The 137,997-nt window shown below is 43.3% G+C and overlaps 1 protein-coding gene across 1 annotated transcript; it reads left to right on the top strand.

Moving 5' to 3' along the window:
- The first annotated feature begins 25,941 nt into the window (after positions 1-25,941).
- Positions 25,942-81,287, top strand: LOC137358673 (inhibin beta B chain-like). Its single transcript, XM_068024844.1, has 2 exons — positions 25,942-26,528; positions 80,387-81,287. Exons 1-2 carry the CDS (start codon positions 26,165-26,167, stop codon positions 81,166-81,168), a joined length of 1,146 nt encoding a protein of 381 aa, XP_067880945.1. The 5' UTR covers positions 25,942-26,164; the 3' UTR covers positions 81,169-81,287.
- The last annotated feature ends 56,710 nt before the right edge of the window (positions 81,288-137,997 follow it).

The raw sequence follows: 137,997 nt of genomic DNA, 5'->3' as shown, positions 1-137,997 counted from the left end.
GTAGTGCAACTATGGTGTGCCCTTTCTTCTTTTCTAGCAGGCCTTTTTGAAAGGCTTCTATTGGGATAGACATGATTACTAGCTCCATAATCCATTCTGACAGTTCCATATCTGTGAAGTTACATTCCTGAGCTTTGTCTCAGCACCTTGCAACAAACTGGTCAATGGACTCATCTTGCCTTTGCCAGTTGGTCATAAGCTCAAGCCTATGTACTTCGAAATTTACCTTTACCTTGAGTTTTGCTCCTCCAGGAATGTCCATATCTTGCTTGGGTCCTTTTGGTCCTCAGCTCACAATCCTGATGTATTTATCCATTGCAGGCCCTCATTGCCCAGTGCAATCTTAATCTTGATAGTTTGTTTCTTTGGTTTGCTCCCTTCTTGATCCAGGAAACACAGTTCCATTCACTGTAAAAATAGTTTAAATTCAGGCGCTATGTCCGACACCATTCAATCTATAACTGGATATCTGAAAGACATTGTCTTAATGATCCTGCTTTTTAATAGAATATAGGACTTTTTACAGGTTTTCTTTTTCACAGGTACACTTCTTCTTGTTTAGATTTGTTTTCTGCTGGCCTGCCCCTTTAAGAGTGAGACAATATCTTTTTTTTTAACAGAGAGAGCAGTTCTTTATTTACAGCACTTTTGATTTTAAACCGTGAGCTTTTTTTTAAACTGAGAAGTTTTTTTTGCGGCCAGCTGCACCGTGCAGTACTGGCAACTGTCACAACCAGGCTTTCTAACTGTGCTGCGGACCTCCAGTGGTGCTGTTGAGTTCTTCCCTCTCTTTTCAGCTTAGGCCCCACCCACGAAGCAAAAAAAAGGAAAACTTAAATAGTAATGGCTATACTACTGCTTTTCAGATTTTTTGACCCACTCACAGATTAGTTGAAAGCTCCAATCTCCTGGCAAATTCCCTACTGTACTCAGAGTTTCAACACCTTCTGGGGTCCTGTCTTGGTCCTAGCTCGCTGCACTGTTATGGGGTCTTCTGCCAACTGCAATCCTGGTAAGCAACCTGCTGTCCCTAGTTCTCTCTTGGTGTATTCTTCAGAAAAAAATCAAACATAGCCACTATGTAAGATCTGGTGGTCTTCAGAAAAATCACAGAATCACAGAATTGTGACAGCACAGAAGGAGGCCATTCAGCCCATCGTGTCTACACTGGCTCTCCAAATGAGCAATTCATCTAATGCCATTCCCCCACCTTCTCCTCGTAACCTCCTTTTCAGATAACAGTCTAATTCCCTTTTGAGTGCCTTGATTGAGCCTGTCTCCACCAGACTCTCAGGCAGTGCATTCCAGATCCTAACTACTCGCTGTGTGAAAATGTTTTTCTACATGTTGCTTTTGCTTCATTTGCCAATCACTTTAAATCTGTGCCCTCTCATTCTTGATCCTTTCACGAGTGGGAACAGTTTTTCCCTATCTGCTCTGTCTGGACCCCTCATGATTTTGAACACCTCTATCAAATCACCTCTAAGCCTTGACTTCTCCAAGGAAAACAGTCCCAACTTCGCCAATCTATTTTCATACCTGAAGTTCCTCATCCCTGGAACCATTCTCGTGAATTTTTTCTGTACTCTCTCCAATGCCTTCACATCTTTCCTAAAGTGTGATGCCCAGAACTGGATGCAATACTCCAGCTGAGGCTGAACTAGTGTCTTATGCAAGTTCACCATAACCTCCTTGCTCTTGTACTCTGTGTCCCTATTAATAAAGCCCAGGATGCTGTATGCTTTATTAACCACTCTCTCAACCTGTCATGCCACCATCAATGACTTATGCACTATACTCCCAGGTCCCTCTGCTCTTGCACCCTTTAGAGTTGTACCCTTTATGTTATATTGTCTCTCCATGTTCTTCCTACCAAAATGAATGACTTCACATTTCTCCATTGAACTTCATCTGCCACTTGTCTGCCCATTCCACCAACTTGTCTCTGTCCTTTTGAAATTCTACACTATCCCCTTCACAGTTCACAATTGTTCCAAGTTTCGTATCCCAAAACTTGCCACCATGTACTATTACTTGTTCCTTTGATATGTGAACTATTGTAAGACTCACAGGACTCCAATTAGTATCCAAAGAAAATGTGCATTTTTATTATACTTTAACTGGAACATATATATACAAACAGTTAGTGCACAATCCACATCTAAACACATCTCATTCTGTTGGGCTACACCCAAAACTCCCTGGTCATGTGTGATTTGACATCACTTCCTCCAGTCACCTTCACTTACAGCTTCTTAAGGTGGTCTGCTCTTAAGGTCATCCCACAACAGTCCTAGCAGCATCTATGGAGAGAAAAAGAGAGGTCTTGGAAGGCCCTAGGTCCCAATGTCAGATGGGGGAGTGGATGGTGGGGTGCGCTAAAGCTTCGTATTCTGTCGCAGCCGTCCAATTAACTGCCAGCAGGCGGGGGAGCTGTCCACTGAGGTGATGCAGGTGGCGTGAAGTCATGCTGCAAGCAGCGCTGGCGCCATACTTAAAGGGCAGCCAGAAGTCAGAAGTAAGTTAAATGGCAGCAGCCCCGGAGAGAGCCAAGAGGGAGTCCTGGAAGCCAAGGCACATACCAAGATGTCAGAAGGACGATCCAGGTTGGCTCCACGGTTTACTGATGCCTCCCTGGAGGTGCTCCTCCAGACTGTTCAGGCAAGGGGTTGGGGGGGGGGGGGAGCCCAGCAGATGAACCAAGCCTCTCGCCACGTACAGATGCAGATCCCGTCTCCATGCTGTTCTTTAAGATATGTGCAGTGTCAGTGTCCGAGCTGGTGGCTGTGAGTGTGAAATCGAGTGATGGTGCGTCTTCATCGTCATTGTCTTCTTGCTCTTCTACCACTGCCTGGCCAGGTTGAAATTCTTGAGAATCTGAAAGGAGAAAGGCACAAGGGTAAGGTTGTGATGTGTGGAGTTGTGGGGGAGGGGGCGGGGAGAAGTAAGAGGTGCATGTTTACATCATCTGCAGTTTGTAAATCAGAAGAGAGTGTGGGATAATGGGGAGGTGGGATGTGTGAAGGAGGATTAGCTATGAGGGTACCATCACCTTCGATGGTTTTAGCCCCATAGCTGGCCACGGCCTCAGTCATGACCAGATAATCTGTTTTTGTGACTTTGGTTGATGGATAAATATTGGCCAGGTCACCAGGGAGAGCTCCCCTCTGCTCTTCTTCGAATAGTGCCATGGGATTTTTTTACATTCACCTGAGAAGGAAGACAGGGCCTCAGTTTAACGTTGCATCTGAAAGACAGCACTTCTGTCAGTGCAGCACTCCAGCACTGGAGCCTCAATCTTGACTTTTATGCTCAAGTCTCTGATGTTGGCTTGAGCCCACAACCTTCTGACTCAGAGGTGAAAGTGCTAGCAACTGAGACACAGCTGACACCTATAAAGGCAATTTAACATGTTATTTTTCACAATTCCTGCTTTTATTTATAACAGGTATTGCATTATTATTTCCAATGATTGTTTCTGTTTCAGGATGAATTAATATTACACTTAGCTCTTTTTGTACTCTGACCTTTGGTCTCATCCCCTCATCTTATCTTTAGGTTACGATTATTTCCACTCAACCACCTCCCCCACTTTATTGATTTATAGTTCTTTCTATAGTTCTATTTATCCTGCCTGCAAGGACCTTAGTCCCAGGCTGCTTCAGCTGCAGCTCCTCCATGTTCCCCATCATTCTGAGGAAAAATTAATAAAGTTAGGAATGTTCCCTTTTGAAAGAGGAGACTTTGGTGTGAATGGTTTCAAAATTATGATGGGAATAACTTCTGTCTCCAGCTCATTGAACTGTGCAAATTGATTATTGAAGCGAAGTGTTGGAATCATAGAAAATTATGGCACAGAAGGAGGCTATTCTGCCCATTTTATTGCAGCCAACGAAGAGCCATCCAGCCTAATCCCACTTTCCAGCTCTTGGTCCGTAGCTTTGTAGGTTACAACACTTCAAGTGCATAAATGCAATGAGGGTTTTTGCCTCTAACAGCCTTTCAGGCAGTGAATTCCAGATCCCCACCACCCTCTGGGTGAAAAGATTTCTCCTTAACTCCCCTCTAATCCTTCCGCCATTTACTTTAAATCTATGTCCCCTGGTTATTGACCTCTCTGCTAAGGGAAATAGCCACTCTGTCTCCAGAGAACCTCAGAGATTCGGAGAGAAGCAGCGGGAAAGGAGAGCATTCAAAAAGCGTGCCAGAACTTCGGAGATTCGGAGAGAAGCAGCGGGAAAGGAGAGCATTCAAAAGTGTACCAGAACCTCAGAGATTCAGAGAGAAGCAGTGGGAGGTTTGGAGGCAAATCAAAAATCGAAAAGTAACGTCACAATCAACAGATACCGCGGGGAAACAAAAAGCAGGCCGGGCTGAGTATACTGGTAGGCTTTTAATTTAATCTAAGTTAATCAAATATAAAATAAGACTTGATCGATTCATTCGTATAAAAACTAAAAACTAAGGTGGATTTTATAATTTACCATATATGTATAGCGAGAGGGACCAGCAGGGAGGGTATTGGTTCAAATTAGGAGCTGGGTAATTAAAATTATTTCAATCGTGGTAGTGTAACAGTAAGTGTTATAATAAGTGTATAAACACAGAGCAGGACTAGAAGTATTAATTACAATTGATTGTTTAAACAGGTACATTTAATTTGATTTAATTTAAATCAAACATAGCATCAAACATCCAAATATTTAACATCCAAATTAATTAATTAAATAGAATAGAGATGGCTGGGCAGGCGATGTGTTACAGCTGTAGTATGTGGGAGCTGGTGGACGCCGGTGCGATCCACGGTGACCACATCTGCAGCAAGTGTTGGCTGCTCGAGGACCTTCGGCTCAGAGTTGATGAGCTGGAGTCCAAGCTGCGGACACTGTGATATATCAGGGTGGGGGAGAGTTACCTGGACACTGTGTTTCAGGAGACAGTCACACCCCTTAGATTAATTACATCCAACTTGGACCGTAGTCAGGGACAGGAGGGTCTGACTGCGAGTGAGGCAGGTATGGGGATCCAGAATTTAGCTTTGGAGGAGCCTCAGCCAGTGCCCTTATCCAATAGGTACGAGGTTCTTGCTCCTGGTGTGGATGTGGTCACAGACTGCAGGGAGGATGAGCAAACTGACCACAGCACCGTGGTTCAGAGTGCCATTCAAGTGGGGGGCGAAAAGAGAAACGTAATAGTAATAGGGGACAGCATAGTTAGGGGAATAGATACTGTTCTATGCAGCAAAGACAGGGAGTCCTGAAGGCTGTGTTGCCTACCTGGTGCCAAGGTTAAGGACATCTGTTCTGGGCTGGAGAGGAACTTGGCGTGGGAGGGGAATGATCCAATTGTCGTGGTCCACGTAGGTACCAATGACATAGGTAGGACTAAGAAAGAGGTTCCACTGAGGGACTATGAGCAGCTCGGGGCTAAATTAAAAAGCAGTGGCAGGGCGGCACAGTGGCGCAGTGGTTAGCACCGCAGCCTCACAGCTCCAGCGACCCGGGTTCGGTTCTGGGTACTGCCTGTGCAGAATTTGCAAGTTCTCCCTGTGACTGCGTGGATTTCCACCGGGTGCTCCAGTTTCCTCCCACTTGCAGGTTGATAGGTAAATTGTAAATTGCCCCTAGTGTAGGTAGGTGGTAGGAGAATGGTGGGGATGTGATAGGGAATATGGGATTAATGTAGGATTAGTATAAATGGGTGGTTGTTGGTCAGCATAGACTTGGTGGGCTGAAGGGCATGTTTCAGTGCTGTATCTCTCTATGACTCTATGAGAACTTCAAAGGTAACAATCTCTGGATTGCTACCTGAGCCACGTACAAATTGGCGTAGGGTAAATAAGATTAGAGAGGTAAACGTGTGGCTCAAAGATTGGTGTGGGAGGAATGGCAGATTACTTAAACCAATATTTTGCATCGGTCTTCACGGTGGAGGACACTATAAATGTCCCACAGATATCAGATAAGCAAGGAGCTAATGCCATTTCCCTGTTCCCCGTTATCAATTCTCCAGTCGCATCCTCCAAGGGTCCCGCGCTCACTTTAGCTACTCCCTTTCTTTTTATATACCCATAGAAGCTCTTGCTGTTTGTTTTTATATTTCTTGCCAATTTACTTTCATAATCAATTTTCTCCCTCTTTATTAGCGTTTTAGTCATCCGCGGCTGCTTCCTAAAAAATTCCCAATCCTCTGGCCTACCACTAGTTTTTGCCGCTTTGTATGCCTTAGTTTTTGATTGATGGCCTTTGTTAACCATGGATGGTTCATCCTTCTCATCGAGTCCTTTTTGATCGGCAACGAGCTAATGGGAGGAAAGATCTTGTAACAGTCTCTATCACGAGGGACAAAGTATTTGACAAACTAATGGGACTAAAGGCAGACAAGTCGCCAGGACCTGATGGCCTGCATCCAAGAGTTTTAAAGGAAGTGGCTGCAGAGACATTGGAGACATTGGTTGAAATATTCCAGAACTCACTGGATTTCGGGAGGGTCCCAGCGGATTGGAAAACCGCTAATGGTACACCCCTGTTCAAGAAGGGAGGGAGACAAAAAGCAGGAAACTATCGTCAGCCTAACATCGATCGTTGGGAAAATGCTCGAGTCCATTATTAAGGAAGACATAGCAGGACGTTTAGAAAAGCTTAACACAATCAAACAGAGTCAACATGGTTTTGTGAAAGGGAAATCATGTTTGACAAATTTGCTAGAGTTCTTTGAGGATATAACAAGCAGAGTTGATAAAGGGGAACTGGTAGATGTAGTGCATTTGGATTTCCAGAAGGCATTTGATAAGGTGCCACATAAAAGATTATTGCACAAGGTAGGAGCTCACGGTATTGGGGGTAATGTATTAGCATGGATTGAGGATTGGTTAACTCACAGAAGTTAATGGGTCTTTTTCATGTTGGAAAGACGTAACTAGTGGAGTGCCACAAGGATCAGTCCAAGGGCCTCAATTATTTACTTTCTATTAATGACTTGCAGGAGGGGTTAGAGTGTAATATATCCAAATTTGCTGACGATACAAAAACAGGTGGGAGGGCATGTTGTGATGAGGACATAAGGAGTCTGCAAGGGGATATAGATAGGTTGAGTGAGTGGGCAAAAACATGACAGATGGAGTTTAATGTAAATCAAAAGGCAGACTATTATTTAAATGGAGAGAGACTCCAAAAAAGTGCAGCACAGAGGGATCTGGGTGTTCTTGTGCATGAAACACAAAAAGTTCTCTTGCAGGTGCAGCAAGTAATTAAGAAGGCAAATAGAATTTTGGCCTTTATTGCTAGGGGGTTGGAGTTTAAAAATAGGGACGTCTTGTTACAACTGTACAGGGTGTTGGTGAGGCCACACCTGGAATACTGTGTACAGTTTTGGTCCCCGTATTTAAGAAAGGATATACTGGCATTGGAGGCAGTTCAAAAGAGATGAAGGGGTTGACTTATCAAGAACGGATGAACAGGTTAGGACTTTATTCATTAGAGTTTAGAAGAATGAGGGGTGATCTTATTGAAACGTACAAGATTCTGAGGGGGCTTGACAGGGTAGATGTTGAGAAGATGTTTCCACTAGTGGGAGAATCTCAAACTAGGGGACATAGTTACAGAATAAGGGGACACTCATTTAAAACTGAGATGCGAAGGAATTTTTTCTCTCAGAGGGTAGTGAATGTCTGGAATTCTCTACCCTAGCGAGTTGTGGAGGCTAGATCATTGAAAGTATTTAAAGAGGAGATAGATAGATTTTTGAAATATTGGGGAGTTGAGGGCTATGAGGAGCTGGCACGAAGGAGCTGAGGTCTGGGGCAGATCAGCCATGATCTTATTGAATGGCGGGGCAGGCCTGAGGGGCTGAATGGCCTACTCCTGCTCCTATTTCTTATGTTCTTATGTCTAGGCCCCTCTTAATTTTATACACCTCAATTGCTCGGGGACACAAGTTTCAAGTTAGGAAATTAGGAGTATGGAGGAAAGGTAGGTGGAATTTCTTTGTACACCGGGGACAATATAACGATAAACCAATTTACCTGGGAAGACTATCAAAGTGAATGTTATAAATGGGTTGAAGAGACAACTGGATGTGTTTCTAGAGAGGAAAATTATTGAAGGATCTGGCGAGAAGTGGATTTGAGATCATTCGATAACAGACAGGATTGTTGAGACGAGCTTCTATTCTTAAAAATTCTTTTGTCCTCATATTTTCAATACATGGCCTTGTGATGGTCTGCATCGTCACTTCAGGAGCCACATGTAAGGTGCTACAGTCCACAGTTCAGGCAGTTTCCGTAGTGCTTGTAGAAGGAAGAGCCAAGCACCATTTTGTCCACAGCCAAACAGCTTTATCTTGGTTAAAAGCAAAATTCTGTGGATGCTGGAAACCTGAAATAAAAACAAGAAATGCTGGAAACACTCAACAGGTCTGGCAGCATCTGTGGAGAGAGAAGCAGAGTTAACATTTCAGGTCAGTGACCCTTCTTCAGAACTGGCAAATATTAGAAATGTAAAAGGTTATAAGCAAGTAAAGTGGGGGTGGGGCAAGAGATAACAAAGGAGAAGGTGTAGATAGGACAAGGTCACAGAATAACTGACCAGAATAACTCATGGAGCAAAGATATGTTAATGGTGTGTTGAAAGACAAAGCATTAGTACAGAAAGGGTGTTAACGGACTGAAAATTGAACAACCACAAGTACAAACTTTATCTTGGTACCTGAGCAGGCATAGCAAGTGCAAAGTTTGGCCATATTCTCACAACAGATAACTAGTCTCTACCATGAACCTAGTACCTCAGGTCAATATATGGGATATTAGGTTATCAGTCAAAAGATTCAAAGATTCAGGCCAAGCAGATTATATGTAGTTCTGAAGAATATCATATTCAATCCAAACAAGTAAACTTTCAGAGACCTAAACTCTGGAATTCTCTCCCCAAATCACTTTGCTACTCCACCTCTCTCTCTCCTCCTTTAAATCTTTGCTTAAATCCTACCTCTTTGACCAAGCATTTGGTCCCTGTTGCAATATCTCCTTCTTTGGCTCAGTGTCATTTTTTTTGTCTGATAACACTCCCGTGAAGCGCCTGGATCTGTTTTACTGTGTTAAACGCACTAGGTGAATGCAAGTTGTTGTTGTTGCATTGAAGTACAGAGCTGGTTTGATGACAGATCTACTACAGTATTAACCAAAAAGTAGAAATAGTTTAGAAGACAGGAAAGATCAGGCAACAAAAAGGATAGTCAAGGTTATGTCATTCCAAGTCCCAGAATGAAAATACTTGGTCATCAGCTCACCAATGATGCAAATCCCAAACCAAGTCCAAATGAAACAGTATTTTAAGCCAGACTTCCATGCAAAGGCCAGAGGCACAGAAGCTGTAACATCAGCAGCTCAACATTCATCCAAAAAATTTACACAGAATACCAGTGGCAAAGCTTCACACACTGCATCCCCTGACTGTTGAGTTCTCTCCTGGACTGTGTTGTTGCCTCAAGCTCTGGTTCCCTTCTAAGTACAGGTCTGTATTTAGAGTTAATCAGTTGTTGAAACAGAGGCCTCAATATTAATCTCACCCTGCCATGTTAGGCAGGAGAATGTCAGGGGTGGAGGTGGGGGTTAAAATGTGCAATTAGTGGAAAACCACCCCAACGTGCCACTATTTTTGCAGCGGTGGACATCAAGGAGCCCAAGTGTCCCAAAGTGTAGAGATGGGATGCTTATGAACATATTTAAATCAGCTGCTAGGGTGCATTTGGGGGGCTGATTTGAAATTAACTGGTGCTGCATGGGTTCTTAGTCCTGGCAGCAGGTTTCTTTCTCTCATTGCTGAGAAGAGGACCTCCCTTACTGCACCCAGCAAGAGAATCAGGGATGATTTGCTGAACCTGGGTGCAGCCTTTGCTCTCTTGACAGGCATGCCCCTTTGTTTTCTCTTTCAAATACTTGACCGGAAACTCCAGACATTCCCCTCCATTACATGTGAAGTGGCCTTTGAAGAGGCAGGGTGAAATCGGGTCATATGGCTCTGCATGATGCCTACTCATGCACATTGGAGATGCGAATCCTGGAAGTATAATGATAATGAGGCATTCTTGTTGGAATCGGACATTGCTACGTGTCCCCTGGTGTTGTGCGTTCATCACTCTCCAACACCACTCCCCCACCCCCGCTCTGTTCCCTGCCCCACCCCTGCATTAATATTGGAGCCAGAGTTGCAGTGGGAAATTAGTTGTCTGGCTGTACTCCAATACAGCTTTTCCTAGTTTTCATGTAGTTCAACAAGTCACCAGGGTTCATAGAAGAGGCATCGCTGGGTCAGAATCCTAAAACACCCTCCCTAACAGCACTGTTGGTGTACCTACACCACATGGACTGCAGCGGTTCAAGAAGGCAGTTCATCACCACCTTCTCAAGGTCAATTAGAGATGGGCAGTAAATGCTGGTCTTGCCAGTGATGCCCACATCCCATGAATAAATTTTTAAAAATCTGTCCTTGCTACAATTGTCTCCAGTTGCATTTTGTTGCAAAGCCATGTGAAATTTGTGAAGTAACAAGGATCATTATGAGGGAGTTACTGAATGCTGTGAGGCCTCACTAAATTGGAAATAAGTTAGTGTAGTATGCGTATTCAAAACAGGAGACAAATTTAACATGGACAACTGCAGGTTCAGGAGTTTTCCATCATGAACTGGTAAAATAATGAAATTGACAATCAGCAAAAATGTTGAATTGACTCAGACTGGAGAGATCCTGGCTAACTAAACTTTTTCACACAAACACAAAAGCGTGCATGCTGGAAATCTGAAATAAAAACAGAAAATGCTGGAAATATTCAGCAGGTCCGGCAGCAGGTGTGGAGAGAGAAACAGAGTTAACATTTCAGGTCTGTGACCTTTCATCAGAACTGGGATAAGTTAGAAATGTAACAGGTTTTGAGCAAATGAAAGAAGGGAGGGTGGGAAGAAGAACAAAAGGGAAGGACTGTGTTAGGTGGAGGGCAGGAGAGATTAAATGACAAAAGGTTTCATGGTGCAAGGCCAAAGGGAGTGGTAATGGGACAAGTAAAGAAACAAAAGGTGTGTCTAGAAGAGGTGTGAGTAGCAGGATAGCAGCTGCCTGAATGCAAAGTAAAGGAAATAAGAGAAAAACAAGAGAAAAAAAAACAAACTCACAAAAAAACACAAAACAAAATAGGGATAGAGGTTATTATCTAAAATTGTTGAATGCAATGTTGAGTCTGGAAGGCTGTAAAGTGCTCAGTCGAAAGATGAGGTGCTGTTCCTCGAGCTTACATTGAGCTTCATTGGAACAGTGTAGTAGGCCAAGGACAGAAAGGTCAGAGTGGGAGCAAGGTGGAGAATTAAAATGACAAGGGACAGGGAGCTCAGAGTCTTGCTTGGGGACTGAATGGAGATGTACCACAAAGAGGTCACCCAGTCTGCGTTTCGTCTCCCTGAAGTAGAGGAGACCACATTGTGAGCAGCGAATACAGTATACTAAATTGAAAGAAGGACAAGTAAATCATTGTTTCACCTGGAAGGAGTGTTTGAGGCCTTGGACAGAGAGAAGGAAGGAGGTAAAAGGGCAGGTGTTGCGTCACTTGTGCTTGCATGGAAAGGTGCCGCGGGAAGGGGAGGGGTGTTGGTGGTGACTGCGGAGTGAACCAGGGTGTCATGAAGGGAACAGTCCCTTCAGAATGCTGAAAAGGGAGGGGAACGTGTGTTTGCTAGTGGCATCATGTTGGAGGTGGCGGAAATGGCAGAGGATGATCCGTTGAATATGGAGGCTGGTGGAGTGGAAGGTGAGGACAAGGGGAATCCTGTCATGGTTCTGGGAGGGTTGGGAGGGATGAGAGCAGAAGTGCATGGAACAGAATGGGCACGGTTGAGCACCCTGGTGGGGGGATCCTCATTTGAGGAAAAAGGAAGACATATCAGAAGCTCAAGTATGGAAGGTTGCATCGTCCGAACAGATGCAACGGAGGCGGAGAAACTGGGAGAATGGAATAGAGTCCTTACAGGAAGCAGGGTGTGAGGAAGTGTAGTCCGTGGGATAATAGTGAATATTGGTTGATAGCCTGTTCCCAGAAATGGAGACAGAGAAGTCGAGGAAAGGAAGGGAAGAGTTGGAGATGGACCACGTGAAGGTGAAAGAAGGGTGGAAGTTGGAAGCAAAGTTCATGAAGTTTTCCAGTTCCAGCTCAGAGCAGGAAATGGCACCGATACAGTCGTCAATGTACTTGAAGAAGAGGTGAGGGAGAGGGCCCGAGTAGGACTGGAACAAGGAATGTTCCACATATCCCATGAAAAGACAGACATAACTAGGACCCATGAGGGTACCCATAGCAAAACCTTTTATTTGGAGGAAGTGAATGGTGTTGAAAGAGAAGTTGCTCAATGTGAGAACAAGTTCAGCCAGGCGGAGGAGGATGATGGTGGATGGGGACTGCTCGGGCTTCCATTCAAAGAAGAAACGAGAGCCCTCAGACCATCCTGGTGGGGGATGGAAGTGTAGAGGGATTGGACGTCAATGGTGAAAAGAAGACGGTCAGGATCAGGAAACTGGACACTGTTGAAGTAACAGAGGGCATTGGAAGAGTCACAGATGTAGGTAGGAAGAGACTGGACAATGGGAGAAAAAACAGAGTCGTGATAGGAAGAAATCAGTTCAGTGGGGCAGGAACAGGCTGAAATGATGGGTGTACCATTGTAAATTCGACCCTTCATGCTTTACATCTACCTACGGTTACTGGTTTCTCCTAGACATTCAGAATTCCTCGAACCACTGTTCTCCCAACATCCTGAGATCCACTCTCAATGCCATGCGCCACCATATGCACACTCTTGACTTCCCTCTTAAGCAGCACCAACTCACTCTATCTCAAAGATGCCCTGCTCCGCAGTTTCATTTTATCCTTTGTCTCATCCGCACTTTAACAAAAATCTTTTTATCTTCCTTTCAGATGTGATGGATTACAAGCTTCAACAACTCATTGGTACCAACACCCTTCTATGCTTCTTCCCTTTTGCTTCCATCTGATCCCATCCCTTCATCGAATCTCACCCCTTGCCATGTATTCACGATACACTCTGACCTTCCTCTCTCTGACTCTAAATGATCTGTCCTTAGCAAAGGCCTCAGCTTCATCCCCTTACACCCCTACCTCAATGAATTTCGAGCTCGGCATGATGTTAAGCTCTTCTTCAATTACCTCTGCCTGCTTGGATTGGAAGTGCCTAGGATGTGATTTGGCACATTTTGAATTGAGTAAAGTATGTTTATTTGAAATCAGCTCCTACCATTGGGTACTCAAGGCTGATTTTGCATCAAATTATGTCTATTTGAAAAGATTGTACTCCATAAAAGAGCACTTTATTTTTTTACTGGAGTACCGATCTTTGTTTTGACATGGTAATGTCCTTAGCCAGAGTTTCATTATATTTTAAGCATTAAGGCGGCATTACCAAACCGGGGAAATGTTTGGGCAATCTTAGAACTTGAGTGACGGAGAACTTTCATTTATGTAGCACCTTTCATGAACTCAGGACAGCCAGTTAAATACTTTTGAAGTGTAGTTATTGTTGCAATGTAGGAACAATGGCAGTGCACAACAATGTCCCAAAAACAACAGTGATTATCTGTCTTGAGTGATGTTGGTTGAAGGATAAATATTGAACAGGATACCGGGGAGGATTCACCGGCCAGAATTTAATGTTGGGCAGGGACAGGAGGCCGGGATTTTTCACTCCCCAGGCCCTTAATTGGCCTTGGGTGGGACTTCCACCTCCTTGAGGCAGGAAGTCCCGCCTAATGGAGCTGCCAGCCAACCGACGGGCCGGCAGCTCATAGTCCCAGCATTGCCATCGGGAGCCGTGGCCACTGCTGGGACTACACCCAGCTTCAGGAGAAAGAAGAAGGATGGCCCGGGAAAGGAGGTAAGTGTTTAGGGCCTCAACAGGGACAATCGGCTGGGCCCTGGCGAGGCAAGGTGGGGGTCGGGGGGGTCGGTTGGCGCGGGGGAGGTGTTGTGCATTGAGGGCAGTTGGGTCTACGGGAGCGGCCCTCTGTGGGGCACAGGGTAGCCGATCAGGAGGGCATCCCCCCAGCCCGCAAGAAGGCCATAAGGTTTTACTTTGCAGTGTTCTTGGGGCGTTTGCCATCTGGCCACCGTGGATAAAATACCAGTGGCAGCAGGAGGAGGCCCTTAAGTAGCAGTTAATTGGTGAGAGTGACTGCCCATGACATCAAGGCAGCATTTGACCGAGTATGGCATCAAGGAGCCCGAGCAAAATTGGAGTCAATGGGAATCAGGGGGAAAACACTCTGCTGGTTGGAATCGTACCTAGCGCAAAGGAAGATGGTTGTGGTTGTTGGAGGTCAATCATCTCAGTCCCAGGACTTCACTGCAGGAGTTCCTCAGGGTAGTGTCCTAGGCCCAACCATCTTCAGCTGCTTCATCAATGACTTTCCGTCAATCATAAGGTCAGAAGTGGGGATGTTCACTGATGATTGCACAATGTTCAGCATCATTCGTGACTCCTCAGATACTGAAGCAATCTGTGCAGAAATGCAGCAAGACCTGGACAATATCCAGGCTTGGGCTGATGGCAAGTAACATTCACACCACACGAGTGCCAGGAATGACCATCTTCAACAAGAGAGAATCTAACCATCTCCCCTTGACATTCAATGGCAGTACGATCGCTGAATCACCCACTATCAACATCTTGGGGGTTACCATTGACCAGAAACTGAACTGGAGTAGCCAAATAAATACCGTGGCTACAAGAGCAGGTCAGAGGCTAGGAAGCCTGCGGCGAGTAATCTCCCAAAGCCTGTCCACCATCTACAAGGCACAAGTCAGGAGTGTGATGGAATACTCTCCACTTGCCTGGATGGGTGCAGCTCCAACAACACTCAAGAAGCTCGACACCATCCAAGACAAAGCAACCCGCTTGATTGGCACCCCATCTACAAACATTCACTCCCTCCATCACCGACGCACAGTGGCAACAGTGTGTACCATCTACAAGATGCACTGTAGCAATGCACCAAGGCTCCTTAGACAGCACCTTCCAAACCCACGACCTCTACCAACTAGATGGACAAGGGCAGCAAATACATGGGAACACCACCACCTGCAAGTCCCCCTCCAAGTCACACACCATCCTGACTTGGAACTATATCGCCGTTCCTTCACTGTCGCTGGGTCAAAATCCTGGAACTCCCTTCCTAACAGCACTGTGGGTGTACCTACCCCACATGGACTGCAGCGGTTCAAGAAGGCAACTCACCACCACCTTCTCAAGGGCAATTAGGAATGGGCAATAAATGCTGGCTTTGCCAGTGATGCCACATCCCATAAACGAATAAAAAAATTGCTTAAGAGCCTTGATTGGCCTGGGGCAGGTGGGCTGTTTCTCGCCGCCGTTGCCCTGCGTAAAATTGCAGCGGAGGCAGAAAGGCGTCAGGAATGGCCCCTCCCACCCCCACCCCCACCACCCACCTACTCGCTCGCTGGGGAGCCGTAAAACTCCAGCCCCCTTCTATAAAGATCTTGCACATCCACCCGAGAGGACAGATGGGGCCTTGACTTAACATCTTGTCTGAAAAATAGCACCTCCAACAGTGCAGCACTCCTTCAGTACTGCATGGAAATACCAGGCTAGATTATATGCTTAAGCCTCTGGAGTAGGACTTGAACCTAAAACTTTCTAACTCAGAGGCACAGTGCTACCAACTGAGACAAGCTGACACTTAACTTGAAATAGCCAGCAACAACCTGATCGTGTGACTTTTTGATATACGCCATGTTGCGTAACAACAAACACATAGGTTTATATGGCACTTTTGGTGTAAAATACCACAAGGTGCTTCACATGAGCATTATCAAACAGAATTTGACACTGAGTCACACAAGATATTAGGACCAAAACCTTGGTCAGAGAGGAACATTTAAAGGAGGAGAGGGAGGTTGACAGACAGAGAGGTTTGGTCATTTTACTTTTAGTCATTTATGGCATAGAAGGAGGCCATTTGGCCCATCGAGTCCATGCCAGAGGGAATTCGGGAGACAATTCCAGAGTTTGGGGCCTAGGTATCTGAAAGTATGGCCGCCTGTGGCGGAGTGATTAAAATAAGAGGCCAGAGTGGGAGGAGCACAGAAATCTCAAAGGAGGTTATAGTGATAGGAAATCTTTGCTGCAACGGATTTAGTAAAATGCACTTTTTGCAATTCATCGAAAAAGAAAGACTTGCATTTCTGTAGCACCTTTCAAAACCATTGGACATTTCAGCTTTGCAGCCAATGAAGTACTTTTGAAGTGTAGTCACTGTTGTAATGTAGGAAACACAATGGCTGATTTGCACACAGCAAGCTCCTGCAAACAGCAATGTGATAGTGGCCAGATAATTTGTTTTTTGTGACATTGATTGAGGGATAAATATTGGTCAGGACACCAGGAATAACTCATCTGCTCTTCTTCAAAATGGTGCCATGGGATATTTTATATCCACCCTAGCAGGCAGATGAGACCTCAGTTTTAACATCTATTTTTTAAAATTCATTCATGGGATGTGGGTGTTGCTGGCTAGGCCAGCATTTATTGCTCACCCCTAATTGCCCTTGAGATGGTGGTAGTGAGCTGCCTTTTTGAACCACTGCAGTCCACATGGGGTAGGTACACCCACAGTACTGTGAGAGTCTATGCTAGAATCTGTGAGTTCAATCTTATCCGAAAGGCAGCACTTCCAACATTATAGCACTCCCTTATTACTGCACTGGAGTATCAACTTTGAGTTTTGTGCTCAAGTCTCATGGAGTGATGCTTGAACCTAGAACCTTGTGACTCAGGTGCTGCCAACTGAGCCACAGATGGCACTGATATTTTGCTGAAAATATAATCAAAATAGAATTCTAGTGCTAACCTGATTGATGTAAATGACCTGATTGTGTGCACTTCCCTCTACTGAAATGATGTAAAATATTTTACAGTGGTATCCAAAACTGGCTAAATCTTTCTTTAGGAAGCTGTACATTTTGGTAATAGTGAAGTTCATCTAAAGGGTTAACTTCTTCTGTATTAGAGATAGCCTTGGCCGTGTTCATATCATACTTCAGACTTTTTCCCCGATAATTATTTCTCATTTACAAAACTATGAAATTTTCTATAAGCTCACCAAGCATCCCAGGAACTGAATCTTGCTGTTTTATTCTCTGCTTTATTTGCGTCAGTGGAGGCTAGTCTTGACAGTTAGCCCAGATTGGAGTAAATGATTTACAAATCAACTGTCTTCTGACTGATGGAAAAATATCACAGCATTAGACCACTTTATAGACACTCAAGTTCTGGATTATTTGCAAGTGATACGTACAAGAAAAATTGCATGAAGAAAAGGCATTTGATACAGTACCATGCAACAGACTTGTGAGCAAAGTTATAGCTCATGGAATCAAAAGGACAGTAGCAACATGGATATTGGCTGAGTGACAGGAAACAGTGAGTAGTGGTTAATGGATGCTTTTCAGACTGGAAGAAGGTTTGTCGTGGAGTTCCCAGGGTTCGGTGTTGGGATCCTTGCTCTTCCTGATATATATTAATGACCTAAACCTTGGTGTGCAGGGCACAATACAAAGTTTGCAGATGATACGGAACTTGGAAGTATTGTGAACTGTGAGGAGGATAGTGTGGAACTTCAAAAGGACAGAGACAAGTTGGCGGAATGGGCGGACATGTGGCAGATGAAGTTCAATGCAGAGAAGTGTGAAGTGATTCATTTTGGTAGGAAGAACATGGAGAGACAATATAACATCAAGGGTACAATTCTAAAGGGGGTGCAGGAGCAGAGGGACCTGGGTGTATATGTGCATGAGTCATTGAAGGTGGCACGACAGGTTGAGAGAATGGTCAATAAAGCATACAGTATCCTGGGCTTTATTAATAGGAACATAAAGTAAAAGAGCAAGGAGATTATGTTAAACTTGTATAAAACACTGCATCGGCCTCAGCTGGAGTATTGTGCCCAGTTCTGGGCATTTAAGGAAAAATGAGAAAGCATTGGAGAAAGTGCAGAAAAGATTCACGCGAACGGCTCCAGGGATAAGGAACTTCATTTACGAAGATATATTGGAGAAGAGAAGGCTGAGAGGGGATTTGATAGAGGTATTCAAAGTCATGAGGGTTTTGGACTGGGTAGATCGAGAGAAGCTGTTCCCACTCCTGAAAGGATCAAGAACAAGAGGGCACAGATTTAAGGTAATTGGCAAAGGAAGCAAAAGTGACAGGAGGAAAACCTTTTTCACGCAGAGAATGATTAAGGTCTGGAATGCACTGCCTGAGAGTGTGGCAGAGGCAGATTCAATTGAAGCATTCAAAAGGGAATTAGACTGTTATCTGAAAAGGAAGAATGTGCAGGGTTATGGGGAGAAAGCGGGGGAGTGGCACGAGGTAAATTGATCATTCGCAGAGCCGGTGCAGACACGATGGGCTGAATGGCCTCCTTCTGTGCTGTAACAATCTGTGATTCTTCACTCACTTCTTTGGCCAGGAGACCTCCCCACTGTTCAGTGGACACTTTTACCAGTCTCCAGTATTCTCCCTCCACTTGGACCCTTCCCCCTGGCCTCTTACTCTCTCTTAATTGTTACGGACAGGTGGGAGGTAGTGTGGGTGCCTTCCACTTTTCACCTCTCAAATGAGCACAGATAGCGTTTTTAAAGATAGTGTTTTAGTCCCTCAGTATTTTAAGGGTCAAATAAATAGACAAACAACAGGTTTTCTCATAGGTTAAAAAGAAAGATAAATATTTATTTTGCACAATCACCGAAAAATGTTCGCAACCTCACCCACTCACTTATTCACCCATATGAACATCCAAGAAAAGATAGAGAGAGTAGAGTGATAGCATGCATTTAGAGTCCAATTGTGGTAAGAGAGCTTGTTGTTTTAAGAAAACCTTTAGAAGCTTTTCAGGAGGAAATCTTTCAACAGTGCAGGCCTGAAAGTTCTTTATCTTGAAAAGGATGAAGTGTTCCCGGCTCCTTGTGGTTAAGCCTTAATCCGAAGTGAATGGTGGAAATCCTGGTTCACCTTCACAGGAGGGGGAGTTCTAAAGTCACCTTGCAATTTCTCTGCTGCAGTAGTAAAAAGGCTTTGTCAGCAGGCTCCTGCTTAGCTGGAATGGTCTCACAGCTATTCTGGCTGGAAAAGGCCTTCGTTGGCTGTTCTGCCTCTCTCTCTCTAGAGAGATATCTTTTAAGGTATAAACTTGTCAGGTTGGAGTGTTGTTCAAGTGACAAAGAGCTCTCTGCCCGGTGCGATTCATATAATGTTCCAGGATATGGGAACCATTGTTGTCCGTGATGGTGTCGAATGTGGTCCATTCTGATGGATAGGTGCTACTTCACAACTATTGGGCAGGATTTTAAGCGTTGGCTGCTGGGAGCGACAGCAGGTGAAGAAAATGGCAGCCCGCACATGCGGGCCGCGTGCCACCATACCGCTGTGATCTCCCGTGCAGCGGCTCATTTAAATACCCCGATCAGCCCACCCCCTCCCCCAATCACATGGAAGGGGCGAGCTCTCTGACGCCAGCAATGGCATCAGCTGCCTGTGCGCAGGTTAACAGTTAACTTTTATTTCATAATTCCTCTAGTTAATTTCATATTTCCTCACTGTTTCCTTTGTTAATGTGACATGATCTTTTCATTGAGAACTGCTGGCATGACATCGGTTGTCTCAATTTCTTTGCTTCCCTCACTCGCTTTAACCTGCCTCCCTCTGATCTTGATGCACTCCGTTCTCTCAAGTCCAACCCTAACATTGTCATCAAACCTGCAGAGAAGGGTGGTGCTGTTGTTCTTTGGCAAACCGACCTCTACTTAGCAGATGCCGAACCTCAACTCTCCGACACTTCCCCCTACCTCCCCTGGACCATGACCCCACCGCTGAGCATCAGGCCATTGTCTTCAGGACTGTCACTGACCTCATGTCCTCTGGAGATTTTCTCTCCACAGCCTCCACCATCATAGTTCCCCAACCCCCAACAGCCCACTTCTAACTCTTTCCCAAGATCCACAAACTGAACTGCCCTGGTCGACCAATGGTTTCAGCCTGTTCCTGCCCCATTGAACTGATTTCTTCCCTTCCTTTCCTTGACTTCTCTGCCTCCATTTCTGGGGATAGGTTATCTACCAATATTCACTATGAGCCCACTGACTCTCACAGCTACCTTGACGACACTTCCTCACACCCTGCTTCCTCTAAGCACTCCATTCCATTCTCTCAGTTTCTCTGTCTCTGTTGCATCTGTTCGGATGATACAACCTTCCATACCAACACTTCTGATATGTCTTCCTTTTTCCTCAACCGAGGATCCCCCAGCATTGCCACCCATTCCCCCAGCCCACCGTGTTTGACAGAGCCCTCGACCATGTCCGTTCTATTTCACGGACTTCTGCTCTCACCCCTTCCCCTCCCTCCCAGTACCACAATGGATTCCCCTTGTCTTCACCTTGCACCCCACCAGTCTCCATATTCAATGGATCCTCCTCTGTCATTTCTGCCACCTCCAGCGTGATGCCACCACCAAACACATCTTCCCCTCCTCTCCCCTTTCAGCTTTCCAAAGGGACCGTTCCCTCCGTGACACCCTGGTCCACTCCGCAGTCACCCCAACATCCCCTCTCTTTCCTATGGCATCTTTCCATGCAAGTGCAGGAGGTGCAACCCTGCCCTTTTACCTACTTCCTTCTCACTGTCCAAGGCCTCAAACACTCCTTCCAGGTGAAACAATGATTTACTTGTCCTTCTTTCAATTTAGTATACTGTATTCGCTGCTCACAATGTGGTCTCCTCTACTTCGGGGAGACGAAACGCAGACTGGGTGACCTCTTTGTGGTACATCTCCATTCAGTCCCCAAGCAAGACTCCGAGCTCTCTGTCCCTTGTCATTTTAATTCTCCACCTTGCTCCCACTCTGACCTTTCTGTCCTTGGCCTACTACACTGTTCCAATGAAGCTCAATGTAAGCTCGAGGAACAGCACCTCATCTTTCGACTGGGCACTTTACAGCCTTCCAGACTCAACATTGCATTCATCAATTTTCGATAATAACCTCTATCTCTATTTTGTTTTGTGTTTTTTTGCTAGTTTGTTATTTTTTCTCTTGTTTTTCTCTTATTTCCTTTACTTTGCATTCAGGCAGCTGCTATCCTGCCACTCACACCTCCTCTAGACACACCTTTTGTTTCTTTACTTGTCCCATTACCACTCCCTTTGGCCTTGCACCATGAAACATTTTGTCATTTAATCTCTCCTGCCCTCCACCTAAAACACACCTTCCCTTTTGTTCTTCTTCCCACCCTCCCTTCTTTCACTTGCTCAAAACTGGTTACATTTCTAACTTATCCCAGTTCTGATAAAAGGTCACAGACCTGATACGTTAACTCTGTTTTTCTCTCCAGATGCTGTCTGACCTGCTGAGTATTTCCAGCATTTTCTGTTTTTATGACCAAACTCCTTTATTGAGAGAATAACATGCCAAGTGGATGTGGGGAAAGCCATGTGACCTGGGGTACTTAGATTTCCGGAAAGCCTTTGATAAAGCGCTGCACCAAACATTATTACTGAAACTGAAAGTGGAGTCAATTCAAGATAAAACCTAAGTGTGGAGAAGGAATTGGCTGAAGGGAAAAATGAAGCAGGTAATTATTAGGGAGTAGTGTAGGTAGCCAGGGACCTACAAAAGAAGTTGGGTAAAACTTGTAAATAGGTAGATCAGTGGCAGATGAAATTTAAGACAGTTAAGTGTAAGGTATTACACACTGAGAAATGAGTGTTATAAGTATACTGTGGGTAGTGCAAACATAGTTAAAAGTGAAGTTGACCTGTTTATTTGAAAGAAGTTACTGTCTCCATTAAAGTAGTGAATGGAGGAATTTAATGCGGACTTGCGAAGTGTTCAGACAGTGGCAGCACTCAGCAATTTCCAGGTTATAATAATCAGCTGCTCGTGCATTTGTAGACTGGAACCATGGAAGGGCAGAAGCAGTTCTTAGAACAAAAAAAAAGCGAAGAACATGGGGGAGAAATTGGATAATCCCCCAAAACAGGCGTGCAAATTGCAATGCATGATTAACCTGTGCCGATTCCTTGCTTCCCAGGCAGCACATTAAATTAGTGTGGCCTGCTCTTTTAAATGATCTCTGCCCACACTGCTCCTTGGCTACATGCATCAGTAAGGGGCCTGATATCATGAGTGGCTAGCACTACTTAAAGGCAGCATGCAGCTATTAAAGGAGAGGTGCATTGTAGCTGCAAGAAGTGGTGGGAGTTTCTTCAAAAGTCAGTCTAGGCTCTGATGCCTCAGTGGTGGAACATGTGAGAGAGCAAGCACCAAGGTTTCAGACACTGCACTGGAGGCCTTGGTGGAAGAATGGAAAGAAACAGAGACATCCTATATCCACAGAGGGGTAGCAGTCTCTGTTGTACCCTCCCCTTCCTCTTTGCGTTGCCACTTCCCTCTCTTCCCCTTGCCCACTGGGCCAAGCTCTCTGTTGCCCTAGCCCTGAACTCGTATCTTTCTCTAGTTTCTCTCCTATCTCCCCTCATGCCCGCTTTGAACTTCACTTGCCCAAGAGACCCGCCTCCTGTTCGCTCGATCCTATTCCCACTAAACTGCTGATCACCCAACTTCCCCTCCTGGTCCCCATGTTACCAATATTGTTATTGGTTCACTCGCTTCAGATGTTGTCCCTCTCTCCTTTAAATCTGCCATCATCACCTCTCTCCTCAAAAAACCCACCCCGACCCTTTCTCTAACCTCCCTTTCCTCTCTAAAGTCCTTGAATGTGCTGTCACCTTCCAAATCTGTGCCCATCTTTCCCGGAACTCCATGTTTGAATCCCTCCAATTAGGTTTCCTTCCCTACCACTATGTGACTGTGATAAAGGTAAACTATTCCTCCTCGTCCTTCTTGACTTGTCTGCAGCCTTTGACACGGTTGACCACACCATCCTCTTTGAATGCCTCTTCACTGTTGTCCAGCTGGGTGGGACTGCTCTCACCTGGTTCCATTCTTATCTAGCTAATTGTATCCAGAATATCTTGCAATGGCTTCTATTCCTGCTCCTGCACCATTACCTCTCGTGTCCCCCAAGGATCTATCCTTGGCCTCCTCGTATTTCTCATCTCCATGCTGCCCCTTGGCGACATAATTCGAAATCATCAGTTTTTCCCTGTATGTTGACAGCACCCAGATCGACCTCACCACCACCTCTCGAGCCTTCTACTCTCTCTAAATTGTCAGACTGCTTGTCTGACATCCAATACATGATAAGCAAAAACTCCCTCCAATTAAATATTGGGAATACAGAAGCCATTGTCTTTGGGTCGCTGCTGCAAACTCCCCTCCCGAACTACTGACTCGCTCCATCTCCCTGGCAACTGTCTGAGGTTTAATCAGACCGTTCGCAACCTTGGTGTCATATTTGACCCCGAGATGAACTTCCGGCCACATATCTGTGCCATAGCTAAGACCACCTATTTCAATGTGCTTAACATCACCCGACACTGCCCCTGCTTAAGCTCAGCTGCTGCTGAAATCCTCATACAGACCTTTGTTACCTATAGACTTGACTATTCCAATGCACTCCTGGCTGGTCTCCCACATTCTACCTGCCTTAAACTTGAGGTCATCCAAATCTCTGCGGCACACCAAGTTCTGTTCATCCATCACCCCTGTGCTCACTGTCCTACATTGGCTCCCCGTCAAGCAATGCTTCAATTTTAAAATTCGCACCCTTCCTTTCAAATCTCTCCATGACCTTGCCCCTCCCTATCTCAGTAATCTCCTCCAGCTCCACAACCCTCCTCCAATTCTGGCCTTTCGAACATCCCTGATTTTAGTTGCTGTACCATTGGTGGTCGTGCCTTCAGTTGCCTAGGCCCCAAGCTCTGGAATACCCTCTCCATAACTCTCCGCCTCTCCACCTCGCTTTCCTCCTTTAAGACCCTCCTCAAAAACTACCTGTTTGACCAAGCTTGTGGTCATCTGACCTAATGGGCTGAATTTTACGCCGCCCCAGCGGGTCAGATGGTGGCATGGCGGCAGCGTAAATTTGAGCGGGAGGCTCCGGGAGGCCTACCTGCTCCGCTTCCGCCTCTGGCCAAGTTTACGGCGTTGGGCGGGGGGTGGGAAACGACCTGCCCACCCGAGGCCAATCAAGGCCCTTAAGTGGCCACTTAATGGCCACTTAAGGGCCCTCGCCCGCCTGCACGGGTATTTTACCCATGGTAAGCAGGCATGCTGGGGACATGAAAGGCTGCCCAGCGATAGCTGCCGGCCTTTCCGCGGCCCGGGGGGGCGGGCATGGCAATCAGGCACAGGGTGCCCGATTGAGGACCGTCTCCGCCTCTCAATCCACCCCCGGGACCCAAGACGCCGCCCCCCCACCCCCCCAACCAACCACTCCAGCATCACCAAGGAAGGACTGATCCCTCTGGTGAGGTTATCCCTACTTACCTTCCCTCCTGCATCCATGGTGTTGGCTGGGCTGCAGTCTCAGCAGTGGCCACCACTCCCGGTGGCGCTGTTGGGACTAAGGGCTGCCAGCCCGCTGATCGGCTGGCAGCTCACTGAGGCGGGACCTTCTCCCTCAAGCGGGTGGAAGTCCTGCCTCAGGGCAATTAAAGCCCGGGGACCCGTAAAATATGGGATGGATCCCCGAGCTAGGTGGAAGCGGGTTCGCCACCAACTTTCACGTCGGTGGTGAATTCCCGTCCACCTAAGGTTAAATCCAGCCCAATATCGCCTTATGTGGTTCAATTTAGTCTGATAACGCTCCCGTGAGGCCCCTTGGGTCATTTCACAACGTCAAATGTGCCATATAAATAGAAGCGCTTTGTTGTTGTTGCAGCACTTTAATGATTCCCAGATCCCTTTCAGCTTCAGTTAGAGCTTGTTTGAAAATGGTCATTAAGTGTGCCCATCATTTTTTCGCTCCATGTGTCAGACATTGCCCATACCGGTACTGAATTTCATCGGGCATAGTTCTGCCCACTTGCAAATATTGTCTGGATCCACCTATAGTTTCTTGAGCACTTCATCACTCTCTCCCTCGAGGTGAATATCATCTAGCGATTTGAACAATTTACTTTAAACTTCTGAATTCAGGTCACTTATGTAAATCAGAAATATTAAAGGTCCCAGCACCAATCGCGAGACCACTCCACTCAGTGCATCATTCCCAACTGATATATCTCCTATTAGTATTGGGAAACTTGCCTGATTTCTCCCTTCCTCTAGCCCAGGGGTGCTGAACCCAATTCTAGCCCCCGACAACACAACAGCTGAGATCAGCTAACTTAGCACTGATCATTGATGGACCTCAAGGTCTTCCGAAATTGCATGACTACAGTGGGTGGCACATTGACCTACTGAGACAGAGGAGGAGCTGCCAGATCTTCAAAGAGGCTTTTTCTCCTTTATGTGCAGCACCAAGTTTATTTTCTCATGAATTAAATCATGGCTGTGAAAGGACCATTGCCCACTCTGTTTACAAACCTGGCAAAGTGAATAATTCAACAGTCAACAATGTGCCATAACAGGGGGAAAAAAAATTAATAGAGGTTCAAATTTGAACAAAGACGAGCAAAATGGCATCATTGGTGGTGGAGGGTGTGTGGTGGCGAGGCTAGTTCTTGTTTCAAGCCCTATTTTTGGCACCTGTAAACCCAGTGTGTAAATAATCAAATCAGACTTAAATGCTGACATGTTGCAGAGTAGAAAAGGCAGAGGTTGCGTCATGTCTAAGTTCTGGCATTTTATGACTTTTGCCCAGAAATACCACTGTCAGCTAAAAAATATGAGCGAGCCATGCAATCAGACCAGCCTCCCTTTGACCCCATCCTGCCCCAGTCGATAATGGCTTTGGCACACGCAGTATTTTCCTGATCTTCCTGCACAGGTCAGTAGTTTAATCTGAAATGATCTGAGGTCTGTGGCAGCACCGGTTTCCCTTTACTGGGCAAGGAGATGTGCCAAAAGAGTCCAACAGAAGACTTGATATAAAGAGGCTGATGATGTGAAGTCTTAGAAACTGCTGCTGGTTTCTCCACTTGCACACCTGTCGGGTTCAGCAGGCTTTTCTGCAAAGGGAAGCCTTCAGCAGGATGAACAAAAGAATGATTTTGAGCCACTGCTGTTTCCTTTACTTGTGGATAAGGACTCTGACTCTGTCGCTATCTGAGGACTCAGCTTGCACTTTCAGCAGCTCCTACAGTTCTGAGGTGGGGACAGATGACAAGGTCCTCAAGTGGATGAAGAGCCACATTCTGAAACAAATGCACATGAAGACAAGGCCGAAACCCAGCAATGCAACACTCAGGAAAACTCAAATGTCCGTTCTGAGGAAATTCCACATGGACAATGTGATGAAGGCCAGCTCTCCAGACAGTCCAACACCTATTCAGAAGTTCGAGCACAGCCAGGGACCGAATGATAAAAGCTATGAAATCATCACCTTCGCACAATCAGGTTAGTCGGAGTAAATAAGTTGGTCCTGATTTATTATGAACCAGCATGCAGATTCGGTGGATTGTAACAGGGGGGAGCTCCAGTCTGGCTCTTTTTGTGCTCCTGCTGATGTTCAATTTCACCACCACAGTTTCTTCACGTCCCTCAGGAATCTAAAGAACGGTTTCCATCTCTTTGATGCCTCTAGCCATGGTCTTTTTTCAGGTTTCAACATTCCTGGCCCCTCTGTCTCCTCTGATCTCAAAACAAAAGGTCCACTATTCCTCGATTAATAAAAGCAGTCGCCAAGAAACACAGGTTTCTCTTTCATCTCAAAAACTTGTTTTACCAGAAACAAAACTTCACTGAACGTAAAAGATTTCATGGCACCATTTGTGTACTTTATATTCCAAGATAACAGATACCCGGGAGTGAGTTACAGATTGGAATCTAATCAAAGGGTTTGGGTGGTTTACATATAGAATAACAGATACCCGGGAGTGAGTTAAAGACTGGAATATAATCGAGGGATCGAGTGGTTTATATATAGAATAACAGATACCCGGGAGTGAGAGACAGACTGGAATCGAATCGAGGGGTTTAGTGGGGTGGGGGGTTTATATTTAGAATAACAGAGACCCGGGAGTGAATTACAGGCTGGAATCTAATCGAGGGGTTTGGGTGGTTTACATATAGAATAACAGATACCCAGGAGTGCGTTACAGACTGGAATCTAATCGAAGGGTTCGGGTGGTTTCTTTATAAAATAACACATACCTGGGAGTGAGGTACAGGCTGGAATCTAATTGAAGGATTCGGGGTGGCTTATATAGAGAATAACATATACCCGGGAGTGAATTACAGGCTGGAATCTAATTGAAGGGTTCGGTGGGGTGGGTGGTTTGTATGTAGAATAAAGGATACACAGGAGTGAGTTACAGCCTGGAATCAAATCGAGAGATTTAGGGTAGTTAAAATATAGAATAACAGATACCCGGGATTGAGTTACAGGCTGGCGTCTAATCGAGGGATTCGGGTAGTTTATATAAAGAATAACAGATACCCGGGAGCGGGTTACAGACTGGAATCTAATTGCAGAGTTCGGTGAGGTGGGGGGTTTATATATAGAATAACAGATACCCGGGAGTGAGTTACAAACAGGAATCTAATCAATGGGTTCAGGGGGTTTATATATAGAATAACAGATAACCGGGAGTGAGTTACAAACTGGAATCTAATCGAGGGATCGGGTGGTTTATATAGAGAATAACAGAAATCCGGGAGTGAGTTACAAAGTGGAATCTAATCAATGGGTTCAAGGGGTTTTATATATAGAATAACAGATACCCGGGAGTGAGTTACAGGCTGGAATCTAATCAAGAGGTTCGGAGTGTTTATATATACAATAACAGTTACCCGGGAGTGAGTTACAGATTGGAATCTAATAAATGGGTTCAGGGGGTTTATATATTGAATAACTGATACCCAGGAATGAGTTACAGACTGGAATCTAATCAAGGGATCGGGTGGTTTATATATAGAATAACAGATACCCGGGAGTGAGTTACAAACAGGAATCTAATCAATGGGTTCAGGGGGTTTATATATAGAATAACAGATAACCGGGAGTGAGTTACAAACTGGAATCTAATCGAGGGATCGGGTGGTTTATATAGAGAATAACAGAAATCCGGGAGTGAGTTACAAAGTGGAATCTAATCAATGGGTTCAAGGGGTTTTATATATAGAATAACAGATACCCGGGAGTGAGTTACAGGCTGGAATCTAATCAAGAGGTTCGGAGTGTTTATATATACAATAACAGTTACCCGGGAGTGAGTTACAGATTGGAATCTAATAAATGGGTTCAGGGGGTTTATATATTGAATAACTGATACCCAGGAATGAGTTACAGACTGGAATCTAATCAAGGGATCGGGTGGTTTATATATAGAATAACAGATATCCGGGAGTGAGTTACAGACTGGAATCTAATTGAAAGGTTCGGGTGGTTTATATATAGAATAACAGATACCAGGGAATGAGTTACAGACTGGAATCTAATTGAGGGGTTCAGAGGGGTTTATATATAGAATAACAGATACCTGGGAGTGAGTTACAGACTGGAATCTATTCGAGAGATTTAGGGTGGTTAAAATATCGAATAACAGATACACGGGAATGAGTTACAGGCTGGCGTCTAATCGAGGGATTCGGGTGGTTTATATATAGAATAACAGATACCCGGGATCGGGTTACAGACTGGAATCTAATTGCAGGGTTCGGTGAGGTGTGGGGGTTTATATATAGAATAACAGGTACCCGGGAGTGAGTTACAAACTGGAATCTAATCAATGGGTTCAGGGGGTTCATATATAGAATAACAGATAACCGGGAGTGAGTTACAAACTGGAATCTAATCGAGGGATCGGGTGGTTTATATAGAGAATAACAGAAATCCGGGAGCGAGTTACAAACTGGAATCTAATCAATGGGTTCAGGGGGGTTTATATATAGAATAACAGATACCCGGGAGTGAGTTACAGGCTGGAATCTAATCGAGGTGATCGGGGGGGTTTATATAAAGAATAACAGACATTCGGGAGTGACTTGCAGGCTGGAATCTAATCAAGGGATTCGTGGGGCTTATATATAGAATAACAGATACCTGGGAGTGAGTTATAGACTGGAATCTAATTGAAAGGTTTGGGTGGTTGAGATGTAGAATAACAGATATCAGGGAGTGAATTACAGGCTGGAATCTAATCAAGGGGTTCGGGGGGCTTATATATAGAATAACAGACACCTGGGAGTGAGTTACAGACTGGAATCTAATCGAGGGATCGGGTGGTTTATATATAGAATAACAGTTATCCAGGAGTGAATTACAGGCTGGAATCTAGTCAAGGGGTTCAGGGTGTTTATATATAGAATAACAGATACCCAGGAGTGAGTTACAGACTGGAATCTAATCGAGGGATCGGGTGGCTTATATACAGAATAACAGATACCCAGGACCGGGTTACAGACTGGAATCTAATCAAGAGGTTCGGAGTGTTTATATATACAATAACAGTTACCCGGGAGTGAGTTACAGATTGGAATCTAATAAATGGGTTCAGGGGGTTTATATCTAGAATAACAGATACCCGGGAGTGAGTTACAGGCTGGAAGCTAATCGAAGGGTTCGGGTGGTTTATATATAGAATAACAGATACCCAGGAGTGAGTTACAGACTGGAATCTCATCGAGAGGTTTGGGTGGTTTATGTATAGAATAACAGATACCCAGGAGTGAGTTACAGACTGGAATCTAATTGAAGGGTTCGATGGGGTGGGGGTTTTATATGTAGAATAACAGATACCCAGGAGTGAGTTACAGACTGGAATCTAATCGAGGGGTTCGGGTGGTTTATATATAGAATAACAGATACCTGGGAGTGAGTTACAGACTGGAATCCAATCGAGAGGTTTGGGTGGTTTATAAATAGAATAATAGATACCCGGGAGTGAGTTACAGACTGGAATCTAATTGAAGGGTTCGATGGGGTGGGGGTTTTATATGTAGAATAACAGATACCCAGGAGTGAGTTACAGAGTGTAATCTAATCGAGAGGTTTGGGTGGTTTATAAATAGAATAATAGATACCCGGGAGTGAGTTACAGACTGGAATCTAATCGAAGGGTTCGGGTGGTTTCTTTATAAATAACAGATACCAGGGAATGAGTTACAGACTGGAATCTAATCGAGAGATTTAGGGTGGTTAAAATATCGAATAACAGATACCCGGGAATGAGTTACAGGCTGGCGTCCAATCGAGGGATTCGGGTGGTTTATATATAGAATAACAGATACCCGGGAGTGAGTTGCCGACTGGAATCTAATTGAAAGGTTTGGGTGGTTTATAAAAAGAATAACAGATACTTGGGATTGAGTTACAGACTGGAATCTATTCGAGGGGTTCGGGGGGTTTATATATAGAATAACAGATACCCGGGAATGAGTTACAGACTGGAATCTAATCGAGGGATCGGGTGGTTTATATACAGAATAACAGATACCCAGGACCGGGTTACAGACTGGAATCTAATCAAGAGGTTCGGAGTGTTTATATATACAATAACAGTTACCCGGGAGTGAGTTACAGACTGGAATCTAATAAATGGGTTCAGGGGGTTTATATATTGAATAACTGATACCCAGGAGTGAGTTACAGACTGGAATCTAATCGAGGGATCGGGTGGTTTATATATAGAATAACAGATACCCGGGAGTGAGTTACAGACTGGAATCTAATCAAGAGGTTCGGAGTGTTTATATATACAATAACAGTTACCCGGGAGTGAGTTACAGATTGGAATATAATAAATGGGTTCAGGGGGTTTATATATTGAATAACTGATACCCAGGAGTGAGTTACAGACTGGAATCTAATCGAGGGATCGGGTGGTTTATATATAGAATAACAGATATCCGGGAGTGAGTTACAGACTGGAATCTAATCGAGGGGTTCAGGGGTTTATATATCGAATAACAGATATCCGGGAGTGAGTTACAGACTGGAATCTAATCGAGGGATCGGGTGGTTTATATATAGAATAACAGATACCCGGGAATGAGTTGCAGACTGGAATCTAATCGAGGGATCAGGTGGTTTATATATAGAATAACAGATATCTGGGAGTGAATTACAGGCTGGAATATAATCAAGGGGTTCGGGGGGCTTATATATAGAATAACAGATACCCGGGAGTTAGTTACAGACTGGAATCTAATTGCGGGATCGGGTTGTTTATATATAGAATAACAGATACCCAGGAGTGAGTTAAGGACTGGAATCTAATTGCGGGATCGGGTTGTTTATATATAGAATAACAGATATCCGGGAGTGAAATACAGGCTGGAATCTAGTCAAGGGGTTCAGGGGACATAGATATAGAATAACAGATACCCGGGAGTGAGTTGCAGACTGGAATCTAATTGAAAGGTTTGGGTGGTTTATATATAGAATAACAGATATCCGGGAGTGAATTGCAGGCTGGAATCTCGTCAAGGGGTTCGGGGGACATAGATATAGAATAACAGATACCCGGGAGTGAGTTGCCGACTGGAATCTAATTGAAAGGTTTGGGTGGTTTATAAAAAGAATACCAGATACTTGGGAGTGAGTTACAGACTGGAATCTAATCGAGGGGTTCAGGGGGGTTTTGATAAAGAATAACTGATACCCAGGAGTGAGTTACAGACTGGAATCTAATCGAGGGGTTCGGGGGGTTTATATATCGAATAACAGATACCCGGGAATGAGTTACAGACTGGAATCTAATCGAGAGCTTTTGGGTGGTTAAAATATAGAGTATCAGATACCCGGGAGTCATTTGCAGGCTGGCGTCTAATCGAGGGATTCGGGTGGTTTATATATAGAATAACAGATACCCAAGAGTCAGTTACAGACTGGAATCTAATCGAGGGGTTCGGGTGGTTTATATATAGAATAACAGATACCCGGGAGTGAGTTACAGGCTGGAATCTAGTCAAGGGGTTTGGGGGACTTATATATAGAATAACAGATACCCGGGAATGAGTTACAGGCTGGAATCTAATTGAAAGGTTTGGGTGGTTTATATATAGAATAACAGATACCCAGGAATGAGTTACAGGCTGGAATCTAATTGAAAGGTTTGGGTGGTTTATATATAGAATAACAGAAATCTGGGAGTGAATTACAGGCTGGAATCTCATCAAGGGGTTCGGGGGGCTTATATATAGAATAACAGATACCCAGGAGTGAGTTAAGGACTGGAATCTAATCGAGGGATCGGGTGGTTGATAACAAGAATAACAGATATCCGGGATTGAATTGCAGGCTGGAATCTAATCGAAGGGTTTGGGTGGTTTATATATAGAATAACAGATACTTGGGAGTGAGTTACAGACTGGAACCTAATCGAGGGGTTCAGGGGGGTTTTGAGATAGAATAACTGATACCCAGGAGTGAGTTACAGACTGGAATCTAATCGAGGGGGTCGGGGGGTTTATATATCGAATAACAGATACCCGGGAGTGATTTACAGACTGGAATCTAATCGAGGGATCGGGTGGTTTATATACAGCACAACAGATACCTAGGACCGGGTTACAGACTGGAATCTAATCAAGAGGTTCGGAGTGTTTATATATACAATAACAGTTACCCGGGAGTGAGTTACAGATTGGAATCTAATAAATAGGTTCAGGGGGTTTATATATTGAATAACTGATACCCAGGAGTGAGTTACAGACTGGAATCTAATCGAGGGATCGGGTGGTTTATATATAGAATAACAGATATCCGGGAGTGAGTTTCAGACTGGAATCTAATTGAAAGGTTTGGGTGGTTTATATGTAGAATAACAGATACCCGGGAATGAGTTCCAGGCTGGAAGCTAATCGTAGGGTTCGGGTGGTTATTATATAGAATAACAGATACCGAGGAGTGAGTTACAGACTGGAATCTAATTGAGAGGTTTGGGTGGTTTATAAATAGAATAACAGATACCCGGGAGTGAGTTACAGGCTGGAAGCTAATCGAAGGGTTCGGGTGGTTTCTTTATAAATAACAGATACCAGGGAATGAGTTACAGCCTGGAATCTAATTGAGGGGTTCAGAGGGGTTTATATATCGAATAACAGATACCTGGGAGTGAGTTGCAGACTGGTATCTAATTGAAAGGTATGGCTGGTTTATATACAGATTAAAAGATACCCGGGAATGAGTTACAGACTGGAATCTAATCGAAGGTTCGGGGTGGTTTATACAGAAAATAACACATACCTGGGAGTGAGTTACAGGCTGGAATCTAATCGAAGGGTTCGGGTGGTTTCTTTATAAAATAACAGATACCCAAGAGTCAGTTACAGACTGGAATCTAATCGAGGGGTTCGGTTGGTTATATCTAGAATAACAGATACCGGGAGTGAGTTATACACTGGAATCTAATCGAAGGGTCGGGGTGGTTTATTCATAGATTAACAGATACCGGGAGTGAGTTATTGACTGGAATCTAATCGAAGGGTCGTGGTGGTTTAGATATAGAATAACAGAGACCCGGGAGTGAGTTACAGGCTGGAATCTAATCGGAGGGTTCGGGTGGTTTCTTTATAAAATAACAGATACCTGGGCGTGAGTTACAGACTGGAATCTAATCAAAGGATCGGGGTGGTTTAGATATTGAATAACAGATACCCGGGAGTGAGTTACAGTCTGGAATTTAATCGAGGGATCGGGTGGTTTATATACAGCACAACAGATACCTAGGACCGGGTTACAGACTGGAATCTAATCAAGAGGTTCGGAGTGTTTATATATACAATAACAGTTACCCGGGAGTGAGTTACAGATTGGAATCTAATAAATGGGTTCAGGGGGTTTATATCTAGAATAACAGATACCCGGGAGTGAGTTACAGGCTGGAAGCTAATCGAAGGGTTCGGGTGGTTTATATATAGAATAACAGATACCCAGGAGTGAGTTACAGACTGGAATCTCATCGAGAGGTTTGGGTGGTTTATGTATAGAATAACAGATACCCAGGAGTGAGTTACAGACTGGAATCTAATTGAAGGGTTCGATGGGGTGGGGGTTTTATATGTAGAATAACAGATACCCAGGAGTGAGTTACAGAGTGTAATCTAATCGAGAGGTTTGGGTGGTTTATAAATAGAATAATAGATACCCGGGAGTGAGTTACAGACTGGAATCTAATCGAAGGGTTCGGGTGGTTTCTTTATAAATAACAGATACCAGGGAATGAGTTACAGACTGGAATCTAATCGAGAGATTTAGGGTGGTTAAAATATCGAATAACAGATACCCGGGAATGAGTTACAGGCTGGCGTCCAATCGAGGGATTCGGGTGGTTTATATATAGAATAACAGATACCCGGGAGTGAGTTGCCGACTGGAATCTAATTGAAAGGTTTGGGTGGTTTATAAAAAGAATAACAGATACTTGGGATTGAGTTACAGACTGGAATCTATTCGAGGGGTTCGGGGGGTTTATATATAGAATAACAGATACCCGGGAATGAGTTACAGACTGGAATCTAATCGAGGGATCGGGTGGTTTATATACAGAATAACAGATACCCAGGACCGGGTTACAGACTGGAATCTAATCAAGAGGTTCGGAGTGTTTATATATACAATAACAGTTACCCGGGAGTGAGTTACAGACTGGAATCTAATAAATGGGTTCAGGGGGTTTATATATTGAATAACTGATACCCAGGAGTGAGTTACAGACTGGAATCTAATCGAGGGATCGGGTGGTTTATATATAGAATAACAGATACCCGGGAGTGAGTTACAGACTGGAATCTAATCAAGAGGTTCGGAGTGTTTATATATACAATAACAGTTACCCGGGAGTGAGTTACAGATTGGAATATAATAAATGGGTTCAGGGGGTTTATATATTGAATAACTGATACCCAGGAGTGAGTTACAGACTGGAATCTAATCGAGGGATCGGGTGGTTTATATATAGAATAACAGATATCCGGGAGTGAGTTACAGACTGGAATCTAATCGAGGGGTTCAGGGGTTTATATATCGAATAACAGATATCCGGGAGTGAGTTACAGACTGGAATCTAATCGAGGGATCGGGTGGTTTATATATAGAATAACAGATACCCGGGAATGAGTTGCAGACTGGAATCTAATCGAGGGATCAGGTGGTTTATATATAGAATAACAGATATCTGGGAGTGAATTACAGGCTGGAATATAATCAAGGGGTTCGGGGGGCTTATATATAGAATAACAGATACCCGGGAGTTAGTTACAGACTGGAATCTAATTGCGGGATCGGGTTGTTTATATATAGAATAACAGATACCCAGGAGTGAGTTAAGGACTGGAATCTAATTGCGGGATCGGGTTGTTTATATATAGAATAACAGATATCCGGGAGTGAAATACAGGCTGGAATCTAGTCAAGGGGTTCAGGGGACATAGATATAGAATAACAGATACCCGGGAGTGAGTTGCAGACTGGAATCTAATTGAAAGGTTTGGGTGGTTTATATATAGAATAACAGATATCCGGGAGTGAATTGCAGGCTGGAATCTCGTCAAGGGGTTCGGGGGACATAGATATAGAATAACAGATACCCGGGAGTGAGTTGCCGACTGGAATCTAATTGAAAGGTTTGGGTGGTTTATAAAAAGAATACCAGATACTTGGGAGTGAGTTACAGACTGGAATCTAATCGAGGGGTTCAGGGGGGTTTTGATAAAGAATAACTGATACCCAGGAGTGAGTTACAGACTGGAATCTAATCGAGGGGTTCGGGGGGTTTATATATCGAATAACAGATACCCGGGAATGAGTTACAGACTGGAATCTAATCGAGAGCTTTTGGGTGGTTAAAATATAGAGTATCAGATACCCGGGAGTCATTTGCAGGCTGGCGTCTAATCGAGGGATTCGGGTGGTTTATATATAGAATAACAGATACCCAAGAGTCAGTTACAGACTGGAATCTAATCGAGGGGTTCGGGTGGTTTATATATAGAATAACAGATACCCGGGAGTGAGTTACAGGCTGGAATCTAGTCAAGGGGTTTGGGGGACTTATATATAGAATAACAGATACCCGGGAATGAGTTACAGGCTGGAATCTAATTGAAAGGTTTGGGTGGTTTATATATAGAATAACAGATACCCAGGAATGAGTTACAGGCTGGAATCTAATTGAAAGGTTTGGGTGGTTTATATATAGAATAACAGAAATCTGGGAGTGAATTACAGGCTGGAATCTCATCAAGGGGTTCGGGGGGCTTATATATAGAATAACAGATACCCAGGAGTGAGTTAAGGACTGGAATCTAATCGAGGGATCGGGTGGTTGATAACAAGAATAACAGATATCCGGGATTGAATTGCAGGCTGGAATCTAATCGAAGGGTTTGGGTGGTTTATATATAGAATAACAGATACTTGGGAGTGAGTTACAGACTGGAACCTAATCGAGGGGTTCAGGGGGGTTTTGAGATAGAATAACTGATACCCAGGAGTGAGTTACAGACTGGAATCTAATCGAGGGGGTCGGGGGGTTTATATATCGAATAACAGATACCCGGGAGTGATTTACAGACTGGAATCTAATCGAGGGATCGGGTGGTTTATATACAGCACAACAGATACCTAGGACCGGGTTACAGACTGGAATCTAATCAAGAGGTTCGGAGTGTTTATATATATAATAACAGTTACCCGGGAGTGAGTTACAGATTGGAATCTAATAAATAGGTTCAGGGGGTTTATATATTGAATAACTGATACCCAGGAGTGAGTTACAGACTGGAATCTAATCGAGGGATCGGGTGGTTTATATATAGAATAACAGATATCCGGGAGTGAGTTTCAGACTGGAATCTAATTGAAAGGTTTGGGTGGTTTATATGTAGAATAACAGATACCCGGGAATGAGTTCCAGGCTGGAAGCTAATCGTAGGGTTCGGGTGGTTATTATATAGAATAACAGATACCGAGGAGTGAGTTACAGACTGGAATCTAATTGAGAGGTTTGGGTGGTTTATAAATAGAATAACAGATACCCGGGAGTGAGTTACAGGCTGGAAGCTAATCGAAGGGTTCGGGTGGTTTCTTTATAAATAACAGATACCAGGGAATGAGTTACAGCCTGGAATCTAATTGAGGGGTTCAGAGGGGTTTATATATCGAATAACAGATACCTGGGAGTGAGTTGCAGACTGGTATCTAATTGAAAGGTATGGCTGGTTTATATACAGATTAAAAGATACCCGGGAATGAGTTACAGACTGGAATCTAATCGAAGGTTCGGGGTGGTTTATACAGAAAATAACACATACCTGGGAGTGAGTTACAGGCTGGAATCTAATCGAAGGGTTCGGGTGGTTTCTTTATAAAATAACAGATACCCAAGAGTCAGTTACAGACTGGAATCTAATCGAGGGGTTCGGTTGGTTATATCTAGAATAACAGATACCGGGAGTGAGTTATACACTGGAATCTAATCGAAGGGTCGGGGTGGTTTATTCATAGATTAACAGATACCGGGAGTGAGTTATTGACTGGAATCTAATCGAAGGGTCGTGGTGGTTTAGATATAGAATAACAGAGACCCGGGAGTGAGTTACAGGCTGGAATCTAATCGGAGGGTTCGGGTGGTTTCTTTATAAAATAACAGATACCTGGGCGTGAGTTACAGACTGGAATCTAATCAAAGGATCGGGGTGGTTTAGATATTGAATAACAGATACCCGGGAGTGAGTTACAGTCTGGAATTTAATCGAGGGGTTCAGGTGGTTTATATATTGAATAACAGATACCTGGGCGTGAGTTACAGACTGGAATCTAATCAAAGGATCGGGGTGGTTTAGATATAGAATAACAGATACCCGGGAGTGAGTTGCAGACTGGAATCTAATTGAAAGGTTTGGGTGGTTTTCTATCGAATAACAGATAGTATTAGAATTAGAATTAGAACATTACAGCGCAGTACAGGCCCTTCGGCCCTCGATGTTGCGCCGACCTGTGAAACCATCTGACCTACACTATTCCATTTTCATCCATATGTCTATCCAATGACCACTTAAATGCCCTTAAAGTTGGCGAGTCTACTACTGTTGCAGGCAGGGCTTTACACGCCCCTACTACTCTCTGAGTAAAGAAACTACCTCTAACATCTGTCCTATATCTATCACCCCTCAACCTAAAGCTATGTCCCCTCGTGTTTGCCATCACCATCCGAGGAAAAAGACTCTCACTATCCACCCTATCTAACCCTCTGATTATCTTATATGTCTCTATTAAGTCACCTCTCCTCCTCCTTCTCTCCAACGAAAACAACCTCAAGTCCCTCAGCCTTTCCTCGTAAGACCTTCCCTCCATACCAGGCAACATCCTAGTAAATCTCCTCTGCACCCTTTCCAAAGCTTCCACATCCTTCCTATAATGCGGTGACCAGAACTGCACGTAATACTCCAGTTGCGGTCTCACCAGAGTTTTGTACAGCTGCAGCATGACCTCGTGGCTCCGAAACTCGATCCCCCGACTAATAAAAGCTAACACACCATATGCCTTCTTAACAGCCCTATTAACCTGGGTAGCAACTTTCAGGGATTTATGTACCTGGACACCAAGATCTCTCTGTTCATCTACACTACCAAGAATCTTCCCATTAGCCCAGTACTCTGCATTCCTGTTACTCCTTCCAAAGTGAATCACCTCACACTTTTCCGCATTAAACTCCATTTGCCATCTCTCAGCCCAGCTCTGCAGCCTATCTATGTCCCTCTGTACCCTACAACATCCTTCGGCACTATCCACAACTCCACCGACCTTAGTGTCATCCGCAAATTTACTAACCCACCCTTCTACACCCTCTTCCAGGTCATTTATAAAAATGACAAACAGCAGTGGCCCCAAAACAGATCCTTGCGGTACACCACTAGTAACTAAACTCCAGGATGAACATTTGCCATCAACCACCACCCTCTGTCTTCTTTCAGCTAGCCAATTTCTGATCCAAAGCTCGAAATCACCTTCAACCCCATACTTCCGTATTTTCTGCAATAGCCTACCGTGGGGAACCTTATCAAACGCCTTACTGAAATCCATATACACCACATCCACTGCTTTACCCTCATCCACCTGTTTGGTCACCTTCTTGAAAAACTCAATAAGGTTTGTGAGGCACGACCTACCCGTCACAAAACCGTGCTGACTATCGCTAATGAACTTATTCTTTTCAAGATGATTATAAATCCTGTCTCTTATAACCTTTTCCAACATTTTACGCACAACCGAAGTAAGGCTCACAGGTCTATAATTACCAGGGCTGTCTCTACTCCCCTTCTTGAACAAAGAGACAACATTTGCTATCCTCCAGTCTTCCGGCACTATTCCTGTCGACAATGACGACATAAAGATCAAGGACAAAGGCTCTGCAATCTCCTCCCTAGCTTCCCAGAGAATCCTAGGATAAATCCCATCTGGCCCAGGGGATTTATCTATTTTCACACTTTCCAAAATTGCTAACTCCTCCTCCTTGTGAACCTCAATCCCATCTAGCCTAGTAGTCTGAATCTCAGTATTCTCCTCGACAACAAATTCTTTCTGTACTGTAAATACTGATGAAAAATATTCATTTAACGCTTCCCCTATCTCCTCTGATTCCACACACAACTTCCCACTACTGTCCTTGATTGGCCCTAATCTAACTCTAGTCATTCTTTTATTCCTGATATACCGATAGAAAGCCTTAGGGTTTTCCCTGATCCTATCCACCAAAGCCTTCGGGTTTTCCCTGATCCTATCCGCCAAGTGAGTGAGTGAGTTCCCGGGAGTGAGTTACAGACCGGAATCTAATCGAGGGGTTCGGGGTGTTTATATATACAATAACAGACCCCCGGGAGTGAGTTACAGACTGCAATCTAATAAATGGGTTCAGGGGGTTGATGTCTCGAATAACTGATACCCCGGAGTGAGTTACAGGCTGGAATCTCATCGAGGGGTTCGGGGTGTTTATATATAGAATAACAGATGCCCGGGAATGAGTTACAGGCTGGAATCTAATCGAAGGCTTTGGGTGGTTTATATATAGAATAACAGATACTTGGGAGTGAGTTAAAGACTGGAAACTAATCGCGGGGTTCAGGGGGTTTATATATAGAATAACAGATACCCGGGAGTGAGTTACAGACTGGAATCTAATCGAGGGATCGGGTGGTTTATATGCAGAATAACAGATACCCAGGACCGGGTTACAGACTGGAATCTAATCAAGAGGTTCGGAGTGTTTATATATACAATAACAGATACCCGGGAGTGAGTTACAGACTGGAATCTAATAAATAGGTTCAGGGCGTTTATATATAGAATAACTGATACCCAGTAGTAAGATACAGACTGGAATCTAATCGAGGGATCGGGTGGTTTATATATAAAATAACAGATACCCGGGAGTGAGTTGCAGACTGGAATCTAATCGAGAGGTTTGGGTGGTTTTTGTATACAATAACAGATACCTGGGCGTGAGTTACAGACTGGAATCTAATTGAAGGGTTCGATGGGGTGGGGGTTTTATATATCGAATAACAGATACCCAGGAGTGAGTGACAGACTGGGATCTAATCGAGAGGTTTGGGTGGTTTATACATAGAATAACAGATACCCAAGAGTGAGTTACAGACTGGAATCGAATTGAAAGGTTTGGGTGGTTTATATATAGAATAACAGATACCCGGGAGTGAGTGACAGGCTGGAAGCTAATCAAAGGGTTCGGGTGGTTTCTTTATAAATAACAGATACCCGGGAGTGAGTTACAGACTGGAATCTAATCGAGGGGTTCAGAGGGGTTTATATATAGAATAACAGAGACCCGGGAGTGAGTTACAAACTGGAATCTAATCAAAGGTTTCGGGGTGGTTTATATATCGAATAACAGATTCCCGGGAATGAGTTACAGGCTGGAATCTAATCGAAGGGTTTGGGTGGTTTATATATAGAATAACAGATATCCGGGAGTGAATTAAAGGCTGGAATCTAGTCAAGGGGTTCAGGTGACTTATATATCGAATAACAGATACCCGGGAGTGAGTTGCAGACTGGAATCTAACTGAAAGGTTTGGGTGGTTTAGATACAGAATGACAGATATCCGGGAGTGAGTTACAGACGGGAATCTGATCGAGGGGTTCGGGGGGTTTATATATGGAATAACAGATACCCGGGAATGAGTTACAGACTGGAATCTAATCGTGGGGTTCGGGGTGTTTTTATATATGGAATAACAAATACTCAGGAGTGAGTGACAGACTGGAATCTAATCGAGGGGTTCGGTGGGTTTACATATAGAATAACAGATACCCGGGAGTGAGTTACAGGCTGGAATCTAATCCAGGGATTCGGGCGGTTTATATATCAAATAACAGATACCCGGGAGTGAGTTACAGACTGGAATCTAATCGAGGGATTCGGGCGGTTTATATATAGAATAACAGATACCAGGGAGTGAGTTACAGACTGGAATCTAATCAAAGGGTTCGGGTGGTATATATATGGAATATCAGATACCCGGGAGTGAATTACAGGCTGGAATCTAATCGAAGGATTCGGTGGGGTGGGTGGTTTATCTAGAATAAAGGATACACAGGAGTGAGTTACAGACTGGAATCTAATCGAAGGATTCGGTGGGGTGGGTGGTTTATCTAGAATAAAGGATACACAGGAGTGAGTTACAGACTGGAATCTAATTGAAAGGTTTGGGTGGTTTATGTGTAAAATAACAGATACCCAGGACTGGGTTACAGACTGGAATCTAATCAGGAGGGTCGGAGTGTTTTTATATCCAATAACTGATACCCGGGAGTGAGTTACAGACTGGAATCTAATAAATGGGTTCAGGGGGTTCATTTATAGAATAACTGATACCCAGGAGTGAGTTACAGACTGGAATCTAATCGAGGGATCGGGTGGTTCATATTTAGAATAACAGATATCCGGGAGTGAGTTACAGACTGGAATCTAATCGAGGGATCGGGTGGTTTACAAATAGAATAACAGATACCCGGGAGTGAGTTACAGACTGGAATGTAATTGAAAGGTTTGGGTGGTTTATATGTAGAATAACAGAGACCCGGGAGTGAGTTACAGACTGGAATCTAATTGAAGGGTTCGATGGGTTTATATATAAAATAACAGATACCCGGGAGTGAGTTACAGACTGGAATCCAATCGAGGGGTTCAGAGGGGTTTATATATAGAATAACAGATACCCGGGAGTGAGTTACAGACTGGAATCTAATCGAGGGGTTCGGGGTGGTTTATATACAGAATAACAGATACCCGGGAGTGAGTTACAGACTGGAATCTAATCGAGGGCTTCGGGGTGGTTTATATATCGAATAACACATACCCGGGAATGAGTTACAGGCTGGAATCTAATCGAAGGGTTTGGGTTGTTTATATATCGAATAACAGATACCCAGGAGTGAGTGACAGACTGGGATCTAATCGAGAGATTTGGGTGGTTTATACATAGAATAACAGATACCCAAGAGTGAGTTACAGACTGGAATCGAATTGAAAGGTTTGGGTGGTTTATATATAGAATAACAGATACCCGGGAGTGAGTGACAGGCTGGAAGCTAATCAAAGGGTTCGGGTGGTTTCTTTATAAATAACAGATACCAGGGAATGAGTTACAGACTGGAATCTAATCGAGGGGTTCAGAGGGGTTTATATAGAGAATAACAGAGACCCGGGAGTGAGTTACAAACTGGAATCTAATCGAAGGTTTCGGGGTGGTTTATATATCGAATAACAGATTCCCGGGAATGAGTTACAGGCTGGAATCTAATCGAAGGGTTTGGGTGGTTTATATATAGAATAACAGATATCCGGGAGTGAATTAAAGGCTGGAATCTAGTCAAGGGGTTCAGGTGACTTATATATCGAATAACAGATACCCGGGAGTGAGTTGCAGACTGGAATCTAACTGAAAGGTTTGGGTGGTTTAGATACAGAATGACAGATATCCGGGAGTGAGTTACAGACGGGAATCTGATCGAGGGGTTCGGGGGGTTTATATATAGAATAACAGATACCCGGGAATGAGTTACAGACTGGAATCTAATTGTGGGGTTCGGGGTGTTTTTATATATGGAATAACAAATACTCAGGAGTGAGTGACAGACTGGAATCTAATCGAGGGGTTCGGTGGGTTTAAATATAGAATAACAGATACCCGGGACTGAGTTACAGGCTGGAATCTAATCGAGGGATTCGGGCGGTTTATATATAGAATAACAGATATCTGGGAGTGAGTTACAGACTGGAATCTAATCGAGGGGTTCAGGGGGTTTATATATAGAATAACAGATACCCGGGAGTGAGTTACAGACTGGAATCTAATCGAAGGGTTCGGGTGGTATATATATGGAATATCAGATACCCGGGAGTGAATTACAGGCTGGAATCTAATCGAAGGATTCGGTGGGGTGGGTGGTTTATCTAGAATAAAGGATACACAGGAGTGAGTTACAGACTGGAATCTAATTGAAAGGTTTGGGTGGTTTATGTGTAAAATAACAGATACCCAGGACTGGGTTACAGACTGGAATCTAATCAGGAGGGTCGGAGTGTTTTTATATCCAATAACTGATACCCGGGAGTGAGTTACAGACTGGAATCTAATAAATGGGTTCAGGGGGTTCATTTATAGAATAACTGATACCCAGGAGTGAGTTACAGACTGGAATCTAATCGAGGGATCGGGTGGTTTATATATAGAATAACAGATATCCGGGAGTGAGTTACAGACTGGAATCTAATCGAGGGATCGGGTGGTTTATAAATAGAATAACAGATACCCGGGAGTGAGTTACAGACTGGAATGTAATTGAAAGGTTTGGGTGGTTTATATGTAGAATAACAGAGACCCGGGAGTGAGTTACAGACTGGATTCTAATTGAAGGGTTCGATGGGGTGGGAGTTTTATATATAGAATAACAGATACCCGGGAGTGAGTTACAGACTGGAATCTAATTGAAGGGTTCGATGGGTTTATATATAAAATAACAGATACCCGGGAGTGAGTTACAGACTGGAATCCAATCGAGGGGTTCAGAGGGGTTTATATATAGAATAACAGATACCCGGGAGTGAGTTACAGACTGGAATCTAATCGAGGGCTTCGGGGTGGTTTATATATCGAATAACACATACCCGGGAATGAGTTACAGGCTGGAATCTAATCGAAGGGTTTGGGTTGTTTATATATCGAATAACAGATACCCAGGAGTGAGTGACAGACTGGGATCTAATCGAGAGATTTGGGTGGTTTATACATAGAATAACAGATACCCAAGAGTGAGTTACAGACTGGAATCGAATTGAAAGGTTTGGGTGGTTTATATATAGAATAACAGATACCCGGGAGTGAGTGACAGGCTGGAAGCTAATCAAAGGGTTCGGGTGGTTTCTTTATAAATAACAGATACCCGGGAGTGAGTTACAGACTGGAATCTAATCGAGGGGTTCAGAGGGGTTTATATATAGAATAACAGATACCCGGGAGTGAGTTACAGACTGGAATCTAATCGAGGGCTTCGGGGTGGATTATATATCGAATAACACATACCCGGGAATGAGTTACAGGCTGGAATCTAATCGAAGGGTTTGGGTTGTTTATATATCGAATAACAGATACCCAGGAGTGAGTGACAGACTGGGATCTAATCGAGAGATTTGGGTGGTTTATACATAGAATAACAGATACCCAAGAGTGAGTTACAGACTGGAATCGAATTGAAAGGTTTGGGTGGTTTATATATAGAATAACAGATACCCGGGAGTGAGTGACAGGCTGGAAGCTAATCAAAGGGTTCGGGTGGTTTCTTTATAAATAACAGATACCAGGGAATGAGTTACAGACTGGAATCTAATCGAGGGGTTCAGAGGGGTTTATATATAGAATAACAGAGACCCGGGAGTGAGTTACAGACTGGAATCTAATCGAGGGCTTCGGGGTGGTTTATATATCGAATAACAGATTCCCGGGAATGAGCTACAGGCTGGAATCTAATCGAAGGGTTTGGGTGGTTTATATATAGAATAACAGATATCCGGGAGTGAATTAAAGGCTGGAATCTAGTCAAGGGGTTCAGGTGACTTATATATCGAATAACAGATACCCGGGAGTGAGTTGCAGACTGGAATCTAACTGAAAGGTTTGGGTGGTTTAGATACAGAATGACAGATATCCGGGAGTGAGTTACAGACGGGAATCTGATCGAGGGGTTCGGGGGGTTTATATATGGAATAACAGATACCCGGGAATGAGTTACAGACTGGAATCCAATCGTGGGGTTCGGGGTGTTTTTATATATGGAATAACAAATACTCAGGAGTGAGTGACAGACTGGAATCTAATCGAGGGGTTCGGTGGGTTTACATATAGAATAACAGATACCCGGGAGTGAGTTACAGGCTGGAATCTAATCGAGGGATTCGGGGGGTTTATATATCAAATAACAGACACCCGGGAGTGAGTTACAGACTGGAATCTAATAAATGGGTTCAGGGGGTTCATTTATAGAATAACTGATACCCAGGAGTGAGTTACAGACTGGAATCTAATCGAGGGATCGGGTGGTTTATATATAGAATAACAGATATCCGGGAGTGAGTTACAGACTGGAATCTAATCGAGGGATCGGGTGGTTTATAAATAGAATAACAGATACCCGGGAGTGAGTTACAGACTGGAATGTAATTGAAAGGTTTGGGTGGTTTATATGTAGAATAACAGAGACCCGGGAGTGAGTTACAGACTGGATTCTAATTGAAGGGTTCTATGGGGTGGGAGTTTTATATATAGAATAACAGATACCCGGGAGTGAGTTACAGACTGGAATCTAATTGAAGGGTTCGATGGGTTTATATATAAAATAACAGATACCCGGGAGTGAGTTACAGACTGGAATCCAATCGAGGGGTTCAGAGGGGTTTATATATAGAATAACAGATACCCGGGAGTGAGTTACAGACTAGAATCTAATTGAGGGCTTCGGGGTGGTTTATATATCGAATAACACATACCCGGGAATGAGTTACAGGCTGGAATCTAATCGAAGGGTTTGGGTTGTTTATATATAGAATAACAGATACCCATGAGTAAGTTACTGGTTGGAAACTAATTGAAGGGATCAGGGGGTTTATATATAGAATAACAGATACCCGGGAGTGAATTACATTCTGGAATCTAATCGAAGGATTCGGGGTGGCTTATATCTAGAATAACAGATACCCAGGAGTGAGTTACAGACTGGAATCTAATCGAGAGGTTTGGGTGGTTTATATATAGAATAACAGATACCCAGGAGTGAGTTACAGACTGGAATCTAATCGAGGGGTTCGGGTGGCTTATATCTAGAATAACTGATACCCGGGAGTGAGTTACAGACTGGAATCTAATTGAGGGGTTCGTGTGGATTCTTTATAAAATAACAGATACCTGGGAGTGAGTTGCAGACTGGAATCTAATCGAGGGGTTCAGAGTTGTTTATATATAGAATAACAGATACCCGGGAGTGAGTTACAGACTGGAATCTAATCGAGGGGTTCAGAGTTGTTTATATATAGAATAACAGATACCCCGGAGTAAGTTACAGACTGGAATCTAATCGAGGGGTTCAGAGGGTTTTATGGGGCGGCACTGTGGCGCAGTGGTTAGCACCGCAGCCTCACAGCTCCAGTGACCCGGGTTCAATTCTGGGTACTGCCTGTGTGGAGTTTGCAAGTTCTCCCTGTGACTGCGTGGGTTTACTCCGGGTGCTCCGGTTTCCTCCCACATGCCAAAAGACTTTCACGTTGGTAGGTAAATTGGCCATTATAAATTGCCATTAGTATTGGTAGGTGGGAGGGAAATATAGGGACAGGTGGGGATGTGGGATGAGTGGAGGATTAATATAAATGGGTAGTTGATGGTCGGCACAGACTCGGTGGGCCGAAGGGCCTGTTTCAGTGCTGTATCTCTAAATGAAACTAAACTAAATATATCGAATAACAGATATCCAGGACCGGGTTACAGACTGGAATCTAATCAAGAGGTTTGGAGTGTTTATACATACAATATCAGATACCCGGGAGCGAGTTACAGATTGGAATCTAATAAATGGGTTCAGGGGGTTTATATATAGAATAACTGATACCCAGGAGTGAGTTACAGACTGGAATCTAATCGAGGGGTTGGGGTGGTTTATATATAGAATAACAGATACCCGGGAGTGAATTACAGGCTGGAATCTAATCGAGGCGTTCGAGGGGTTTATATATAGAATAACAGATACCCGGCAGTGAATTACAGGATGGAATCTAATTGAGGGGCTCGAGGGATTTATAGATAGAATAACAGATACCCGGGGGTGAGTTACAGACTGGATTCTAATTGAGGGGCTCGAGGAGTTTATATATAGAATATCAGATACCCGGGAGTGAATTACAGGCTGGAATCTAATCGAGGCGTTCGAGGGGTTTATATATAGAATAACAGATACCCGGGAGTGAGTTACAGACTGGAATCTAATCGAGGGGTTCGGGGTGGTTTATATATAGAATATCAGATACCCGGGAGTGAATTACAGGCTGGAATCTAATCGAGGCGTTCGAGGGGTTTATATATAGAATAACAGATACCCGACAGTGAATTACAGGATGGAATCTAATTGAGGGGCTCGAGGGATTTATGGATAGAATAACAGATACCCGGGGGTGAGTTACCGACTGGAATCTAATCGAGGGGTTCGGGGTGTTCATATATCGTATAACAGATACCCGGGAGTGAGTTACAGACTGAAATCTAATCGACGGGTTTGGGCGATTTATGCATATAACAACAGATACTCGGGAGTGCGTTACAGGCTGGAATCTAATTCAGGGGCTTGGGGGTTTATATATAGAATAACAGAAAACCCAGGAGCACAGTTACAGACTGGATTCTAATTGAAGGGTTCATGTGGTTTATATCTAGAATAACAGATAACCGGGAGTGAATTACAGACTGGAATCTAATCGAGTGGTTCAGGGGGGTTTACATATAGAATAACAGATACCCGGGAGTGAGTTACAGACTGGAATCTAATCGAAGGGTTCGTGTAGTTTATATAGAGAATAACAGATACCCGGGAGTGAGTTCCAGACTGGAATCTAATCGAAGGGTTCGTGTAGTTTATATATAGAATAACAGATACCCGGGAGTGAGTTACAGACTGGAATCTGATTGAAGGGTTCGATGGGGTGGGGGTTTTATATATAGAATAACAGATACTCAGGAGTGAGTGACAGACTGGAATCTAATCGAGAGGTTTGGGTAGTTTATATATGGAATAACAGATACCCGGGAGTGAGTTACAGACTGGAATCGAATCCAGGGGCTCGAGGGGTTAAAACATAGAATAACAGATACCGAGGAGCACGGTTACAGACTGGAATCTAATTGCGGGTTTCAGGGGGTTTATATATAGAATAACAGACAACCGGGAGTGAATTACAGACTGGAATCTAATCGAGGGGTTCAGGGGGTTTTTATGTAGAATAACAGATACCCGGGAGTGAGTTACAGACTGGAATCTAATCGAGGGGCTCGAGGGGTTTATATATAGAATAACAGATACCTGGGAGTGAGTTACAGACTGGAATCTAATCAAGGGGCTCGAGGGGTTTATATATAGAATAACAGATACCCGGGAGTGAGTTACAGACTGGAATCTAATCGAGGGGTTCGGGTGGTTTATATATAGAATAACAGATACCCGGGAGTGAGTTACAGACTGGAATCTAATCGAGGGGTTTGGGGGGTTTATATATAGAATAACAGATACCCGGGAGTGAGTTACAGTTTGGAATCTAATCGAGGGGCTCGAGGGGTTTATATATAGAATAACAAATACCCAGGAGTGAGTTACAGACTGGAATCTAATCGAGGGATTCAGGGTGGTTTATATATGGAATAACAGATACCCGGCAGTGAGTTACAGACTGGAATCTAATCGAGGGGCTCGAGGGGTTTATATATTGAATAACAGATACCCGGGAGTGAGTTACAGGCTGAAATCTAATCGAGGGGTTCGGGGGGGTTTATATATAGAATATCAGATACCCGGGAGTGAGTTACAGACTGGAATCTAATCGAGGGGTTCGGGGTGTTTATATATAGAATAACAGATTCCCGGGAGTGAGTTACAGACTGGAATCTAATCGAGGGGTTCGGGGGGTTTATATATAGAATAACAGATACCCGGGAGTGAGTTACAGACTGGAATCTAATCGAGGGGTTCGGGGGGTTTATATATCGAATAGCAGATTCCCGGGAGTGAGTTAAAGACTGGAATCTAATAAATGGGTTCAGTGGGTTTATATATAGAATAACAGATACCCGGGAATGAATTACAGACTGGAATCTAATCGAGGGGTTCAGGGTGGTTTATTTATAGAATATCAGATACCCGGGAGTGAGTTACAGACTGGAATCTAATCGAGGGGCTCGAGGGTTTATATATAGAATATCAGATACCCGGGAGTGAGTTACAGACTGGAATCTAATTGAAAGGTTTGGGTGGTTTATATGTAGAATAACAGATACCGGGCAATGAGTTGCAGGCTGGAAGCTCATCGAAGGGTTCGTGTAGTTTATATATAGAATAACAGATACCCGGGAGTGAGTTCCAGACTGGAATCTAATCGAAGGGTTCGTGTAGTTTATATATAGAATAACAGATACCCAGGAGTGAGTGACAGACTGGAATCTAATCGAGAGGTTTGGGTGGTTTATATATGGAATAACAGATACCCGGGAGTGAGTTACAGACTGGAATCGAATCCAGGGGCTCGAGGGGTTAAAACATAGAATAACAGATACCGAGGAGCACGGTTACAGACTGGAATCTAATTGCGGGTTTCAGGGGGTTTATATATAGAATAACAGACAACCGGGAGTGAATTACAGACTGGAATCTAATCGAGGGGTTCAGGGGGTTTTTATGTAGAATAACAGATACCCGGGAGTGAGTTACAGACTGGAATCTAATCGAGGGGCTCGAGGGGTTTATATATAGAATAACAGATACCTGGGAGTGAGTTACAGACTGGAATCTAATCAAGGGGCTCGAGGGGTTTATATATGGAATAACAGATACCCGGGAGTGAGTTACAGACTGGAATCTAATCGAGGGATTCAGGGGGTTAATACATAGAATAACAGATACCCGGGAGTGAGTTACAGACTGGAATCTAATCGAGGGATTCAGGGGGTTTATACATAGAATAACAGATACCCGGGAGTGAGTTACAGACTGGAATCTAATCGAGGGGTTTGGGGGGTTTATATATAGAATAACAGATACCCGGGAGTGAGTTACAGACTGGAATCTAATCGAGGGATTCAGGGTGGTTTATATATGGAATAACAGATACCCGGCAGTGAGTTACAGACTGGAATCTAATCGAGGGGCTCGAGGGGTTTATATATTGAATAACAGATACCCGGGAGTGAGTTACAGGCTGAAATCTAATCGAGGGGTTCGGGGGGGTTTATATATAGAATATCAGATACCCGGGAGTGAGTTACAGACTGGAATCTAATCGAGGGGTTCGGGGGGTTTATATATCGAATAGCAGATTCCCGGGAGTGAGTTACAGACTGGAATCTAATAAATGGGTTCAGGGGGTTTATATATAGAATAACAGATACCCGGGAATGAATTACAGACTGGAATCTAATCGAGGGGTTCAGGGGGTTTATTTATAGAATATCAGATACCCGGGAGTGAGTTACAGACTGGAATCTAATCGAGGGGCTCGAGGGTTTATATATAGAATATCAGATACCCGGAAGTGAGTTACAGACTGGAATCTAATCGAGGGGTTCAGGGTGGTTTATATATGGAATAACAGATACCCGGCAGTGAGTTACAGACTGGAATCTAATCGAGGGGTTTGGGGGGTTTATATATAGAATAACAGATACCCAGGAGCACGGTTACAGACTGGAATCTAATTGAGGGGTTCATGTGGTTTATATATAGAATAACAGATACCCGGGAGTGATTTACAGACTGGAATCTAATCGAGGGGTTCAGGGGGGTTTATATATAATAGAACAGATACCTGGGAGTGAGTTACAGACTGGAATCTAATTGAAAGGTTTGGGTGGTTCATATGTAGAATAACAGATACCCAGGACCGGGTTACAGACTGGAATCTAATCAGGAGGTTCGGAGTTTTTATCTGTCCAATCACTGATACCTGGGAGTGAGTTACAGACTGGAATCTAATAAATGGGTTCAGGGGGTTTATTTATAGAATAACTGATATCCGGGAGTGAGTTACAGACTGGAATCTATTTGAAAGGTTTGGGTGGTTTATATGTCGAATAACAGATACCGGGGAATGAGTTCCAGGCTGGAAGCTCATCGAAGGGTTTGGGTGGTTTATATATTGAATAACAGATACCCGGGAGTGAGTTACAGACTGGAATCTAATCGAGGGGTTCGGGGGGTTTATATATAGAATAACAGATACCCAGGAGTGAGTTACAGACTGGAATCTAATCGAGGTGTTCAGGTGGTTTATATATAGAATAACAGATACCCGGGAGTGAGTTCCAGACTGGAATCTAATCGAAGGGTTTGTGTGGTTTATATATAGAATAACAGATACCCGGGAGTGAGTTACAGACTGGAATCTAATCGAGGGGTTCAGGGGGTTTATATATAGAATAGCAGATACCCGGGAGTGAGTTACAGACTGGAATCTAATCGAGGTGTTCAGGTGGTTTATATATAGAATAACAGATACCCGGGAGTGAGTTCCAGACTGGAATCTAATCGAAGGGTTTGTGTGGTTTATATATAGAATAACAGATACCCAGGAGTGAGTTACAGACTGGAATCTAATTGAAGTGTTCGATGGGGTGCGGGTTTTATATATAGAATAACAGATACCCAGGAGTGAGTTACAGACTGGAATCTAATCGAGTGTTTGGGTAGTTTATATATAGAATAACAGATACCCGGGAGTGAGTTACAGACTGGAATCTAATTGAAGTGTTCGATGGGGTGCGGGTTTTATATATAGAATAACAGATACCCGGGAGTGAGTTACAGACTGGAATCTAATCGAGAGGTTTGGGTGGTTTATATATAGAATAACAGATACCAGGGGATGAGTTACAGACTGGAATCTAATTGAAGGGTTTGGGTTGTTTATATCGAGAATAACAGATACCCAGGAGTGAGTTACAGACTGGAATCTAATCGAGAGGTTTGGGTGGTTTATATATAGAATAACAGATACCCGGGAGTGAGTTACAGACTGGAATCTAATTGAAGGGTTCGATGGGGTGGGGGTTTTATATATCGAATAACAGATACCCAGGAGTGAGTTACAGACTGGAATCTAATTGAAGGGTTCGATGGGGTGGGGGTTTTATATATCGAATAACAGATACCCAGGACCGGGTTACAGACTGGAATCTAATCGAGGGGTTCGGGGGGTTTATATATAGAATAACAGATACCCAGGAGTGAGTTACAGACTGGAATCTAATCGAGAGGTTTGTGTGGATTCTTTATAAAATAACACATACCTGGGAGTGAGTTACAGACTGCAATCTAATCAATGGGTTCAATGGGGTTTATATATAGAATAACAGATACCCGGGAGTGAGTTACGGACTGGAATCTAATCGAGCGGTTTGTGTGGATTCTTTATAAAATAACACATACCTGGGAGTGAGTTACAGACTGCAATCTAATCGAGGGGTTCAGACGGGTTTACACATAGAATAACAGATACCCGGGAGTGAGTTACAGACAGGAATCTAATCGAGGGGTTCAGGGGGGTTTATATATAGAATAACAGATACCCGGGAGTAAGTTACAGATTGGAATCTAATCGAGCGGTTCAGAGGGGTTTATATATGGAATAAGAGATACCCGGGTGTGAGTTACAGACTGGAATCTAATCGAGGGGTTCGGGGTGGTTTCTATCTCGAATAACAGATACCCAGGAGTGAGTTACAGACTGGAATCAAATCGAAGGGGGTCAGAGAGGTTTATATATAGAATAACAGATACCCGGATGTGAGTTACAGACTGGAATATAATCGAGGGGTTCGGGGTGGTTTCTATCTCAAATAACAGATACCCAGGAGTGAGTTACAGACTGGAATCTAATCGAGGGGTTTGTGTGGATTCTTTATAAAATAACAGATACCTGGGAGTGAGTTGCAGACTGGAATCTAATCGAGGGGTTCAGAGTTGTTTATGTATGGAATAACAGATACCCCGGAATAAGTTACAGATTGGAATCTAATCGAGGGGTTCAGAGGGGTTTATAGGGCGGCACGGTGGCCCAGTGGTTAGCACCGCAGCCTCACAGCTCCAGTGACCCGGGTTCAATTCTGGGTACTGCCTGTGTGGAGTTTGCAAGTTCTCCCTCTGTCTGTGTGGGTTTTCTCCGGGTGCTCCGGTTTCCTCCCACAGCCAAAAGACTTGCAGGTTGGTAGGTAAATTGGCCTTTATAAATTGCCACGAGTATAGGTAGGTGGTAGGGAAATATAGGGACAGGTGGGGATGTGGTAGGAATGTGGGATTAGTGTAGGATTAGTATAAATGGGTGGTTGATGGTCGGCACAGACTCGGTGGGCCGAAGGGCCTGTTTCAGTGCTGTATCTCTAAACTAAACGAAACTAAATATATAGAATCACAGATATCCAGGACCGGGTTACAGACTGGAATCTAATCAAGAGGTTCGGAGTGTTTATATATACAATAACAGATACCCGGGAGCGAGTTACAGATTGGAATCTAATAAATGGGTTATGGGGGTTTATATATAGAATAACAGATACCCAGGAGTGAGTTACAGACTGGAATCTAATCGAGGGATCGGGTGGTTTATATACAGAATAACAGATACCCGGGAGTGAATTACAGGCTGGAATCTAATCGAGGCGTTCGAGGGGTTTATATATAGAATAACAGATACCCGGGAGTGAGTTACAGGATGGAATCTAATGGCGGGGTTCGGGGAGTTTATATATGGAATAACAGATACCCGGGAGTGAGTTACAGACTGGAATCTAATCGCGGGGTTCAGGGTGTTTATATCTTGTATAACAGATATCCGGGAGTTAGTTCCCGGCTGGAATCTAATTGAGGGGTTCGGGGTGGTTTATATATAGAATAACAGATACCTGGGAGTGAGTTACAGACTGGAATCCAATCGAGGGGTTCGAGGGGTTGATGTATAGAATAACAGATACCCGGGAGTGAGTTACAGACTGGAATCTAATTGAGGGGCTCGAGGGGTTTACATATCGAATAACAGATACCCGGTAGTGAGTTACAGACTGGTATCTAATCGAGGGGCTCGAGGGGTTTATATATAGAATAACAGATACCCGGGTGTGAGTTCCAGACAGGAATCTAATTGAGGGGTTCAGGGGGGTTTATATATAGAATATCAGATACCCGGGAGTGAGTTACAAGATGGAATCTAATTGCGGGGTTCGGGGAGTTTATATATGGAATAACAGATACCCGGCAGTGAGTTACAATTTGGAATCTAAGTGAGGGGCTCGAGGGGTTTATATATAGAATAACAGATACCCGGGAGTGAATTACAGGCTGGAATCTAATCGAGGCGTTTGAGGGGTTTTTATATAGAATAACAGATACCCGGGAGTGAGTTGCAGGATGGAATCTAATAGAGGGGCTCGAGGGGTTTCTGTTTGGAATAACAGATACCCGGGAGTGAGTTACAGACTGGGATCTAATTGAGGGGCTTGAGGGGGGTTATTATATAGAATAACAGATACCCGGGAGTGAGTTACAGTTTGGAATCTAATGGCGGGGTTCGGGGAGTTTATATATGGAATAACAGATACCCGGGAGTGAGTTACAGACTGGAATCTAATCGCGGGGTTCAGGGTGTTTATATCTTGTATAACAGATATCCGGGAGTTAGTTCCCGGCTGGAATCTAATTGAGGGGTTCGGGGTGGTTTATATATAGAATAACAGATACCTGGGAGTGAGTTACAGACTGGAATCCAATCGAGGGGTTCGAGGGGTTGATGTATAGAATAACAGATACCCGGGAGTGAGTTACAGACTGGAATCTAATTGAGGGGCTCGAGGGGTTTACATATCGAATAACAGATACCCGGGAGTGAGTTACAGACTGGTATATAATCGAGGGGCTCGAGGGGTTTATATATAGAATAACAGATACCCGGGTGTGAGTTCCAGACAGGAATCTAATCGAGGGGTTCAGGGGGGTTTATATATAGAATATCAGATACCCGGGAGTGAGTTACAAGATGGAATCTAATTGCGGGGTTCGGGGAGTTTATATATGGAATAACAGATACCCGGCAGTGAGTTACAATTTGGAATCTAAGTGAGGGGCTCGAGGGGTTTATATATAGAATAACAGATACCCGGGAGTGAATTACAGGCTGGAATCTAATCGAGGCGTTTGAGGGGTTTTTATATAGAATAACAGATACCCGGGAGTGAGTTGCAGGATGGAATCTAATAGAGGGGCTCGAGGGGTTTCTGTTTGGAATAACAGATACCCGGGAGTGAGTTACAGACTGGGATCTAATTGAGGGGCTTGAGGGGGGTTATTATATAGAATAACAGATACCCGGGAGTGAGTTACAGTTTGGAATCTAATCGAGGGGCTCGAGGGGTTTATATGTAGAATATCAGATACCTGGGAGTGAGTTACAGATTGGAAAATATTCGAGGGGGTCGGGGGTTTACATATGGAATAACAGATACCCGGGAGTGAGTTACAGACTGGAATCTAATTGAGGGGCTCGAGGGGTTTATATGTAGTATAACAGATATCCGGGAGTGAGTTCCAGACTGGAATCTAATCGCGGGGTTCAGGGTGTTTATATCTAGTATAACAGATACCCGGGGGTGAGTTGCAGACTGAAATCTAATCGAGGGGCTCGAGGGGTTTATATATAGAATAACAGATACCCGGGAGTGAGTTACAGACTGAAATCTAATCCAGCTGTTTGGGGTTGTTTCCATATCGAATGCAGATACCTGGGCGTGAGTTACAGACTGGATTCCAATCGAGGGCTTCGGGGTGTTTATATATCGAATAACAGATACCCGGGAGTGCGTTACAGGCTGGAATCTAATCGAGGGGTTCTGGGTGTTTATATTTCGAATAACAGATACCCGGGAGTGAATTACAGACTGGAATCTAATCAAGGGGTTCACGTGTTTTATATACTGAATAACAGATACCCGGGAGTGAGTTACAGGCTGGAATCTAATCGAGGGGTTCGGGGTGGTTTATATATAGAATAACAGATTCCCGGGAGTGAGTTACAGTTTGGAATCTAATCGAGGGCTCGAGGGGTTTATATATAGAATAACAGATACCTGGGAGTGAGTTACAGACTGGAATCTAATTGAGGGGCTCGAGGCGTTTATGTTTGGAATAACAGATACCCGGGAGTGAGTTACAGACTGGGATCTAATTGAGGGGCTTGAGGGGGGTTTATATATAGAATAACAGATACCCGGGAGTGAGTTACAGACTGGAAAATATTCGAGGGGGTCGGGGGTTTATATATGGAATAACAGATACCCGGGAGTGAGTTACAGACTGGAATCTAATTGAGGGGCTCGAGGGGTTTATATATAGAATATCAGATACCCGGGAGTGAGTTACAGACTGGAATCTAATTGAGGGGTGCGAGTGGTTTTTATATAGAATAACAGATACCCGGGAGTGAATTACAGGATGGAATCTAATCGAGGCGTTCGAGGGGTTTTTATATAGAATAACAGATACCCGGGAGTGAATTACAGGGTGGAATCTAATCGAGGCGTTTGAGGGGTTTTTAGATAGAATAACAGATACCCGGTGGTCAATTACAGGATGGAATTTAATTGAGGGGCTCGAGGGGTTTAGATATGGAATAACAGACACCCGGGAGTGAGTTACAGACTGGAATCTAACAGAGGGGTTTGGGTGGTTTATATATAGAATAACAGATACCTGGGTGTGAGTTACAGACTGGAATCTAATCGAGGGGTTCGGGGGGTTTATATATAGAATAACAGATACCTGGGTGTGAGTTACAGACTGGAATCTAATCGAGGGGTTTGGGTGGTTTATATATAGAATAACAGATACCTGGGAGTGAGTTACAGACTGGAATCTAATCGAGGGGTTTTGGAGGGTTTATATGGAATATAACAGATACCTGGGACTGAGTTACCGACTGAAATCTAATTGAGGGTTTCGGGGTGGTTTATACATAGAATAACTGATAGTGGGGAGTGAATTACAGACTGGAATCTAATAGAGTGGTTCAGGGTGGTTTATATATAGAATAACAGATACCCGGGAGTGAGTAACAGACTGGAATCTAATGGAGGGATTCGGGGTGGTTTATATATCGAATAACAGATACCCGGGAGTGCGTTACAGGCTGGAATCTAATCGAGGGGTTCTGTGTGTTTTTCTTTCGAATAACAGATACCCGGGAGTGAATTACAGACTGGAATCTAATCGAGGGGTTCGGGGGGTTTATATATAGTATAACAGATACCCGGGAGTGCGTTCCAGGCTGGAATCTAATCGAGGGGTTCTGTGTGTTTTTCTTTCGAATAACAGATACCCGGGAGTGAATTACAGACTGGTATCTAATCGCGGGGTTCAGGGTGTTTATATCTAGTATAACAGATATCTGGGAGTGAGTTACAGACTGGAATCTAATGGAGGGGTTCGGGGTGGTTTATATATCGAATAACAGATACCCGGGAGTGAGTTACAGGCTGGAATCTAATCGAGGGGTTCGGGGTGGTTTATATATAGAATAACAGATACCCGGGAGTGAGTTACAGTTTGGAATCTAATCGAGGGCTCGAGGGGTTTATATATAGAATAACAGATAACCGGCAGTGAGTTACAGACTGGAATCTAAGTGAGGGGCTCGAGGGGTTTATATATAGAATAACAGATACCCGGGAGTGAATTACAGGCTGGAATCTAATCGAGGCGTTTGAGGGGTTTTTATATAGAATAACAGATACCCGGGAGTGAGTTGCAGGATGGAATCTAATAGAGGGGCTTGAGGGGGGTTTATCTATAGAATAACAGATACCCGGGAGTGAGTTACAGTTTGGAATCTAATCGAGGGGCTCGAGGGGTTTATATATAGAATATCAGATACCCGGGAGTGAGTTACAGACTGGAAAATATTCGAGGGGGTCGGGGGTTTATATATGGAATAACAGATACCCGGGAGTGAGTTACAGACTGGAATCTAATTGAGGGGCTCGAGGGGTTTATATATAGAATATCTGATACCCGGGAGTGAGTTACAGACTGGAATCTAATTGAGGGGTTCGTGGGGTTTTTATATAGAATAACAGATACCCGGTGGTCAATTACAGGATGGAATTTAATTGAGGGGCTCGAGGGGTTTATATATGGAATAACAGACACCCGGGAGTGAGTTACAGACTGGAATCTGACAGAGGGGTTTGGGTGGTTCATATATAGAATAACAGATACCTGGGTGTGAGTTACAGACTGGAATCTAATCGAGGGGTTCGAGGGGTTTATATATAGAATAACAGATACCTGGGTGTGAGTTACAGACTGGAATCTAATCGAGGGGTTTGGGTGGTTTATATATCGAATAACAGATACCCGGGAGTGAGTTACAGACTGGAATCTAATCGAGGGGTTCGGGTGGTTTATATGTAATATAACAGATACCCGGGAGTGAGTTACCGACTGAAATCTAATGGAGGGGTTCGGGGTGGTTTATATATCGAATAACAGATACCCGGGAGTGAGTTACAGGCTGGAATCTAATTGAGGGGTTCGGGGTGGTTTATATATAGAATAACAGATTCCCGGGAGTGAGTTACAGTTTGGAATCTAATCGAGGGCTCGAGGGGTTTATATATAGAATAACAGATAACCGGCAGTGAGTTACAGACTGGAATCTAATTGAGGGGCTTGAGGGGTTTACATATAGAATATCAGATACCCGGGAGTGAGTTACAGACTGGAATCTAATCGAGGGGTTCGGGGTGTTTATATATAGAATAACAGATACCCGGCAGTGAGTTACAGTTTGGAATCTAAGTGAGGGGCTCGAGGGGTTTATATATAGAATAACAGATACCCGGGAGTGAATTACAGGCTGGAATCTAATCGAGGCGTTTGAGGGGTTTTTATATAGAATAACAGATACCCGGGAGTGAGTTGCAGGATGGAATCTAATAGAGGGGCTTGAGGGGGGTTTATCTATAGAATAACAGATACCCGGGAGTGAGTTACAGTTTGGAATCTAATCGAGGGGCTCGAGGGGTTTATATATAGAATATCAGATACCCGGGAGTGAGTTACAGACTGGAAAATATTCGAGGGGGTCGGGGGTTTATATATGGAATAACAGATACCCGGGAGTGAGTTACAGACTGGAATCTAATTGAGGGGCTCGAGGGGTTTATATATAGAATATCTGATACCCGGGAGTGAGTTACAGACTGGAATCTAATTGAGGGGTTCGTGGGGTTTTTATATAGAATAACAGATACCCGGTGGTCAATTACAGGATGGAATTTAATTGAGGGGCTCGAGGGGTTTATATATGGAATAACAGACACCCGGGAGTGAGTTACAGACTGGAATCTGACAGAGGGGTTTGGGTGGTTCATATATAGAATAACAGATACCTGGGTGTGAGTTACAGACTGGAATCTAATCGAGGGGTTCGAGGGGTTTATATATAGAATAACAGATACCTGGGTGTGAGTTACAGACTGGAATCTAATCGAGGGGTTTGGGTGGTTTATATATCGAATAACAGATACCCGGGAGTGAGTTACAGACTGGAATCTAATCGAGGGGTTCGGGTGGTTTATATGTAATATAACAGATACCCGGGAGTGAGTTACCGACTGAAATCTAATGGAGGGGTTCGGAGTGGTTTATATATCGAATAACAGATACCCGGGAGTGAGTTACAGGCTGGAATCTAATCGAGGGGTTCGGGGTGGTTTATATATAGAATAACAGATTCCCGGGAGTGAGTTACAGTTTGGAATCTAATCGAGGGCTCGAGGGGTTTATATATAGAATAACAGATACCTGGGAGTGAGTTACAGACTGGAATCTAATTGAGGGGCTCGAGGGGTTTATATATAGAATAACAGATACCCGGAAGTGAATTACAGGCTGGAATCTAATCGAGGCGTTTGAGGGGTTTTTATATGGAATAACAGATACCCAGGAGTGAGTTGCAGGATGGAATCTAATAGAGGGGCTCGTGGGGTTTATGTTTGGAATAACAGATACCCGGGAGTGAGTTACAGACTGGGATCTAATTGAGGGGCTTGAGGGGGGTTTATATATAGAATAACAGATACCCGGGTGTGAGTTACAGACTGGAAAATATTCGAGGGGGTCGGGGGTTTATATATGGAATAACAGATACCCGGGAGTGAGTTACAGACTGGAATCTAATTGAGGGGCTCGAGGGGTTGATATATCGAATATCAGATACCCGGGAGTGATTTACAGACTGGATTCTAATTGAGGGGTGCGAGGGGTTTTTATATAGAATAACAGATACCCGGGAGTGAATTACAGGATGGAAACTAATCGAGGTGTTCGAGGGGTTTTTATATAGAATAACAGATACCCGGGAGTGAATTACAGACTGGAATCTAATCGAGGGGTTCGGGGGGTTTATATATAGTGTAACAGATACCCGGGAGTCAGTTACAGACTGGAATGTAATCGCGGGGTTCAGGGTGTTTATATCTAGTATAACAGATATCTGGGAGTGAGTTACAGACTGGAATCTAATGGAGGGGTTCGGGGTGGTTTATATATCGAATAACAGATACCCGGGAGTGAGTTACAGGCTGGAATCTAATCGAGGGGTTCGGGGTGGTTTATATATCGAATAACAGATACCCGGGAGTGCGTTACAGGCTGGAATCTAATCGAGGGGTTCTGTGTGTTTTTCTTTCGAATAACAGATACCCGGGAGTGAATTGCAGACTGGAATCTAATCGAGGGGTTCGGGGGGTTTATATATAGTGTAACAGACACCCGGGAGTCAGTTACAGACTGGAATCTAATCGCGGGGTTCAGGGTGTTTATATCTAGTATAACAGATATCTGGGAGTGAGTTACAGACTGGAATCTAATGGAGGGGTTCGGGGTGGTTTATATATCGAGTAACAGATACCCGGGAGTGAGTTACAGTTTGGAATCTAATCGAGGGCTCGAGGGGTTTACATATAGAATATCAGATACCCGGGAGTGAGTTACAGACTGGAATCTAATCGAGGGGTTCGGGGGGTTTATATATAGAATAACAGATACCCGGCAGTGAGTTACAGTTTGGAATCTAAGTGAGGGGCTCGAGGGGTTTATATATAGAATAACAGATACCCGGGAGTGAATTACAGGCTGGAATCTAATCGAGGCGTTTGAGGGGTTTTTATATAGAATAACAGATACCCGGGAGTGAGTTGCAGGATGGAATCTAATAGAGGGGCTTGAGGGGAGTTTATATACAGAATAACAGATACCCGGGAGTGAGTTACAGTTTGGAATCTAATCGAGGGGCTCGAGGGGTTTATATATAGAATATCAGATACCCGGGAGTGAGTTACAGACTGGAAAATATTCGAGGGGGTAGGGGGTTTATACATGGAATAACAGATACCCGGGAGTGAGTTACAGACTGGAATCTAATTGAGGGGCTCGAGGGGTTTATATATAGAATATCAGATACCCGGGAGTGAGTTACAGACTGGAATCTAATTGAGGGGTTCGTGGGGTTTTTATATAAAATAACAGATACCCGGTGGTCAATTACAGGATGGAATTTAATTGAGGGGCTCGAGGGGTTTATATATGGAATAACAGACACCCGGGAGTGAGTTACAGACTGGAATCTAACAGAGGGGTTTGGGTGGTTTATATATAGAATAACAGATCCCTGGGAGTGAGTTGCAGGATGGAATCTAATAGAGGGGCTCGTGGGGTTTATGTTTGGAATAACAGATACCCGGGAGTGAGTTACAGACTGGGATCTAATTGAGGGGCTTGAGGGGGGTTTATATAGAGAATAACAGATACCCGGGTGTGAGTTACAGACTGGAAAATATTCGAGGGGGTCGGGGGTTTATATATGGAATAACAGATACCCGGGAGTGAGTTACAGACTGGAATCTAATTGAGGGGCTCGAGGGGTTTATATATAGAATATCAGATACCCGGGAGTGAGTTACAGACTGGAATCTAATTGAGGGGTGCGAGGGGTTTTTATATAGAATAACAGATACCCGGGAGTGAATTACAGGATGGAATCTAATCGAGGCGTTCGAGGGGTTTTTATATAGAATAACAGATACCCGGGAGTGAATTACAGGGTGGAATCTAATCGAGGCGTTTGAGGGGTTTTTAGATAGAATAACAGATACCCGGTGGTCAATTACAGGATGGAATTTAATTGAGGGGCTCGAGGGGTTTATATATGGAATAACAGACACCCGGGAGTGAGTTACAGACTGGAATCTAACAGAGGGGTTTGGGTGGTTTATATATAGAATAACAGATACCTGGGTGTGAGTTACAGACTGGAATCTAATCGAGGAGTTCGGGGGGTTTATATATAGAATAACAGATACCTGGGTGTGAGTTACAGACTGGAATCTAATCGAGGGGTTTGGGTGGTTTATATATAGAATAACAGATACCTGGGAGTGAGTTACAGACTGGAATCTAATCGAGGGGTTTTGGAGGGTTTATATGAAATATAACAGATACCTGGGACTGAGTTACCGACTGAAATCTAATCGAGGGTTTCGGGGTGGTTTATATATAGAATAACAGATAGTCGGGAGTGAATTACAGACTGGAATCTAATCGAGGGGTTCAGGGTGGTTTATATATAGAATAACAGATATCCAGGAGTGAGTTACAGACTGGAACCTAATGGAGTGGTTCGAGGGGTTTATATATAGAATAACAGATACCTGGGAGTGAGTTACAGACTGGAATCTAACAGAGGGGTTTGGGTGGTTCATATATAGAATAACAGATACCTGGGTGTGAGTTACAGACTGGAATCTAATCGAGGGGTTCGAGGGGTTTATATATAGAATAACAGATACCTGGGTGTGAGTTACAGACTGGAATCTAATCGAGGGGTTTGGGTGGTTTATATATCGAATAACAGATACCCGGGAGTGAGTTACAGACTGGAATCTAATCGAGGGGTTCGGGTGGTTTATATGTAATATAACAGATACCCGGGAGTGAGTTACCGACTGAAATCTCATGGAGGGGTTCGGGGTGGTTTATATATCGAATAACAGATACCCGGGAGTGAGTTACAGGCTGGAATCTAATCGAGGGGTTCGGGGTGGTTTATATATAGAATAACAGATTCCCGGGAGTGAGTTACAGTTTGGAATCTAATCGAGGGCTCGAGGGGTTTATATATAGAATAACAGATACCTGGGAGTGAGTTACAGACTGGAATCTAATTGAGGGGCTCGAGGGGTTTATATATAGAATAACAGATACCCGGAAGTGAATTACAGGCTGGAATCTAATCGAGGCGTTTGAGGGGTTTTTATATGGAATAACAGATACCCAGGAGTGAGTTGCAGGATGGAATCTAATAGAGGGGCTCGTGGGGTTTATGTTTGGAATAACAGATACCCGGGAGTGAGTTACAGACTGGGATCTAATTGAGGGGCTTGAGGGGGGTTTATATATAGAATAACAGATACCCGGGTGTGAGTTACAGACTGGAAAATATTCGAGGGGGTCGGGGGTTTATATATGGAATAACAGATACCCGGGAGTGAGTTACAGACTGGAATCTAATTGAGGGGCTCGAGGGGTTGATATATCGAATATCAGATACCCGGGAGTGAGTTACAGACTGGATTCTAATTGAGGGGTGCGAGGGGTTTTTATATAGAATAACAGATACCCGGGAGTGAATTACAGGATGGAATCTAATCGAGGTGTTCGAGGGGTTTTTATATAGAATAACAGATACCCCGGAGTGAATTACAGACTGGAATCTAATCGAGGGGTTCGGGGGGTTTATATATAGTGTAACAGATACCCGGGAGTCAGTTACAGACTGGAATGTAATCGCGGGGTTCAGGGTGTTTATATCTAGTATAACAGATATCTGGGAGTGAGTTACAGACTGGAATCTAATGGAGGGGTTCGGGGTGGTTTATATATCGAATAACAGATACCCGGGAGTGAGTTACAGGCTGGAATCTAATCGAGGGGTTCGGGGTGGTTTATATATCGAATAACAGATACCCGGGAGTGCGTTACAGGCTGGAATCTAATCGAGGGGTTCTGTGTGTTTTTCTTTCGAATAACAGATACCCGGGAGTGAATTGCAGACTGGAATCTAATCGAGGGGTTCGGGGGGTTTATATATAGTGTAACAGACACCCGGGAGTCAGTTACAGACTGGAATCTAATCGCGGGGTTCAGGGTGTTTATATCTAGTATAACAGATATCTGGGAGTGAGTTACAGACTGGAATCTAATGGAGGGGTTCGGGGTGGTTTATATATCGAGTAACAGATACCCGGGAGTGAGTTACAGTTTGGAATCTAATCGAGGGCTCGAGGGGTTTATATATAGAATAACAGATAACCGGCAGTGAGTTACAGACTGGAATCTAATTGTGGGGCTCGAGGGGTTTACATATAGAATATCAGATACCCGGGAGTGAGTTACAGACTGGAATCTAATCGAGGGGTTCGGGGGGTTTATATATAGAATAACAGATACCCGGCAGTGAGTTACAGTTTGGAATCTAAGTGAGGGGCTCGAGGGGTTTATATATAGAATAACAGATACCCGGGAGTGAATTACAGGCTGGAATCTAATCGAGGCGTTTGAGGGGTTTTTATATAGAATAACAGATACCCGGGAGTGAGTTGCAGGATGGAATCTAATAGAGGGGCTTGAGGGGAGTTTATATACAGAATAACAGATACCCGGGAGTGAGTTACAGTTTGGAATCTAATCGAGGGGCTCGAGGGGTTTATATATAGAATATCAGATACCCGGGAGAGAGTTACAGACTGGAAAATATTCGAGGGGGTAGGGGGTTTATACATGGAATAACAGATACCCGGGAGTGAGTTACAGACTGGAATCTAATTGAGGGGCTCGAGGGGTTTATATATAGAATATCAGATACCCGGGAGTGAGTTACAGACTGGAATCTAATTGAGGGGTTCGTGGGGTTTTTATATAAAATAACAGATACCCGGTGGTCAATTACAGGATGGAATTTAATTGAGGGGCTCGAGGGGTTTATATATGGAATAACAGACACCCGGGAGTGAGTTACAGACTGGAATCTAACAGAGGGGTTTGGGTGGTTTATATATAGAATAACAGATCCCTGGGAGTGAGTTGCAGGATGGAATCTAATAGAGGGGCTCGTGGGGTTTATGTTTGGAATAACAGATACCCGGGAGTGAGTTACAGACTGGGATCTAATTGAGGGGCTTGAGGGGGGTTTATATAGAGAATAACAGATACCCGGGTGTGAGTTACAGACTGGAAAATATTCGAGGGGGTCGGGGGTTTATATATGGAATAACAGATACCCGGGAGTGAGTTACAGACTGGAATCTAATTGAGGGGCTCGAGGGGTTTATATATAGAATATCAGATACCCGGGAGTGAATTACAGGATGGAATCTAATCGAGGCGTTCGAGGGGTTTTTATATAGAATAACAGATACCCGGGAGTGAATTACAGGGTGGAATCTAATCGAGGCGTTTGAGGGGTTTTTAGATAGAATAACAGACACCCGGGAGTGAGTTACAGACTGGAATCTAACAGAGGGGTTTGGGTGGTTTATATATAGAATAACAGATACCTGGGTGTGAGTTACAGACTGGAATCTAATCGAGGAGTTCGGGGGGTTTATATATAGAATAACAGATACCTGGGTGTGAGTTACAGACTGGAATCTAATCGAGGGGTTTGGGTGGTTTATATATAGAATAACAGATACCTGGGAGTGAGTTACAGACTGGAATCTAATCGAGGGGTTTTGGAGGGTTTATATGTAATATAACAGATACCTGGGACTGAGTTACCGACTGAAATCTAATCGAGGGTTTCGGGGTGGTTTATATATAGAATAACAGATAGTCGGGAGTGAATTACAGACTGGAATCTAATCGAGGGGTTCAGGGTGGTTTATATATAGAATAACAGATATCCAGGAGTGAGTTACAGACTGGAATCTAATGGAGTGGTTCTGTGTTTTTTTCTTTCGAATAACAGATACCCGGGAGTGAATTACAGACTGGAATCTAATCGAGGGGTTCAGGGTGGTTTATATATGGAATAACAGATATCCAGGAGTGAGTTACAGACTGGAATCTAATGGAGTGGTTCGGGGTGGTTTATATATCGAATAACAGATACCCGGGAGTGAGTTACAGACTGGAATCTAATCGAGGGGTTCGGGGTGTTTATATATAGAATAACAGATACCCGGGAGTGAGTTACAGTCTGGAATCTAATCGAGGGGTTCGGGGTGTTTATATATAGTATAACAGATACCCGGGAGTCAGTTACAGACTGGAATCTAATCGAGGTGTTCAGGGTGTTTATATCTAGTATAACAGATATCCGCGAGTGAGTGACAGACTGGAATCTAATGGAGGGGTTCGGGGTGTTTATATATCGAATAACAGATACCCGGGAGTGAATTACAGACTGGAATCTAATCGAGGGGTTCGGGGTGTTTATATATCGAATAACAGATACCCGGGAGTGAATTACAGACTGGAATCTAATCGAGGGGTTCGGGGTGTTTATATATCGAATAACAGATACCCGGGAGTGAATTACAGACTGGAATCTAATCGAGGGGTTCGGGGTGTTTATATATCGAATAACAGATACCCGGGAGTGAATTACAGACTGGGATCTAATCGAGGGATTCGGGGGGTTTATATATAGTATAACAGATACCCGGGAGTCAGTTACAGACTGGAATCTAATCGCGGGGTTCAGGGTGTTTATATCTAGTATAACAGATATCCGGGAGTGAGTTACAGACTGGAATCTAATGGAGGGGTTCGGGGTGGTTTATATATCGAATAACAGATACCCGGGAGTGAGTTACAGGCTGGAATCTAATCGAGGGGTTCGGGGGGTTTATATATAGAATAACAGATACCCGGGAGTGAGTTACAGTCTGGAATCTAATCGAGAGGTTCAGTGGGGTTTATATATAGAATAACAGATACCCGGGAGTGAGTTACAGGCTGGAATCTAATCGAGGGGTTCGGGGGTTTATATATAGTATTACAGATACCCGGGAGTCAGTTACAGACTGGAATCTAATCGCGGGGTTCAGGGTGTTTATATCTAGTATAACAGATATCCGGGAGTGAGTTACAGACTGGAATCTAATGGAGGGGTTCGGGGTGGTTTATATATCGAATAACAGATACCCGGGAGTGAATTACAGGCTGGAATCTAATCGAGGCGTTTGAGGGGTTTTTATATAGAATAACAGATACCCGGGAGTGAGTTGCAGGATGGAATCTAATAGAGGGGCTTGAGGGGGGTTTATATATAGAATAACAGATACCCGGGAGTGAGTTACAGTTTGGAATCTAATCGAGGGGCTCGAGGGGTTTATTTATGGAATATCAGATACCCGGGAGTGAGTTACAGACTGGAAAATATTCGAGGGGGTCGGGGGTTTATATATGGAATAACAGATACCCGGGAGTGAGTTACAGACTGGAATCTAATTGAGGGGCTCGAGGGGTTTATATATAGAATAACAGATATCCGGGAGTGAGTTACAGACTGGAATCTAATAGAGTGGTTCGGGGTGTTTATATATAGAATAACAGATACCCGGGAGTGAGTTACAGTCTGGAATCTAATCGAGGGGTTCGGGGTGTTTATATATAGTATAACAGATACCCGGGAGTCAGTTACAGACTGGAATCTAATCGAGGTGTTCAGGGTGTTTATATCTAGTATAACAGATATCCGCGAGTGAGTTACAGACTGGAATCTAATGGAGGGGTTCGGGGTGTTTATATATCGAATAACAGATACCCGGGAGTGAATTACAGACTGGAATCTAATCGAGGGGTTCGGGGTGTTTATATATCGAATAACAGATACCCGGGAGTGAATTACAGACTGGAATCTAATCGAGGGGTTCGGGGTGTTTATATATCGAATAACAGATACCTGGGAGTGAGTTACAGACTGGAATCTAATTGAGGGGCTCGAGGGGTTTATATATAGAATAACAGATACCCGGAAGTGAATTACAGGCTGGAATCTAATCGAGGCGTTTGAGGGGTTTTTATATGGAATAACAGATACCCAGGAGTGAGTTGCAGGATGGAATCTAATAGAGGGGCTCGTGGGGTTTATGTTTGGAATAACAGATACCCGGGAGTGAGTTACAGACTGGGATCTAATTGAGGGGCTTGAGGGGGGTTTATATATAGAATAACAGATACCCGGGTGTGAGTTACAGACTGGAAAATATTCGAGGGGGTCGGGGGTTTATATATGGAATAACAGATACCCGGGAGTGAGTTACAGACTGGAATCTAATTGAGGGGCTCGAGGGGTTGATATATCGAATATCAGATACCCGGGAGTGAGTTACAGACTGGATTCTAATTGAGGGGTGCGAGGGGTTTTTATATAGAATAACAGATACCCGGGAGTGAATTACAGGATGGAATCTAATCGAGGTGTTCGAGGGGTTTTTATATAGAATAACAGATTGCCGGGAGTGAATTACAGACTGGAATCTAATCGAGGGGTTTGGGGGGTTTATATATAGTGTAACAGATACCCGGGAGTCAGTTACAGACTGGAATGTAATCGCGGGGTTCAGGGTGTTTATATCTAGTATAACAGATATCTGGGAGTGAGTTACAGACTGGAATCTAATGGAGGGGTTCGGGGTGGTTTATATATCGAATAACAGATACCCGGGAGTGAGTTACAGGCTGGAATCTAATCGAGGGGTTCGGGGTGGTTTATATATCGAATAACAGATACCCGGGAGTGCGTTACAGGCTGGAATCTAATCGAGGGGTTCTGTGTGTTTTTCTTTCGAATAACAGATACCCGGGAGTGAATTGCAGACTGGAATCTAATCGAGGGGTTCGGGGGGTTTATATATAGTGTAACAGACACCCGGGAGTCAGTTACAGACTGGAATCTAATCGCGGGGTTCAGGGTGTTTATATCTAGTATAACAGATATCTGGGAGTGAGTTACAGACTGGAATCTAATGGAGGGGTTCGGGGTGGTTTATATATCGAGTAACAGATACCCGGGAGTGAGTTACAGTTTGGAATCTAATCGAGGGCTCGAGGGGTTTATATATAGAATAACAGATAACCGGCAGTGAGTTACAGACTGGAATCTAATTGAGGGGCTCGAGGGGTTTACATATAGAATATCAGATACCCGGGAGTGAGTTACAGACTGGAATCTAATCGAGGGGTTCGGGGGGTTTATATATAGAATAACAGATACCCGGCAGTGAGTTACAGTTTGGAATCTAAGTGAGGGGCTCGAGGGGTTTATATATAGAATAACAGATACCCGGGAGTGAATTACAGGCTGGAATCTAATCGAGGCGTTTGAGGGGTTTTTATATAGAATAACAGATACCCGGGAGTGAGTTGCAGGATGGAATCTAATAGAGGGGCTTGAGGGGAGTTTATATACAGAATAACAGATACCCGGGAGTGAGTTACAGTTTGGAATCTAATCGAGGGGCTCGAGGGGTTTATATATAGAATATCAGATACCCGGGAGTGAGTTACAGACTGGAAAATATTCGAGGGGGTAGGGGGTTTATACATGGAATAACAGATACCCGGGAGTGAGTTACAGACTGGAATCTAATTGAGGGGCTCGAGGGGTTTATATATAGAATATCAGATACCCGGGAGTGAGTTACAGACTGGAATCTAATTGAGGGGTTCGTGGGGTTTTTATATAAAATAACAGATACCCGGTGGTCAATTACAGGATGGAATTTAATTGAGGGGCTCGAGGGGTTTATATATGGAATAACAGACACCCGGGAGTGAGTTACAGACTGGAATCTAACAGAGGGGTTTGGGTGGTTTATATATAGAATAACAGATCCCTGGGAGTGAGTTGCAGGATGGAATCTAATAGAGGGGCTCGTGGGGTTTATGTTTGGAATAACAGATACCCGGGAGTGAGTTACAGACTGGGATCTAATTGAGGGGCTTGAGGGGGGTTTATATAGAGAATAACAGATACCCGGGTGTGAGTTACAGACTGGAAAATATTCGAGGGGGTCGGGGGTTTATATATGGAATAACAGATACCCGGGAGTGAGTTACAGACTGGAATCTAATTGAGGGGCTCGAGGGGTTTATATATAGAATATCAGATACCCGGGAGTGAGTTACAGACTGGAATCTAATTGAGGGGTGCGAGGGGTTTTTATATAGAATAACAGATACCCGGGAGTGAATTACAGGATGGAATCTAATCGAGGCGTTCGAGGGGTTTTTATATAGAATAACAGATACCCGGGAGTGAATTACAGGGTGGAATCTAATCGAGGCGTTTGAGGGGTTTTTAGATAGAATAACAGATACCCGGTGGTCAATTACAGGATGGAATTTAATTGAGGGGCTCGAGGGGTTTATATATGGAATAACAGACACCCGGGAGTGAGTTACAGACTGGAATCTAACAGAGGGGTTTGGGTGGTTTATATATAGAATAACAGATACCTGGGTGTGAGTTACAGACTGGAATCTAATCGAGGAGTTCGGGGGGTTTATATATAGAATAACAGATACCTGGGTGTGAGTTACAGACTGGAATCTAATCGAGGGGTTTGGGTGGTTTATATATAGAATAACAGATACCTGGGAGTGAGTTACAGACTGGAATCTAATCGAGGGGTTTTGGAGGGTTTATATGTAATATAACAGATACCTGGGACTGAGTTACCGACTGAAATCTAATCGAGGGTTTCGGGGTGGTTTATATATAGAATAACAGATAGTCGGGAGTGAATTACAGACTGGAATCTAATCGAGGGGTTCAGGGTGGTTTATATATAGAATAACAGATATCCAGGAGTGAGTTACAGACTGGAATCTAATGGAGTGGTTCTGTGTTTTTTTCTTTCGAATAACAGATACCCGGGAGTGAATTACAGACTGGAATCTAATCGAGGGGTTCAGGGTGGTTTATATATGGAATAACAGATATCCAGGAGTGAGTTACAGACTGGAATCTAATGGAGTGGTTCGGGGTGGTTTATATATCGAATAACAGATACCCGGGAGTGAGTTACAGACTGGAATCTAATCGAGGGGTTCGGGGTGTTTATATATAGAATAACAGATACCCGGGAGTGAGTTACAGTCTGGAATCTAATCGAGGGGTTCGGGGTGTTTATATATAGTATAACAGATACCCGGGAGTCAGTTACAGACTGGAATCTAATCGAGGTGTTCAGGGTGTTTATATCTAGTATAACAGATATCCGCGAGTGAGTTACAGACTGGAATCTAATGGAGGGGTTCGGGGTGTTTATATGTCGAATAACAGATACCCGGGAGTGAATTACAGACTGGAATCTAATCGAGGGGTTCGGGGTGTTTATATATCGAATAACAGATACCCGGGAGTGAATTACAGACTGGAATCTAATCGAGGGGTTCGGGGTGTTTATATATCGAATAACAGATACCCGGGAGTGAATTACAGACTGGAATCTAATCGAGGGGTTCGGGGTGTTTATATATCGAATAACAGATACCCGGGAGTGAATTACAGACTGGGATCTAATCGAGGGATTCGGGGGGTTTATATATAGTATAACAGATACCCGGGAGTCAGTTACAGACTGGAATCTAATCGCGGGGTTCAGGGTGTTTATATCTAGTATAACAGATATCCGGGAGTGAGTTACAGACTGGAATCTAATGGAGGGGTTCGGGGTGGTTTATATATCGAATAACAGATACCCGGGAGTGAGTTACAGGCTGGAATCTAATCGAGGGGTTCGGGGGGTTTATATATAGAATAACAGATACCCGGGAGTGAGTTACAGTCTGGAATCTAATCGAGAGGTTCAGTGGGGTTTATATATAGAATAACAGATACCCGGGAGTGAGTTACAGGCTGGAATCTAATCGAGGGGTTCGGGGGGTTTATATATAGTATTACAGATACCCGGGAGTCAGTTACAGACTGGAATCTAATCGCGGGGTTCAGGGTGTTTATATCTAGTATAACAGATATCCGGGAGTGAGTTACAGACTGGAATCTAATGGAGGGGTTCGGGGTGGTTTATATATCGAATAACAGATACCCGGGAGTGAATTACAGGCTGGAATCTAATCGAGGCGTTTGAGGGGTTTTTATATAGAATAACAGATACCCGGGAGTGAGTTGCAGGATGGAATCTAATAGAGGGGCTTGAGGGGGGTTTATATATAGAATAACAGATACCCGGGAGTGAGTTACAGTTTGGAATCTAATCGAGGGGCTCGAGGGGTTTATTTATGGAATATCAGATACCCGGGAGTGAGTTACAGACTGGAAAATATTCGAGGGGGTCGGGGGTTTATATATGGAATAACAGATACCCGGGAGTGAGTTACAGACTGGAATCTAATTGAGGGGCTCGAGGGGTTTATATATAGAATAACAGATATCCGGGAGTGAGTTACAGACTGGAATCTAATAGAGTGGTTCGGGGTGTTTATATATAGAATAACAGATACCCGGGAGTGAGTTACAGTCTGGAATCTAATCGAGGGGTTCGGGGTGTTTATATATAGTATAACAGATACCCGGGAGTCAGTTACAGACTGGAATCTAATCGAGGTGTTCAGGGTGTTTATATCTAGTATAACAGATATCCGCGAGTGAGTTACAGACTGGAATCTAATGGAGGGGTTCGGGGTGTTTATATATCGAATAACAGATACCCGGGAGTGAATTACAGACTGGAATCTAATCGAGGGGTTCGGGGTGTTTATATATCGAATAACAGATACCCGGGAGTGAATTACAGACTGGAATCTAATCGAGGGGTTCGGGGTGTTTATATATCGAATAACAGATACCCGGGAGTGAATTACAGACTGGAATCTAATCGAGGGGTTCGGGGTGTTTATATATCGAATAACAGATACCCGGGAGTGAATTACAGACTGGGATCTAATCGAGGGATTCGGGGGGTTTATATATAGTATAACAGATACCCGGGAGTCAGTTACAGACTGGAATCTAATCGCGGGGTTCAGGGTGTTTATATCTAGTATAACAGATATCCGGGAGTGAGTTACAGACTGGAATCTAATGGAGGGGTTCGGGGTGGTTTATATATCGAATAACAGATACCCGGGAGTGAGTTACAGGCTGGAATCTAATCGAGGGGTTCGGGGGGTTTATATATAGAATAACAGATACCCGGGAGTGAGTTACAGTCTGGAATCTAATCGAGAGGTTCAGTGGGGTTTATATATAGAATAACAGATACCCGGGAGTGAGTTACAGGCTGGAATCTAATCGAGGGGTTCGGGGGGTTTATATATAGTATTACAGATACCCGGGAGTCAGTTACAGACTGGAATCTAATCGCGGGGTTCAGGGTGTTTATATCTAGTATAACAGATATCCGGGAGTGAGTTACAGACTGGAATCTAATGGAGGGGTTCGGGGTGGTTTATATATCGAATAACAGATACCCGGGAGTGAATTACAGGCTGGAATCTAATCGAGGCGTTTGAGGGGTTTTTATATAGAATAACAGATACCCGGGAGTGAGTTGCAGGATGGAATCTAATAGAGGGGCTTGAGGGGGGTTTATATATAGAATAACAGATACCCGGGAGTGAGTTACAGTTTGGAATCTAATCGAGGGGCTCGAGGGGTTTATTTATGGAATATCAGATACCCGGGAGTGAGTTACAGACTGGAAAATATTCGAGGGGGTCGGGGGTTTATATATGGAATAACAGATACCCGGGAGTGAGTTACAGACTGGAATCTAATTGAGGGGCTCGAGGGGTTTATATATAGAATAACAGATATCCGGGAGTGAGTTACAGACTGGAATCTAATAGAGTGGTTCGGGGTGTTTATATATAGAATAACAGATACACAGGAGTGAGTTACAGACTGGAATCTAATAGAGTGGTTCGGGGTGGTTTATATATAGAATAACAGATATCCAGGAGTGAGTTACAGACTGGAATCTAATAGAGTGGTTCGGGGTGGTTTATATATAGAATAACAGATATCCAGGAGTGAGTTACAGACTGGAATCTAATCGAGGGGTTCGGGGTGTTTATATATAGAATAACAGATACCCGGGAGTGAATTACAGACTGGAATCTAATCGAGGGGTTCGGGGTGTTTATATATAGAATAACAGATACACAGGAGTGAATTACAGACTGGAATCTAATAGAGTGGTTCGGGGTGGTTTATATATAGAATAACAGATACACAGGAGTGAGTTACAGACTGGAATCTAATTGAGGGGTTCGGGGGGTTTATATATAGAATAACAGATACACAGGAGTGAATTACAGACTGGAATCTAATCGAGGGGTTCGGGGTGTTTATATATAGAATAACAGATATCCAGGAGTGAGTTACAGACTGGAATCTAATAGAGGGGCTTGAGGGGAGTTTATATATAGAATAACAGATATCCAGGAGTGAGTTACAGACTGGAATCTAATCGAGGGGTTTGGGGTGTTAAGATAAAGAATAACAGATACCCGGGAGTGGATTGTTGTTGTTGTGTTTGTGTTCCATGCTGGAATCTAATTGAAATGTTCGGTTGGTTGGTGTGTGGTGGCCACTGCCAGTACTGCGGGTGGCCTGCAGTACCGAGGACGTCGTAGACCCCAGGACAGGTGAGTGTGGTCGGGGTTATCAGGGCCAGTCAAGCAGTCCCAGGCGACAGTGGTGGGGGAGTGTGTTATTGAGGATTGGGGGTTCTTCCTGGGGGTCAGCCATCGCCGCCAGGGGGGCCTTCCATGGGCCATGGATTGCCCCCAAAGGAGGGACACCCATGCGGCAACTCCACACGATGGCAGGCCCCCTCCGTCATCCACAGAATTGGAGTGGAGGTGGGAAGAGGCCCTTAAGTAGCCATTAATTGCTATTTTGTTACCCTCCTCACCCCACTTTTGTTCCTGTCTCCAATGACTGTGATTTTCCACATTGCACCATCCCATTTCGTGGGACACATGAAAGGGAACTGCCGATTTGCCATCGATTCCTATGTTTAGATCAACTTCAAGCTAGTTGGCCATCCTTCCACTAGAAACTGGCAGGAGTATGATGAATACATGCGAATGGTGGCCAGATGCCATTTCTACAACCCCAAAACCATTTTCATCATCGTCTGCATTGCTCCTTCCAGTTCTTGTTGTCAATTGTAATTAAGGTCCAGCAGTTCTGAACTTTTTTCCGCCCAGGTCCATATAAGCTGCCATAGAGACATCAGTAACATTATTAATGTGTTGTCCATGCTTGTATTACTTCGGTGACTGATGCCTTGTTTTCTAAAGCAATCACTTTTTCCATGGATATCCAGTAGATTGCACAGATTGCAGGCTTACTCCAAGTCCAGTGCATCATTGACTACTCCCATGCTGCCCTGTGGGCTCTTTCTCATGACGCTACTGTGTTTTTGAATTGCAAGGGCTTCCACTCTGCTAATATGCAACATAGCTTGGCCACCAGCAGCGCAACAAGCAAATTAATAGCCATTTTCCTGGCAGGTGCCATGATACATTTATATTGCGCCAATTCTCCATCCCCACCACCTTTGCCTCTTTGCCTTTGCATAGCAACTGAGAGGCTGGCTTCTTGAGGACAAATGCTACCCTCTGCACACTTGGCTCATGATTCCTCTCAGAAACCCACAGTCAGTGGCTGAACCTTTCTACATCAGGTGCATGCGCCACTCGGGCCCTCATTGAGCAGACCATTGGGGTCCTCCAACACCAGTGTGATAATTAGTGTAGGCCCCCAGAGTCTGTCTTATATATTCTCTTACTTACTCTAGCCACAGCTGCCTTCCACTTTCCATGCTGGGATGTAGACTGATCTGATTAAACCCCGATCCATTCAGTCTCCCAGCCTCTCCGAGGCGGAGGGAGGGTCTGCAGAATTGGAGATGGCCGGGCTGTTGAGAGCGGCCAATTCCATTGGTGTCAATGTTTGTCGAGTGACAGGACGTCTTTCTGTGTTGACTGTCTCCCTTCTGTGGTGTGGTCAGCTTCTCATCTGGAACAGTGGAAGTGAATTAATATGTGCCCAATTCAAGGGTTTTCAACATGCATGAAACAGCTTAGTGTTGCGTGCATGGAGACAAACAGAAGGAGCAAGTGCGGCCAAGAGGGAGAAGTAGTTGGTAGGGTGTTAGCAGATTTTGAAAGTGTGAAATTAAGCACAAAGGAGGGACGGTGAAATCATCCCTGCTAACTTGAGAAGAGCCATGGGAAACAGAGAAGAGAAAGATTGATATTGCTGAAGCAAAGGTAGGGTCCTTGATGGGCTATGCAGAGAGTCTCAGAGAGATGAAGGGTGGCTTACCTTGATCGCCCTGGTTAGATCTTTTTTTTTACACTGCAGCCAGATCCTGGGGATAATGCTAGAGGCATTGATATTGTTGGCCACCTCTGTCCATGCCTGTTGACTGATTTGCCCATCAATTGGGGAGAATACAGAGTAGAATTTCAACATTTGCCACTGATACCAAACTTGGAGGTGTGACAAACAGGGAAGATGATACAAACCGCCTGCAACAGGACATAGATAGGCTCGCGGAATGGGCAGACAAAGTGGCCGATGGAATTTAATGCAGAAAAGTGTGAGGTGATGCATTTTGGCAGAAGGGATAAGGAGAGGCAATATAGACTTAATGGCGCAGTTTTAAGGAGTGTACAGGAACAGAGGGACCTGGGGATTCATGTGCATAGATCTTTGAAGGTGGCAGGACATATTGTGAGAGTAATTAGCAAAGCGTATGGGATCTTGGGTTTCATAAGTAGAGGTGTTTAGTACAAAAGCAGGGAAGTTATGCGGAACCTTTATAAAACTCTGGTTAGGCCCCAACTAGAGTATCGTGTCCAGTTCTGGTCACCACACTTTAGGAAGGATGTGAGGGTCCTTGAGAGGGTGCAGAGGAGATTTACCAGAATGGTTCCAGGGATGAGGGATTTTAGCTACAAGGTTAGGTTGGAGAAGCTGGGGTTCTCCTTGCAGCAAAGGAGATTGAGGGGAGATTTGATAGAAGTGTACAAGATTATGACAGGTTTAGAAAAGGTAGATGAAAAAAAACTGTTCCCATTAGCTGATGGTACAAGGACTAGAGGACACAGATTTAAGGTTTTGGGCAAGAGATGTGGTGGGGGGGTGGGGGGTGGGTGGGAACGGTGAGGGGATGTAAGGAAGAATTTTTTTTACGAAGCAGGTGGTAATGACCTGGCACTCGTTGCCTACGAGGGTGGTGGAAGTGGAGACGATGAATGATTTCAAAAGGAAATTGGATGGGCACTTGAGGGAAATAAACTTACAGGGCTACAGGAATAGAGCAGGGGGAATGGGACTGACTAGATTGCTCAACAGAGAGCCGGCATGGACTCAATGGGCCAAATGGCCTCCTTCTATGCTGTTATGACTCTATGACTTAGACTCTAAGACCTCCTTCTTGCTTATTGGCTCTTAAAGCAGCATCTCCAGCGCAGCATCAGAGAGCTTTCGGGTTCTGGAGAAGCCATTTTGCCTGCTACTGCACAATCCTGCTGGTCACTTTCCCCTACACTAAAGTGCACCTCTTCTAAGGTCTTGCCTCAGGTCATTAAGTGATAGCTGCATTGTTGGATTTCCTATTCAGTGAGCTGCCTAGAGGGAGAAAATTTCATAATGGCACCTCACCAAGATCATTTAAATTAGGCCTGACTTCGAGTGCACCCAATGCTTGCTCAATTTATGCCCCACTCCAAATTGTTCCCAGTATTTGCTGTTCTCCACTTCTCAGAAGCAGCCCTTACATGCACAAATGCCCAATATATTAACCAGAGACTCAGCCTTTCTTCAGTAATTTCTTTTAAGATTCTAGGAAGATTACTTCTGATCTAAGTCCCCTTGCAAAAGTTTTTGTGTAACATGCTGACTTTTCCAGAATTCTTTGATCTTTGATTGAAGTACAGAATGAAGGGCTGAGGCCCACAATGCTGGAAGCCACCAAAACTGAACAGGGTTAAGAAGAAGACAAGGCCATTTTACAGGCTGCCTAATTTGGTATTGTCTGTTTTGCGCTACCTCCAAAACCCGTGGCCTCTACCACCTCGATTGCCAACGGCAGCAAGCACATGAAATTTCCACCACCTGCAAGTTCCACCCCTCTGACTTGGAATTATATAATTGTTCCTTCACTACCGCTGGGTCAAAATCCTGGAACTCCCTTCCTAACAGCACTGTGGGTGTACCTACCCCACATGGACTGCAGCGGTTCAAGAAGGCAGCTCACCACCACCTTCTCAAGGGCAATTAGGGATGGGCAATAAATGCTGGTCTTGTCAGCGACACTCATATTCCGAGAATGAAATTAAAAAAAATTTCTGTGAGTGCTTTTGAAGTGTAGTCGCTGTCAAATATAGGAAACGCGGCAGCCAATTTACGCACAGCAAGCTCCCACTAACAGCAATGTGATAATGACCAGTTAATCTGTTTTTGTGATGTTAATTGAGGGATAAATATTGTCCAGGACACCAGGGAGAACTCCCCTGCTCTTCTTCGAAATAGTGCCGTGGCATCTTTTAAGTCAACCTGAGAGGGCAGACAGGGCCTTGATATAACGTCTCATTCGAAAGACGGTACCTCTGACAGTGCAGCACTCCCTCCTGAGATTGTTTGCCCAGACTTTGTGCTCAAGTCTCTAAGTGGGAGTGGGGCTTTTGTCAGGTGGCTTTCTCGGGCCTGGGCCGCCTGACTAGCCACGGGTAAAATCCCCGTGGTGGCGGGCGGGGCCCCTTAAGTGACCGTTAAGTGGCCACTTAAGGGCCTTGATCGGCCTGGGCGGGTGTGTCGTTTTCCACCGCCGCCGCCCTGCATAAAGTGGCGGCGGAGGCGGGAGCAGGTCGGGAAGGGCCCCTCGAGTCTCCCGCTCCATTTTACGCCCCCCCGCCAGCTTCCCGCTCTTTGGGGGGGGGCGTAAATTTCCGGCCCATGTGTCTTGATGTCATAAACAAGAGCAGGAACATTTCCTCTGCTCAGTATTTCCAGGGAAAATATGAACTCAGAAAGAAATGAAGCAAAGTGAAATGTCCTCACAATTGTACACAATATCACTCCAAGTAGGAACTGGAGGAAATCATCTGACTGATTTCTGTTTCTTAATGACTTCTTCCATCAGTGAAGATGCCAAGTAATGAACATCCAAACCAAGAGAAAGTCCAATAAACCCCTCTTGACCTTCAACCCCACACCACCATTGCCAAGTCCCTCACCATTGATACCCGGAGGGTCACCTTTGACCAGCCATGTCAACATTTTGGTTACAAGCTCAGGGCAGAGGCTGGTTGCTCTGAGGGGAGCGGCACAGTGACGCAGTGGTTAGCACCGCAGTCTCACAGCTCCAGCGACCCGGGTTCAATTCGGGGTGCTGCCTGTGTGGAGTTTGCAAGTTCTCCCTGTGTCTGCGTGGGTTTCCTCTGGGTGCTCCGGTTTCCTCCCACAGCCAAAAGACTTGCAGGTTGATAGGTAAATTGGCCATTATAAAATTGCTCCTAGTATAGGTAGGGGAATATAGGGACAGGTGAGGATGTGGTAGGAACATGGGATTAGTGTAGGATTAGTATAAATGGGCGGTTAATAGTCAGCACAGACTTGGTGGGCTGAAGGGCCTGTTTCAGTGCTGTATCTCTAAAAAATTTAAACCCCTCAAAACCTCTCCATCAACGACAAGGTTCAAATCAGGAGTATGATAGACTTGCTTAGCTGGGTCGAGCTACTACAGCACCCGAGAGTTTAATGTTTCAAATTGCTTCCAATTCATTTCATGGAAAAAACATGTTTAAAAAAATTTGTAGCTTTTGGTTCAGTTGCTTTTTGCTCCACCTTTTCCTGACCACTAAATGGATTGTCTCTTTTCTTTCATAGTCCATACAACTCCTTCCAAAATCAGGCTAAACTTTCTCCTTTGGATTGAACCAGCCCAGAGCACGCTGACTTTCATTCAACAAGCAAACCTGTGGCTGTACCTCAAGCTCTTTCCTCCTGCCTCTAACAGGAGGAGGCAAAAGGTTACTTTAAAAATACTTCTCAAAGATCCAGGGGATACCAACCACACACTGATTAGCAACAACCAGTTCAATGTCAAGCGGAGCAGCTGGCATACATTCCCAGTGACGCGTGCCATCCAGACTTTCTCTGCTCGAGAAGATAAGGGTTTTCATTTTGAACTAGAGTGTAGTGGCTGTACTGATGCCAGTGGAGCATCAATGCTTCTTGATAGCAACAGAAAAGCACCGATGGCCTTTCTGGTCTCTCAGGTCAGGGTCTCGCAGGAAAACTCCCACATACGGAAGCGAGGAATCGAATGCATGGAGAAGTGGAATGTTTGCTGCAGGAAAACATTCTTTGTGAATTTCCGTGACATTGGCTGGGACGACTGGATTATAATGCCCAGTGGTTACTATGCAAACTACTGCCTGGGTAACTGTGCTCCCCACATGGCCAGAACACCTGATTTTGCATCATCCTTTCACAGCATCATGTCCAACCTGCAGAAACTGAATGGCTTCCATCCTGCACAGAGCGTGAATTCATGCTGCATTCCGACCAGAAGGAGCAGACTGTCTATGTTATACTTTGACAAAAAGGGCCACATAATCAAAAAGGACATCCCAAACATGATTGTTGAGGAATGTGGCTGCACTTAGGTGTGACTTTAGGCCAATGCCCCTCAAATAAAGGGTGTCATTACTGGGAACCTTTCCAGCTGCTTGACCATTTTAGCCATTCAATGAATGCTGATGTTAATAAAGGAGTTTCAAGTGTGTCTTTGTCTTGTTTGAGCAGTAACATTCTCTTCAGCTGACTTCTTGCATGGTGTAAATACTGGGGTTTGTTTTACCAGCCTGAGCTGCTGGTGAATCATGCTGTACACAAAATCGTGCGCAAAGGTGCTGCATCAGCAGGGTGGGCACCCAGAGTTACCAGCACTACCCTGGACTACAGAGTGCCCAGCCTTTTGGAGCTGGGGGCCAGATACAGCTGTTAAAAACCAATAGGCTGACTGTTAACTCAGAGGTAAGGAGGGTACTAGGGCACTGCTTTGAGGTCAGGAACAGGTTTTCTGAAGGTCCTGTCAAATGTAATGGCCTGATTTAATAACCTGATTAGCATTTTGTATTTCTATTTCCCAGCTGCAGCCAGCCAGATTGAGAGGCTGGCGGGCGGGTAGGCCCATAGCACCGAACTGCAGCTGGGGAGCAGTGAAGAGGGAGAGAGGAATCGGAAAGGCCGGAGGGCAGAAGGGAAAATGAGAGACCAGAGGCAAGATCAAGGTGTGGAAGAGGGGGGAGATCCGAGGCCAGAGGCTAGGTTGGAGGCTGGGGTCAGGTGATATTGGAGGCCTCATGGAGGACATCAGAAGGAAGGGTTGGTGGTGGGGAGATTGCAATGGATCGGGGGAGATTGGAAGGATCAGTGGGAGATCAGAAGGGTCAGAGCTGAGATTTGAATTGTCGGGGTGAAATTGGAAGTGTCGGTGTGACATCAAAAGGGTCGGTGGGGGGAGAATGGAAGGATCAGTGGGAGATCGGAAGTGATGGAGTGAGATCGGATGGGTTGGGAGGGAGATTGGAAGGGTCGGTGTGGGGGAGTTCGGAAGGATCTGGGGGGAGATTGAAAGGGTCAGGGTGAGATCAGAAGGGTTGGAGTGAGATTGGATGGGTTGGGAGGGTAATGGGAAGAGGTTTTGGGGGGGAATCAAAAGTGTTGGGGCGGAGATCAGAAAGGTCTGGGGAGATTGCAAACGTCACGTGTGAGATCAGGAGGGTCTAGGGGACATCGGACATTTCAGGGGAGGAGTGGAAGTGACAGCGAGTGAACAGAAGGGCCAGGGGAGAATGGAAGAGGTGGGGAGGGGATCAGAAAGGTCGGGGGGAGATCTGAAGGGTCAGCGGGATAGGAAGGGGTAGGGGGAGTTTGGAAACATCGGGAGGGAGATGGAAAGGGGTGGGAGAGATTGGAAGTGTTGGTGGGGGCAGATCGGAAGGGTCAGGCAGTGATTGGAAGGGTTATGGGGGAGATCAGAAGGGTCGGGAGGATATTGGAAGTTGCGGGGGATATAGGAACAGCCAGGAGGAGATCCGAAGATTCAGGGGAATAGGAAGTGTTGGGCGGCGAGATAGGAAGGGTCGGGGGAGATCGGAATGTTTGTGGGGAGATCGGAAGGGTCAGGTTTTGAAATAGGAAGGGTCGAGGGGGAGATTAGAAGGGTAGGGGGAGATCGAAAGGGTCGAGGGAGGAGATTGGAAGGTTTAGGAGGTTGATCAGAAGGTTTGGGGAGAGATGAGAAGGCTTGGGGCGGGGGGTAAGATCGAAAGGGTTGGGTGAGTATAGAAAGGGTTGGGGGGAGATCGGAAGGGTCAGGCGAAGATTGGAAGGGTCAGAGGTTGATTGGAAGGTTCGTGGGGAGATTGGAATAATCAGGGGCAGATCAGAGGGCAAGCGGAAAGGGGGGGATTGGTGGGGGTGGGAGATGAGAAAGGAGGGGTATCGGAGGTGTTGGGGATGTGGTGTCTGACCATAGTGGGTTGGTGAAGCAGGTAAACTGGATCCAGCAGCTAAGTGTAAAGATACTTATCTCCTGGAGCAAGCATTTCTTCCCTCCCGTTAGCCACCGGGATTTCCTGAGGACTGGGGTTATGCAATATGAGAACATAAGAAATAGGAGCAGGAGTAGACTAATTCTGAGGCATACAGCCTCATTTTAATATTTAAATAACAAACCCTTCTTCTGGGAGCGGGTTGTTTGCTCACTCCACCGTATCCCCCCAGCCCCGTCTCCGTTAAAAGCGGAGGTGGGCGATTTGAAGGTGGGTAGAAGTATGGTTTCAGCTATTTAACATGTTTACATTCCACCCAACCCCAACCCACCTGTTTTCAGGGGTAAAATTTTCACCCGGCTGTGTGTGATAATGCAATAATGAACACCTTATACAGAATTTAAAAAAATCCTCCCCACACAAACACACAATACTAAGCAAACAACAAGAGCCCGCATAAACAGAAGCAGTGCGGAACATTCAAGGCATTCATCTTCCTTTGTCCCTCATCCTTTCCCTCCTCCGAAGCTTGTTCTCTCAGTCACCTATTCTTATTCTTTCTCTATCCCATTTTCTAGTTCCATCTCTCTCTCCTCTCTCTCTCCCTCGCCCCCTCTCTCACCCCTATCTATCGTCTCTCTCTTCTCTTTCTCCCTCTCCCCCCTCCCTCTACCCTCTCTCCCTCGTCTCAAACTCTCCTGACAACTCTCTCTCTCTCTCTTCCTCTCTCCCCATCTCTATCACTCCCCCCTCCCTCCCCTCTCTCTCTGTCTCTTTCCTCTCTCCTCTCCCTCTCTCTCGCCCTTCTCTATCCCCTCTCTCTTTCCCCTCTTTCTATCTACACTCTCTGTCTCTCCACTCTCTCCCTTCTCCATCTGTCGTCTCTCTCACCTCTCTCTCCCTACTCTATTTCTCCCCCTCCATCTCTTCTCTCTCCCCTCTTTATATCTCCTCTCTCTATGTTGTACTCTTCTCCCCCTCTCTCTCCTCTCTTTCTTTCCTCCTGTCTTTTGCCCTCTCCTCTCTCTCTCTCATTCCCCCTCTGTCCTTTCTCTCCTCCTCCCACTCTATCCCCTCTATCTCCTCTCTCTCCCTTCTTTCTATTTCATCTCTCTGGCTCTCTCGCCTCACCGTCTGTGTCCTTTCTGTCTCCTTTCTCGCCTCTTTTCCCCCTCTCTCTCTCTCATCCCTCTCTCCTCTCTCTCTCTCCATTGATGCTCTCCTCTCTCTCTTCCCCCTTTCTATCTCCTCTCACTCCATCTCTGTCTATCTCTTTTTCCCCCTGTCTCTCTGCCTCCCCTTTTCCCCTCCCCGCCCCTCTTTCCCCCCTCTCTCCCTCCCCTCTCCTCTCTCTCCCTCTTTCTCCTCTCTCTCCTATCTCTCTCTCCTCTATCCTCTTTCTTCCCTCTCTCTGTCCTCTCTCTTTCTCCCGCCTCTCTCTCTCTTTCCTCTCTCCTCTCCTCTCTCTCTCCTCTTTCTCCCTTCTCTTTCTGCCCTCTTTTCCCCCTCTCTCTCCCCCTCTCTCTCTCCTCTCTCCATCCCAGGTTACAGATCTCTCTTCACACCAAGTTTCTTCAATACACAATATAACTATGCGCCCTTTTTTCTGAGCAACTTAATTTTGACATAGATTGAACAGGTTGATAGGTAAATTGGCCATTGTAAATTGCCCCTAGTGTAGATAGGTGGTAGGGAATATGGGATTACTGTAGGGTTAGTATAAATGGGTGGTTGTTGGTTGGCACAGACTCGGTGGGCCGTAGGGCCTGTTTCAGTGCTGTATCTCTAAATATAAATATAAAAATAAAAAATAAATATAAAATATAAAAATATAAAATATAAAAATATAATATAAATATAAAATATAAATAAATATAAACTATGGTGGCCACCTCTGGCTAGATGCATTTCTGGAGGTTTCATCACATGATCTCCCATCTCCAATCACTCCACCCGCACACTCCCACCATTGGCTGCCCAACATGTCCATCCTCATGGCACCGCCACCCCACCCCCCCCCCGGACCAATTGGAAAGCAAACAGTCTCTTCATTACCCGATTCGTTGATTCTTGACCATCAGTCAAACAGCCTTTTCTTTTCCAACTCCAACATTTCCATCACTAATAATGGAAAGAATATTTTTCTTAAATGCCTCCAATGATTCTTCTCGTGATTGTTCTTGTGTCTGGGAAATTAATCTTCAATTTGTGGAGACTGCAGGACAATCCTGGAGGCTTGACAACTTGGCTGAGCACTTGGTATGCTTGGCATACTTGGTGTTAATGTGAATTAATTAAGGAAGGTGACATTTTCTAACATTACTAAGCTTCACACCATCTGACTTTACACAGCAACAGTGGAGGATGAGAGGCAGGAACAGGACTTTCCTGGCAGTCCTTTAATTATTTGGACGCTTCACAGGAGCTGTGGCTTCTTTGTGGGTCAGGTTCAGGAGAAAGCTAGTAACCAAGTTATATCACATGGTGATTCTGTACCTGAAATTGAAGCATCTTCCAGCCTATTTTGCTCATAAATTGGCAGCTGCCATTCCAAATATGAGAAGATGGATGTGCTTGCATTAGCCAGGCTACAATGTAGATTGCTATTCAGGATGAGACTGATGCCTATTCGGAAGGCAGCAGACTGGTTAATTTCTTCAGGCATACAGAACACAGTTGGTCACATGACAAAGATTGTAGCATATCACTGTTTTCCTCAGTGTGCTGGGTAAAATGGGTTCTGTCTTTCTAGACATACTGTCCCAGCAGTAAATCTAGTAGCAGCATCAAATGGTAGAGTTTCTCGTCCTTCAACATGTTTGTGGTCTGCAGTGCTTCTGAAGACTACCAAGAATCTTGGACCATTTTATGCCCAAGTTACTTGGATCACTGGTTGTAAGAATTATAGCATGATACAGTATTAGAAAGAGGCCATTCAGCCTATCATTGCCTGTTCTGGCTCTTTGAAAGAGCTATCCAATTAGATCAGCTCCCCCTTGCTTTTTCACCCTATCCCAATGGGTTGACTATTTAAGGTGGAGTGGGATGGCGGGGGGGGGGGGGGAGTTGGTGGGGGTGCAGGTCATGTTACCAATTGAAACCATGACTCATGACACATGTAACAAATGCCCAATTGCCAGTGACTACAGAAATAAATCTATTTGTTCCAACCACAGTTTTACTCAGGCAGAGGTTAAAGTGCTTGGATTTCTTTGGGAAGAACTACAGCATGAGCTACCCACAGACTGTAAACTCTATGTTATTTATGAGAGATTTCCATCGACCCAACAAAGAAGAACACATCCATGGCCTGACAATAAAGAAGGGGGTACTCTATGTGCCTGTGCCATGAAGTGATGGGTTCACATTGGCATAAGTGGTAAGGGGCAACCTTATTGAACAGTTCAATTGAACATTTCTTTTGTTGCAATACCATCTAAATATGGCCCAGGGTTTTCTGGAGTCGGGCATCTCATCCCATGCCCCATTAGTTAGACTTTTGCCTGCACCCTTCAGCTCAAACATTTTTCACCGTGTATGTTGCTGGCAGTGTGAGCTGATAACATTGTAGCGAGGGCAACAGGGCATCTGGGAATTCAGTGAATGGTGGGACCAACAGTCTATCTCCTCAACCAATAATATTTAAAGATTGAGAACAAAACAGAGGAATGACAGAGAAGGAGGGTGAATTAGAGTCAAATCAGGTACAGAAAGATAAATAAAGTGAGGAAAAGAGTGGGTTAAGAGAGAGAGAGTGAAAGACAAAGGAAAAGTAAGAACATTTTTTGCAATTTCCAACAACCTGAAGGTATGAAATTTACACTATTAATTACAAGACTTGATTTTCTGTGGCAAGTTTCATGGGCAATTCATGTTCAAATTCAGCAACTTCATCAAACTCACAGAGAGGTCAAGGACGCGAGGCTGTTTTCACGAAGCTAATGGCAGAGCAAATCGCCAAGCAACTTGTGGAGATTCACAATTCACGGGATATCTCATTCTTGTTACAATTTGCTGGCCAATTTGCACATTAAGAACAGCATGGGTCGTTCACATGCCATTAATTTTTCCAGCCAATTCCGCGCATTCTGTATTCCTTGTGCTTCCCCTATAGTATCAGTACCAGTGGTGGAAGGACTCACATTCAAATGGTTATGTATAGGTTGGAATGTGTGTGCATTGGAGGAATCAGCAGCATCATTCTCTGATTTCTGAACATTACAGTACAGAATGCCTTGAGTTGTTTCAATGGAGACCTCAGTGTTTTCAAAGGGCGATATACATACTATATTGCTTCTGCATCATGACAGACAGTTCACTGGCCTGAAAGATAAAATAACATCCAATATATTACACTTTACACAATGTAACTAGGCAGATGTTGAATGCCAACATGAATCGAGTTGAGACCAGACTGATTATCAACTTGCACCTCTGCCAAACTATTGCTCAACATTGACAGCAATCCCACTCCAATATTGGCCAGGTTCTGGCTGCAAAGCTACTTGGACAGTTAACCTCATGTTTAATACAACAACAGTCAGGGCAGAGTATAGTGCAGCCACTACATTTCTATGGTCACTAAGGCCTGATATTGGTTGCCAATCCCTTGTCAATGGACTCCAGCATGAGGATCCTGTTGCACTGCACAGTTTAGATCACAGAGGTCAAGCCTGCGAAAGTGTCTGATCTTTGACTCATTACATTCTGGAAACCAAACATCTTACATAAACTGCTGCTGCTCTAAACCAACTTCAGCATTCATTCCCTCCACCACTGACACATTGTAGGAGTAGGGGGAGTAGTGTATACCATCTACAGGAAGCACTGCAGCATCTCACCACACCTTCCTCGAGAGCACCTTCCAAACACACCCCCTCCACCACCAAGAACAAGAGCAGCAGGCTCATGGAAAAGGAAAGACTTGCAATTATATAGCACCTTTCACAACCACAGAATGTTCCCAAAGTGCTTTACAGCAATGATGAATTTTTGAAATGTAGTCGCTGTTGTAATGTAGGAAACAGCAACCAATTTGCACACAGCAAGCTCCCACAAACAGCAATATGAGTCCAACCAGATAATCTGATTTTGTGATGTTGATTGAGGGGTAAATATTGAACAAGACACAGGGGAGAACTCCACTGCCCATCTTCAGAATCGTGGCCATGGGATCATTTGCATTCCCCAAGAGGGCTGATTGGGCCTCAGTTTAACATTGCATCTGAAAGACGGCACCTCCAACAGTGCAGCACTCCCTCAATACTGCGCTGGAGTGTCAGCCTAGACTTTACATTCAAGTCCTGGACTGGAACTTGAACCAACAACGTACCAATGCAGAAGTAAATATGCTATCAACTGAGCCAAAGTTGACACACAGGCACCAGCACCTCCCAAAAACCACAACCTCTACCACCTAGAATGACAGGGGTAACAGGCACATTGGAACACCACCAACTCTAGATTCTGAGTCATTTCCAACTGAGTCTTTCTGAATCATTGTATTTCTGATCTATGCTTGCATCGGGTTCTTGAATGCCTCTGCCTGTATTCAGTTATTGAATTTGCTGGTTGTAGTTAGAATTAGAATTAGAATTAGAACATTACAGCGCAGTACAGGCCCTTCGGCCCTCGATGTTGCGCCGACCTGTGAAACCATCTGACCTACACTATTCCATTTTCATCCATATGTCTATCCAATGACCACTTAAATGCCCTGAAAGTTGGCGAGTCTACTACTGCTGCAGGCAGGGCGTTCCACGCCCCTACTACTCTCTGAGTAAAGAAACTACCTCTAACATCTGTCCTATATCTATCACCCCTCAACTTAAAGCTATGTCCCCTCGTGTTTGCCATCACCATCCGAGGAAAAAGACTCTCACTATCCACCCTATCTAACCCTCTGATTATCTTATATGTCTCTATTAAGTCACCTCTCCTCCTCCTTCTCTCCAACGAAAACAACCTCAAGTCCCTCAGCCTTTCCTCGTAAGACCTTCCCTCCATACCAGGCAACATCCTAGTAAATCTCCTCTGCACCCTTTCCAAAGCTTCCACATCCTTCCTATAATGCGGTGACCAGAACTGCACGTAATACTCCAGGTGCGGTCTCACCAGAGTTTTGTACAGCTGCAGCATGACCTCGTGGCTCCGAAACTCGATCCCCCTACTAATAAAAGCTAACACACCATATGCCTTCTTAACAGCCCTATTAACCTGGGTAGCAACCTTCAGGGATTTATGTACCTGGACACCAAGATCTCTCTGTTCATCTACACTACCAAGAATCTTCCCATTAGCCCAATACTCTGCATTCCTGTTACTCCTTCCAAAGTGAATCACCTCGCACTTTTCCGCATTAAACTCCATTTGCCATCTCTCAGCCCAGCTCTGCAGCCTATCTATGTCCCTCTGTACCCTACAACATCCTTCGGCACTATCCACAACTCCACCGACCTTAGTGTCATCCGCAAATTTACTAACCCACCCTTCTACACCCTCTTCCAGGTCATTTATAAAAATGACAAACAGCAGTGGCCCCAAATCAGATCCTTGCGGTACACCACTAGTAACTAAACTCCAGGATGAACATTTGCCATCAACCACCACCCTCTGTCTTCTTTCAGGTAGCCAATTTCTGATCCAAAGCTCTAAATCACCTTCAACCCCATACTTGCGTATTTTCTGCAATAGCCTACCGTGGGGAACCTTATCAAACGCCTTACTGAAATCCATATACACCACATCCACTGCTTTACCCTCATCCACCTGTTTGGTCACCTTCTCGAAAAACTCAATAAGGTTTGTGAGGCACGACCTACCCGTCACAAAACCGTGCTGACTATCGCTAATGAGCTTATTCTTTTCAAGATGATTATAAATCCTGTCTCTTATAACCTTTTCCAACATTTTACCCACAACCGAAGTAAGGCTCACAGGTCTATAATTACCAGGGCTGTCTCTACTCCCCTTCTTGAACAAGGGGACAACATTTGCTATCCTCCAGTCTTCCGGCACTATTCCTGTCGACAATGACGACATAAAGATCAAGGACAAAGGCTCTGCAATCTCCTCCCTAGCTTCCCAGAGAATCCTAGGATAAATCCCATCTGGCCCAGGGGACTTATCTATTTTCACACTTTCCAAAATTGATAACACCTCCTCCTTGTGAACCTCAATCCCATCTAGCCTAGTAGCCTGAATCTCAGTATGTTCCTCGACAACATTTTCTTTGTCTACTGTAAATACTGACGCAAAATAATCATTTAACGCTTCCCCTATCTCCTCTGATTCCACACACAACTTCCCACTACTATCCTTGATTGGCCCTAATCTAACTCTAGTCATTCTTTTATTCCTGATATACCTATAGAAAGCCTTAGGGTTTTCCTTGATCCTATCCGCCAATGACTTCTCGTGTCCGCTCCTTGCTCTTCTTAGCTCTCCCTTTAGATCCTTCCTGGCCAGCTTGTAACTCTCAAGCACCCTAACTGAGCCTTCACGTCTCATCCTAACATAAGCCTTCTTCTTCCTCTTGACAAGCGCTTCAACGTCTTTAGTAAACCACGGCTCCCTCGCCCGACAACTTCTTCCCTGCCTCACAGGTACATACTTATCAAGGACACGCAGTAGCTGCTCCTTGAATAAGCTCCACATTTTGATTGTTCCCATCCCCTGCAGTTTCCTTCCCCATCCTACGCATCCTAAATCTTGCCTAATCGCATCATAATTTCCTTTCCCCCAGCTATAATTTTTGCCCTGCGGTATACACCTGTCCCTGCCCATCGCTAAGGTAAACCTAACCGAATTGTGATCACTATCACCAAAGTGCTCACCTACATCTAAATCTAACACCTGGCCGGGTTCATTACCCAGTACCAAATCCAATGTGGCATCGCCCCTGGTTGGCCTGTCGACATACTGTGTCAGAAAACCCTCCTGCACACACTGGACAAAAACTGACCCATCTAAAGTACTCGAACTATAGTATTTCCAGTCGATATTTGGAAAGTTAAAGTCCCCCATAACAACTACCCTGTTACTCTCGCTCCTGTCGAGAATCATCTTCGCTATCCTTTCCTCTACATCTCTGGAACTATTCGGAGGTCTATAGAAAGACTCCCAACAGGGTGACCTCACTTCTCCTGTTTCTAACCTCGGCCCATACTACCTCAGTAGACGAGTCCTCAAACGTCCTTTCTGTCGCTGTAATACTCTCCTTGATTAACAATGCCACACCCCCCCCTTTTACCATCTTCTCTGTTCTTACTGAAACATCTAAATCCCGGAACCTGCAACATCCATTCCTGCCCCTGCTCTACCCATGTCTCCGAAATGGCCACTACATCGAGATCCCAGGTACCAACCCATGCTGCAAGCTCACCCACCTTATTCCGGATGCTCCTGGCGTTGAAGTAGACACACTTTAAACCAGGTTCTTGCTTGCCAGTGCCCTCTTGCGTCCTTGTAACCTTATCCCTGCCCTCACTACTCTCAACATCCTGTACACTGGCACTACAATTTAGGTTCCCATTCCCCTGCTGAATTAGTTTAAACCCCCCCGAAGAGCACGAGCAAATCTCCCCCCCAGGATATTGGTACCCCTCTGGTTCAGGTGAAGACCATCCTGTTTGTAGAGGTCCCACCTACCCCAGAAAGAGCCCCAATTATCCAGGAAACCAAAACCCTCCCTCCTGCACCATCCCTGCAGCCACGTGTTCAACTCCTCTCTCTCCCTATTCCTCGCTTCGCTATCACGTGGCACGGGCAACAACTCAGAGATAACAACTCTGTTTGTTCTCGCTCTAAGCTTCCACCCTAGCTCCCTGAATTTCTGCCTTAAATCCCCATCTCTCTTCCTACCTATGTCGTTGGTGCCTATGTGGACCACGACTTGGGGCTGCTCCCCCTCCCCCTTAAGGATCCCAAAAACACGATCCGAGACATCACGAACCCTGGCACCTGGGAGGCAACACACCAACCGTGAGTCTCTCTCGTTCCCACAGAACCTCCTATCTGTTCCCCTAACTATGGAGTCCCCAACGACTAATGCTCTGCTCCTCTTCCCCTTTCCCTTCTGAGCGACAGGGACAGACTCTGTGCCAGAGACCTGTACCCCATTACTTACCCCTGGTAAGTCGTCCCCCGCAACAGTATCCAAAACGGTATACCTGTTGTTGAGGGAAACGGCCACAGGGGATCCCTGCACTGCCTGCTGGTTCCCTCTCCTTCCCCTGACGGTAACCCATCTACCTACTTCGTTTACCTGAGGTGTGACTACCTCCCCATAACCCCATAACAAGTTGTCGGAGAATCAGCCAATATGTTGTATTATTATTTTTTACAGTCATAGTTCCTTTTCTAATATTTTAGACAAAAGCAATTCTGGAAAAAAAACAGTTTCATAGAATCGTAGAATGGTTACAGTCCAGAAGGAGGCCATTTGGCCCATCGTGTCCATGCCAGCTCTCTGCAAGAGCAACTCAGCAAATCCCACTCCCCCACCCTTTCCCTGTAGCCCTGCAGATTTTTCTATTCAGAAAATTGTCCAATTCTCTTTTGAAGGCCCCAATTGAATCTGCCTCCACCACACTGTCAGGCAGTACATTCCAGACCCTAACCACTCGCTGTGTAAAAAAGGCTTTTCCTCATGTCACCTTTGGTTCTTCTGCCAATCATCTTAAATCTGTGTCCTCTGGTTCACGACTCTTCCACCAATGGAAACAGTTTCTCCCTATCTGCTCTGTCCAGATCCCTCATGATTTTCAACACCTCTATTAAATGTCGTCTTAATCGTCTCTAAAGAGAACAGCCTCAGCTTCTCCAATCTATCCACATAACTGGAGTTCCTCATCCCAGGAATCATTCTCGTAAATCTTTTCTGCACCCTCTCTAAAACCTTCACTTCCTTCCTTAAGTGTGGTGCCCAGAATTGGACACAATGCTCCAGTTGAGGTCAAAGCAGTGTTTTATAAAGGTTCACCATAACTTCCTTGTTTTTGTACTCCAAGCCTCTATTTATAAAGCCCAGGATCCTGTTTGCTTTATTAACCACTTTCTTAACCTGCCCTGCCGCCTCCAATGGTTTGTGCACATACACCCCCCTCCCAGGTCCCTCTGTTTCTGCACCCTCTTTAGAATTGTCTCCTTTATTTTTTATTGCTTCTCCTTTTTCTTCCTCCCAAAATGTGCCACTTCACACTGCTCTGCATTAAATTTCATCTGCCACGTGTCCACCCATTCCACCAGCCTGTCTATGTCCTCTTGAAGTCTATCACTATCCTCCTCACAGTTCACAATAATTCCAAGTTTTGTGTCATCTGCAAATTTTGAAATTGTTCCCTGTACACCCAAGTCTAGGTCATTAATATAAATCAAGAAAAACAGTGGTCCTAATACTGACCCCTATACCATATACCTTCAGTCTGAAAAACGACCGTTCATCACTACTTTCTGTTTCCTGTCACTCAGCCAACTTCATATCCATGCTGCTACTGTCTCTTTTATTCCATGGGTTTTAATTTTGCTGACAAACCTGTTATGTGGCACTTTATCAAACATCTTTTGGAAGTCCATGTACACCACATCAACCACATTACTCTCATCAACCTTCTCTGTTAGCTCATTGAAAAGCTCAATTGTTAGTTGAACACTACTTTCCTTCAAAAAACCTGTGCTAGCTTTCCTTAATTAATCCGTATTTGTTCAAGTGACTGTTAATTTTGTCCCGGATTATTGTTGCTAAAAGTTCTCCCACCACTGAGGTTAAACTGACTGGCCTGTAGTTGCTGGGCTTATCCTTTACACCCTTATTTCAACAAGGGTGTAATGTTTGCAATTCTCCAGTCCTCTGGCATCACCCTTATATCTAAGCAGGATTGGAATTTTATGGCCAGTGCCTCCGCAATTTCTATCCTTACTTCCTTCAGTATCCTTGGATACATCCCATCTGGGCCTGGAAACTTAATCAACTTTAAGTACAGCCAGCCTTTCTAATACCTCCTCTTTATCAATTGTTAGTCCATTCAGTGCCACAATTACCTCCTCTTTCACTAGAACTTTGGCAGCATCTTCTTTCTTGGTAAGAACAGATGCAAAGTATTCATTTAGTACCTCAGCCATGCCCCCTGCCTCCATGTGTAAATTCTATTTTCGGTTTCCATTTGACCCTACCCCTCCTCCTGCTACCCTTTTAATATTTATATGTCTATAGAAGACTTTTGGATTCCCTTTTATGTTAATTGTCAGTCTGTTCTCACACTTTCCCTTTGCTGCTCTTATTTCCTTTTTCACTTTCCCTCTGAACTTTCTATATTCTGCCTGGTTCTCATTTGTATTATTAACCTGATATCTGTCCCCTTTTTCAGCTTCATCTTACTCTCTATCTCTTTCGTCATCCAGGGAGCTCTGGCTTTTGTTGTCCTACCTTTCTCCCTTATGGGTAACCTCTTGTGTCCTGGACAACCACCTATGCAGGAAATGTCATCGGCTGCAGCAGCTCGAGTTCCGGGTTTCAGAGCTTGAGCATCAGCTGACATCACTGCGGTGCATCCATGAGGCTGAGAGCTACGTGGAGAGCACATTTCTGGACGTGGTCACCCTGCAGCTTCAGGGTGCGCAGAGGGACTGGATGACAGCCAGAATTCAAAGAGGACCAGGCAGGTAGTGCAGGGGTTCCGCGTGCATCTCACTCTCCAACCAGTATTTCGTTCTGAATACTGGTGAGATTAATGGTTCTTCTGGAGAGTGCAGCCAGAGCCAAGTCCACTGCACCACGGCTGGCTCAGCTGTATGGGGTGGGGGGTGTAGGAGGAAGATTGGGAAAGCAATAGTGATAGGGGATTTTATATTTGGGGAAACAGACAGGCCTTTCTGTGGCCATAGGATCATACAGTGCTTCCCTGGTGCCAGGGTAAAGGATTTCACAGAGCGGCTGCAGACAGTGGAGGGTAAACATCAGCAGCCCTGATTCGTATCAGTACCAATGACATCGGTAGACGAGGTCCTGCAGGCAGGGTTTAAGGAGTTAGGAAAGAAACTAGTAAGCAGGACCTCAAAGGTAGTAATCTCCGGATTACTCCTGGTGCCATGCACTAGTGAGTATAGAAATAGCAGGATAGAGCAGAAAGATGCATGGCTGAGATGGGACAGGCTGAAGGGCTTTAGATTCCTGGGACATGGGGACTGGTTCTGGGGGAAGTGGGACCTGTACAGGCTGGACAGGTTGCACCTGAACAGAGCCAGGACCAATGTCCTTGTGGAACAGTTTCCCTCAAACAACAATATGATGACGACCAGATAATCTGTTTTTTGTGATGTTGGTTGAGGTGCATACAGTGTATGTATGTGAATGCATGGAGCATGGTATATAAGGTTGGTGAGCTGCAGGCGCTGATAGCCATGTGGGAATATGCTGTTGTGGCAATAACAGAGACCTGGCTCAAAAACGGGCAGGACTAAATATTCCTGGATGCAAGGTGTTCAGGAAAGATAGGGAAGAAAAGAAAGGAGGAGGGGTGGCAGTATTGATTAAAGAGAATATTACAGTGTTGGAGCACAAGGCTGTCCTAGAGGGGTCAAGGACAGAATCTATTTGGTTAGAGTTAAGAAAACAATAGAGGTACCATTACACTACTGGGTGTATTCTATTGGTTACTAACTAGTGGGAATGTTATAGAGAAGCAAATTTGCAGGGAAATTACAGAGGATGCAAAAACTATAGGGTAGTGATAATGGGGGACTTCAATTATCCTAATATAGACTGGGATAGTAATAGTGTAAAGAGCAGAGAGGGGGAAGAGTTTCTGAAATGTGTCCAGGAGAATTTTCTAGATCAGTATGGTTCCGGCCCAATGAGGATGGAGGCATTGCTGGATCTGGTTTTAGGGAATGAGGTGGGTCAAGAGGATCAAGTGTCAGTAAGGGAACATTTAAGGGACAGTGATCATAGTATCATAAGGTTTAGGTTAGCTTTGGAAAAGGACAAGGAGCAATCTAAAGTAAAAATAATTAATTAGAAGAGGGCCAATTTCGGTGGGATGAGAATGGATCTGGTCCAGGTGATGTAGGGGGACAGTGGCATAATGGTAATAGCACTAGACTAGTAATCCAGAGATCCATGCAAGCCTCCTGGAGACATGGATTCAAATCCCACCATTGCAGCTGGTGGAATTTAAATTCCATTAATGAATAGAAATCTGGAATTGAAAGCTAGTCTTAGTAATGGTGCCATGAAATTATCAGCAATTGTTGTAAAAACCCATCTGATTCACTAATGTCCTTTAGGGAAGGAAATCTGCCGTCCTTACCTGGTCTGGCCTACATGTGACTCCAGACCCACAGCAACGTGGTTGACTCTGAACTGTCCTCTGAAATGGCCTAACAAGTCATTCAGTTCAAGGGCAATTAAGGATGGGCAACAAATGCTGGCCTTGCCAGTGATGCCCACATCCCATGTTTGTATAAAAGAAAATTGGAATGATAGATTAGAAGACAAAACTGTAATTGAACAATTGGCTGTGGTACGGTGACGTGGATGGTTCCCACTGTTTAACTCCCCACCTGACCATAACAGGTGGATTTGTGTTAAGAGTTTAACCCCTTGGTGTTTTATTTTTCAAATAACCAGACAGCAACAGGTTTTCTTGTAGGTTTTAAAAACAGAAAGTCAATTGTTTATTGATCAATATGCCTTATCCCAAAATTGTCACAACTTCATTCACTCACTCATTCGCTCACACACACATGTACACACACACATATACAAGAAACAGATAGAGAAGGGAAAGAGGGAGGTGGGTTTTTGTAGGAGAGAAGGTTACGATAAACCTGTTGAATTCTCTTGAGATGGAAGTTCCAGATAGTTGCAGGCCTGATATGATTGTAGATTTCTCTCTTGATTGAAGGTTCTGTTGAAGATGGTGGGTCACTTCCAGCTCTCTCTCAACTGTATTATGTAGATGTTGAATTTTTTCAGCAGGGCAGGTGCTTTCTGGAATGCCAGTTGTTACAAGTAGCTTCACCTTCTGGATCAGTCTCTCTCTCTCTCTCTCTCTCTCACCCTCTCTCTCTCACTCTCTGGCAGTCTTTGTTTTTAAGGTATAACTGTGTCACCTCTCACCTCCTGTTAGAAGGCATTCTGGTTTCTTTCCTATGTTGATTGGACATTGGTCCAGGACGTGACTACTTCACACCTCCTTTGTTTTAGAAGAAGACGTTCAATTCTGGAATGTTTTGAGGATAGGCGTAAGATGGGTTTCGTTAATGCCTTTTGGCTTTAAAGATTTGTCCTTCATCTTTGTCAGACTGTTTGAATACACAAAAATCACAGAATCATAGAAAGTTTAAGGCACAGAAAGAGGCCACTTGGCCCATCGTGTCTGTGCCGGCTGAAAAATGATCCACCTCTTCTAATCTCACCTTCCAGCATTTGGTCCGTAGCCCTGCAGCTTACAGCACTTGAGGTGCATATCCAGACTCCTTTTGAATGAGTTGAGAGTCTCTGCCTCAACTATCCTTTCAGGCAGTGAGTTCCAGACCATCACCACCCTCTGGGTGAAAAAGTCTTTCCTCATCTCCCCTCTAGATTTTCTACCAATAACTTTTAATCTGAGCCCCCTTGTCACTGACCTCTCTGCTAAGGTGAATAGATCCTTCACCTCCACTCTATCCAGGCCCCTCAAAGTTTTGTACATTTCAATCAGATTTCCCCTCAGCCTTCTCTGTTCCAAGGAGAACAACCCCAGCCTATCCAATCTTACCTCATAGCTGCATTTTTCCAGTCCTGGCAACATCCTCGGAAATCTCCTCTGTACCCTCTCCAGCGCAATTATCTCCTTTCGGCAATGAGTTGTGGCCTAAACAATGAGTTATACAGTTCCAGCATAACCTCCCTGCTCTTGTATTCTATACCTCGGTTAATAAAGGAAAGGATTCCATATGCCTTCTTAACCACCTTATCGACCTGTCCTGCTACCTTCAGGGATCTGTGGACATTCACTCCAAGGTCCCTCACTTCCTCTACACCTCTCAGTATTTTCCCATTAATCGTGTATTCCTTTGCCTTGTTTGACCTCCCCAAATGCATCACCTCACACTTCTCCAAGTTGAATTCCATTTGCCACTTTTCTGCCCATCTGACCAGACCATCAATATCTACCTGCAGCCTACAGCTATCCTCCTCACTATCTACCACACAGCCAATCTTTGTGTCGTCTGCAAACTTCTTGATCATGCCCCCTACATTTATGTCCAGATCGTTAATAGACACCACAAAAAGCAGGGGCCCAGTACTGTGCCCTGCGGAACGCCCTGGAAACAGCCCTCCAGTCGCGAAAACAGCCGTCAACAATTACCCTTTGTTTCCTGCCACTGAGCCAATTTTGTATCCACCTTGCTGCATTTCCCTGGATCCCACGGGAGTTTATTTTTTTAACCAGTCTGCCATGTGGGATCTTGTCAAAAGCCTTGCTAAAATCCATGTAGACCACATCAACTGCACTACCCTCATTTATCTTCCTTGTTACTTCTTCAGAAAATTCGATCAAGTTGGTCAAACAAGATCTTCCCTTAACAAATCCATGCTGACTATCCTTGATTAACCCGTGCCTTTCTAAGTGACAGTTTATCCTGTCTCTCAGAATAGATTCCAAAAATTTGCCCACGACTGAGGTTAGACTGACTGACCTGTAATTATTCAGTCTATCCTTCACTCCCTTTTTAAACAGAAGTACAACGTTAGCAATTATCCAATCTTCCGGCACCACACCTGTATCCAGTGAGGACTGGAAAATGATGGTCAGACCCTGTGCTATTTCCTCTCTTGCTTCTTTATCAGCCTAGGGTACATTTCATCTGGCCCTGGTGATTTATCAACTTTCAAGAATACTCATCCCATTAATACTTCCTCTCTCCCTATATTTGCAAGTTCTCCCTGTGACCGCGTGGGTTTTCGCCGGGTGCTCCGGTTTCCTCCCACCGCCAAAGACTTGCAGGTGATAGGTAAATTGGCCATTGTAAATTGCCCCTAGTGTAGGTAGGTGGTAGGGAATATGGGATTACTGTAGGGTTAGTATAAATGGGTGGTTCTTGGTCGGCACAGACTCGGTGGGCCGAAGGGCCTGTTTCAGTGCTGTATCTCTAAATAAATAAATAAAATAAATACTTCACACTCTTCCTCCTTAACTACAATATCTGCATCGTCCTCCTCTTTTGTGAAGACAGACGCAAAGTATTCATTAAGAACCATGCCAATATCTTCCGCTCCTACACATAGGTTACCGTTTTGGTCTTTTATGGGCCCTACTCTCTCCTTAGTTATCCTCTTACTCTTAATGTATTGATAAAACATCTTTGGGTTCACCTTGATTTTGCTTGCCAATATTCTTTCAAGGCTTGTCTTCGGTGGCCATTTTGGACCATTGTTCACTTTTAAAAATAAAGGTTCATTTTTAAAAGACAAAGTCCGGTTTTCATAACTCTTCAGAGTTCGTCCATGAATGTTGTATCATCGTACTTTCGATGTGCATGACAGCTGCCTTTAAAGAGGAGATGGTTTAGGTACAATCGCGGTTTGGTGCATCTTAGTTATCATAATAGGTAAAAAGAGCTGGGACTCTACACTTTACAAAAATTTAGACTTAGGGGTAATCTGATCCTGAAGGGAATAGATTGTATTTGACTAGACGGTTTGTTCCAATTAAATAGGTTAGGGAGAACCAGAGGTCACAATTTTAAGTTGTTTCAGGCCAGATCTAGTTGAGATGTCAGGAGATGTTTTTTTTCCCAGACAATAGTGAACCTCTAGAATAGGCCATTTGCCCATCCGGTGAACTCATCGGATTTCTTCAAGCAAGAGCCGCACTTGTTTCTGGCTGGGCCAGAGATCAACTTGTACAGAAGGTCGGTGCTGCATAACATTATCAGGGCCAGAGAAGATCACCTTGATGAGTTTTTATTGCCTAAGGGGATCGGAGAGGAATTTCCCAGATTTTTGGTTTCCCTTATTGGTCTGGATTTCTGTTTTTCCGTCTAGCCCAGTATATCACATGATTTCAGATGGGTTAGGGAGTGTATATATTGTGATGCACAAGACATTGCAATTGTGTGTGGGCTGAAAGGATCAGAGGATCTATTCCTATCCATCATTGTTCATGTGTTCGCATGTTACTTTCACAGTTTTTAAGAATCATTCCCAAAGGATTATTTGTTTGCTGGAATTTCCCTTGCTTCACAGATGTGGTGAATGGGTTTGACATTTGTGTCAGCTGTGGCTTAGTTGGTAGCACTCTTAACTTCTCAGAAAGATCTGGGTTCACGTTCCACTCCAGGACTTGAGCAAAAAATCACCACTGACACTTTGGTGCATTACTAAGGGAGTGCTGCCTTTTGGATGAGATGCTAAACCAAGGCCCTCTTTGCCATTTCAGGTGGATGGAAAAGATCCCATGGCACTATTTCGAAGAAGAGCAGGGGAGTTATCTCCAGTGTCCTGGCCAATATTTATCCTTGATCAATATCACAAAAAACAGATTATCTGGTCATTATCACATTGCTGTTTGTGGGAGCTGCTGTGCGCAAATTGGCTGCCTGTTTCCTGCATTACAACAGTGACTATACTTCAATGGCTGTAAGGCATTTTGAGACATCTGGTGGTTGAGAAAGGCACTATATAAATACAGGGTTTTTCCCCCTCTTTTTATAAGTCCTGCTACGCTCTATGATTGGGCAATCATTCAAAAAATTGGCAGCTCTAGGAGCAAATGCATGATGGGATCTGTAGCCTGTTATCTTATTGAGCCTCTTCAGCTGAGAAGCTGTAAAATCAGCCATGAACACAGGCTTCAGGTGCTCAGTCAGGCATGTACCTTTGAATGGAAAACATTGCTGGAGGTGTCTTGAACACAAAAGATTGTATGGGCATGTTTCATTGTTTTCTGTGATTAAAGTCTTTATTGGACCAGAAATTACTGCAAAAAGAACAATGAGGCTAATGGTGCTCACTGCTATTTATGTGCAAATTGGACAGCAATTTCAGGTAAGTGCAGATCCGGAGTTAAAAATGAAAATCGGGAAGTTGCTGTCTAGGATGCGCCATTCCATCATAAGCTGCTCAAAAATGGCATCTTGCATTCTGGCTCCCCACTCAAATGTATCGAACACCATGAGGTTCTTGTACTTATGTTGTAGATATGGACTAAACTTACCATAGAGTGTTAAGGGTCATCCACTTTAGTCTCAGTATCATTTTAATGGCATGAGCAGTCTTAATTACTGCCAAACAACCTCTCTGGCACGACAATTTGACTTTTACAAGTGTGGAGTCGCATTCCTTCAGCTTTTAATTGATGATGAAGTTATGAAAAAGACTTTTTCTTTTTGTCTCTTATTTTTCTCTGTTCTGATACAATCTTTCTTTCCCTCTCTGTGGCCAGAATTTTACACCACCCTGGCAGCGGGCTGGAGGCGAAGGTTGCGTAGAATCAACTGGGAGGCGGGGGTGTCATTCCCGTTGCCAACCCGCCCCTGCCGCCATTTTACCAGCAGTGGGGGATTTTGAAAATGGCTGACCCATCCCAGGCCAATTGAAGCCCTTAAGTGGCCAATTACTCACCACACAAGGGCCTCCTCCTGCTGCCGCTGGTATTTTACAAGCACAAGCTGCCCCCGTGGAGCACCTCTTCCTGCCCTCCTGAACGACCTCCACCCTCCTCACCGGGGCTTACCTGATTGTCCCCAGTGAGGCCCAAAACCCCACTTACCTTTTTTGGGGCCAGCATCTATGATGCTGCTCTGGGCTGGGCGCAGTCCCAGAAGTGGCCACTACTCCCGATGGCGCAGCTGAGACTGAGAAGCTGCTGGCTTGCTGATTGACCGGCAGCTCTTGGAGGTGAGACTTCCTGCCTCAGCGGGCCAGATGACCTGCCCGAGGCCAATTAAGGGCCTGGGCACTCAAAATCGCTGCTTGACTTCCAGGCCCACCAGAGGCGGGATCACCACTGACTTTTAAGCTGGTGGGTGGGGCCTCTGCGCCACGTGAAATTCCATCCTATATTTCACTTTCTATACATGATTTGACATTGAATTCACTATTGGAACTTACACTTCCTGGTTCAGACTCTGTGCTGCTCATTAATGATTCTTCAATCTGATTGGTTAAGGAAACACAGTTAATTGCCCTGTTCACACAGACCTCAGATGCTCTGTAGAGGGCTCCGCGCCATTTCAATCACCCACTTACAGCAGCTTGCTGTGCAAAAGCTCAAGGAAATTAAATGGGAAAAGCAAGGTTAAAGAACAGCAGGCAGCGTTTGATTGCTGGTTACAGTAAATTCTTGCTCATTATGTTACAAACCTTATTTGCAGTTGTCAGTCCTCAGCTTTGTGAGAGACCCAATGTGGCAGCTGATAGGATTTTCGTATATATTTGAAGTGATTTCATTGGCGTTCCTTCCCCTAGCAATCGGTGGAGATTTTGTGTTTGGTGTTCATTTTCTGCCTACTCTTTGCTGATTGTACATTCCTTTCCTGTCCTGTTGTGACTTGTTCCTGTTTTATCAGGTGCAAGTGTACAATATGAGCTTGGGTTTTCCACACTCTTTGGCAAGTGTGAGCTTCATCCACCTTGAGGATAAGCTGGTGGCACTGAATGATTTTCTCAGGGTTGGAGCAATTTGCATTTTTTATGTGGGTTCCTCAACATCACTAAAACAGGTAATCTGGTTATTCATTGCTGTGCACAAATCAGCTGCTATGCTTCCTACATTAAAGCAGTTTAAAAAAAGTTTTTCATGGGATGTGAGCATCACTATCTAGGCCAACATTTGTTGCCCATCCCTAATTTCCCTTAAACTGAGTGGCTTGCTCAACCATTAAAGAGTCAACCACAAGTCAGCCAGATGAGATGAGGATAGCAGATTTCCTTCCTTGAAGAGCATTAGTGAACTAGATGTGTTTTACCACAATTGACAATGGTTTCATAGTTGCTGTTAGACTAGCTTTCTAATTCTACATTTATTAATTGACTTTAAACTTCACCATTTGCTGTGGTGGGATTTGAACTCATCTCCCCAGAGCATTAGCCTGGGGTTTGGATCACTAATCTAGTGCCTGGATTACTAGTCTCGTGCCATTACCACTACGCCATGGCCTCCCCAATGCACATTGTCGTACAAAACGTAAAACACTTTGGGATGTCCTGAGATTGTGAAAGATGCTATAGAAATGTAAATCTTTCTTCTTCAATATATTCTGGCACTTCTGAATTTCTGGTTGAATGCAGTCACTGTTGTCCTTTAGGGGAACCTGGGATTGGCTGCAGCAGGTCTTGAAGGCTTACTGCATGTTATCTTTGAAAAATATAATTGAACCTTTCAAAAGGGGCATCTAAATGTATGTAATCACTTCTTGGGACTTACATACCCTTATGTAGCAAGGCTGGACGTCAGGGATTCACAGGCATCCCTTGTGCCTACTCTCGCTATGATGCAAATGCAAGAGAATACATTAACTGCATACTATTACAATGTATCTGTCCATGTTGACCTGTGTTTTCCCAGGGTGGAAGAGTCAGTTACTAGGAGACATAGGTTTAAGGTGAGAGGGGCAAAGTTTAGAGGGGATGTGCGAGGCAAGTTCTTTACACACAGGGTGGTGAGTGCCTGGAACCTGCTGCCGGGGGCGGTGGTGGAAGCAGGTACGATAGTGACGTTTAAGAGGCATCTTGACAAATACATGAATAGGATGGGAATAGAGGGATACGGACCCCGGAAGTGCAGAAGGTTTTAGTTTAGACAGGCATCAAGATCGGCGCAGGCTTGGAGGGCCGAATGGCCTGTTTCTGTGCTGTACTGTTCTTTGTTCTTTGTGTGTCTCTGTTACTTCTGGTGAGAAATCCTGGAAATGGTGGGCAGAGGAGAGGCTAAACTCTCTGAGTGTCTCCAGGGGAAAGTTTTCATTCAAATCCACCCAACCATGTCTGGGAGCTATTGTACTTTGGAGCGGAAAAGCTCGGTTGTGAAGCTGAAGTGTTCAACTTTAATATACGTGTATGGATATATAAAATGTAAGAGCTTCAGTCAGTGGCAAGAGTGCTGCCTCTGTCTCAGAAGATCAGGGGGCCAAACCCACTTTGAGTGCAATGCTAAGGAAGTGCTACATTGTCAGAGGCTCTGTCTTTCAGATGAGATGTTAAGCTGAGGCCTCGTCCACCTACTCGGGTGGATGGAAAAGATCTCATGGCACTTTTAGAAATAGAATGGAGAGTTGTCTCAGTATCTTAGCCAACATTCTTCTCTGAACCAGCATCATCAAAGTAGGCTAATCAGTCATTTATTTTATTGCTGTCTGTGGTAGCTTGCTGTGTGCAAATTGACTGCCATGTTTTCCTACATTACAACAGTGACTACACTTCACAAGTACTTGATTGGTTGTAAAGCGCTTTGGGACTTACTGAGGGCATGAAAAGTACAATGGAAATGCAAGTTCTTTCTTCATTCTATATATATTCAGACACTTCTGAACTTCTGATATACACTTCCAGCAAGTGAGGGCAGCTGTCGCATAACAGTGTCAGGAAACTTGGTGACAGACAGCATCACAGCTGTCTTTGATCCTGTCCTCATCTTATACCCAGACATGTCAGATAGAAACACTATGATCTATGAACACTGTGGCTGATATTTCTGCTCACTAACCATGGGAAATGAATCAAATTTGCATCCCAACTGCAATTCCAATTGTGATCGATGGCCCTCCAGAGTAGAGTTCAAATTGAACCTGCGACCTTCTGTTGTGTACGGTTTAATAATATACCAGATATTTGCACACTAGGGGTCATTGGGAGTACAAAACCTCTCTTTTTAACTTGAGATTCATAAAATATGGGTGTATCTTTCACATATCATTACGACTAGGTGCAAAATGTGTATCTAGGGGTCTGTTACTATCTTCACCTGGTCTTATTGTATTAGGGTTTAATCTTAAACACACTGCATTTTGAGCTCCCCCTTTTGTGAATCCTTGTTCACAACTTTCCAAATATAAGGCAAAGAAACCAACACACCAGGTTTTCTAAGGTTTAAAGGAGAAAAGTGAAATTTATGAAAACTTAGACTTAAACTCTAATACGGTTGACGCCTACGGATATACATCGTGCTCACGCTAGCATGCACACGCGATATACACATGCAAATAAGGACAGAAAAGAGGAGAGGAAAATATAGTAGAGAGGGGTTGGAGGCAATATCAGAAGAGTTTCTTGTTTACTGTGCTTTGCGCTCACTTGATTGTAGGTAGTCTTGCTGTTCGTCAGGGCCCAGTGGTCTTCTTGTTCACGTAGGAGACTTTTTCTCTCTTTGAGGTTCACGTGTTTTCACAAGATTCAGTTCTGTGGGACAGAGATGGAGGCAGGCAGGACTGGAGAGTAGGCTCTGTTCCAACCGGGAGCACACGGCTTTCTGATTTCAAACACTGTTTTTTCCAATTTAAAACTCTCAGTTCAAACCTCTGCAACAGCCAGTTAGTCATGTGATTAAAACTGGTCTGACCACTTCTTCTGTGTATTGGGGAAGCAACGACTGGGTCCCCATTGCTCCAACGCTGTCTGGTACTATGCAAATGTCTTTGCAGGCTTACAATTTTAAGTTTTAAAGTTCATGTGGCGAAATAATGTGTGCCTCAGTCTTGGCAGGTGGGGGTATTGCCTGACAGTATAAATATGAGGTCTGCCTTATTACAGTACTGAATCCAGCCCTGACATAAAAGTAGCATTAACAGCATAACATCAGTGAACTTGTCAGTATCAGATGTGAGCTGAAGTTTTAAAACAGATGGGCTGATCCAGAGGCACAGAATTCCTGGGATTTCCATCTGTCGAAAAGCTAATCTTCCAACACATGCTTTGACTTGCATTCCCCATTCAGTTCATGGATTTTGCTCACTTTTCGTATTTTAAAGAAGGCAAATAGAATCTCTACTCCCTCCGTTTGCATTTCAGTGAAGACATGCTAAAAGGCCCGAGCTCCCAATTCGGCTTTCTTGCTCCCTCTGCAATTACGTCAGACATTCAACATTAGTAAAGGTTTTATTTGCTGATCGGTACACCATAGTGTTGTGTGCTGTCTGTGTTTGCACAGACAGTCATAGTTGTAGACTGATAACAAAATGTTCCCAGGCTTGCATGCCAGTGAGTGACTCATCTGCCATTTTAATTGTGGAGCCTTTACCATGGGAACTACATGTTCTAAAGTTACATTTGTGACTCCATAAGTCGGACTGCTGATATTCCCCCAAGCATCAAACTAGCATAAAATAGGGTGGCTCCAATGCCAAATGGTGTCAGCAGCAGTCGTTGCTTGGCACTGCCACTGGTTTCCTTCAGAATCAGGGAATCGCACCATCTTGGGAGGCGTTGTAACCACTTCTGCGTGTGCCTATTCTTTCCCATCCTGGTGGTTCTCCATGGTAGAGCCTCATCTTCGTTCCCTCAAGTCTAACGGGCACAGCCTTGAGCCTAGCTGACAAACAACTGGTTAGTCATCCATTACCACATCTGGCTGGACTGCAGATAGAATCATAGAATCATAAAAATTTACAGCACAAAATGAGGCCATTCGGCCCATCGTGTCCACTCTGACTAACGAGGAGCCATCCAGCCTAATCTCACTTTCCAGCTCTTGGTCTGTAGCCTTGTAGGTTACGGCACTTCAAGTGCATATCCAAGTACTTGGGAGACCGTGGGCGGACGGGGGCGGGCCTGGAGGGAGAGCGGGTGGGCGAGAGTGGGCCTCGAGGGAGAATGTGGGCTGATGGTTCAGTTTGGAGGCAGGGCAGGGACTGGAGCCAGAACGGCATCTGATGGGAGAGTGGGTCTGCTGGTGGGGGGGGGGGGGGTGGGGGAGGGATGATTTGGCGAGTCTTGTGCAAGTCAGCATTTCCATCAATCACTCTGAAGTCTAAGTACTACTCACAGCTGCTGGACAAAAATCTGGAAGCTGTGTTAAGACTGTTGTCTGATAAATTCATGCCACAATTCCAAACTTTGGTGTAAGAGAAAGACTGCAAAGTTTCACACTGAATGGTGGTAGATGTTTGTTGAGTAAATACACGTGAAGAACGTTTAGCTGTATCGTGTGTAAGATGTTTCTGACTAAAATTAATGCATTTGGTTAAAGTGATGTTGCCCTCACCACACCCATGACGAGTTAGCGATTTCTATTGGAGAACACTGCTTTATTTGAAAGTTGGGGGAAGGGAGAAGGAGTTAAGGCTGTAGTGACAAAGCAGAACTGTATTAACAATGAGAAGAGTTCAGTGATGAGAGGTGATGTATTGCTTCAGCAAATTGGCTGTTTTACAGTGATGGGGAAAACCACTGTTATGTTTTAGCTTCAGTGAAAGAACAAAAACTGTGCGCTGGGTCCCCGACTACCTCTAAGCAATGACACGGCATATAGAATCATGGAATGATACAACTCAGAAGGAGACTATTTGATCCATTGTGCCTATGCTGGTTCTTTAAAAGAATTAATTAGTCCCCACTCCCCTGTTATTCCCCATAGCCCTGAAATAGTTTTCATTTTCAAGTATTTATCCAACCCCCTGTTGAAAATTACTATTGAATCGGCTCCCACCGCCCTTCCAGGTAACGCGTTCCAGATCGCAACAAATCACCGCATAAAAATTATTCTCCCCATCTCCCCCTGACATTTGTTGTCAATTACCTTAAATCTATGTCCTCTGGTTACCGACCCTCCTCCTATTAATCATTGATATGCCAGCAGAGACCCACAACACATTTGCGGTGAAATTAGTATCTTTATTGCAGCATTACCTCTCTAAATACAGGATCTCTAGGTATTCTTTCACCAAAGACTTTAACAGAATCAAACTTCTCATTCTGGAAAAAGCTACATAAAGCTGTCCATGTGTAAAAACAGGCTTGGGAATATAAATACAAATTTTGTCAAGAGTCTGGCCTTGTGACTTGTTCATAGTCATAGAATATGTAAGTCTAATTGGGAACTGTTTTCTCCTGAGGAGAAAAGGTAGGTTTACATCTAATGGGCTCAATTTATTTGAGGAATAAACAGCCTATATCTATCATCGAAGAAAACAGCTTCCTAACTACTAATCTTGTTCCATAACAAAGTCCTTGTTTAGGATTCAAGTTTCGTAGCAACATTAGAACTGCTCCTTCCTTGAGCCTAAGTTTGTGCAGTGGCATGCCCATTGAGTTAGATGTTGTAGAAACTCTGGAGGGTAAACTGTCGACATCTTCCGATACAGAATCAATGCTGATGCAGTCTTTTAATTCACCTGACAGCTTTTTTAAAACCTTTTCATTCAAATCTAGTGAATCTTGATTTTTAGCACAAGACTAGCTTTCAAATAATAAGTTGTATCAAATAATTGCCCCCGCCATTTTGACAGACTTAACCAATTCCACCATCTCATCCATCCCTCCCATGCCATCCTGATCCCATGCTATTCCATCAGTGCCCTGCCATTCCCTCCCATGACATCCCCATCCCACTCTTGCCATCCCCATCCCTCCCATCAATCCCATCCCTCATGGAATCAATCTCTCCAGCCAGGGTAACTTTGTTGCTGGGCTCCTGTTACCTTCCACTGTTTTTGTTCCCCAACAACCGCCCCACCCTGCCACCACCGCTGCTAACGCTTGGCAGCTCCAAGTGCGTCATGCGCTCCAGTCCTTTGTGTGCCCCACGTGCACTAGGCACCACCCACCAAGTAGACCCACAAACAGAGGCGCCCCTTAAAGGGACTAATCAAAACAGTCTGGGCAGACAAAAACTGAGTATTATTATTATAGATATTATTATGCATTTATATAATATATATTAGTATACACTGTTATGTACTACTAATAATTACCAATATCTATTGGTTCTGCGAAGAACTGTTTTTGAAATGTGCAGCAATGAGTTTAAAATAACCATTCCGCCTCAAAACTTTCCTGATGTTTATAAACCACTTGAGCTTTGATCTTTGTAAGGTGACTTTCACATAACCACTCAATTGTTTTATTGACTTTTAACTTGCTTCGATTTGCCTCAGTGGATTGTGTGGGGCTCATGTTCTTGTCCAGTGAGCTAACATTTTGTAAAATAAACAATGCAATGTACACTCAATCTGCCGGGATTACAAGGCAATAAAGCATTAATATGCACTGAATAGACCAGGAGGCAGCGTGCTGAGTAATTCCCAACACACAAAAGCCCTCTGTGTCTAAGCCAGCAGATCTACATATGAACATACGAATTAGGAGCAGGAGTAGGCCACTCGGCACTTTGAGCCTGCTCCGCCATTCAATTAGTTCATGGCTGAACTGATTACTCCACATTTCCACCTACCCCCAATAACCTTCCACCCCCTTGCCTATCAAGAATCTATCTACCTCTGCCTTAAAAATATTTAAAGACTCTGCTTCCACCGCCTTTTGAGGAAGAGAATTCCAAAGACTCACGACCCTCTGAGAGAAAAAAATTCTCCTCATCTCTGTCTTAAATGGGCGACCCCTTATTTTTAAACAGTGACCCCTAGTTCTAGATTGTCCCACAAGAGGAAACATTCTTTCCACATCCACCCTGTCAAGACCCCTCAGGATCTTATATGTTTCAATCAAGTCGGCTCTTACTCTTCTAAATTCCGGCGGATACAAGCCTCACCTGTCCAATCTTTCCTCATAAGACAGCCCGCCCATTTCAGGTATTGTCGAGTAAACCTTTTCTGAACTGCCTCCAACGCATTTACATCCTTCCTTAAATAAGGAGACCAGTACTGTACACAGTACTCCAGATGTGGTCTCACCAATGCCCTGTATAGCTGAAGCATAACCTCCCTACTTTTGTATTCAATTCCCCTCGCGATAAACAATAACATTCTATCAGCTTTCCTAATTGCGTGCTGTACCTGCATACTAACCTTTTGCGATTCATGCACTAGGACACCCAGATCCCTCTGCATCTCAGAGCTCTGCAAACTCTCACCATTTAGATAGTATGCTTCTTTTTTATTCTTCCTGCCAAAGTGGACACTTCCCCACATTATACTGCACTTGCCAAGTCTTTGCCCACTCACCTAACCTATCTATATCCATTTGTAGCCCCCTTATGTCCTCTGCACAAGCTACTTTCCTACTTATCTTTGTGTCATCGGCAAATTTAGCAACCATACCTTCGGTCCCTTCATCTAAGTCATTTATATAAATTGTAAAAAGTTGAGGCCCCAGCACAGATCCCTGTGGCACACCACTCATTATGTCTTGCCAACCAGAAAATGACCCATTTATGTCTAATCTCTTTTTCCTGTTAGCTAGCCAATCTTCTATCCATGCCAATATGTTACCCCCTACACCATGAGCTTTTATTTTCTGCAATAACCTTTGATGTGGCACCTTATCAAGTGTCTTCTGGAAATCTAAGTACAATACATCCATCAGTTCCTCTTTATCCACAGCACATGTAACTCCCTCAAAGAACTCCAATAAATTGGGTAAACATGATTTCCCTTTCACAAAACCATGTTGACTCTGCCTGATTACCTTGAATTTTTCTTAATGCTCTGCTATAATGTCTTTAATAATAGCTTCTAACATTTTCCCGAAGACAGATGTTAAGCTAACTGGCCTGTAGTTTCCTGCTTTCTGTCTCCCTCCCTTTTTGAATAAAGGAGTTACATTCGCTATTTTCCAATCTAACAGAACTTTCCCTGAACCTAGGGAATTTTGGAAAATTAAAACTAACGCATCAACTATCTCACTAGCCACTTCTTTTAAGACCCGAGGATGAAGTCCATCAGGACCTGGGGACTTGTCAGCTCACAGCTCCAACAATTTGTTCAGTAACACTTCCCTGGTGATTGTAATTTTCTTGAGTTTCTCCCTCCCTTCCATTTCCTGACTTACAGCTAATACTGGGATGTTACTTGTATCCTCAAAAGTGAAGACCGATGCAAAATATCTGTTCAACTCATTTGCCATCTCCTTATTATCCATCATTAATTCCCCAGTTCTGTTGCATCTATTGTGAAACACAAGCTCTGAAATGTGATAAGTTAGTAACAAGACTGAGTTTAATGTTTGTAGTGTAGAGCGGTGTTTTCAACCAACACCGCAGGCTAATCTTTTTACTGTGCTTTAGGATAAATTCATTGCTGAACTTGGCGGGGCAAAAATCTTGGAGGTGGTATGCCTTCAAGTGCTAAGTTTGCTGTCACATTGCAAGAGCCACGTGATTCTTCCCCAAAATCATATTGTGTGAAAAGCAGAGCCTCATTCATATATGAATCTTTGATGGTGGCTGTAATATAATGTAATATAGGGATGTTACTGGGCAGAATATGTAAATAGTCTGTGAGCATCATCACAGGAAGTGATGTAATAGAATCTGTATAGAACCTCGTGTAAAGTGGAAGTGGAAGTCATAGATGCAAGACGTGTGCATATAAACTCCTGTTATCCTAACAGACAGTCTCTGAGATATTCTGTAATAAGCCTTATAATTATCAGAATATTATATGGTGGCAGTGGTAAACTGAAGAAAAGATAGAAAAATCATTGCCCTTACCAGAGAACCTTAAAAAAATATAGCTGGACAGAACCAAGCTGAGGCGTGGTCAAAATGGGTCTGGAGGTTTGCAAGGTATCGTAGTGCATCGGGTCTCGCACAGAAGCCAGACAAGGAGCAGATCAATACGTTATTGTATGCAATTGCTGAGTGCGCAGACAACATCTTTATTACGCAAGGGATGGACGAAGAGAAGGCTACGTTTGAAGAAGTCATTAAGGTACTCAAGACTTACTTTAATGTAAGGGAAAACGTCATTGTCGAGCACACCAAATTTGATAAGCATACTCAGCAGAAAGGGGAGAGCATTGAATCGTTTATCAATGATTTATATAAACTCACTGAAGATTGCGAATACGGCAGCTTACAGGAGGCACTGATTAGAGACAGGATTGTGATTAGTGTAGTAGATGATGCCCTTTCGGATCATCTATAGTCGAGGGATGATCTTACGTTAACAAAAGTGATTCAGATGAGCAGGCAAGCAGAGATTAGAAAATTTAAACGATTCATTATTCGATGGGACGGGGAGAGTCCGATCTCGAAAGTAGCTGACTCTTTTGAATACGTCAAGAAAACGAAAGTAAAAAATGGCTGTAAGAGACAGAAAAGGCGGGAAGAGCATCTAGAGGAAGCAGTGTCTCACTGCAGTAGGTGTGACCGAGTAAGGCACCGGTGAGAAAACTGCCTAGCCAGAGAAGCAGTGTGTTTCTTATGTAAAAAGAGGGAACACTTTCAGTCAGTCTGTCACAGTAAAAAAAAGCACTGCAAATAGTTCAAGGGAAATCCAAAGAAATTAAAAAAGTTAATAAAGTACAGGATGTACAATGTGTTGACATTCCGATATGAGAAAGCCAAGGTACAAATGAGAGTTGCTGGACAGCAGAAATGCTTGTGGAAGGCAGCAAGACTAAATTTAAACTGGACACTGGAACATCAGTTTCAGTACCATCAGACAGAGAACCGTGGCTGAAGATGAAAAGTCTCAAACCATCAGGTAAAAAAATTATATGTCCCTGGAGGCATCGAGTTGAAGTAATAGGAGAGCTGAAAACAATTTTGAGTTACTGGGGTAAAGAAATTCCTGAGACCTTATAGGTAATCAAGAATCAAAGTTGTTCACTCCTAAGCGGAAAGGCTTGCATAGACCGACAGCTAATATGTACAGTAGAAGAGCTTAAAGGTACAGAAGAACAACCTAGGAATTTTAGCGCTGAATTTCCGAAATTGTTCAAAGAATTGGGAAAATTAAAAACAGCCTACAGGATGGTGCTCAGGTATGGTGCAGAGAGAAATACATCCAATGTCATCAGTAGATAGTGTTTCGCAAAGCTAGGGAAATGCACAATTTTCACCAAATTAGAAACTAACAGTGGATTTTGACAATTACCAATGAACAAGGAATCTAAACTCTTGACAAAGTTTATAACTCCATTTGGAAGATTCTGTTTTAACAGATTACCATTCGGAATAACATCAGCACCGGAGATCTTTCAAAGGACGATGTTGAGAATCCTGGAAGGATTAGATTGGAACATCTGCTATATGGATGACATGTTTATCCATGGAGTGAATCAGCAGGAACACAATACAAGAGTAAGAGCAGTAATGAAAAGACTGGAAGAAGCAGGTCTCACACTGAATGAGAAATGTGTCTTTTCACAACCAAGGGTGAGATTTCTTGGACATTTGATTGATGGGTCCAGTATTAGAGCAGATCCACAAAAGACAAAAGTGATAAAGGACTTCCCAGAGCCAAAAAACATTACAGAGCTTCAAAGGTTTATGGGAATGGTCAATCAAGCAGGGAAATTTCTATCGAATTTAGCCATGATCAATGAGCCATTACGACAGTTGTTGAAAAGTGGCAATGTTTGGTGTTGGAGAGAAGCCCAACAAGAATCCTTTGAGAAAATCAAGAACATGCTGGTATCATCAGATGTTTTAGCACATTGTGTCCCAAAGCTAGCAACCATCATGGCAGCGTATGCGTCATCAACTGGATTAGGAGCAGTCTTATTTCAGGTGCAGAGAGATGGGAGATGAAAACCTGTACATTTGTTTCTCATTTGCTAACAGAAACAGAGCAGAGACACACAGTCATAGAAAAAGAAGTTTTGGCAGCAACTTGCGCATCTGAAAGATTTTCAGATTATGTCCTCGGTCTTCAATTTAAAATTGAAACAGATCAGAAACTGTTAGTTATTCTATTGAACAAAATCGGTATGGAGAAGTGATGGATAAATCACCATATCCACGATTGTACATTGTCCAAACTGACCAAGGGATGATAAGAAGAAACAGAAGGTCATTGGCGGTGATACCAAAGAAACAGCAACTACAAGAAGACCAATCATCTCAAGAGTTTGATGAACCAGTGATGCTGCAATCAGCCATCAACACAGAGGAGAACCGGAATGAAGAACTCGAATCATCCAATAGTTTTACTAAAGTACAGCAGAGTAGGAAGGAGAAACTAGAAGACTCAAAACCTCAAACCTCTTCAAAAGAAAGAAGAACGGGTTATGGCAGACTTGTAAAAATGCCACAGCAATTAACAATCTGAAAGGAGGAGTCAGAGACTTGGGGCGAGATATAGTATAATGTAATATAGGGTTGTTACTGGTGTTATGAAAGTGCTTCTATTTTAAATTTTTTTTTTGAGGAGTCATGATTGAAGATTTTAGAAATGAATTCATTTGGAGGACTGAAGTGCTTCCATAGATGCTGGACTTTGTTTTTTTTTAAAAAGTCATTAGACGGACTTGAGCTTTCTGTTTAAAAACATTTACTGGATGTCACATGTCTTATGCTAAATAAACAATAGAAGCCTCGGTGACTAGGGGAATTGTTTACAGAGAAGTGACATGTCGAGATTTATGGTGGTCAAGAGTTGGTTTCATTTTGGAATATTGTTTTGAGTCAGTTGGGGGTCAGCCTGCCAAGAGAGAAGCAACCAGCTCATCCTTTTCCCACCTCTTTGAGAAACCCTCAGAATCCAGTGTGATAGCTGAAACTCCTGATGCCACATTTCTCCTGGAAAGCCTGCCAGACTAATCCTTGACATCACCTGAAGAGAACTGCTCCAAAAAGATCCCAGTGACAGCTGTCGATGCGTATTTAGGATGCCAGAATAAAGGGGCAACTGATGTTGTTCCATATCTTATCCTTTTCCTTCAAGAATTAGCAAGTATTTGGTCAAAGTTGTTTTTTTTTGTAAAAGATCTCTGCAGAGAAAATTTCTGTATTTTTTCTTTAACCGCTGTGTGTGCGTGTGTGTGTGTCTAATTTTTAAAAAAAGAACGTTCGTATTTCAATGTGTGTTAATGCTTTGCATCTTTACTGAATAAGTCTTGTTTTATAAAAAAAATAATAATTTTGTTTTTTTTAAAGAAACCTGGTTGGTGTATTTTATTCTGAAATAAAAATAAAGTCTATAATTGGCCATATCGGTAACTGGGTAAACATTTAAATATATGTTGTGACCCGTGGAGAAGTGGGACTAGAAAAAGGGCCGAAGGGCCTGTTTCTGTGCTGTATAACTCTATGACTCTAAAGACAGTTCACGCCTCCCGCCGCAGTCGTAACACTGGGCAGAATATGTAAATAGTCTGTGAGCATCATCACAGGAAGTGATGTAATAGAATCTGTATAGAACCTCATGTAGAGTGTAAATAGAAGCCATAGGGGCAAGATGTGTGTAAATAAACTCCTGTTATCCTAACTGACAGTCTCTTAGATATTCTGTAATAAGCCTTATAATTATCAGAATATTACAGTGACCAGCCTGCAGAGGCCCGTTATGTGCACACGAATAAAAGTCAAATATTCAAATTAAAGGGAAAATGCTAGGGTCATAGGAGGGTCAGTGTTATGTTATCAGATGTGGCTCATTTGGTAGCACTTTTGTCTCTGAACCAGATGGTTGGATGTGAGTTTAAGTCCTCCTTGAGTACATAATTTAGGCTAACACTCCCCCAGTGCAGTACTGAGGGAATGCTGCACTGTTGGAGGTGCTGTCTTTTAGATGAGACTTTCATACAAGGCCCTGTCTACCCTCTCAAGTGGATGTAAAAGATCCCAGGAGATTATTTGAAGAAGAGCAGGGGAGTTCTCCCCGATGTCCTGTTTAAATTTAACCCTCAAACAACATTACAAAAACAGATTATTGGTCATCATCACAGTGCAGTTTGTGTGGGATCTTGCTGTGCACAAATTGGCTGCTGTGTTTCCTACATTACAACAGTGACTACACTTCAAAAGTACTTCATTGTTTGGAAAGCATTTTGAGACATCCTGCGGTCGTGAAAGATGCTGTAAACCTTTCCTTATACATTGAGTGGATGCACTGAGCAATTGAATCAAGTTGTCATGTTTTCCTATTGTTGTGACCATTTTTCCACAGAAGGGAAAAAAGTTACTTGAAATATTGTATTTTAACACAGAGCATATTCATGCAAGTTTCAAAAAATCGGTCCAAGAAGATAGGTCAATAAGTTACTAATTAGCTAGCTTTGATGTTAGTCCCTCATAGATTGTAAACAATAAGCAATGAGTTAACTTTCTCTTGGCAACTGTGGAGCATCTCATAGCCATTGTGTTGGGGAATCACTGGTCTCGGGCACTGGGCTGGAAAAGTGCTGGATCTTGCTTTTCTGATTGTGAGCAGTAGGAGGTAAAATATCCAGACACAGGCAGTTAAGTAGGGTTTTTTTGAAAACAGGAATCTACAAGGCAGTCAGGCAGCAAAAGACTGTGAAAGGATTGGGGTGCAGGAGAGAATAGTCAGAAATGATCTTGTCCAAGTTGAGTAAGATGACGCGCTGCTGTGGGGGGATGCATGGCACATCTTTACTTTGATATTACTAGATGAAGGTACTATCATTCTTCATCCAGGTCTGAAACCAGTGTGCTCTTCATACAGTACCACCTCTGTGTATCTATTAGTAAATACTTCTCCAGGTATATTAAGTATAACAGCAAGTAAATTAATAAGAATATTAGCACAGGGCAGATCCTGAGGCATTAGTTAAAATTAATAGCTCAGAGGGAATAGAGGAGATTTTTTAAGATCCTGGACGGGCAGCTGAGACCTGATGCTTGCAATTCCTGTGCCATGTGGGAACTTCAGGACACCTCATGTGTCTTGGTGAAACCATAGTCAGGATTTGCCCGCGTGGGCTGCACGCCACAGAGCCGCTGCAATCTTCTGTGCGGCAGCTCATTTAAATATCACGTGGAGAGGGCGGGCTGTCCGTCCCCGGCAATGGCGTCAGCTGCCTGTGCGCAGGCCCTGACGCATATTTTGAAGGGCTGTCAGCTCTACCGGCTAATTTAAATATTTAAAGGAGAATTAAAATAAATAAATACATCTCTTTTGCCCCTTTCCCACCCCCCCATAACAATTAAGTTAATCATTTGCCCTTTCCCACCCCCAAAACACTTACCTTTACCATCTGACCTCTCTCCCCCAAACTGCACAAACTTTCAACTACAACCCTTCCCACCATCTCCGACACCCATGACACTAATTTGATTCCATTCCCCCTCCCAGCACTGACAAACCTACCTCCGCCCCCCTGCCCCCACCCACCCCACCACCAGTGTTGTGCCTTGTTTCCCCGGATGGGGATCTAAAGGCGCAGGAGTGCCGGCCGCCTAGCCGAAGATTGCAGCAGGACATGAGGCGGTGACGTGAGGTTCATTAATTCAATCATTTTAATTTATTTAAATATTCAAATTGGGGTCCTGTTGCCAAGCGGCGGGGGGGGGGGCCGCCGCAAGGCCTCGCGACCGCGGGTAATATCAAGCCGGGCCCTCCTGTCATTGGGGTGCATGGCAGCCCTCTCCAGGAGGCATTTTTCGCGCCCCCCCCCGCCCTGAAACCCGACATCGAGGGGTCGGTAAAATCCAGCCCCACCTGTGTAGGAAGTGTCTCCAGTTTCTTCAGCCGAGGGGCAGCTGGAGTCACTGCGGAGCATCAGGAAGGATGAGAATTTCCTGGATCAGATATTCCAGGAGGTGGTCACCTCACAGGCAGTGAGATTTCAGGATAGTAGATGGTGGCCATTTGGAAGTGTAAGAAGAGGCAGGAGCTGCAGGAGTCTTTAGGGTGTGTGTAACGCACAAACCGGTACTCAGGACTGGAGTATCTTTAACATAATTAAATGTGTCAAGGCACTTCACAGGAGGGCAGTCAGGCAAAAATTGATACTGAGCAATCTAAGGAGATATTCGGACAGATGACCAAAAGCTTGGTCGACGAGGTACGTTTTAAGGAACATCTTAAAGGAGAAGAGAGAAGTAGAGAGGATTAGGGAAGAAATTCCAGACTCTGGGGCCCAGGCAGCTGAAGGCATAGTCACCAATAGTGGAGCAAATAAAATCGGGGATGCTCAAGAGGCGAGAATTAGAGGAGCACAGAGATCTCGGAGAGTTGTGGGGTTGGAGGAGATTACAGAGATAGGGAGGGGCAAGGCCATGGAGGGATTTGAAAAGAAGGATGAGAATTTTAAAATCGAGTCATTGTCAGACCAGGAGACAATGTAGGTCAGCGAGCGCATGGGTGAATGGGACTTGGTGTGAGTTAGGATATGGGCAGCACAGTTTTGGATGACGTTAATTCATGTGAGGCGTTGTCTCACCCCCTTGTTTGGTCCTTCTTTGGAGAGATTGAAGAAGTGCAAGTACAAAATAAATGGATATGCTGTTCAGGTCACAAGGGGGTGCTATTGTTATTCCCTTGTATTCTGCTACTGTATAAACAGATAAAGAGCAGTGTGAGTCAACTCCCATACAAAGACACTCAGACCGTTTACAGGAGCAACTGATGCCACTGACAAAGGTATGGCTCTGCGTTCAGAGAAATAAAAGGGAAACATGCTTCTCACTTCAGTATTGTCTCCTATAACACTCCATCTCATTATTGTTTGGAAGTACAAATCGGAGGGCTTCAAACCAGACTCGAATAATTGTAACTACAGTAGGGTAGAGTTTCCGCTTTGTGTGCAATCGGAAAATTGCGCCCATGTTGCGCTGGTTAGGTTACAATTCAAGTTTCCGCTAAAATTCATTTGCAGAATCACAAGCGTAAAATCTTCCGAAAACCAGCACAATCAGGCAGCGTAATAGAATGTAAAAAGAATAGAACAGAATCGTTTCATTTTTTTCTCATTAAAATGTATTCCTGGGTGTAGTTGCCAATGGTAGCTTAGTGCAGTTTTTTCATACAGCTCAAAATGGGTTTATCTCCAAAAATAAGCATTTTTAACAAGGGTGTTCAGTCCTGCGCCTGTGAGTAACTTGATTTAAAGTCACTGAAAATGACAAAAAAAATTCCATCAGTTAGTGGTGCCATAGAGGTACCGGAGAGAAATATTAAGAATGGACCATGAGATTACAGTGACTGTACACGTCGGTATACGAGAAACCAAAGCCCTCATAAGGCAGCAGTTTGACTGGCCAAAACTCCACAAAGATGTGGTGGTGTACTGCAGGAGTTGCCACATGTGCAGGTTGAGGGGAAAGCCCAACCTACAGTGAAATCTGCACCCCTAAGTCCTGTATCGGTGTTTGGAGGGCCCTCCAGAAAAGGGCTGGTGAGGGACCCCTGCCGAGAACAAAAGGGGACAGGCAGGCATAAGGCTGGCAAAAGGTAGGAAAAGAAAGGGGAAAAAGTGACCAAGAGGGCAGGTGAACGGAAGTCCAGGAGGAATCCCGGATGAAAACCCCGACTGACCGGTCAACCAATTCCAACTTTTTGAAAGGTTAGACCCCACATCCTCCTATGGAAATGCAGACACGAGAAGCACCCCACCAGAGTTGCTAACAGCATTTACAATAAACTGCAGAGACAAAGAAAGTCCTCAAGAGGGCATAGAAACCGTGAGGATGATGCCTCAGCTAGTCAAAGTGTCACAGGAGAGTTGTTCCTGAAATGGAGATTATTGTATACAGGTGTTTCTTCACTTGTTCCTACACTGGATATTATTGTAAAGAGGTGTTTCCTCAATTGTTCCAACACTGGATATTATTGTATACAGATGTTTCCTCACTTGTCCCTACACTGTATATTATTGTAAACAGGTGTTTCCTCACTTGTTCCAGAACTGGATATTATTGTAGACAGGTGTTTGCTCAATTGTTCCTACACTGGATATTATTGTATACAGGTGTTTCCTCACTTGTTCCTACACTGTATATTATTGTACACAGGTGTTTGCTCACTTGTTCCTACACTGGATATTATTGTATACAGGTGTTTCCTCACTTGCTCCTACACTGGATATGATTGTATACAGGAGTTTGCTCACTTGTTCCTACACTGGATATTATTGTATACAGGCGTTTGCTCACTTGTTCCCACACTGGATATTATTGTATACAGGTGTTTGCTCACTTGTTCTTACACTGTATATTATTGTATACAGGTGTTTGCTCACTTGTTCCTACACTGGATATTATTGTATACAGGTGTTTCCTCACTTGTTCCTACACTGTATATTATTGTATACAGGTGTTTGCTCACTTGTTCCTACACTGGATATTATTGTATACAGGTGTTTCCTCACTTGCTCCTACACTGGATATGATTGTATACAGGTGTTTGCTCACTTGTTCCTACACTGGATATTATTGTACACAGGCGTTTGCTCACTTGTTCCTACACTGGATATTATTGTATACAGGTGTTTGCTCACTTGTTCCTACACTGGATATTATTGTATACAGGTATTTGCTCACATGTTCCTACACTGGATATTATTGTATACAGGCGTTTGCTCACTTGTTCCTACACTGGATATTATTGTATACAGGTGTTTGCTCACTTGTTCCTACACTGGATATTATTGTATACAGGTGTTTGCTCACATGTTCCTACACTGGATATTATTGTATACAGGCGTTTGCTCACTTGTTCCTACACTGTATATTATTGTATACAGGTGTTTGCTCACATGTTCCAACACTGGATATTATTGTATACAGGCGTTTGCTCACTTGTTCCTACACTGTATATTATTGTATACAGGCGTTTGCTCACTTGTCCTACACTGGATATTATTGTATACAGGTGTTTCCTCACTTGCTACTACACTGGATATTATTGTATACAGGTGTTTCCTCACTTGCTCCTACACTGGATATGATTGTATACAGGTGTTTGCTCACTTGTTCCTACACTGGATATTATTGTATACAGGCGTTTGCTCACTTGTTCCTACACTGGATATTATTGTATACAGGTGTTTGCTCACTTGTTCCTGCACTGGATATTATGGCAAAGAGGTGTTTGCTCACTTGTTCCTACACTGGATATTATTGTATACAGGTGTTTGCTCACTTGTTCCAGAAATGGATATTATTGTATACAGGTGTTTGCTCACTTGTTCCTACACTGGATATTGTTGTATACAGGTGTTTTCTCACTTGTTCCTGCACCGTATATTATTGTATACAGGTGTTTGCTCACTTGTTCCTACACTGGATATTATTGTATACAGGTGTCTGCTCACATGTTACTACACTGGATATTATTGTATACAGGCGTTTGCTCACTTGTTCCTACACTGTATATTATTGTATACAGGTGTTTGCTCACATGTTCCAACACTGGATATTATTGTATACAGGCGTTTGCTCACTTGTTCCTACACTGGATATTATTGTATACAGGCGTTTGCTCACTTGTTCCTACACTGGATATTATTGTATACAGGTGTTTCCTCACTTGCTCCTACACTGGATATTATTGTATACAGGTGTTTCCTCACTTGCTCCTACACTGGATATGATTGTATACAGGTGTTTGCTCACTTGTTCCTACACTGGATATTATTGTATACAGGCGTTTGCTCACTTGTTCCTACACTGGATATTATTGTATACAGGTGTTTGCTCACTTGTTCCTGCACTGGATATTATGGCAAAGAGGTGTTTGCTCACTTGTTCCTACACTGGATATTATTGTATACAGGTGTTTGCTCACTTGTTCCAGAACTGGATATTATTGTATACAGGTGTTTGCTCACTTGTTCCTACACTGGATATTATTGTATACAGGTGTTTTCTCACTTGTTCCTGCACCGTATATTATTGTATACAGGTGTTTGCTCACTTGTTCCGACACTGGATATTATTGTATACAGGTGTTTGCTCACTTGTTCCTACACTGGATATTATTGTATACAGGTGTTTGCTCACTTGTTCCTGCACTGTATATTATTGTATACAGGTGTTTGCTCACTTGTTCCTACACTTGACATTATTGTATACAGGTGTTTGCTCACTTGTTCCGACACTGTATATTATTGTATACAGGTGTTTGCTCACTTGTTCCGACACTGGATATTATTGTATACAGGTGTTTGCTCACTTGTTCCTACACTGTATATTATTGTATACAGGTGTTTGCTCACTTGTTCCAGAACTGTATATTATTGTATACAAGTGTTTGCTCACTTGTTCCTACACTGTATATTATTGTATACAAGTGTTTGCTCACTTGTTCCTACACTGGATATTATTATATACATGTGTTTGCTCACTTGTTCCTACACTGGATATTATTGTATACAGGTGTTTGCTCACTTGTTCCAGAACTGGATATTATTGTATACAGGTGTTTGCTCATTTGTTCTGAGACTGTATATTATTGTATCCAGGTGTTTGCTCACTAGTTCCTACACTGTATATTATTGTATACAGGTGTTTGCTCACTTGTACCTACACTGGATATTACTGTATACAGGTGTTTGCTCACTTGTTCCGACACTGTATATTATTGTATATAGGTGTTTGCTCACTTGTTCCTGCACTGTATATTATTGTATACAGGTGTTTGCTCACTTGTTCCTACACTGGATATTATTGTCTACAGGTGTTTGCTCACTTGTTCCAACACTGTATATTATTGTCTTCAGGTGTTTGCTCACTTGTTCTTACACTGGATATTATTGTATACAGGTGTTTGCTCACTTGTTCCTCCACTGTATGTTATTGTATACAGGTGTTTGCTCACTTGTTCCTGCACTGGATAATATTGTTTACAGGTGTTTCCTCACTTGTGCCTGCACTGGATATTATTGTATACAGGTGTTTGCTCACTTGTTCCTACACTGGATATTTTTGTAAACATGTGTTTGCTCCCTTGTTCCAACACTGGATATTATTGTATACAGGTGTTTCCTCACTTGTTCCTGCACTGGATATTATTGTATACAGGTGTTTGCTCACTTGTTCCTACACTGGATATTTTTGTATACAGGTGTTTGCTCCCTTGTTCCTACACTGGATATTATTGTATACAGGTGTTTGCTCACTTGTTCCAGAACTGGATATTATGGTATACAGGTGTTTGCTCACTTGTTCCTACGCTGGATATTATGGTATACAGGTGTTTGCTCCCTTGTTCCTGCACTGGATATTATTGTATACAGGTGTTTGCTCACTTGTTCCTACCCTGGATATTATTGTATACAGGTGTTTCCTCACTTGTTCCTGCACTGTATATTATTGTAGACAGGTGTTTGCTCACTTGTTCCTACACTGGATATTATTGTATACAGGTGTTTGCTCACTTGTTCTAGAACTGGATATCATTGTATACAGGTGTTTGCTCACTTGTTCCTACACTGGATATTATTGCATACAGGTGTTTGCTCACTTGTTCCTACACTGCATATTATTGTATCCAGGTGTTTGCACACTTGTTCCAACACTGTATATTATTGTATACAGGTGTTTGCTCACTTGCTCCAACACTGGATATTATTGTATACAGGTGTTTGCTGACTTGTTCCTACACTGGATATTATTGTAGACAGGTGTTTGCTCACTTGTTCCTACACTGGATATTATTGTATACAGGTGTTTTTGCTCACTTGTTCCTACACTGTATATTATTCTGTATAGGTGTTAGCTCACTTGTTACGACACTGCACACTATTGTATGCAGGTGTTTGCTCACTTGTTCCTCCACTGTATATTATTGTATACAGGTGTTTGCTCACTTGTTCCCACACTGTATATTATGGGATACAGGTGTTTGCTCACTTGTTCCTACACTGGATATTATTGTATACAGGTGTTTGCTCACTTGTTCCGACACTGTATATTATTGTCAACAGGTGTTTGCTCACTTGTTCCTAACCGGGATATTATTGTACACAGGTGTTTGAAAACTTGTTCCAGAACTGGATATTATTGCAAAGAGGTGTTTGCTCACTTGTTCCTACACTGTATATTATTGTGTACAGGTGTTTGCTCACTTGTTCCTACACTGTATGTTATTGTAGACAGGTGTTCGCTCATCTCTTCCGACACTGGATATTATTGTATACAGGTGTTATTCACTTGTTCCTACACTGGATATTATGGCATACAGGTGTTTGCTCACTTGTTCCTGCACTGTATATTATTATATACAGGTGTTTGCTCACTTGTTCCTACACTGTATGTTATTGTAGACAGGTGTTCGCTCATCTCTTCCAACACTGGATATTATTGTATACAGGTGTTATTCACTTGTTCCTACACTGGATATTATGGCATACAGGTGTTTGCTCACTTGTTCCAGAACTGGATATTATTGTATACAGGTGTTTGCTCACTTGTTCCTACACTGGATATTATTGTATACAGGTGTTTGCTCACTTGTTCCTACACTGGATATTATTGTATACAGGTGTTTGCTCACTTGTTCCTACACTGGGTATTATTGTATACAGGTGTTTGCTCACTTGTTCCTGCACTGGATATTATTGTATACAGGTGTTTGCTCATTTGTTCCTACACTGGATATTATTGCATACAGGTGTTTGCTCACTTGTTCCTACACAGCATATTATTGTATCCAGGTGTTTGCTCACTTGTTCCGACACTGTATATTATAGTATACAGGTGTTTGCTCACTTGTTCCTGCACTGGATATTATTGTAGACAGGTGTTTGCTCACTTGTTCCTACACTGGATATTATTGTATACAGGTGTTTGCTCACTTGTTTCTACACTGTATATTATTGTATACAGGTGTTTGCTCACTTGTTCCTACACTGTATATTATTGTATACAGGTGTTTGCTCACTTGTTCCAGAACTGTATATTATTGTATACAGGTGTTTGCTCACTTGTTCCTACACTGTATATTATTGTATACAAGTGTTTGCTCACTTGTTCCTACACTGGATATTATGGCATACAGGTGTTTGCTCACTTGTTCCTGCACTGTATATTATTGTATACAGGTGTTTGCTCACTTGTTCCTACACTGTATGTTATTGTAGACAGGTGTTCGCTCATCTCTTCCTACACTGGATATTATTGTATACAGGTGTTATTCACTTGTTCCTACACTGGATATTATGGCATACAGGTGTTTGCTCACTTGTTCCAGAACTGGATATTATTGTATACATGTGTTTGCTCACTTGTTCCCACACTGGATATTATTGTATACAGGTGTTTGCTCACTTGTTCCTACACTGGATATTATTGTATACAGGTGTTTGCTCACTTGTTCCTACACTGGATATTATTTTATACAGGTGTTTGCTCACTTGTACCTGCACTGGACATTATTGTATACAGGTGTTTGCTCACTTGTTCCTGCACTGTATATTATTGTATACAGGTGTGTGCTCACTTGTTCCTACACTGGATATTATTGTATACAGGTGTTTGCTCACTTGTTCCTACACTGGGTATTATTGTATACAGGTGTTTGCTCACTTGTTCCTGCACTGGATATTATTGTATACAGGTGTTTGCTCATTTGTTCCTGCACTGGATATTATTGCATACAGGTGTGCTCACTTGTTCCTACACAGCATATTATTGTATCCAGGTGTTTGCTCACTTGTTCCGACACTGTATATTATTGTATACAGGTGTTTGCTCACTTGTTCCTGCACTGGATATTATTGTAGACAGGTGTTTGCTCACTTGTTCCTACACTGGATATTATTGTATACAGGTGTTTGCTCACTTGTTTCTACACTGTATATTATTGTATACAGGTGTTTGCTCACTTGTTCCTACACTGTATATTATTGTATACAGGTGTTTGCTTACTTGTTCCAGAACTGTATATTATTGTATACAGGTGTTTGCTCACTTGTTCCTACACTGTATATTATTGTATACAAGTGTTTGCTCACTTGTTCCTACACTGGATATTATTATATACATGTGTTTGCTCACTTGTTCCTACACTGGATATTATTGTATACAGGTGTTTGCTCACTTGTTCCAGAACTGGATATTATTGTATACAGGTGTTTGCTCATTTGTTCTGAGACTGTATATTATTGTATCCAGGTGTTTGCTCACTAGTTCCTACACTGTATATTATTGTATACAGGTGTTTGCTCACTTGTACCTACACTGGATATTACTGTATACAGGTGTTTGCTCACTTGTTCCGACACTGTATATTATTGTATATAGGTGTTTGCTCACTTGTTCCTGCACTGTATATTATTGTATACAGGTGTTTGCTCACTTGTTCCTACACTGGATATTATTGTATACAGGTGTTTGCTCACTTGTTCCGACACTTGATATTATTGTATACAGGTGTTTGCTCATTTGTTCCTGCACTGGATATTATTGCATACAGGTGTTTGCTCACTTGTTCCTACACTGCATATTATTGTATCCAGGTGTTTGCTCACTTGTTCCGACACTGTATATTATTGTATACAGGTGTTTGCTCACTTGTTCCTGCACTGGATATTATTGTAGACAGGTGTTTGCTCACTTGTTCCTACACTGGATATTATTGTATACAGGTGTTTGCTCACTTGTTTCTACACTGTATATTATTGTATACAGGTGTTTGCTCACTTGTTCCTGCAATGGATATTATTATATACATGTGTTTGCTCACTTGTTCCTACACTGGATATTATGGCATACAGGTGTTTGCTCACTTGTTCCAGAACTGGATATTATTGTATACAGGTGTTTGCTCACTTGTTCCTACACTGGATATTATTGTATACAGGTGTTTGCTCACATGTTCCTACACTGGATATTATTGTATACAGGTGTTTGCTCACTTGTTCCTACACTGCATATTATTGTACACACGTGTTTGCTCACTTGTTCCTACACTGTATATTATATTATACAGGTGTTTGCTCACTTGTACCTGCACTGGACATTATTGTATACAGGTGTTTGCTCACTTGTTCCGACACTGTATATTATTGTATACAGGTGTTTGCTCACTTGTTCCTGCACTGGATATTATTGTATACAGGTGTTTGCTCACTTGTTCCTACACTGGATATTATTGTATACAGGTGTTTGCTCACTTGTTCCAGAACTGGATATTATTGTATACAGGTGTTTGCTCACTTGTTCCGACACTGCATATTATTGTATCCAGGTGTTTGCTCACTTGTTCCGACACTGTATATTATTGTATACAGGTGTTTGCTCACTTGCTCCAACACTGGATATTATTGTATACAGGTGTTTGCTCACTTGTTCCAGAACTGGATATCATTGTATACAGGTGTTTGCTCACTTGTTCCTACACTGTATATTATTGTAAACAGGTGTTTGCTCACTTGTTCCTACACTGTATACTATTGTATGCAGATGTTTGCTCACTTGTTCCTACACTGTATATTATTGTGTACAGGTGTTTGCTCACTTGTTCCGACACTGTATATTATTGTGTACAGGTGTTTGCTCACTTGTTCCAACACTGTATATTATTGTGTACAGGTGTTAGCTCACTTGTTACGACACTGCACACTATTGTATGCAGGTGTTTGCTCACTTGTTCCTACACTGGATATTATTGTGTACAGGTGTTTGCTCACTTGTTCCGACACTGTATATTATTGTGTACAGGTGTTTGCTCACTTTTTCCTACACTGTATATTATTGTATACAGGTGTTTGCTCACTTGTTCCTGCACTGGATATTTTTGTATACAGGTGTTTGCTCCCTTGTTCCTACACTGGATATTATTGTATACAGGTGTTTGCTCACTTGTTCCAGAACTGGATATTATTGTATACAGGTGTTTGCTCACTTGTTCCTACACTGGATACTATTGTATACAGGTGTTTGCTCACTTGTTCCTGCACTGGATATTATGGTATACAGGTGTTTGCTCACTTGTTCCTGCACTGGATATTATGGTATACAGGTGTTTGCTCACTTGTTCCTGCACTGGATATTATGGTATACAGGTGTTTGCTCACTTGTTCCTACACTGTATATTATTGTATACAGGTGTTTGCTCACTTGTTCCAGAACTGTATATTATTGTATACAGGTGTTTGCTCACTTGTTCCTACACTGTATATTATTGTATACAAGTGTTTGCTCACTTGTTCCTACACTGGATATTATGGCATACAGGTGTTTGCTCACTTGTTCCTGCACTGTATATTATTGTATACAGGTGTTTGCTCACTTGTTCCTACACTGTATGTTATTGTAGACAGGTGTTCGCTCATCTCTTCCTACACTGGATATTATTGTATACAGGTGTTATTCACTTGTTCCTACACTGTATATTATTTTATACAGGTGTTTGCTCACTTGTACCTGCACTGGACATTATTGTATACAGGTGTTTGCTCACTTGTTCCTGCACTGTATATTATTGTATACAGGTGTGTGCTCACTTGTTCCTACACTGGATATTATTGTATACAGGTGTTTGCTCACTTGTTCCTCCACTGGGTATTATTGTATACAGGTGTTTGCTCACTTGTTCCTGCACTGGATATTATTGTATACAGGTGTTTGCTCATTTGTTCCTGCACTGGATATTATTGCATACAGGTGTGCTCACTTGTTCCTACACAGCATATTATTGTATCCAGGTGTTTGCTCACTTGTTCCGACACTGTATATTATTGTATACAGGTGTTTGCTCACTTGTTCCTGCACTGGATATTATTGTAGACAGGTGTTTGCTCACTTGTTCCTACACTGGATATTATTGTATACAGGTGTTTGCTCACTTGTTTCTACACTGTATATTATTGTATACAGGTGTTTGCTCACTTGTTCCTACACTGTATATTATTGTATACAGGTGTTTGCTCACTTGTTCCAGAACTGTATATTATTGTATACAGGTGTTTGCTCACTTGTTCCTACACTGTATATTATTGTATACAAGTGTTTGCTCACTTGTTCCTACACTGGATATTATGGCATACAGGTGTTTGCTCACTTGTTCCTGCACTGGATATTATGGTATACAGGTGTTTGCTCACTTGTTCCTGCACTGGATATTATGGTATACAGGTGTTTGCTCACTTGTTCCTGCACTGGATATTATGGTATACAGGTGTTTGCTCACTTGTTCCTACACTGTATATTATTGTATACAGGTGTTTGCTCACTTGTTCCAGAACTGTATATTATTGTATACAGGTGTTTGCTCACTTGTTCCTACACTGTATATTATTGTATACAAGTGTTTGCTCACTTGTTCCTACACTGGATATTATGGCATACAGGTGTTTGCTCACTTGTTCCTGCACTGTATATTATTGTATACAGGTGTTTGCTCACTTGTTCCTACACTGTATGTTATTGTAGACAGGTGTTCGCTCATCTCTTCCTACACTGGATATTATTGTATACAGGTGTTATTCACTTGTTCCTACACTGTATATTATTTTATACAGGTGTTTGCTCACTTGTACCTGCACTGGACATTATTGTATACAGGTGTTTGCTCACTTGTTCCTGCACTGTATATTATTGTATACAGGTGTGTGCTCACTTGTTCCTACACTGGATATTATTGTATACAGGTGTTTGCTCACTTGTTCCTACACTGGGTATTATTGTATACAGGTGTTTGCTCACTTGTTCCTGCACTGGATATTATTGTATACAGGTGTTTGCTCATTTGTTCCTGCACTGGATATTATTGCATACAGGTGTGCTCACTTGTTCCTACACAGCATATTATTGTATCCAGGTGTTTGCTCACTTGTTCCGACACTGTATATTATTGTATACAGGTGTTTGCTCACTTGTTCCTGCACTGGATATTATTGTAGACAGGTGTTTGCTCACTTGTTCCTACACTGGATATTATTGTATACAGGTGTTTGCTCACTTGTTTCTACACTGTATATTATTGTATACAGGTGTTTGCTCACTTGTTCCTACACTGTATATTATTGTATACAGGTGTTTGCTCACTTGTTCCAGAACTGTATATTATTGTATACAGGTGTTTGCTCACTTGTTCCTACACTGTATATTATTGTATACAAGTGTTTGCTCACTTGTTCCTACACTGGATATTATTATATACATGTGTTTGCTCACTTGTTCCTACACTGGATATTATTGTATACAGGTGTTTGCTCACTTGTTCCAGAACTGGATATTATTGTATACAGGTGTTTGCTCATTTGTTCTGAGACTGTATATTATTGTATCCAGGTGTTTGCTCACTAGTTCCTACACTGTAAATTATTGTATACAGGTGTTTGCTCACTTGTACCTACACTGGATATTACTGTATACAGGTGTTTGCTCACTTGTTCCGACACTGTATATTATTGTATATAGGTGTTTGCTCACTTGTTCCTGCACTGTATATTATTGTATACAGGTGTTTGCTCACTTGTTCCTACACTGGATATTATTGTATACAGGTGTTTGCTCACTTGTTCCGACACTTGATATTATTGTATACAGGTGTTTGCTCATTTGTTCCTACACTGGATATTATTGCATACAGGTGTTTGCTCACTTGTTCCTACACTGCATATTATTGTATCCAGGTGTTTGCTCACTTGTTCCGACACTGTATATTATTGTATACAGGTGTTTGCTCACTTGTTCCTGCACTGGATATTATTGTAGACAGGTGTTTGCTCACTTGTTCCTACACTGGATATTATTGTATACAGGTGTTTGCTCACTTGTTTCTACACTGTATATTATTGTATACAGGTGTTTGCTCACTTGTTCCTGCAATGGATATTATTATATACATGTGTTTGCTCACTTGTTCCTACACTGGATATTATGGCATACAGGTGTTTGCTCACTTGTTCCAGAACTGGATATTATTGTATACAGGTGTTTGCTCACTTGTTCCTACACTGGATATTATTGTATACAGGTGTTTGCTCACATGTTCCTACACTGGATATTATTGTATACAGGTGTTTGCTCACTTGTTCCTACACTGCATATTATTGTACACACGTGTTTGCTCACTTGTTCCTACACTGTATATTATATTATACAGGTGTTTGCTCACTTGTACCTGCACTGGACATTATTGTATACAGGTGTTTGCTCACTTGTTCCGACACTGTATATTATTGTATACAGGTGTTTGCTCACTTGTTCCTGCACTGGATATTATTGTATACAGGTGTTTGCTCACTTGTTCCTCCACTGGATATTATTGTATACAGGTGTTTGCTCACTTGTTCCAGAACTGGATATTATTGTATACAGGTGTTTGCTCACTTGTTCCGACACTGCATATTATTGTATCCAGGTGTTTGCTCACTTGTTCCGACACTGTATATTATTGTATACAGGTGTTTGCTCACTTGCTCCAACACTGGATATTATTGTATACAGGTGTTTGCTCACTTGTTCCAGAACTGGATATCATTGTATACAGGTGTTTGCTCACTTGTTCCTACACTGTATATTATTGTAAACAGGTGTTTGCTCACTTGTTCCTACACTGTATACTATTGTATCCAGATGTTTGCTCACTTGTTCCTACACTGTATATTATTGTGTACAGGTGTTTGCTCACTTGTTCCGACACTGTATATTATTGTGTACAGGTGTTTGCTCACTTGTTCCAACACTGTATATTATTGTGTACAGGTGTTAGCTCACTTGTTACGACACTGCACACTATTGTATGCAGGTGTTTGCTCACTTGTTCCTACACTGGATATTATTGTGTACAGGTGTTTGCTCACTTGTTCCGACACTGTATATTATTGTGTACAGGTGTTTGCTCACTTTTTCCTACACTGTATATTATTGTATACAGGTGTTTGCTCACTTGTTCCTGCACTGGATATTTTTGTATACAGGTGTTTGCTCCCTTGTTCCTACACTGGATATTATTGTATACAGGTGTTTGCTCACTTGTTCCAGAACTGGATATTATTGTATACAGGTGTTTGCTCACTTGTTCCTACACTGGATACTATTGTATACAGGTGTTTGCTCACTTGTTCCTGCACTGGATATTATGGTATACAGGTGTTTGCTCACTTGTTCCTGCACTGGATATTATGGTATACAGGTGTTTGCTCACTTGTTCCTGCACTGGATATTATGGTAGACAGGTGTTTGCTCACTTGTTCCTGCACTGGATATTACGGTATACAGGTGTTTGATCACTTGTTCCTGCCCTGGATACTATGGTATACAGGTGTTTGCTCACTTGTTCCTGCACTATACATTATTGTATACAGGTGTTTGCTCACTTGTTCGTGCACTGGATATTATTGTATGCAGGTGTTTGCTCACTTGTTCCTGCACTGGATATTATGGTATACAGGTGTTTGCTCACTTGTTCCTGCACTGGATATTATGGTATACAGGTGTTTGCTCACTTGTTCCAGCACTGGATATGATTGTATACTGGTGTTTGCTCACTTGTTCCTGCACTGTATATTATTGTAATCAGGTGTTTGCTCACTTGTTCCTACACTGTATGTTATTGTAGACAGGTGTTCGCTCATCTCTTCCTACACTGTATATTATTGTATACAGGTGTTGGCTCACTTGTTCCTACACTGGATATTATTGTATACAAGTGTTTGCTCACTTGTTCCTGCACTGGACATTATTGTATACAGGTGTTTGCTCACTTGTTCCAGAACTGGATATTATTGTATACAGGTGTTTCCTCACTTGTACCTACACTGTATATTATTGTATACAGGTGTTTGCTCACTTGTTCCTACACTGTATATTATTGTATGCAGGTGTTTGCTCACTTGTTCCTGCATTGTATATTATTGTATACAGGTGTTTGCTCACTTGTTCCTACACTGGATATTATTGTCTCCAGGTGTCTGCTCACTTGTTCCTACACTGTATACTATTGTATACAGGTGTTTGCTCACTTGTTCCTACACTGTATACTATTGTATACAGGTGTTTGCTCACTTGTTCCTACACTGTATATTATTTTATACAGGTGTTTGCTCACTTGTACCAGCACTGGACATTATTGTATACAGGTGTTTGCTCACTTGTTCCTGCACTGTATATTATTGTATACAGGTGTGTGCTCACTTGTTCCTACACTGGATATTATTGTATACAGGTGTTTGCTCACTTGTTCCTACACTGGATATTATTGTATACAGGTGTTTGCTCACTTGTTCCTGCACTGGATATTATTGTATACAGGTGTTTGCTCATTTGTTCCTACACTGGATATTATTGCATACAGGTGTTTGCTCACTTGTTCCTACACTGCATATTATTGTATCCAGGTGTTTGCTCACTTGTTCCGACACTGTATATTATTGTATACAGGTGTTTGCTCACTTGTTCCTGCACTGGATATTATTGTAGACAGGTGTTTGCTCACTTGTTCCTACACTGGATATTATTGTATGCAGGTGTTTGCTCACTTGTTCCGACACTGGATATTATTGTATACAGGTGTTTGCTCACTTGTTCCTACACTGTATATTATTGTATATAGGTGTTTGCTCACTTGTTCCAGAACTGTATATTATTGTATACAGGTGTTTGCTCACTTGTTCCTACACTGTATATTATTGTATACAAGTGTTTGCTCACTTGTTCCTACACTGGATATTATTATAGACATGTGTTTGCTCACTTGTTCCTACACTGGATATTATTGTATACAGGTGTTTGCTCACTTGTTCCAGAACTGGATATTATTGTATACAGGTGTTTTCTCATTTGTTCTGAGACTGTATATTATTGTATCCAGGTGTTTGCTCACTAGTTCCTACACTGTATATTATTGTATACAGGTGTTTGCTCACTTGTACCTACACTGGATATTACTGTATACAGGTGTTTGCTCACTTGTTCCGACACTGTATATTATTGTATATAGGTGTTTGCTCACTTGTTCCGGCACTGTATATTATTGTATGCAGGTGTTTGCTCACTTGTTCCTACACTGGATATTATTGTATACAGGTGTTTGCTCACTTGTTCCTGCACTGGATATTATTGTATACAGGTGTTTGCTCATTTGTTCCTACACTGGATATTATTGCATACAGGTGTTTGCTCACTTGTTCCTACACTGCATATTATTGTATCCAGGTGTTTGCTCACTTGTTCCGACACTGTATATTGTTGTATACAGGTGTTTGCTCACTTGTTCCTGCACTGGATATTATTGTAGACAGGTGTTTGCTCACTTGTTCCTACACTGTATATTATTTTATCCAGGTGTCTGTTCACTTGTTCCGACACTGTATATTATTGTAAACAGGTGTTTGCTCACTTGTTCCAACACTGGATATTATTGTATACAGGTGTTTGCTCCCTTGTTCCTACACTGTATATTATTGTAAACAGGTGTTTGCTCACTTGTTCCAGAACTGGATATTATTGTATACAGGTGTTTGCACACTTGTTCCTACACTGGATATTATTGTATGCAGGTGTTTGCTCACTTGTTCCTACACTGGATATTATTGTATACAGGTGTTTGCTCACTTGTTCCTACACTGTATATTATTTTATACAGGTGTTTGCTCACTTGTACCTGCACTGGACATTATTGTATACAGGTGTTTGCTCACTTGTTCCTGCACTGTATATTATTGTATTCAGGTGTGTGCTCACTTGTTCCTACACTGGATATTATTGTATACAGGTGTTTGCTCACTTGTTCCTACACTGGATATTATTGTATACAGGTGTTTGCTCACTTGTTCCTGCACTGGATATTATTGTATACAGGTGTTTGCTCATTTGTTCCTGCACTGGATATTATTGCATACAGGTGTTTGCTCACTTGTTCCTACACTGCATATTATTGTATCCAGGTGTTTGCTCACTTGTTCCGACACTGTATATTATTGTATACAGGTGTTTGCTCACTTGTTCCTGCACTGGATATTATTGTAGACAGGTGTTTGCTCACTTGTTCCTACACTGGATATTATTGTATACAGGTGTTTGCTCACTTGTTTCTACACTGTATATTATTGTATACAGGTGTTTGCTCACTTGTTCCTACACTGTATATTATTGTATACAGGTGTTTGCTCACTTGTTCCAGAACTGTATATTATTGTATACAGGTGTTTGCGCACTTGTTCCTACACTGTATATTATTGTATACAAGTGTTTGCTCACTTGTTCCTACACTGGATATTATTATATACATGTGTTTGCTCACTTGTTCCTACACTGGATATTATTGTATACAGGTGTTTGCTCACTTGTTCCAGAACTGGATATTATTGTATACAGGTGTTTGCTCATTTGTTCTGAGACTGTATTTTATTGTATCCAGGTGTTTGCTCACTAGTTCCTACACTGTATATTATTGTATACAGGTGTTTGCTCACTTGTACCTACACTGGATATTACTGTATACAGGTGTTTGCTCACTTGTTCCGACACTGTATATTATTGTATATAGGTGTTTGCTCACTTGTTCCTGCACTGTATATTATTGTATGCAGGTGTTTGCTCACTTGTTCCTGCACTGGATATTATTGTATACAGGTGTTTGCTCATTTGTTCCTGCACTGGATATTATTGCATACAGGTGTTTGCTCACTTGTTCCTACACTGCATATTATTGTATCCAGGTGTTTGCTCACTTGTTCCGACACTGTATATTATTGTATACAGGTGTTTGCTCACTTGTTCCTGCACTGGATATTATTGTAGACAGGTGTTTGCTCACTTGTTCCTACACTGGATATTATTGTATACAGGTGTTTGCTCACTTGTTTCTACACTGTATATTATTGTATACAGGTGTTTGCTCACTTGTTCCTACCCTGTATATTATTGTATACAGGTGTTTGCTCACTTGTTCCAGAACTGTATATTATTGTATACAGGTGTTTGCGCACTTGTTCCTACACTGTATATTATTGTATACAAGTGTTTGCTCACTTGTTCCTACACTGGATATTATTATATACATGTGTTTGCTCACTTGTTCCTACACTGGATATTATTGTATACAGGTGTTTGCTCACTTGTTCCAGAACTGGATATTATTGTATACAGGTGTTTGCTCATTTGTTCTGAGACTGTATATTATTGTATCCAGGTGTTTGCTCACTAGTTCCTACACTGTATATTATTGTATACAGGTGTTTGCTCACTTGTACCTACACTGGATATTACTGTATACAGGTGTTTGCTCACTTGTTCCGACACTGTATATTATTGTATATAGGTGTTTGCTCACTTGTTCCTGCACTGTATATTATTGTATGCAGGTGTTTGCTCACTTGTTCCTACACTGGATATTATTGTATACAGGTGTTTGCTCACTTGTTCCTGCACTGGATATTATTGTATACAGGTGTTTGCTCATTTGTTCCTACACTGGATATTATTGCATACAGGTGTTTGCTCACTTGTTCCTACACTGCATATTATTGTATCCAGGTGTTTGCTCACTTGTTCCGACACTGTATATTATTGTATATAGGTGTTTGCTCACTTGTTCCTGCACTGGATATTATTGTAGACAGGTGTTTGCTCACTTGTTCCAGAACTGGATATTATTGTATACAGGTGTTTGCTCACTTGTTTCTACACTGTATATTATTGTATACAGGTGTTTGCTCACTTGTTCCTACACTGGATATTATTATATACATGTGTTTGCTCACTTGTTCCTACACTGGATATTATGGCATACAGGTGTTTGCTCACTTGTTCCAGAACTGGATATTATTGTATACAGGTGTTTGCTCACTTGTTCCTACACTGGATATTATTGTATACAGGTGTTTGCTCACATGTTCCTACACTGGATATTATTGTATACAGGTGTTTGCTCACTTGTTCCTACACTGCATATTATTGTACACACGTGTTTGCTCACTTGTTCCTACACTGTATATTATTTCATACAGGTGTTTGCTCACTTGTTCCTACACTGGATATTATTGTATACAGGTGTTTGCTCACTTGTTCCAGAACTGGATATTATTGTATACAGGTGTTTGCTCATTTGTTCTGAGACTGTATATTATTGTATCCAGATGTTTGCTCACTAGTTCCTACACTGTATATTATTGTATACAGGTGTTTGCTCACTTGTACCTACACTGGATATTACTGTATACAGGTGTTTGCTCACTTGTTCCGACACTGTATATTATTGTATATAGGTGTTTGCTCACTTGTTCCTGCACTGTATATTATTGTATGCAGGTGTTTGCTCACTTGTTCCTACACTGGATATTATTGTATACAGGTGTTTGCTCACTTGTTCCTGCACTGGATATTATTGTATACAGGTGTTTGCTCATTTGTTCCTACACTGGATATTACTGCATACAGGTGCTTGCTCACTTGTTCCTACACTGCATATTATTGTATCCAGGTGTTTGCTCACTTGTTCCGACACTGTATATTATTGTATACAGGTGTTTGCTCACTTGTTCCTGCACTGGATATTATTGTAGACAGGTGTTTGCTCACTTGTTCCAGAACTGGATATTATTGTATACAGGTGTTTGCTCACTTGTTTCTACACTGTATATTATTGTATACAGGTGTTTGCTCACTTGTTCCTACACTGGATATTATTATATACATGTGTTTGCTCACTTGTTCCTACACTGGATATTATGGCATACAGGTGTTTGCTCACTTGTTCCAGAACTGGATATTATTGTATACAGGTGTTTGCTCACTTGTTCCTACACTGGATATTATTGTATACAGGTGTTTGCTCACATGTTCCTACACTGGATATTATTGTATACAGGTGTTTGCTCACTTGTTCCTACACTGCATATTATTGTACACACGTGTTTGCTCACTTGTTCCTACACTGTATATTATTTTATACAGGTGTTTGCTCACTTGTACCTGCACTGGACATTATTGTATACAGGTGTTTGCTCACTTGTTCCGACACTGTATATTATTGTATACAGGTGTTTGCTCACTTGTTCCTGCACTGGATATTATTGTATACAGGTGTTTGCTCACTTGTTCCTACACTGGATATTATTGTATACAGGTGTTTGCTCACTTGTTCCAGAATTGGATATCATTGTATACAGGTGTTTGCTCACTTGTTCCTACACTGGATATTATTGCATACAGGTGTTTGCTCACTTGTTCCGACACTGCATATTATTGTATCCAG

Source organism: Heterodontus francisci, chromosome X (assembly GCF_036365525.1).
Source record: "Heterodontus francisci isolate sHetFra1 chromosome X, sHetFra1.hap1, whole genome shotgun sequence".
Taxonomy (NCBI): domain Eukaryota; kingdom Metazoa; phylum Chordata; class Chondrichthyes; order Heterodontiformes; family Heterodontidae; genus Heterodontus; species Heterodontus francisci.
The sequence above is the reverse complement of the archived record's forward strand: the minus strand, read 5'-3'. Positions and strand labels throughout refer to the sequence as shown.

Bases quoted from the DNA above. Each gene is read 5' to 3' on its own strand.
- LOC137358673 (XM_068024844.1), top strand. From the start codon at position 26,165: ATGAACAAAAGAATGATTTTGAGCCACTGCTGTTTCCTTTACTTGTGG. The intron at 26,529-80,386 runs GTTAGTCGGAGT...TTTCTTTCATAG, and splicing joins CATCACCTTCGCACAATCAG to TCCATACAACTCCTTCCAAA.